Genomic DNA, 136,738 nt, shown 5'->3' on the forward strand with positions numbered 1-136,738 from the left:
GTATCCTAACATTTTGCCTTTTCATACTGTTCATGGGGTTCTCAAGGCAAGACTACTGAAGTGGCTTGCCATTCCCTTCTCCAGTGGACCACATTCTATCAGGCCTCTCCACCATGACCCGCCCATCTTGGGTTGCCCCGTAGGCATGGCTTGGTTTCATTGAGTTAGACAAGGCTGTGGTCCTAGTATGATTAGATTGACTAGTTTTCTGTGAGTATGGTTTCAGTGTGTCTACCCTCTGATGCCCTCTTGCAACACTTACCATCTTACTTGGGTTTCTCTTACCTTGACGTAGGGTATCTCTTCATGGCTGCTCCAGCAAAGCACAGCCGCTGTTCCTTACCTTGGACGAGGGGTATCTCCTTAACACCACTGTTCCTGACCTTCAACGTGGGTTAGCTCCTCTAGGCTCTCCTGTGCCTGTGCAGCCACCACTCCTTGGGTAATACAACATTACATCTGTAGCTCCTATCCTGTTTCTACTAGACATGCTGGCTTAAATGCTGAAGGAAGAACAGCACCGCAGTTGAGGCCCTGCCTTCTTGGAACTCATATTCATGAACCAACCAACCAACCAATAGGAAGCTCTCAGACAGCCAAGACTATGAAACAGGTGATTGTGGAAGGCAGGGCTCGATTAGAGTGGAAGGCCAGGGATTTGCTGAGCATTGAGGAGGAGCTTGCCCCTCAGAGGTCTCGGGGAAGAGTGTTCCAGTTGGAGGGAATTGCGAGCGCAAAGGCTGTGAGGTAGGCCTTGCTCAATGACAAGGCACTGCCGTGGCTGGGGTGAAGGGAGTGACAAAGGAGACGACAGTGGGGAGGATGGCAGGGCCCGGATCAGGCAGGACCGGGGAGCCACGCAGCGGTTTTGAACTATAGCTTAAGGCAATGTGAAACTATGGAAGGCTTTTGAGCAAGGAAGGGAGAAGGTCAGGTATGAATGTCAGGAATATCCCCAAGCGACTTCCCTTGGAGGTCTAGTGGTTAAGACTCTGCGCTTCCTCTGCAGGGGGCACAGGTTCGAGCCCTAGTGGGGAACTAAGATCCCACAAGCTGCGCAGTGTGGCAAAAAAACCAACAGCTATCATTTGGGGTCCTGTGGGAGATGGGCTGGAGGCAGTAAGACCATGGAGGATGAGCCAAGCTGGGGAAGATGAGGCAGGGACTGTGAAATGGAAAGGACGGACAGGAAAAGCAGATTCAGGAAGATGAAGGTGGGGGCTTGGTGACTGGCCTGTGTGGGAGGGAGCAGGCAAGGGGGACCCCCAGGCTTTTGGCAAAATGGGGAGACCAGCGGGCTTGTGTGTCCGGGTTCACAGTGTTCCCCGTCACCGGGGGCGCAGTTCCAGTGGTTGCCACTAGAGGGCGGAAAAGAGCTTCCTCCAGCCCTTCTCCCCGGAGGGCGCCAGGGATGGGCTTGTTCTGGCAGAGGAGACCTGGAGTGTCGGCGGCTGCGGGTCAGGCTCTGGGTCTAATCAGAGGCCAAGTTCCCAGCGTGAGGATGGCTGCAGGTGTTCCGTTTGTTAGTCCAGATGCCAGTATTCCCAGGGGAGACTGCCATCAGCGTGGGTGGTCACTCTGCCCAGTTTCCGTTGCTGGGCCTGGAGTGAATGTGGTCAGACTGCCTCTCTTGAAGGTGACCGAGGCCCGAGGCCCGAGGACCGGGGACTGAGATCACTGGGGCAAAGGATCAAAGCCCGGGTCTGGGTGCAGGAGGATGGGACTCAGGCCAGAGGCCTAATCTGGCGGTGACTGACTCCAGGTCTGACTCTGATATTGAGACCAGCAGCTTCCACGGGGTTGTTCATGAGTAGGGGTCACTTCCCCATCTACCCCTTCCTGAATTGGAGTTGAAAGGTTTGTTTTGGGGTAACAGAAACTGGGGGACTTGGTGTCTCACCAAGAACCAAAAATCTGGTTGTCTATTTTGGTGATGGAGGTTGGGGGTCCAGCTGGCTGGTCGGGGTGACAGACTGAGGCTCTGGCTGTCAATTTCATGATTGAAGAGCTCATGGGCTCAGGTTTGGGGTGACAGGGTCAGTGGACCTACTTGTCCAGTGTAGAGTGACAGGACCAGGGAGTGCTTGCCCTTCACCTGGGGTATCAGACTGGGCATCTGATTGTCTTATTTGGGGTGACAGCTTGGAGTCCAGTCCCTGATTTGGGGTAATAGAAATTGGGGTGCTCAGTTCCTCAGTTGTGTCTGACTCTTTGTGACCCCATGGACCGTAACCCACCAGGCTCCTCTGTCCATTCTCCAGGCAAGAACACGGGAGTGGGTAGTGGGTTGCCACCTCCTTCTCCAGGGAATCTTCCTGATCCAGGGATCGAACCCAGGTCTCTTGCATTATCAGGCGGATTCTTTACCACTAGCACTACCTGAAAAGCCCCGGAAACTGAGGATCTGTTGTCAACTTTTAGGTCACTTATCTGGCTTGGGGTGACAGATGACACTGGGAGTCCAGGGCCCTAGTTTGGGATGACAAGGTAGGGGGGCCCCTGCACTGGGGGCAACCTGATGGGGGGCTGGTTGTTTCCTTGAGGTGGCAGAGACAGGCAATACTGTCTGGTTGGTGGTGACAGAGCCTGGGGGTGCCCTTGTGTCATTTAGGACACCAGGGATTGGGGGCTTTCTGCCCAGTGTGAAGTGGACAGCAAATGAGAGATTTTTTTTTTAAACAACATTTGCCGTTGTTTTTTTTTTTTTTTTTTTTTTTTGGCTCTGCCACATGGCTTGCAGAATATCAGCTCCCCAGTCAGGGATTGAACCCCCAGGCCACGGCAGTGAAAGCGCTGAATCCTAACCGCTAGATTACCAGGGAGCTCCCCAGGAGACCTTTTTTTTTTTTTTTAGTTTGAAGAATGTCTGCTTGTCTAGTTTGAGATTAAAACACTGGATCTTGTTCTCAAATTTTTCTCTTTTTTGACATGCTGCAAGCTGCATGCAGGATCTTAGTTCCCCAACCAGGGATCGAACCTGCGCGCCTTGCAGTGGAGGCATGGAGTCTTAACCACTGGACTTCCAGGGAAGTCTCTAGTTCTCAAAGCTTAAGTGACAGATTAGGGACTCTTTTATCTGGTTGGGAGTGATCGAGACCAGAGTTGTGGGAGGTGTTAGGCACTGGGGTTCTTGTCAAAGTTGGGGTGATGGGGACTAGTCTAATCTGAGGTGACAGACTGAGGGTCTTATTGTCTAGGTTTTGGTGACCAAGACTGGGCTCTGGAGTTTCTTTGGGGGTGTCAGAGGTGGGGTCTATCTTTTTGAGGGTGACAGAATGGTAGTCTAGTTGTTAGGTTGAGACGCCAAAATTCTAAGGTTTGGGATGCCAGACTGAAGATTCAGTTTCTAGTTTGGAGCTCTAGAAACTGGGGGTCTGGTGGACCCCATTGGGGTGTCTGAGACTCGTAGTCTGATTATTCCTTTTGGGGTTCAGAGACACAAGGCTGGTTGCCTGACTCACGATTATAGAGGCCAAAGGTCTTGTTATTTAGTTTAGGGTGATGGCACTGGGCATAAGGGTGTTAGTTTGGGTGAAAGACGTTGGGGTGACCCCCTGGATAGAATGAAGAGGCAGACACTACAGGTCTCATTGCCTCGTTGGGATGACAGACCAACTAGACTCCTCCTGTCTTGAGAGGCAGAGACCAGGATGACTGTCATCATGAGATTTCAGAGGGCTGTGGGGTTTCTTTGTCTAGTGTGAAGTGCCAGAGCCTGGGGATCCAGATGTCTGGCTTGGGACATCAGAAGTGGGGGTTCGGGGACTTCCCTGGTGGTCCAGTGGCTGAGATGCCATGCTTCCATTGCAGGGGGCCTGGGTCCAGTTCCTGGTCAGGGAACTACATCCTTCGCAACTGAAAAAAAAAAAAAAAAAAAAAAAGATCCTGCATGCTGGAACTAAGACCTGACACAGCCAGATAAATTAAAAATATATTTTTAAAAAAGAGAAGAAGTGGCAATTCAGGACTTCCCTGGTGGCCCAGTGGCTGAGAATCTGCCTGCCAGTGCAGGGGACATGGGTATGATCCCTGGTCTTGGAAGATCCCACAGGCTGCAGGGCAACTAAGCCAGTGCACCACAGTTATTGAGCCCGTGCGCTCAGGAGCCTGTGCACTCAGGAGCCTGTGCTCCACAAGAGAAACCACTGCAGTGGGAAGCCTGTGCATTGCAACTAGAGAAAAATCCCTGCTCACCAAAACTAGAGAAAGCCCACGCAGCGCGAGCAGAGAAGACCCAGGGCAGCCAGAAAAAGAAAAGAAAAGAAATAGGGATTCAGGTGTCTAGACTGAGGTGTCAGAGACGAGAGGTTCTGGGATTCAGAACCTGATTTAGGGCAACAGAGACTAGGAGGTTATTTGCCTAGTTGGGAGATTAGGGATCAATTGTTCATTTGGGGATGAAATGATTGTGACTTAAGGGTTGCATTTAGGATGACGTAGAATGGAAGTTTGCTTGTCTAGTTTGGCAGAAGTGAGACCAGGGTTCTGGTTGTCCAGTTTAGGATGACAGACTGGAGTCTGACTGATATGATGAAGGCGGCAGGGGCTGGGGGCCAGGTCTCTAGTTGGAGGTGACATTTATGTATCCAGGTGCTCTGTGTGGAGTGACAGAGCCTAGAGGTACCATTGTCTTGTTTAGAGGGGACAGAGGCTGAGTCCTGGGGCATATTTGGGGTGTCAGAGACTGAGGGTTAGACTGGATTCCAGGGACATTCAGTTGACAGAATCTGGAGGTCTGTTTGCCTACTTTGGTGGGACAGAGCTCAGGGTCCTGGTTGTATATGGAGTGACAGATGAAATCTGGCTGTTGAGGGTCAAACTGGGGGTACCAAGGAATATTTGGGGGTTTGGCTGTGGGTCTGTTGTCTAGCTTTGGGGATCATAATATTGGGTTCCAAGGTGTATTTGGGGTGAGAGACCAGGGGTATGGCTGTGTGGCTTTGGGGAGACAGAGTCCATGGTCCCAGGGTATATTGGGGGTGATAGAAAGGTTGTCTCATTTGGGGGATCAGAGACTGGGGTCCCAGGGTATATTTGAGGAGACAGAGAATGGGGTCTGGTTGTCTCATTTGTTAGGACAGTGACTGGGATCTCAGAGTGTATTTGGGGTGGCAGAGGCTGAAGTATGTCTAGTTTTGTGGAATAAACACTCAGGCCCCAGAGCATATTTGGGGTGACAGAAGTTGGGGTGAGAGTCTAATTTCACATGACAGAGACTGAGGTCCCAGGGAGCATCTGGGGTGAGAAAGCCTGGGATATGGTTGTCTGTGTTGTGGGGCTGAGAGACTGGCATCCAGGGTGTTTTGGGGGTAACTGTCTTGTTTTCTAATCTGGGATGATGACTGGCATCTTTTATCTAGTTTGGGTTGACAGTGATCAGGGTTCAGTTGTCCATTTGGGGGAGACTGGTACTGGGATCAACTGTCTAGTTTGAGGTGATGAGACCAGGTGTCTAAGGCAGCATAGGTGAGGGACAGCGTCTCTCCCTTCCAGGTGACTACTTGTCCCTGGATCGGGAGCCAATTCATGTGAACAACAGTGCTAGCTGTAAATAACCCACCCACCAACTCAGCAGACGTAAGAGACGCAAGGTCGATCCCTGGGTCGGGAAGATCCCCTGGAGGAGGGGACGGCAACCCACTCCAGTATCCTTGCCTGGAGAATCCTATGGACAGAGGAGCCTGGTGGGCTACAGTCCATGGGGTCGCAAAGAGTCAGACATGACTGAAGCGACTCAGCATGCACGTACGTTGTGAACAGTGGTTCAGTTGAGGGTGAAATTGTGAGACCAATCATTTACTTTGGAATGATAGAACTGGGGTTCTCAAAATATATTTGGGGTGATGGATGGGGTGACTGAGAGTGGGGTGCCGGTGGAGAGTTGGGGGAACTGAGATGGGGGGCTAGCTTGCTTCCTGTGGGTGACAGAGACCAAGTACCCTGTTGGGATGTCAGAGACTGGGGTTCTGCTAGTCGACTTAGGAGTGACAGATGAGCACTCAATTGCCTGGCTTGGGGAGATGCACCCTGGGGGTCCAGTGACCCGATTCAAGATGACACATGGCATTGTGGAGACGGGTTATGTTTCCATACCAAGGGTCTGGTGCTCCATTTAGGGTGGCGTGACAGTTGGTGGGGGGACCTAGTTTCTTATGACAGAGATTAAGGTTCAGGGCATAGTTTGGGGCAGAGAAGGCAATGGCACCCCACTCCAGTACTCTTGCCTGGAAAATCCCATGGATGGAGGAGCCTGGTGGGCTACAGTCCATGGGGTCGCTGAGTCAGACACGACTGAGCGACTTCACTTTCACTTTTCACTCTCATGCATTGGAGAAGGAAATGGCAACCCACTCCTTGTGGGTTCTTGCCTTGAGAGTCCCAGGGACAGGGGAGCCTGGTGGGCTGCCGTCTATGGGGTCACACAGAGTCGGACACGACTGAAGCGACTTAGCAGCAGCAGCAGCAGCAGCTGTCTAGCTTGGGACGCAGAGACTGGGGGTGTGGTTGTGCAGTTGGTCAGACTGAGGACCATCAGTTTTAGTCCAAGGAGGCAGAAACTGTCACTTGAGTTCTCCAGTTTGGGGTGCAGAGCCTGGGGACCCGGTGCCTTCCAAATGCTGAATCTGAGAATGCTGGTGCCTGAATATCCCTGGGGTGGACTGAGTCAGGGGTCTCCCACACCCAGGGGTGGGGTCCCTGAGTAAGCGTGGCCTAGGTGTGGAGCCCTGTTTGAGGGTTACTGAAGCTGAAGAGTCTGGGCTGTTGAAATCAGAAGAAATTCCCTGGCAGACCAGTGGTTTTGCTTCCACTGCCGAGGGCTCAGGTACAATCCCCAGTTGAGGAACTAAGATCCTGCATGTCGTGTGATGAGGCCAAAAAAAAAAAAAAAAAAAGTGGAACAGGAGAGGTTGGGACCTCAGGGGCCAGGATCCACTTGAAGGGTTCTTGACTGGGTCTGGGGATGTCTGCAATACGGAAGGCCGGGGGTTTTCAAGGTAGGGACACGTCCGCACGTGAATGGGGAGGTGGTGGGCACAGCAGAGATACCCAGCGTGGGGAAGATCGAGGAGGAGACCCAAACACAGGCCTTGGGGGAGGAGCGGGCCTCTGAGGCGGGGGCACAGTGGACTATGGAGCTTTCTGGCTCGGGGATCAGGCTGGTTCAACTACCTTCATCAAACACAACTGCGTCCTGAAGGTCAAAGTTGAGTCTGGGGGCACATGGCTGTGGTGGTTGAGGTGCATTGTTGAAGTGATGAAAACCGGGGACTCAGATCCCTACTTTGGGAAGATCCTGAATTTGGGTGACTGGAGTCCCTCCTGCCAAGTTTTGCTGCTCATGAGCCCACGTTCCTGGTTTGGGTGCCTAGGTTCGAAATCCGTGACAGTGGACTTACATGAGGACCGGAGGGGGCCACTGAGCCTGGCGTTAGCGCTGGAGACAGTCTGGGTGGTAAGACTGCAGGAGCCTCCTGGGCCACTTCCCCCGTCAAGACTGGGTGAGCCTGGGGACTCAGCTGTCCAGTCGAGACTGACTGGCTTGGGGTTTACTGATGACCACATTTGGCCGCCCCTTTGCTCATTAGGGGGCTTCCCAGATGGCTCAGTGGTAAAGAACCTGCTTGCCAATGTAGGAGACACGAGTTCAATCCCTGGGTCAGGAAGATCCCTGGGAAAAGAAAATGGCAACCCACTCCAGTATTCTTGCCTGGGAAATCCCATGGACAGAGGAGCCTGGAGGGCTCCAGTCCACAGGTCACAGAAGAGTCAGAGACGACCTAGTGACCAAACAACATGTTCATTTAGGGGTCCTATTGATTACTTTGGGACTGACTGAAGTTTGGGGCTCGCTAAGCCCAGGTGTCCCACACCCTGGTTTAGGGGGTATCTGACCCTGGGCGCCCAGATGCCAAGCTTGTGGGTGACCTGCTATATGGGTTTCAGTTGCGTATCCTGAGAGGGGCTTGCTGTGGCTTTACTTGACTGTGGGGCTCTGAAGTCTAGTAAATTTAGGGGTGAGTGAGACTGTGGTCTGCATTCTAATTTTATTTTTAATTGGAAGATAAGTACAATATTGTGATGGTGTCTGCCATACACCAACATGAATCAGCCATAAGTATACATATGCCCCCTCCCTCTTGAACCTCCTTCCCACTTCCCTCCCCATCCCACCCCTCTAGGTTGTCACAGAGCACCAGTTTGGGGTTCCCACTGGCGATCTATCTTACAACCTCCCTGGTGGCTCAGGTGGTAAAGCATCTCTGCCTGCAACGTGAGACCCGGGTTCGACGATCCCTGGGTTGGGAAGATCCCCTGGAGAAGGAAATGGCAAGCCACTCCAGTACTCTTGCCTGGAAAATCCCATGGACAGAGGGACCTGGTAGGCTACAGTCCAACCATATGTTACCTATCTTACATGGGTGATGCGTGTGTTGCCTGTCTTACATGGGTGATGCATGTCTGTCTTACATGGTGATGCGTGTGTCACCCATCTTACATGGGTGATGCATATGTTGCCTGTCTTACATGGGTGACATGTATTTGCCTATTTTAGATGGGTGATGCGTATATTACCCATCTTACATGGGTGATGCGTGTGTTGTCCATCTTACATGGTGATGTATATATTGCCGGTCTTACATGGTGATGCGTAGTTGCCTGTCTTACATGGTGATGTGTAGTTGCCTATCTTATAGTTGCCTGTCTTATATGGTGATGTGTATATTACCCGTCTCACATGGTGATGTGTAGTTGCCTGTCTCACATGGTGATGTGTAGTTGCCCGTCTCACATGGTGATGCGTATATTACCCGTCTCACATGGTGATGTGTAGTTGCCTGTCTCACATGGTGATGTGTAGTTGCCTGTCTCACATGGTGATGTGTAGTTGCCTGTCTTACATGGTGATGTGTATATTACCCGTCTCACATGGTGATGTGTAGTTGCCTGTCTTACATGGTGATGTGTAGTTGCCTGTCTTACATGGTGATGTGTATATTACCCGTCTTACATGGTGATGCGTATATTACCCGTCTCACATGGTGATGTGTAGTTGCCTGTCTTACATGGTGATGCGTAGTTGCCTATCTTACATGGGTGATGTATATGTTTCGATGCTGCTCCCAGATCACCCTACCTTGTCTCTGCCCCACTGTGTCTGCAAGTCTGTTCTCTGTGGCTGCGTCTCCATAGCTGCCCTGCAAACAGATTCATCAGTCCCGTCTTTGCATTCTAATTTGAGGACTAATGCTGGGGCCCTAAATGCTGAAGTAGAGGTGACTTACCCCGGCGTCCAGATGGGAGGTTCTGGGACCCCAGAGCCCTAGTCTGGGGATAGCTGAGGCAAGCTGCTCAGTCTAGTTTTGCTGTGCTTAGTTGCTCAGTCTTGTCCAACACTTTGCAACCCCATGGACTGTGGCCCACCAGGCTCCTCTGTCCATGGAATTGTCCAGGCAAAAATACTTGAGTGGCTTGCTGTGCCCTCCTCCAGGGGGATCTTCCCGACCCAGGGGTCGAACCAGGGTCTCTTGCATTGCAGGCGGATTCTTTACCAGCCGAGCTACCAGGGAAGCCCCAATGTCTAGTTTTGGGGGCCGAACATGGGCTTTCCAGATGCTGAGGTTGAGATGACCAACAGAGAGTCCATGTGCCAGGCCAGGATGACAGCTGGGGCCCAGATGTCAAGTTTGGCGGTGACCCTCCTTGTTCCCTGCAGTTGACTCTGTCTTCAAATGCCTCCTTGTGGGGGGTCATTCTTGTGTATCACAAGACTAGTTTTGGGGGGCATTTGAGAGGAGGAATGCTTGACTAGCTGGGGATTACCAATCAATACAGTTTGGGGTTCACTGAGCCTTGAGGCCTAGAAGCCAAAGTTGAAGTGACTGTCACTGGGCTTCCTTATATCCAGTTTAGGGGTGATGGAGTTTAGATTTGCCTGTTGTGGGGGTTGGAGGAGATGGCAACCCACTCTAGTACTCTTGCCTGGAGAATCCCCATGGACAGAGGAGCCTGGTGGGCCACAGTGCATGGGGTTGCACAGAGTTGGACAGGCATGAGCGACTGAGCACAGCCCAGGGTGGCGTCTGAAGTTAATCACCCAGGTACCTAGTTAAGGGGTGATTCACATGGAGGCTCAGACCTTGGAGGGCCTAGACGCCTGGTTTAGGAGTGGCTTAATGTGGGGGTCTTAATACCTAGTTTGGGGTGAGCCAACCTTGGGGCCCAGCTGCTGAGTCTAAGTTTGCCAACTAGTGGGTTCCTAATGCTTGTTTTGCTTTGGGGGTGCTGAGACCAAGGGTCCAGCGGTCTCTTTTTGAGGTGTCTCAGCGTCAAGTGTTGTTCAGACTGTGGTGATGAAGAGGTTGGAGATTACTGCCTGTGGGGGTCCCACTGCTTATTTTATTTTTTAAATTCTTTTAAAATTCTTTTATTTTTATTTTTTGGCCACAACACTTGGCACATGGGATCCCAGTTCCCTGACCAGGGATTGAACCCACAACCCCCGCAATGGAAACATGGAGCCCCAACCGATGGACCACCAGGGAAGTCCCCATCGTTTATTTCAGTGGTGACAGTGGCTCTGAATCCAGGTACACACTTGGGGGCTGGGTGAGCCTCGGGACTTAGTTAAGAAATCTGGGGGTGACTGTGGATTTCCAGTGTCATGATGGTGGGTAATTGGGCTGAGATCAAGAAGTTTGAGCCGGGGAGTTGAGGCTAGTTTGAGGCACCTGACTGTGGCGGTTCACGTTTCTAGTCTGGGGGAAATCACTGAGCTTAGGGATACAGAGGCTTCGCTTTGGGGAGGGCTTGAATTAGTCTCCTGTGGCCAGTAACAAACCAAGTGGCTTAAGACAGGAGAAATTTATTCTCTCCCAGTTCTGGAGGCCAGAAGCCCCAAATGAAGATGTCAGCAGGGCTGCCATCCCTGCAGAGTCTCCAGGGGAGGATACTTCCCGGTCTCTTCCTGCCTCGGTCCTCACATGGCCTTCTTTGCATCTGCGGTTTGCTTATCTTCCGTCCCTTATAAGGACATCATCATCGTCATTGGATTTAGGACGTCTCCCTAGCTAACGCAGGATGGTCTCATCTGGAGATCCATCACTTAATGATATCCTTTTTTTTTTTAACTTAAATATGTTTTAAAACTTATTTATTAATTTTTTTCACTGTGCTGGGTCTTCGTCGCTCCATGGGCTTTTCTCTAGTTTGCAGCGAGCAGGGGTTACTCTGTAATTGCGGCACGCAGGCTTCTCATTGCAGTGGCTTCTCTTGTCGCAGCTCACGGGTTCTAGGGCATAGGGGTTTCAGTAGCTGCTGATCCCCAACTCTGGAGTGCAGGCTCAATAGTTGTGGTGCATGGCCTCAGTGGCCCCACGCATATGGAATCTTCCTGGGCCAGGGATCAAACCCATGTCTCCTGGGTTGGCAGGTGGGTTCTTTACCATGGAGCCACCGGGGAAGCCTCAACTCAATGACATCTTCAAAGACTCTTTATCCAATAATGTCACATTAGCAGGTTAGGATATGGGCATCTTTGGGGGACCACTGCAACCCACCACAGGGGGGTTTGAGGAAGGCACCTTACATTCTGAGTTTGAGTTTCTCTGATTATGACGTTCCCAGAATTTATTTTAGGATGACTGACCTTGAGGGTCAGCTGCACATGCCTGACTTGGAGGTTCCTGGCTTGATGTGCCTACTTTTAGGATAACAGCCTGTGAGATATTAACAGTTAGTGTAGGAGTAACTGAAGGTTGGGGGCCAGAGGTATAGTTTGGGGACTGTAGTTTGTAGTCACTCAGTTGTGTCCAACTCTTTGCAACCCACGGACTATAACAGTCCATGGAGTTCTCCAAGCCAGAATACTGGAGTGGGTAGCCGTTCCCTTCTCCAAGGGATCGTCCCAACCCAGGGATCAAACCTAGGTCTTCTGCATTGCGGGTAGATTCTTTACCAGCTGAGCCACCAGGGAAGCCCAAGAATATTGGAGTGGGTAGCCTATCCCCTTCTCCAGGGGGATCTTCCCAGCCCAGGAATCGAACCAGGGTCTTCTGAACTGCAGGCAGATTCTTTACCAGCTGAGCTACCAGGGGAGCCAATTTGGGGATCACTAAGCTTCAGTGTCAGAGTCCTGTCTTTGGGGATGCCTGAGGTTGGGAGGCTAGCTGGCTAGTTTGTGGGTTAACTTATTAAGTTCCCAAGTCTTAGGGGAGGTAATGGGGGAGGGAGCTCAGATGTGCATTTTAAGGACAACTGATGATGGAGTTCCAGATGACAAGTTGGGGAGTTAGTCAAGCTGGTTGTTCAAATGCCTTGGTTGGAGTTACCAGTGATTGGGTCCAGATGCAAGGCTGGGCTGTGGGGAGAGTGGGTGTCTGAGTCTGCTGGGGCAACTACATGACTAATGTCAAGTTGCTACGGGGTTCCTGACCTTGTCTCAGTGGAAACTGAGTCTGAGGAGCCAGCCAACTGTCTAGTTTGGGGGAATCTTAAGCAGGGTGGAGCCCTGAACCCAAATTTGGAGTGAGTCTGGGGCCCCAGTTGTCAAGACTGGAGTTGCTCAGTTCTGGGGTGACTGAGTCTCAGCCCCACTTCCTAGTTTGTGTTGACAACAGCAGTCACACCCTGCGTGGGGTGAGAGCAGCTGGGGACCCGTTTGTCTAGCTCCTGGTGACTTAGCTCAAGGTCCTGATGTTTGCCTAGGGCTCAGTGAGGAAAGTCTAGTTTAGGTGTGCCAACTTTAGGGCCTCTGATGCCTAATTCTGGGGTGACTGAGTCTGAGGGAATAAGTGTCCACTTTAGGGGTGACATGTGGAGTTACTTGGGGGTGAATGATCTGAGGTTCAGCTTCCTTATCTTCTCAGTGTCTTGGGATGGAGGTTTGGTGTGAATGGAGCTGAGGTCCAGAACCCTCGTCTAGGGGTGTCTGGGGCTGGGCTGTGGGTGGAGTGGGTGTCTGAGTTTGAGTAACTTTACATGGCCTGGGGTGACTCAGCTCAAGGTATGGGTCTGACTATAGGGGTCTCTAGTCTGCGTGGGGGTTTCTGAGAGATGGTGGGGACTCGCGCCTGGTTTGTGGGTTTGCAGCCGCCTCCTTTGCGGGAATTGGAGACTGGGGCCCAGAAGTGCTAAAGATCCCAGCCATCCCCAGGTCTGAGGAACCCCAGCTTCAGTGCTGCCCCCAAGACTGGGCCCCTCCTGTGGATCTTGCGGGCTGACCCATTTCTGGGGTGACTGATTTGGGGGTCCCACGCCTGGCATACGTGGGTCTGGAGGGGACAGAGGCGGCCCGGGCGGGCGGGCGTGGGGGCGCTGAGGCGCAGAGCCGGGCTGCGGCCCCGGGGGCTGGCTGCGGCGGGGGTTCCCGCGGGAAGCAGAGCGCGGCGGGGCAGCCGGCGGCGGGAGGGCGAGCGCCGGAGTGACAGGAGAGGAAGAAAAATGGGCCGAGAAATCAGAGTGGACGCGCGGGGGGCGCGAGTCCGGGAGCCGGCGGCGGCGGCGGCGGGCGGGGGCCGCGCCTCTGCCTCGAGGGACGCCGCCCGCGCGCCTTCCCGGGGACCCCCGCCCTGGAGGCTGGAGCCGGTGATCCGACCCCTCCCCTAATTCCAACCCCGCGCCCCTCCGGGTTCCCGGGATCCAGGTCCCCTCTCGAGTCCCCTGTGCCCCTCCCGAGCTCTCCCTCCCTCCAGGGAGTTGTGTTTACTTTCTCCACCTCCTGACCCCTGGGCGCGGCACCTTCTCCCTGCGTCCTCCGCCTGCTTTCTATCCGTGTCGCCCACTTTCTAAACTCTGCCTCTGCGGCCTAACCTCCCTCCCCTTCGCCTCCGACGCCCCCTCCTCCTTTCCTAACTCTTCCCCTGCAGTACAACTCCCTCCTCCTTCAACCCCACCCTCCCCCCATATTTTCTGCACCCCCTCTCCCCACCCAACCCTTCCAAAGGTTGGAAGCGGAAATGCGGCGGCGGCGGCGGCGGCGGCGGCGGCGGCGGGGGAGGGGCCGGGCGGGGGCGGCGGCCAATGGAGCGGGAAGCAGGACAAATGAGGCCCGGCCCGCGCGGCCGACAGGCCCCTCCATCTTCCCATTAGCGCCTAATGGCCCCCCCGCCGCCGCCTGATGAAGATTTATCGGCCCCGGAACCCCCGCCCCCTCCGCCCCGGGCCTCCCCCTCGCCCGCCCCGGCCTCCCGCTCCCCCGGCCCCCGCCGCCCGGACACCTGATGAAGCCGTCAGCGGGGCGGCCTCGCAGAGACCCGACGAGACAGCCAGACAGAGATGCCGAGACGACGAAGAGAAAGTTCCGGGGACGCGGAGTCAGGGACCGTGGGAGGGAGTTGAGGGAAGGGTCTGATCGGCAGCACGTGCAGCCCCCCCACCCCTCGCCGCCCCCGCGACCGGGAATCGGTCCTTGATTCGCGGCCCAAGAGGGAAGGAGTCGGGGCGGGGGTCCTGCCAAGGCTGAGGGTCTGGAAACCTGGACCCAGGAGAGAGGTGGACTCAGGGACCCGGGAGTCCCAGGGGCCTGGGATAGGCCGGGAGCTTGGCCTGGGGTGGGGGGTGGGGGCTGGGTTGGGAGGCCCCTGATTGATTTCTGTTTACCGGCTGTCCCCGGCGGGCGGAAGAGCGAATCGCGCCCCATCCATCAACAGGCTCGCAGCCTCCCTAATAAAAACATTTTACTCCTAAATGATCTCGAACTAATTAACTCAAAGTGTTAATTAAAGTTTGCGCAGACAGCATTGTCATCAGGGAGGGCGGTGGATCCATCTTCCTGAGAGAGAGACAGCGTTTGGGGGGGCATCTGGAGAACAAGGGAGAGTCCCCCCCCCCCGCCACTGATTCCTGTCCGCTGCTCCCCCACCTCTCCCCACAGCCTCCCCTGGTTTTCTCTGCATCTCTTGAGTGTTTTTCTGATGCTCCTTGTACCTGCCTGTGTCTCTTCCATGTTGCCATGTCAGTCTCTTGTCTCTGAGTTTCTGGGTCTCTCTCTCTGTCTCTTTATGATCTCTTGCCAGAAGGCTGTCCCCCCATGTTGCTCTCACCTCCCATTAATGGGGAGCCTTTACCCATGTGTCCGTGTGTGAATTGGGGTTATGTGTGCAGACACACGTGTGTGCTGGGACATGTATGTGGGCATGTGTGTATGTCAGAGGTTACATGTGTCAGAGCTGGTGTGTGCGAGTGTGTACTTGAGTCCAGGAGCCAGTGTGGGGACACCTGATTGTTGGGGGTTATGTATGGCCACGTGTCAGGGCTCATGTGCACAGAGGTACGCATGAGCCCAGCAGCACGTGTGTGTCTAGACGTGTGTGACCCGTGCTGACAGGAGGGCTGTGGGACTCTGGCACGTGTCCCTGAGACAGTGTTTGAGGACTTCTGGGGGTCCCTAGGGACAGAGCCAGGGTCCCCTTCCTGTTTCCATCCGGCACAGGCAGGCAGGAGCAGGCCTGCAGGTCCGCTGGATAAGTGAGTGACCAGGCGTGAACTCAGCTGTAAACTTAGGTGAACTCGTGCACAGGTGCGTGTGTAGCCCCTTCCCTCTGCCCCTGGACAGGGCCTCCTCCTTCCCAGCCCCACTCTCCCCTTCCCCCTCGTCCACAGCCAGAAGCCAGCCCAGGCAAGGGAGCTGGGGCCAGGACAGGCCACCAGGCCATGGGCATCTGTGGGGTGGCTGGCTGGGCGGCCCCGGTGTGAGCTCATACATCAGGGCTGACAGGCTCCGAAAGCCCCGGAATTAAAACCTAAATCGAATATTGATCACCCGCTCCGGCCGTGGCGCCCACTGCGGCCCCCCCAGCTCCCTCGCGCTTGCTCCCTGCTCCCCTGCTCTCAGGCGTCGCCGTCACCGCTGTCCTGTCTTTCTCTTTCTTGCCTCCTCTCTCCTCCACTTCTCCCCACCCTGGCCCCACTTGTTCTGGTGAGTGGCTGAGCCCCAGGTGCCCTCTCAGCCAGAGACAGAGAAAGGCACACCCAGAGACTGAGAGATTGACACACAGTCACAGAGATAGAGGGGTGCACAAAACAGACCCCGACCTGAAATAGTTAAATGCAGACCCTCACACAGACCCAGAGCAAGCAACATGGAGACACCAACCCAGGCAGACAGACAGACAAACAGGCGCACACGCACCCACCGATGAACATGCAGGAAGTCCCAGATAGTCACACCCTGAAAGTCACATAGACACAGACCCACAAAAATACTGCACACAGGGTGTAGCAGTTATACTCAGACACCCACAGGCAGACAGACAGACATGAGCAGGCCCACGGAGTTACAGCTACACACACGGATCCCATGGGCATGGGGCTAGGGACACCCAGAGACAGGCACAGTCACCCAGCAAGTCACCACAACAGAGGCAGAGTGAGACAGAGGGACAGAAAGTAGGAGGTTATCCCTGCGAGGCAGACAGGCTGACACTCAACTCCAATGTGACAAAATACCCGCATTCCCTGTCCCCCGTCTCCACTCCTTCTGACAGAACACCACTCTCCTCGTACTCAGCCCCGCCAGGTGCCTACCCCACGAATGCATACAGAAGCCAGAAAGGCCCTTCACAGGGACAAGGCTCTCAGACCTCACCCCCTGCTCCAAACCAGCTGAGCGGCGCCCTCTGCGCCCCAGGGTCCTAGGCGGGGTCAAGAAGGGAGCTAGAGAGGTAGACTCCCATCGGGGCCAGACAGATGGGCGTCTCCTCCAGCGGGGCGGGGCCGAGATCACGTTGTCCAAGCTGATCCGGGGATGGGGGGCTCAGTCTCTGTGACCACCTGTGGGATGGAGGCCAGACAGTGGGAAGAACTTCCCTGGGCCAGGAAGGTAGGGAGGGCCCCACACGGCGCGCAGGGGCGCTGCCCCGGCCCCCGCCCCCCACCCCATGGTTTCCCTACTGGGGCGGGCGGCGGTGGAGGCGGGCGGGCTGGCGGGCGGTGGCGGCTGCCGGGGAGAAGATGAATCTTTCATGAGTGATTTGCGGCCGCCTCTTCTCGTCCCGTGTTGTTTAATGTTTCAATTTGGGCGAAAGCAAAACATTCAATCAGGCGGATTAAGTGCGTAATGCGTCTCATCGCTCAATCTGTCGCCTCCGCCGGGCAGCCCGCCGGGTGGGGGGGGATTAGGAGGGGGTGGCGGGCAGAGACCCCGAGCAGGGGAGCCCCGGCTCCACTCCAAAGCTGTGCCTCGGGCAGCCCCTTAGCCTGGACCCCCTGCCAGGGCGCAGTGTCACCCAGTCCTGGGTCCACTCTCGCCTCCATGGGCCACTGTCTGCTCCATCCAGGGGTGTCCACTTGGTTTCGGGGGCCCTGGCTTCTCCATACTCCCTCTTGTCCACCTGTCTTTCTCTGTCCACCTCCTTCTTGTCTTCCTGGGTTGTCTACTGGTTTCTGTCTGTCCATCTCTCTCTGAGTGTCTGCCCTTCTCTTTCCTTTTCTCTCTGCCTGCCTGGATTCCCTTTATCTCTCTCCGTCCATCTGCTGTCTCTCTGCCTGCTCCCTGGCTTTTTCTTCTTTACATCTCTCGCCTCCTCCCTTCTTTAGATCTGCTTCCCACCCGGCTGTCACACTGTCTTTCTGTCCACATGGCTCTTGGCTGTCTCTCGGTGCTGTCTGTACCTGACTCTTTCCACCAGCCCAGCCTCCCTGAGCAACAGCAGTCTTCCTTTCTCTCTCTCTCTCTGTTCCCACTGTCTATGGGCACATCCCCCTCTGTCCCCCATCTTCCCCTGTCCTCTCTAATTCGGCCCCTGTAATTTCCTCTCTCTCTCTCTCAACCAGGATCTCAGTCTTCAATCCTGTCTGCCTGACCCTTGCTCCTTTATCTCCCTACCTCTCTTCATCTCTCTTCCTGTCTGTGTCCACCTGTTTCTCTGTCTAGATCTCTCCATCTCTGCCTGTCTCTGAGCCCATCTGGGGCAGTCCCTCTGCGTTCCCTTACTGGGCTTCTTTGCTTGACCTCTCCGCTCTATATCCCTCCGCTGGACCAATCTCCGTGTCCACTAGGGGGCAGCAGGTACAGGCTTTTCTGGTGGGGAGACTGACAGGATGGCTGAGCTTCCCAGCCCCACTGGGCTGCGTGTCCGCAGACCATCCCCTTCAGGAGTGTCCAGGCGAACCAGCCCCCTCCACCCGTAGACCCAGGAGCCCACTCCCGCAGCCTCCTCCTCCCTCAGACCCAGGCGTTGGGGTCCCTGTCACCTTCTCTCTCAGAACCCAGGGCTCCGGATCTTCAACCCCCTCTCTCCTCCCCTCCAGGCAGCCTGTGACCTGCTCCAGGATAAATGGAGATTTCAGCTGGGGGACTGACAGGCACTAACCAGAAATGCTGTCACCACTGCCCGGTGCTGAGGCCCATGGGGCTGCAAGGCCAGGGCCCCACGGCGTGTGTGGGCACAGAAGGAGGCACACACGCAGATGGATTCCAGGAAAGTCACGAGTAACAGGATTCCGTCACGACACACAAGGGCACACACACACCCCTACCCCAGTCACACCCTGGGAACTCTGGATCAGAGCCCCGGCCCCCCAGAGCAGTTCACAGACACACAGCACACACACTCATACTTTGCCTCAACCAGCCCTGCAGTTCAGACTGCGACACACACACACATTCACACTCACACTCTCCTCCCCTCCATTCAGAGTGACTTTGGGGGACAACACAGGGCAGGAGGCTCTCCCCAGACCCCCCATCTCGGTGTGCACCCTCAGCTCCAGGGACCCCTCAGCCTCTGCCCCCCTTGGGTGCCCTGGCCCGCCCCCTCCTTTCCTTGGGGGCAGCCTCGCCCCCCTCCGCTCCCCTCTGCCCCCACGCCGTCTCTCTCCTTTCCTGTTCCCCTCAGTCTCTCTCTCCCCAGACCCTCAAGTTTCTCCTTCTCATCTCTCATTTTCAGGGCCTCTTCCGCCTGTCAGTTTCTCCTGCCTCCTTCTCCATCTTTCTTTCTCTGAATTTGTCTTTGTCCTATTCTCCGCACCTCTGTGGCGAGCCTCTCACGCCCAGGGCTTCTCTCTTAGACGCGCTCACTTTGTCTGCGCTTTGATTTCGTGGTTCCCCCCGCCCCTTCCTGTCTCTCTATCTCTGAGTCTCTCTCGGAATGTCTCTCTCGGTCTCTGTCTCTCTCTGTCACTCCAGGCTTTGCTGTCTGTATTTCTCTCTCTGTGTCTCCACGTCTCTGCGTGTCTCTGTCCCCCCGCGCCCATCCCTCTGGGCTTCTCTCTCCCTCACTGTCTGTCCCTCGCTCTGTCTCTCCGCCTCTGTCTCTCTGTCCATCCATCTCTCTCTCTTCCCGGCCCCTCCTTCCCTCCCCCTCTCTCCCTCTCTGTCTCACTCTTCGCCTCTCTCTTTTCTCTCTCAAGTGTTTTCAATTTTATTCTGAGTGGAATTAACTACCCCTGATGTCAAATTGCCGCCGAAATCGATAATAATATCTTTACAAAAGAGGATATTCTTCTCTCGGAGAACGGCCTCTGAAAAATGGAAAATTTAGTCGAAATTGATTCATTACTTGACACTTTATAGAACGGCTGCGTATTGATCGCACCTGTCATGTCCCATCTCCCCTAATCGAAGCTGAAGGCCGGCTCCGATGCCTGCTATTTTTCATAATTCCACCGCAGCCGACAGCTCCACAAACACCGCCGCTCGCCCGGCCTCCGCCTCCCCGCTCCGGCCGCCGCCGCGCGCGCCCTCGGCCTGGCCCCGGCCTCGCGGGCCGCGCCTGCCCCGCCGTCCCTCCGGCGTCCACCTGTCCCCGATTCCCTGCGTGTCCTCTGTCTGTCCTCCCCTCGCACGGGGCCACTCTCCCCTGCTGCCTGTCTGTCCTTCCCGCCCCAAGCCCTAAAGTCTGTCCGTCCTTTTCCTGGGACCCCTCCCCCATCTGTCCACCGGTCTTCTCGCCCCCCCCCCCCCGCTTTGTCCGTCTGTCTGACTCCCACCCCTCCCCCACCCCCGCACTTTCCCTGGCTGGCGGTCTCTCCGTGTGTCTGTCTGTCTGCCCTCCCAGTCATCCCCTGCCCGCACCCTTCCGCCACCTTCCAGGAGGTGGGGGTGGGGAGGGGTGGGGGCGGGGTGTGGATGCCGTCTGCTCCCCCTCCCCCCGCAGGCGTGACTCCCCGGCTCCGGATTCCCCGGCGCCCCCCAGCACCCTGGGCCTGGCCTGGCCTGGCCTAGTTGAAGCCCGGCTGCCCGTGCTCTTCTCAGCCACCTCCCCAGGAACCCAGGGCCGCCTGCCCTCCTCCCGGGACCCCTCTGCGCCGCTCCTTCTCCCGGCCCTGCGCTCTTTAACGTCCTCCCCTCCCCCCTCTCCCAGGCTCTGCCTTCAGTGGGGACCCGGAGATGAATCAGACACAAGCCCTGCCCTGGGGAGCCTGGAGCCAGGCGTGGACCCCGGGGTGAGGGTGGGGGTATCACTGTGCCAGAGGACGTGCAGAGAGCCTCGGGGGAGGAGGGTGGACCCTGTTTGGGGGGGTGTCAGTCAGAGCTGAAGACCAGAATCTAATATGTGGGGGTGTACGCAGCAGGGTAGTATAGCCTAATGGTTAGGAACACAGACTGCCACCCCTCCATCCCACCCCCGCCAGGCTCAGGTTCCACTTCCAACACTAGCTATGTGAAGTGAAGTTACTCAGTAGTGTTCGACTCTTTGCAACCTCATGGACTATAGCCTACCAGCCTCCTCCGTCCATGGAATTTCCAGGCAAGAGTATTGCAGTGGGTTGCCATTTCCTTCGTCAGGGGATCTTCCCAACCCAGGGTTCGAACCTGAGTCTTCCGGATTGCAGGCATACGCTTTACCATCTGAGCCACCAGGGAAGCCCAACTAGCGGTGTAACAGAGTGCAAGGCACTTCCAAGCCCCAGTTTCCTCATCTGTAAAATGGGGATGATGCTAATAGCGGTGCCTATCTCATAGGGTTGTTGAATTAGTTGAATTAATCTATAAGTAGAGTTTGGGTCAGTGCCTGCTCAGAGCAAACACATTAAAGTGACACTTGTCCTGTAATTGGGCACAGACTGTTCAGCCCAACCCCACCCTCTGCCCCCACCCCCCATCCTTGCTTCCTGTGCTCCTGTGGTTCAGGGAGGTGGTCAGTTTATGCCCTTCCTGGTTTCACCCTCAGTTACCTTTAGTGGTATTCAGGCACCTGAAGACCTCTTTCAGGGGTGTGACCCTCGATCTAAATGGATACGTTAGTCCTCGCACTCCTTGGGGCATTGAGAAGAGTCTAATGGATGTTACAGACCCAGAGGTGTTCTCTCTCCTTCAAGGGTAATAAATTCAGTCCACTGGGTGCTTTAGGCTGGCGAGGGTGTCCTATCTCTCTTTTCTCTCTCCCTCTCTCATTTCCAGGGGGCATTAAACACCCTGAGGGTGTTCTCTCTCAGCAGGGGTGTTAACTACAGCCATCTGCTATTGCAGCCTCCCTGGGGATGTTAACTGCAGCTTAATGGTCCCCCTCCTGTGAGATGCTTCCTTCAAGTCAGGTAGGTGCTGGTGATGCTGTGAGTGAATACACACCCTGCTGAGTGTCACACCCCTCCTTGGAGATGTGGAAATGTCATACAAGAGCCCTGGTTTTTATTGAGCAGCTACTGTGTGCTCACAGGACAGGACACACACTGATATCCATCTTCTCCAGAATCCTCCCAGCCACCTGGGCCTCACGTAGATTGCCTAGAGATGCACAGGCCAGTAATCTGGAAGACATCGTCTCTGGAGGGGGGTCCTAAGCAATCAGGTGATGTCTGTCTATCTGGTCCTGGTCACTAAGGGTATCACAGCTCTCCCAGGGGTCCCTCCTATGCTCTGATTGGGCACTGTAAGCCCCTCACGAGTATTACTTACACTCTAAGTTTCTGACGCCCTGAGATGCCTTCATCTCTCCTGGAGGCAGGACTTAGAGATAGAAGGTGTGAAAACTATCTTGGCTGATCATCTTTGCTGTCTTATGGATACCACTCACATTTCAAGGATGGGGGCTATGTAAGCTGTAATACATGCCATCTTCTCAGAAGGTGTGCTGTCCTACTGAAGGGTGTAACATACCATCATCTGAGTTCTTTCCTCCCAGAAGGTGTTCTTTCTTTTTTCCCAGGTGTTCCTGTGCTCGCTTCATAGTCATCAAATGCATTCCAGTTGGTGTTCTTGATGCTTTGACGGTGTTCTAGCTTTCTCAAAGGGTGTCATATGCACCTGAAGGGTGTTGTCTCTCTCTCAAAGGGCTTCCCATACAGATGAGAAATCCTACCCCCAGAGGGTGTTTCAGAACCTCCTCTGTAGCACTCAGAGCCACCTGCTGTGAAGTTGCCCCAGAAGACGCTCTCTACAGTCTGGTGGGGGTCACAGACACCCCAAAGATACAAGTCCAGCTGGTGAGTGATCTTCAAGGATGCTGTGTACAGTCTGGGTTGTTCTAGACACCCAAGGAGGTTGGTTTTCTGGAAGGAGGGGGCTCTCAAGTTTAGTTAATGATGAGGTAGAGACACTGGAGGCAGGGGCTTCCTGCTGTCTTCTTGAGAGTGTTGTGCTATGTACAGACAAGGGAAGGATTTCTCATTTTCTGGCCAAATGTTTAGTATTTTCAGGATGATTACAGAGCCAGGGTGTTTATTCGGAGATTGGCATGGTGCCCATGTCCCAGTTTAGCACATAGTTGACATCACTGCCCCATTTTGCAGATGAGAAAACTGAGACCATGGGATGTTTACTGATTTGTTCAAGTGAGGAGTAGTGAAGAGGGGGTGGGATGGAGCTGGAGCCTGTCTGGAGCCTTCTTCGTCCCTTCAGCACATTGGCATTGGCACCTGGGGGTCAGTGGGGCAGGGGAGAGCCTCACAGAGTTGTCCTGGCCTCTTCTGTCTTGTCTCACCCACCTTCCCCTCTGCAGGCAGGTGACTCCAGGGGCGATCCCCTGAAGGGGTAGAGCATGGCCTTGGGGTGGGAGAGAAAAGTGGGGGAGAGAAGCGGCAAGGGGAGAGGGGAAGGAGAGGGGGTGAGAAGTGGGCAAGGGAGGGAAAAGGAGAGGGAAGGTGGAGAGTAGCGTCAGGCTGGGCCAGGGCACCTGAGTGGGGGCTGAATTCTGGGGCGGGGTGGGGTGGGGGGGCTCCTCTCAGGGCCCAGAGGTCAGTGACTATTTCCTTGTTATTTCAATGAGAGCAGACCCCTTGCCTGTCACTGCGGGTGTGTGTGTGTGTGTGTGTGTGTGTGTACATGGCCTTCAGTGACCCTGTGACCACGTGTCCATGTGAAGGGGAGTGTCAGTATGCCTGACCTGGGTTCTGTCTGTCCACACGCCCTGGGCTCGTGTGTCAGAGGGTGTGTGTCAGGACTGGAGTGTAGCTGCATGTCACCATGGATCTGTGTGTGTCCATGTGTCCAGTCTGCAGGTCAGTGGCTGAGGGAGTGGCTGTGGGACACGGTAGGTCTGTGTGGGCAGCTCTGTGTGTGTGTGTGTGTGTGTGTCTGCTATGGCTGTGTCCATGTGCCCACAGGCCGGGTCCCCTGTGTGTGTTCACACTGTTGGTGTATCGGTGTGTCCCTATGTCTGTACGTCTGCTACCCAGACTGTGTGTGTTCCAGCCGCGCTCGAGTCCAGTTCTGCGTGTCCAGCAGGGGTCCTGGCCACCGTAGTTGCCACCTCCATCTCACGCCCGTCCGTTTGTCCACCTGTCCTCCTCGGGAGGGGAGGGGCAGGGAGGGAAGGGAAAAGGAGAGGAGAAGGGGTCTCCACCTCTCCACCCACTCCCGCCCCCAGCCCCCACTCCCTCGGTCCCAGGATCGAACCTTATTTAGAGTCGCGATTCGACATCTGTTTTCAAATTTGATCAGCTCTGAACTTTATTTTCCGAGTTTGAGGAAAATTATATTCCATCGATCGCGCTCCCGCCCCCTCCCCCGCACCGCCCGCCGCCGCCGCCGCCTCCATATATCTGCGCGCGGAGCCGGGCCGGGCGGCCGCGAGGGCGGGAGGCGCGCGGCGCGCGCGGAGGAGCAGCGGGAGGAGGAGCGGGAGGAGGCGCCGGAGGCCGGCCGCCCCGGCGCCCCCCGCCCCGGCCCTGCTGCCCCGCGCCTCGCTCGCGGAGCCGCTGTCCGCCCGGAGCTCCGTCCCCAGCTTCCCGGGTCTCCATCTCTCTTAGCGCGTCTCCTTGTCGGGGTCGCTCTCTGCATCTCCCTGTCTCTGCTTCGCTCCCGTCTCTCAGTCTCCGGACATCTCTCGGTGTCCCGGTCTCTCAGTGACTCTCGCTCCCTGCTCCCTACCTCTCCGGCTCCGTCCCCTCCCCGGGGGCTCCGGGCATCTCCCCGCAACCCCGTCCCCCCGCCCCGCTGCCCCCTCCCCAGAAAGCCGCGGTGGTCATGGCTGCGGGATCCGAACTTTAAACACTTCTCCCCGGACCTGTGCGGACGCGCAAACCCCGGAAAGTGAGTGAGCGCTGCGGCAGGCACAGGGGCGGGGAGGGGGGCGGGGACTCCTGCCCGGGGCGGGGGCCTGGCCGCGGGAGGCGCTCCCGAGAGACCTTCGGAGCTGGGCTCCCCACGCCGGGGGCGAGGAGGCGGGTGGGGTCCCCCCCCCCGGGCGGTGGGGGCGGGTGGGGCTGCGTCGGACTCCTGGGAGGGAGGGGCCGAGGGCTGGAGGTGCGCCCTCGGGGCAAGGGTCCAAGGACAGGGGCTCGAGGAGTGCAGGCAGCGCAGTAGACCGCGCAGTGAGAGCGCACGCCGGCGGAGAGACCTGAGGGCGGGTCTGGATTTTGGGGGCGAGAGTCTTGGGTGTAGAAAGCAAGGCTGAGGGCTTGAAATTTGGGACCTAGCGGCTCAGAGCCAAGAGACTGGATATTGGGGATGAAGAGCTGTTTGGGGTTGGGGATCAGGACTCGGGGTGTGGATATTTGGAGCTGGGGTCGGCATGGGGGGTTGGGTTTGGGGGGCTGGGAGGTCTGGATTTGGAGCTAGAGTTCAGAGCTGAGGATCTGCAAATTTGGCCCTGGATATTTGGGGTCTGGATTTTTGGTGTGAGAGGTCCCAGGGGCTGTGGGGAGGATATTTGAGCCAATTTTGGGGTCTGCACACTTCCCGGCTGGGAGTGCAGGCCTGGCCTTGACCTTTGGGGCGGGGGCATGTCCTGGGGACCGGTGGCCTAGTGCCACGTGGCTTTTCTGTCCCAGTCATTCCACATCTGTCCCAGGACAATGCTGGGCCGCCTCTGACATCTCTTTTCTGGCAGGGTCTCTCCTCACTGACTCTCTGTCCCTGTCTCTTCCAGGGTCTCTGTGTCCATCTCTAATTCTCCCAGAATTTGTCTCTTTTTGTCTCTCTGTCTCTGTCTCTCGAGGCATCTGTCTCTACCTCTTTAGGTCCAACTCTTAGACCATCTCTCAGAATCTCCGTGCCTATCTCTGCCCTTCCCCTATCTTTCTCAGCATGTCTCTGCCTTGGTCTCTCACTATCTCTCTGTCTCTGTCTCTCCCAGTGTCTCTGTCTCTGTCTCCCCCTCGCTGGTTTCCGCTCAGATTAAGCCGGGGACCTAATTCCAGGCCCAGGATCGAATTTTCTGGCAACAAAGGGAAATAGCGAATCGATCGGTCGCTCCGGAGATTAAGAGACAAGCGGCGCGCGGATCTATCACGGCTAAACGGCCCCCCCTCCCGCTCCCCCCGCCCGGCCGGCCCGCCGAGGCCCAGACGCGCTCCGCATCGCCAAGCAGCCTCTGGAGCCCCGGCTGCCGGCAGGCCGAGCCCAGAGCTAACTGCGTGCCCTGCCGCGGGCCAGAGCCTGGGGAAGGGTCCGAGAGCTCAGCCGGCCCCTGGGGAGGGGGAGAGGGGGTAGTGAGTGAAACGGAAGCCATAAACCACCCCAAAGTGTCATGCTGCACACACCTGTGGCCCCAGGTAACATCTTTCACCCACACCTGCCTATCAACACACCTGTCACATCGGTGTCCCACATCTGGACCTCCAGGTAACATGCCCCTCTTTACACCTGTGCCCTGTAGGTAATCCCTGTCCTCCGCACCTGTTCCCTTCATCCACACCCCCCTCCAGCTGTCACCTGTTTCCTCTCACCTGTCCCACCCCCCAAGTAACACTTGTCCCTTGAAGAAACCTGTCCCAAAGATGCCATGATCAAGCTTACCTGCACCTCCAGGTAACATGTTCTCCGAACTTTGCCCCTTCCACCTGAATCCCGGCATGTCTCATTTCATACCACGTTCATTATTCCCTCTCTACCTGCAGCTGCACCACCCCCAGCTCCCTCGGAAAGCCCTAGACGCGCTTGTTTCTCACACAGCTGTATTTCTTCATCTCTGTCTCCTTCAGGCAGTACTTTCCACCACGTCTTACCTCGCTCTCTCTCACACAGTCCCTTCCTTTACACATAAACACTCACGCTCAACACAGGAGCATCCTTCTTCTCTGACCTCAGGTCGCGCCTGCCCCCTCTCACCCCCACCCCTGGTTCTCACCCATACCTCTCTCTCATAATGGTGACCTTGTCCACCCTCACGCTGGTCCTTCCAGAAGAACCTCCCACGCCCTTGTCACTTGAGAAATGCATCTTCTTCATGGCACTCTCTCTGCCTGCACCTAACTCCACACGCTCCCTCACGTCTCCTGTCTCCCATCTAAGTAAGTACACCTACTTCCAAGGCTTCCTCCATACCTGTCATTTCAGGTAACTCACCAGTCAAGAGCGCATGTGCCAACTTCACGTCTCTCCTAACCACCCCCCCCCCCACCGTGGCTCACACATGCAGTGGCCCCCAGGTGTCGGGTGTAGCCATCTTTCTCAGGTCCCTCCCCTGCCATGCCTCCTTCAAGCCCACGTCCACATGCACCACGCTTGCTGCTGGCCTCCGTCCTCGCTGTCTCTCTGGGTCTCCCAAGGTGCAGCTCCACGCTGGCACGCCTTTGGGCCAGGAATCTGTCCTGGTCCACAGGTACCTGCCTCACCTGCATACCTGTCCCTGCAGGTACTACTTATCTGCCTCTCTTCTTTCCCCACATACCTAACATTCCATGTCCCTCACTTCTTTTTCCTTGCCTCACAAGATCATACCAATATCTCCGCACACCTGCCGGTTGCTCACCTGTCCATCTCAGGCATCACCTGCTCCGGTACCACGCCCACTCATTTCTTCAAGCAAACAGGTACTGAGCCCTCCACACACCCTCTCCTTAGTCTCTCTCTGCTTTACATCTCTTCATCCAGGTCTCTGCCAGACCGCTGGACTCCCCAGCCTGTCCTCAAGGGGATTCCTGCTCCAGCCCCATAGGCGCGCACCTGACTCCGAACACTCTAGCCTTCTCCCCAACTCACCACATCCACTGTGGCCCTGGTTCCTTCATAGCTTCTTCAAACACTGTGTACCCACCCCGTCCCTCTCAGCCACCTGCTCATACAATCTGTCGCCCCTGCCCCTCTAGAGCCTAACCTTCAGATCCCTCTCACCTGTCTCCAGCCCACTTCCCTCTGGAACGACCTGTCCCTTTTCGCAGAACTTGTCACCAGCCATCTATCTCCTCAGGGAATACCCTTCTCCGTGAGCATAAGTAACACCTGTAGCATTTGTTAAACATGTATAACACCTGTTCTCGGCCGTCCACACACCTGCCTGCTGCGGTGTGCAGGAGCTCTTAAGTCAGGGGTTCTGAGACTACAGCGGGCAGAAGAAACATCTGGAGGGCTTGTGGGACCCCAGAGACCTGGGTCTCACCACAGAGACTCTGGGGCAGCATGTCTGGGGAGGAGACTGACACTCTGCATCTCTAACAAGCGCCAGGTCAGCTGCTGCTGGTCCACGGAGCGCTGAGTAGCACCTGCTCATAACATGTCCCTGGCCACTGCTTATTAAACACCCATCTCTGTGACAGTCGGTGTCTTCTCTTCTTCATGTCCATTGTCTCATTTCATCTTCATGAGACCCTTATGAAGGAGGCACTTATTTTAATCCCTTATTCCCATTTTGCAGAGAAGGATACCGAGTCCAGAGAAATGGAGTCATTCTTGGGCTCGGAAGCTGGTAGATACTGGAGATTTGCATCAATCTGAGGCCATCTGACTGCAGGCATGCAAGTGTCCCTGTCCCCCACACCTGCCCATCAGGTGACCACCTTCCTCCACAGACACGGCTGTCCACCTCATCACGTTGGCATCATTTGCTTGCCTATCACCTGCCAGCTCGCCTACACCCACATTCTACCTCCACTCCTGTCCTGGGATACCCTACCTACCTGCTGGCACACCTCTCTCTCTCTCTCTTTCTGACAGTGACTCTTCCCCGCCAAGCTTGTCATCCGCCTCCTGGTTCCCACCGGCCCCCCCCCCCCCCGCCCAGTGAGCACAGTCTGCTGACACACGCCTATCTCCCCACATACACCTTGGTCTCTGGAACTTCCGTCTCTATACCACGTGCCTCTTCCCTGGCTCCTGTTTCCTATCCCCCCACCTGTCTTGCCCCCTCTCTCCGTCTCCATCTCTGTTCCATCTGCCCAGCCCCCTTTGCTTATCCCTGGATCTGTCTCTTTTCCTCCCTCCCTTTGCTCTCTGTTTTTCCCCGTTTCTGTCTCTCTCAATGTCTCTGTGTCTCTCCCCATCTCTTTATAGCGCTCTGACTCTCTGTCTGCGTCGTGCACTCTCTGCTTGTCTGCGTCCTGCACTCTCTCATTCTCTGCCACCTCTCTCCTCTCCTGTCTCTGTTCCTTACCCTTTCCACTGATAGTGGAAATCTTAGGGAGACGTCAAGTCATACTGATCTGCATTTGAGTCCAGACATCACCACTCACCCCTGTGGGACTTTGGCCAAGTTACTTTCCCGATCGGAGCCTCAGTTTCTGCATCTGTGAAATGGGTATCATGGCAGCTGCTACCTCCCAGGTCATAGTGTGGATGAGAGACTGAAGGAAGCCAGAGGATGTGAGCTGTTGGTGGGGGGGAGGGCAGATAGGGGCTGACCTTCCCTCCATGGGTCCCTCTCTGCTCTTGTCTCTTTCCCAGGGCTGCAACCCTGCCTGGCTGTCAGTGGAAGCATGTGTGTGGTGGGGGGAATGGAGAGAGAGATGGGCAGAAGTGTCCCGGCTGGCCGAGGCCTGGGCATGGGACCCGGTGTGGGGCTGGGGACAGGGATCGATCTGCCTCGGCGGCAGTGCGCGGGCCAGGATTGCATCTTGTCACAATAATTTATTGCTCTCATCCCGTCTGATCGATGGCGCTGAATTAGCACCGTGCGATGCCCCTGGAGCCCCGAGCCTCCCCCAGTCCAGCCGGACCCTGGCCCTTCTCTGGCCCTTGTGGGCTCCCCGAAGCCCAGGCACCTGGTTCCAGCCGGCCCAGCCCCATGCCTGGCTCTGGACACAGGGGTCCTTCCCTTGGTGCCCCACCTCTCTGCCCCCTCGCCCTGGGCCTCGCCTCCCCACCTCCACTGCTCTCCGTGGGTCTCTGCCTTTCTGTTCCTTGGCTCACACCATCCCTCTGTTTCCCTGCCTTGCTCCCTGTAGCCTGAGTTCCCATCCAACAGTATTTGCTGAGCACATACTTGGTGCCAAGCCCCTTGAGCAAGACACACAACCTCCCTGCCTTTCGGCCAGTGCAGGCCGGAGGGGCTCCCGTGGTCTCGCGGCTCGTGGGACTAGCTGGTCCCCCTTACCTTCAGCGCCCTGTCCCTCCTCCCGCTCCCCAGCACCTCACCACGCCACAGTCATTGCCACTGTCTCTGACACAGAGCCTGGGCCAGAGGATCCGGCAGTGGGGGAGGCGGGGGGCCAGGTGGTGCAGGGCCTGGGGCTGTAAGGATGAGACTGGGATTCAGCTGGAGGAGTTGAGGACCAGCTTGGGAAGAGAACCCCAACTCCACTGCGGTTCAGGTGGATGCGGGGGCTGGAGTTGGGGTTGGGGTTGGGGCAGAGTGGTGGTGAGGAGGAGGAGGGGGCAGGCTTTGGAGCTGGGGTGGCAGCCAGGAACTAGATCAGGCCCCCCGCCCGACACTGACACTGGGCCCCTCCCCTAAGACTGCAGAAGAGCCCAGGTGGGCGTCGAGGTGGCCGTGAGCCCACACTTGGGGTCTGCCTGTTCCAGCAGGACTCTGACCTTCCCCCCCATTGCTCTGGCCTCGGGCCCTGCAGCCCCCCTCATCCGCTCCTGTACCTCTGCCCTAATCCCTCAATTTTCCGCATCTCTGCCCCCTCCTCTCCTTCCTCCCTGACCCGGGGACTCTCCTCCCAGCAGCTCTCTCCCCGTGACCTCCAGCTCTAATTCACTTTGTGAAGCCTCTCTCAGACCCACTCCTCTTTCCCGGGTTTCCCTAACTCGGTCTCCCGCCCCCGGCTCTGGCCTCGGTCAGTCTCTCTCTGTGTCTCGCTCCTGTCTGTCTTGGTGAGACTGTCTCTGGCCTCCCATCTTCTCTCTGCATCTCCCCTGTCTCTGTTCCAGGCTGTTTCCCTTCTCTGGGCTGCTCCCCGCCCCCACCCCCACTTCTCTCCTGTATCTCCCTTTCTCCATCACTCTGTCTCTCTATCTCTCTCCCTCTGCGGGTGTCTCTCAGTCTCCCCCATCCCTGCGCCCGCTCCATCTCTCTGGGTCTTGGAGGGGAGGGCAGGGGATGGGGGAGCAGAGCCCAGGCTCTGGGTCCATCTGCGGTTGCGCCTCCCTCCCTCTCCCTTCCCCCAGCGCTGTTTGGTAGGCGGGGTGCGTGGCACTGCGGCTCCCACCTCCCGGGGGACGCTCCCTCGCCACCCCCCTTCCTGACACCATTCCGAATGCTGGCCGCAGCCCCAGAGACATCCGTGCAGAGACTGGAACTCAGGGAGAGAGACTGAGACCTAGAGAGACACACACCACCCCAGAGATGCCAGCTAGACGGACAGGCAGTGTGAGCGTGGGTCTGAGGTCTCTGTTCCTGCCCTGGCTCCGTGCCTCCCAAGCACCCCACACCCACCTTCTCCAGGCTGGAAGCTGGTGCCCCGTCTGCCTGCCAAACTGTCCCTCCGTCTTGCACAGTCAGCCTGGGCAGAGGTTCCTGGGGGTGTATGCACGCCTGTGTGTGCGTGTGTGCATGTGTGCAAGCTGTCTGGACCGTGTGTGTCTGTGGTGTGTGTGATGCTTTGGGGGGGCTTGGCTGCCTTTTCGTGGGACCGTGGGACCTGTGTAAACGTGGCGTGTGGAGAGGTGTGTGTTCCTGGGCACAGTGACTAAGTGTGGGTGCGTGAGGCCTTGGGGTTGTACTGAACCACCCGTGTCGTGTTTATGCCCACGTGTGTGACTACGGTGTGATGCTCAGCTGTCTGCCCCCGAAGCCCTGGAGCTGTGCCGTGTTCGGAGTTTCCGGGTCAGGTGGCCACACGGCGTGTCTGAGTGGCCAAGAGAGGACCTGTCTGAGAGCCAGGAGCCCAGCAGGCTTAGCCCCAGGGAGGCGGGGTGGAAGGAGCGAGAGCGCCGCCCTGGTGGGACCCCAGGAGCCAGGCTGGTGAGCGTGGGTATGAGGGACACGGCACAGGGACAGCTCTGGACGGTCGCAAAAGTCTCCCCCGGACTGCTGCATCAGCGGCTGGCTGTACGTGGCGGCGCCTTTGTGTGCAGGAGGTGCTGTTGTCTGTGGGCTCGTGTCTGAGTCTGGGGTCAGGCATGGGCCGGGTGTGTGTGCATGTGTACGGCCATTTAGGGAGCTGGATAAGGAGTATCAGTTCATGACGGTTACATGGATGAGACTGTGTGTGGCCAGCCCTGAAGGGTGTGGAAGGCTGTGTGTGTCTGGTTGTGTATTCATGTGAGACTGTTTGGTGGTGGACGTGTGCACCCCTTGTGTAAACTGATGCTCAGCGATGTGTGGGGCTGCGTCTCTGATGCCGTGTGAGTGTCAGCCTGGGTATGGTATCACTGTGTGTGTTGTGGGTCTGTGTGTCACAAGTGCCTGTGTGTTTCCGTCCCTGTGTTTCCTGTGGGGATGAGCCAAGTCTCAGACGAGCTGAGCGGTCGTGGGGATGACAGTGTGTGGCCTTGACAGAACTAGAGACAAGGGTGTGTGTGTGTGTGTGTGTGTGTGTGTACACACAAGGACACCCCTGCCTGTGGTCAGGCCAGACCATTTGGTGGATGTGGGCGGGGGTAGAGTGGGTGACCTTGGGAGTGGGGGCAAGGCCAGGCAGGAGAGCCCCTATCACCTTCCTGACCCCTTCCTGCCCGGGACAGCCATGGGGGTCTCCTTGGTACCTGTGATGGGAGGTCCTGGGGCCTAGGTTTGTGTACCTTTGGATGTGGAATAGTCTGTACAGACAGGTATGCAGGGAGTGTGTGCTAACATAGTGTATGAGAGTAGGCGGCCGGCTGTGTGCACCCAGGTGGGACAGTGTGTGTGTGTATGTGTGGTGTGTGTCCAGAGAGAGAGTGTGTACATGCAGAGGGAGTCTACTGCGTGTCTGCTGTGTGCACAGGTCTGTCCTACATGGGTATGTGGTATATGGAGGCGTGTGTACCGGTTGGGTGCAGATGGAGCACCAAGGGGTGTGTGTGTGTGTGTGTGTGTGTGTGTGTATCTATGTGTCCGGGTGTGATGTGTGTGCCTGTCAGTGTGTGTGTGTGCGTGCATGCGTGCGGGGGCTGTGGGAGAAGGGTCTTGGGCCGCGTCTCTCTCCTCTTTAGACAGAGCCCTGGAGAAGATATGAAATTTAAAAAAAAAATCAATTTTCATTCCACTTGTGCAGATTGTGTTAAGGGGAGGTGGGGGGGCTGGGTGAGGGATGAAGGGGCTGGGGTGGGGGTGCAAGGCCTGAGGCGGCTCCCGAGGCAGCCGGAGCAGCTTAGAGAAATCAAAACAACTGGTTAAACCCCAGCCCAGGGGGCCGGGGTGATGGGGGTGGGCAACGAGGAGACAGAAGCAAAGAGAGACGGGGAGAGACAGAGGTGCGTAGAGACAGAGACAAGAAACAGAGACACAAAGAGATAGAGATATTTGGAGATAGAGGCCGACAGACAGATGAGAGAGAGACCCACTGGAGAGAGGCGACCGCATAAGCAGGCCTGGTTCAGTGCCTGCCTCACACACCTCCGGGCTTGGGGGTGTCCACAAATGAGTGGATGGACAGACAGCTGGACAGATGGTGGCAGGAGCATTGGGACCCCAGAGTGGGCTCATCTCTGAGTGCCCACTCCACCCCCACCCAGCCTCATCCAGCTGGGCTGTGGGTCTGAGTGTGGCTCTGTGTGTATGTGTGCAGCCGTCTGTGTTGCTGGCCTGGCGACGGCTGGCTGTGTTGGCGTCATGCGTGCACCTGTCTCCTTGCAGGATGGAGAGTGTGCACACACACGGTCTCTGGGGCTTGTCTGTGTGAATGTGTGCTTTCACGTTACTTGTGTGTGACTGGCTTGGCTGTGCTGCTGGGTGTGCCTGGGTGTGCGTGTGCGTCTGTGCTGGCACTGTGTCGGTGTGTGCTTTGCAGCTTTGTGTGCCTGTATTCGTGAACCTTGGTGTATGACAGGGTGTCTCTGTCTGTAATTTAGGATTGTGTGTCTTTGTTTCTGTAGGGCCTGAGTCAGTGTGTGCGTGTTGCATATATCTGTGTGCAGTTGTGTGTCGATGTCTGTGACCATGATGCTATATGTGTGTGCTGACACGGATGTCTGTGTGTGGTGTGTAACCTGGCGGTGTGTGTGCCTGGGTTGCTGTGTGACAGGGGCTATGTGATGGTGTTGGTTGTGGCAGTCTCGGTGCACATGAGCTGGTTAACATGTGCGTCGCACACCGTTGTGATGAGTGTTGTGTGTGCCAGTGTGGTGTGTGTCGCTTTGTTGAGCTGTGTCGGTGTCGTGTGTGTGGCATTGTGGCGTGCGTGTCTGGGTTGCTGTGTGGGTCTGTGTAGCTCCTTGGCAGGGAAGAGAGGGAGGCAGCCTTTGCCGGCCCAGCCCCTCTCCGCACTGCTGCGCACACGCACACACACATTCGGTGCCATGGCTGCCGGCGGTGGAGATGGGGGGGGGCGGGGGGGTGTGTGGAGGAAGCAAAATAAAATTAAAAATTAAAGCTTGCCCGGAGTCCCCATCCGCCCCGTGCGGACTGGTGGGGAGGGGCGGGGTTGCAGCCACTCCTCCTCTGCAGCCAAGGGGGGGTGTCGCTGGGTGTTTGTCCGTCTGTCCAGCCGTCCAGCCAGGCCCCTGCCAGGCCCGCTGCCCTGGCCGGCCCCTCAGGCCCTGCGCCCTCCGTCCGGTCGATCAGCGATCGATGGGGCCAGGGGGGCGCCAGGGGCAGGGCAAGATCAAAGGGGTCCCTAGAGACAGATGCGGGATGTTAGGACAGAAACAGAGATGCGGAGATGGGGAGACAGAGACGCTGAGACTGGGGTGGAGACCCCCAGACATAAAAACAGGGTGGTGTGGAGCCCCAGAGACGTGGGGACCCAGAGACAGAGAGACATGGGGAAGCGGAGATGGGGCACCCTGGTGCCTGGACAGTCAGGGGCAGACATGCGGGGAAGGGGGCAGAACAGGAGGGGGTGGGGGCCAACAGGACCCAGGCAGGGGGACAGAGAGGGGCGCAGTGGCAGGCAGAGACCTCGAGATGGCAGAGATGCGTGCCTGCGTGCGAGAGACGCGGGGGGAGCGTGGGAGCAGGGCCCGGAGCGCCGATCCCACGGCTCCTCGTTATAACGTGTCCGGAGGAGGCGGCGGGGAGTTGAAAGCGTCGGGAAGAGAAATCAAAACCAACACGGAAATGAGAGGGGCCAACAGGGGGTGGGAGGGGGGGTGAAGTAGGAGGGAGGGGGGCCCGGAGAGGCAGAGAGAGCCAGCGAGGTGGGGGAGAGAGAGGTGGATGGAGCGAGGTGGGGAGATGGGAGAGAAGAGAGACTGAGATGGGCCAGGCGGCCACAGGGGCAGAGAGACCGAGAGATGGGAGTTAGATGAGAGATGGGAGGAGAAGAGACAGATGGCGAGAGACAAAAGACCTGGGGAGACACAGCGGAGAGACAGAGAAGGGCCAGGGAACAGAGAGGGACAGACCCAGAAGACATGGGGGGGCGTGGTCCTGGAGGACAGAGATACAGACAGAGACTGATGGAGGGAGAGAGGCAGAGTGGGGGAGACTGCTGGGGAAAGACGGGGCGAGACACCTGGGTGGACGGGGGATGAGAAGACAGGCCAGAGAGAGACAGCAAGGTGGGCCAGGGATGGTGGGGGGAGACAGAGAAGGGAAGAGAGACGATGAAGAGAAAGGATGCAGAGGAAGAGAGAGGGAGGGACGGAGAGAAAGTTGGGGAGCTGGGGGGAGAGGAGGGTATGGGAGCAGAGGAGGAGGGGCTGCCCCCACAGGGGCCTGAGTGCTGGGGAGGAGGAGGCTGGCGGCTGGCCTGAGGGTGGCCGTGGGGGGGCGACTGGGCAAGCCTGGGGGTGGGGGGTGAGTGGGCTGCCAAGGCTCCTCTGGTGTCCAGGTGGTGGGGTTTATGGGGGGAGCGCTGCGGGTTTCTGGAGTGTGTGGGGTCTTTGAGAGGCAGGGTGTGTGAGAGGGGTGGTGTGTCTGTAGAGGGGAAGGGTGGGTGGGTGTCCCAGGGAGGGAGCATGAAGATAGCAAAGCCTCTGAGAGGTGGGGTCTGGAGCGGGGAAGGATCTGGGGCTTGGGGTGTCTGGGATGGGGGGCGTCTGAGAGGAGCGGATGTCTGAGGGAGTGGGTGTCTGAAGGCGGTGGTGGTGTCGGGGTTGGTGGGGTACCTGAGGGAGAAGGGCTGACAGAAAACTAACGGCGGGCTGGGCGGGGAAGGGTCTGAGAGGCTGGGATGAGCAGGGGGTGAGAGAGCATCTGAGAATGAGGTACCCAGGGAGAGGGGTGTCCCAGGGAGTAGGGGTCTGAGAGGGGGGACCTGTTGCAAGGCGGCTGGGGGGTGGGGAGAGGCAGACCCAAGGGGTGGGGCTGTCTGAGTGGGGGGCAGATCCAAGGGGAAGGGCTATATCGGGGGAGGCAGACCTAAGGGGAAGCGGCTGTCTGAGGGGGGCGTCTGCAGAGGCCCAAGTGGCGGGGGCCTGAGGGGGGCAGCGGGTTTAAGGAGGGCGTCTGAGGGAGCACTCCTGCGGGTGCTGGGGGCCGCTCTGTAGGGTGGGTGGGGCGGAGGGCAGGGCCGGCAGGGGCTGGGCCGGCCCCCTCCCAGCCCGTCGGAAGGCCACCCGCCCGCCCGCCTGCCCGGTGCTGGCTGGCTCTGGGCGGACAGATGAGAGCGCGGGGCGGTGCGCGAGCTGGACCAGCCAGCCCGGGGGCCAACTGGGCGGGGTGGAGGTGGGGGCGCAGAGGTGGGGAGCGGGACAGACCGGGGACAGCCACAGAGGGAGACCGAGGGAGAGCCCGAGACGCAGAGACGGACCCCGAGAGGTCAGGCGCGAGGCGAGGGATGAAGAGACAGCGGCAGAGACGGTGCGGGGCGGTGCGGGGCGCGAGTGAGAGCTGGGAGTGTGAGTGAGTGAGTGGCGAGGAGTGCGGAGGGAGGCTGGGAGCCCGCGGTTAGTGGTGAGGCACAGAGGAAGGGGAGGCTGCGGGGAGGACGGGCCGGGAGGGAAGGACCAGGCGCAGGGCCGGTGGAGGGACTGGGAATGACGGGACCAGCGGGCAGAGGGGTGCCTGCAGGGGGAGGAGAGGGGCAGGATGCAAGGGGCGAGGGCGGCCGGGGCCTGGGTGGGTGGAGGGGGACGTCCCCCTGCAGTGCCAGCCCCCGACTGACTTGGGTCTGTCTCTCTTGCTTGCTCCATCCTGTCCTCATCCGTCTGTCTGTCTGGCCTCTCTGCAGGGCTGGCTCCACCATGGACTGTAGCTGCGTTTCCGACCTTCTCTTCGCCCCACCTGCCCTGCCGGCTCTCTGGACCCCTGGTAACTGGCCCAGACCTGCCCCACCCTTTCCCCAGCCCTGGGGCCTTCCCAGTCCTCTGGCCCCTCCTTTCTGCATCTCTCACTGTCTTTCCTCCATCTGCCCGGGGTCTCGGTCAGAGTCGCCTGAATCCAACCCCTTAATGAAAAACTTGGCTAAAAACTTCATGGCCAGATGTCCCTGCCACCTGCCTGCTGGGACACGAGGGTCTTTTGGAGGACAGGTGAGGTGTGGAGGTCTGAGTGGGACAAGGATGCTGGGGCCTGAAGACCTGGGGTCTCGGCTGGCCGCAGTCTGCTTCCACCCAGGACCTGCAGGCAAAGAGAAGCAGGGAGACTTGAGACAGACGGGCGCTGATGGCGCAGGGCTGGGGACGAGGGGGGTCACTAGACCAGGCGCGGGTGGACAAGTGGACAGACCCAGACCGGACGGCCCAGGCAGGGGAACACAGAGACGCGGCCCAACCAGCTGCAACGGGAAAGAGGATGGTTTGCTTGGAAGTGGACACCCAGACCAGGGCTGTGGACGACAGTAAGACCTGGACGTGCATTTGAGTCCAAGTCACACGCTCCACAGATGGGCAGTGAGAGAGAGAGGGAGAGGGGTGTGTGTGTGTGTGTGTGTGTGTGTACACCACAATACCAAGTGAGAGATGAGACAGACTCCGTGCTGGTTATTTAGGATCCTGGGGTGTGTGTCTATGTCACCCTCCAAGAAGAAGGGGTCGCACCGGGGAGGTGTATGTCCATCTCTTTGTTGAACTGGTTCTGCCTGCTTGTCCGTGCACGTCCGAGGTCACCTAAGTGTGTCTCCAGACTGAGTGTGTTGTGTGTCTTTGGGACTCTTGACTGTCCACAATTCTGGGTTCTGTGTGCGGGGGTGTTGTTTGCCAGCTTGCCTCAGTAGGTGAAAAGCCTTTGACTGCTCCTTCCGTGGTGTGTGGCATTCTGAACCAAACGGAGGTCTAATCTTGCTGCATTTTGGGTTGTGTAGGGGGGGGTCCCCCAGGCCTGTGTGTCAGGGGCTGTGTCTGTGTTTGGGGCGTGGGGCTAGTTCTGTGTGTCACCGAGTGTGGCTGCGCACTGGGGGCTGTGTGTCTTGATGTGCATGTGTGTCTGTGTGCTGAGATTGCGGGTCCTCCTCCCTCTCATTGTGTCTGTGTGTTGGCACGTACAGCACACCCGAGAACACGCGTGGAGGACAGGCCGGGTTGTGTGTCTGTGTGTGTCGTCATCTTCGGGGTCGCTGGGTGTGTCTGTGTGATACAGCCGCTGGGACGTGTCCCAGGTGTGGAATGGGCCAGAGCTCGTGTGTTGTTGATTCATTTGGCTGTCTTCTTAGATGAGAAAGCCCCCAGACGCAGTTGAGAAATTCTCTTTAGGGAGGAAACTGTCTGGCCTTCCCCAGCCTCGGGCAGACCCCAGGCAGCCTGGCTGGGATCCTGCTTCTCCTTGCCTCCCATCCCTGAAATTCTAACAAGCCAGAGAGGGCAAGGAACTTCCTGGGACCACACCAGCAAGTGGATACCAACAGTCTCCCAGCTCAGAGACCCTGCCCTTGCCACCCCAACCACCTTCCTTTCCTGCAGGGCTCTCTGCGGATTGTGGCCTAATTCTGCCTTCTGTTTCCATGCCTGGGTCTGGGATCTCTGAGGAGCGGGATGGGGACAGAGGCTGTGGCACTGGAGAAGTGGGACCCAGGGCCTGGGGCCTTGTGGGTGGGCGGTGAGACATAGGGGTGGGTGAACCCCTCGGTCTCCACCTAGCATCTGTGTGTCTGGACACTGGGGCGCAGAGTGCTCATCGGAGCTGTGGATGCTAAGAGTTGGTTGTGGGACTTCCCTGGAGGTCCAGTGGTTAGGAATCTGAGCTTCCACTGCAGGGGGTGTGGGTTCAATCCCTGGTTGGGAACTAAGATCTCAGAAGGCAACCAAAAAAACACAAGAGTTGGATGTTTGTGGCAGGGGCGGGGATGAGGGGCTGCTCTACTGTTAGGGTGTCACAGGGGTGTGACTGTAAGGTCGACATGTGCGTCTTGGTGCAGCACTCACGGTCTCCTCCACAGGGTGTTTCATCTGGGCCTTTGGGGTTCTGTGTCTTTCTCATAGCAGTGGGTCCCAGTGCTGAGGGGCCTGAGGTGTGCAATTGTGTGTGTCTGGTGTGAATGCCTTGGTGGCACATTTGTAGTGTCATGCTCCGGCGGGAGTGTGGCTCTCTGGTAGCCAGGAGGTCCCTCAAGGGTGAGTGGATGTCTGTGTGACAGGCTGTGTGCTGTGTGTGTGACAGGCTGTGTGCTGTCTGTGTGTGGGCATCTGCACACACACGTGCTCTCAGACGGACATGGCACAGAGGCAGGGCAGGGACACAGGGAACTGATAGGTATAAATACACAGACGAGTACGGAGGCACACATGTACGCAGGCCCAGCCTGTATGTTCCAGGGTGAGGTCAGCCGGGGCGATGGAGGGGTGCAGGGTGGTGAACTTCGGGGAGAGATGGAAAAGGGACAGGGAGGAGACAGCAGGAATCAGGGGCCATTCAGAGTCCACAAGAGATCAGACCTCTGGGGCAGGACCAGGCTGGGGCAGCGCAGGAGAATGCAGTGGAGGGCGTGCCCTTTCCTGCACGCCCCTCCCAGGCCCTCCACAATGTCAAGGACAGGGGAATCTGGTCCCTGCCACCCTCCAGCCCAGCTGTGCCAAGGCAGGAGATTGGGCTGCAAGTGCCAACCCAGGGCCCCCGGACGATGAGGTCTCTCCCTCTGTTTGGACAATCTGGGGACCGGACACCAAGTGGGGTGTGGAGACTGGGAGATGTGGAGATGCTCCCCAAATATGCCTGAGGCTGCTCATTAGAGACTAGGGGTCAGGGGAGAGGGGAACGCCTCCGGGTGCCCGAGTGCCCGACTCGGCGCCCTGACCCAGGGCAGCTCCCTGCCTCCCGTCCCCAGGCTTTGCCTTTCCGGACTGGGCCTACAAGCCGGAGTCGTCCCCCGGCTCCAGGCAGATCCAGCTGTGGCACTTTATCCTGGAGCTGCTGCAGAAGGAGGAGTACCAGGGCGTCATCGCCTGGCAGGGGGACTACGGGGAGTTCGTCATCAAGGACCCCGACGAGGTGGCTCGGCTCTGGGGCATCCGGAAGTGCAAGCCTCACATGAATTATGACAAGCTGAGCCGGGCTCTGCGGTGAGGAGGGGCTGGGGACCTTGCTCCTCTCCCCTCACTGTCCCTCTGGGGGCTTTCCCTCAACTTCCTGGGGGCAGAACCCTATGGGATCCCAGTGCACAGGGCTCTGTGCCTGTAGCTACCAGAAGTATCCACTTGTGAGTGAAGGACCAGCCCTGGACTTTGGAGCCACACAGGGCAGGATCCCAGCCCCTGCCTGGCCCTGTGACTTCGGCCTCAGTTTCCCCAAGCTGTTGTGCTCTGTGCTGGGCGCCAAGTGTTGGGGGCTCTGCCTTCACCTCTGCATCAGTGTCCTCCCTCTGCTCACAGCTACTACTACAACAAGCGGATTCTCCACAAGACCAAAGGGAAGAGGTTCACCTACAAGTTCAATTTCAGCAAAGTTGTGCTCGTCAATTACCCGTTGTTGGATGTGGCGGCCGCCACCACGGGATCCCCGCTTCTGCTGACCCCTGGTCCCTTTGGGGGAGCCCCTGGCCCAGATGCTCCTCCCCTCACCCCCGAGGTGAGTTTGAATCTTGGGGTCCCCAAGCCCTGAACCTCCTGGGGAGGGAGCAGCCTGTCTGAGCGGTGCCTGTCCCTCCCCTCCTTCTCTAGACCCTGCAGACCCTGTTTGCTCCACGCCTGGGAGAGCCGGGGGCCCGGGCACCCCTTTTCACCCCCGAGACAGACAAACTGCGTCTAGACAGCCCTTTCCCATTTCTGGGCTCTGGTAAGGGCCTGGGAGTCCAGGGGTGCCCCCGGGGTGGGGGCGAGGGGTGGGCAGGCATGCTGTACCTGTGTGAGGGAAGAAGATGGGTAAAGATAGAAGGGGGAAGGGCCAGGACGCAGGGAGGAGGCCCTGGGCGAGGCTGTGCGCGTGCGCGTGTGCACGTCTAGAAGTCGGAGAACGTGAGCGAGGTGAAGCAGAGAGGAGGGAGGCTGGAGAAGGGGTCAGGCTGACAGCAGAGCTTTTGGGGGCACTAAGTGAATGGGAGGCAGGCAGAGAGGTGGAGATGAGGGGAGCCACGTGAGGGTGGGGAGATGCCGTGTGGGAGGACAACGGGAGAAACCAGGTGGAGCACGGCAGGGAGGAATGACCCGGCCTGCCTGACCCCCTCTGTGCCTGTCACCTTCTCCCCAGGTGCCACTGGCTATTCCAAGCCCCCTGGCCTGCTGGGGCACTTCGGCCGCGCCTTCCCTGAGCACCCCTGGAACTTCGGCCCGTACCTCACTGGCCCCTTCCCTAAGCTGCCCCCGCCTCTCTACCCACCACACTTCTACCCCAACCCCCTGGCCAGTTCCCTGGGCCACCTGCCCTCAGCAGGGGCAGGGGGCGGCCCCACTACCACGCCCCTGCTGGCCGCCACTGGGGAGGGCCTGGGCCTGGAGCGCCCCGCGGGCCTGGCTGTGGCCCAGCGCCTGGCGCTGCCGGGGGCCGGGGGTCCAGAGGCCGCGCTGGGCGGGAAGGAGGACAGCGACTCGGAGCTGGAGATCACCGACGTCAGTGGCTGCAGCTCTGACAGTGACGGCGACGAGGGCCTCCCTGTGCCCCCCAAGGCCAAGGCGGGCAAAGGCGGGGTTGGCAGCTGAGCCGCTGCAGGGAGATGGATTCTGCCGGGGCGGAGACCAGGGCGGCCGCCCGCGGGGCCTCTTCTGTGGTCCGGTCTGCCCTTGATGTCCTGCGGGAGGCTGGGCCCGGGCGCATGACTGCCCCAGGCTTCTTCCCCAGCTCCAGACTGGGGGGTGTCACCTCCCCTCTCCGGCGAGGGAAGGGGACACGATGACCTCCAGCCTCCTCCCCAGGCTCTAGTTTGAGTGGGGGGGTCCCCACCTGACCCCTCTCTCCTGAAGTGCAATATGGCGCCCAGCCTCCCCCCTGCCCACCTGCCCCTGTGCTGTGACCTGAGTGTTTGTGCGGCCTTGTCTCCCCCGTGCCGGCCCCAGTGCTGACGCCCGCCCCCCCACCCCTCCCGACAGGCCCCCTGGGGACAGGGAGCTCAGAGCAATAACCCCGCCCCCAGCCCCCACCCAGGAGGGCCCCCTCCCCCAACCCCCATCAGCCACCCCGAGATTTACTACAAAAATAAACGAACAGAAAGAAGTGTGAGATGCTGGATGCCCAGCATCGTCATGGGTGACCAAGGCGGCTTGGGGGTGGGGGCCGCAAGGGGTGTGTGTGTTGGCGGGGGGGCGGCCCTGGGGAATCAACATTAAGACACGGAATCTGATGAACGCAGAGGTGATGCGGTGGGATAGACAGAGAAAGCAATGCCAGACAGTCTTGGGGGGGCGGTTTCCAGACGCCATTCTGGGGCCCTTCCCCGCCCTCACACACTCAGACCTCTCCTTAGATAATATATATTAAAAAATAAACCTCCAATTCAGGGTATAAAAACAGAGCAAAGGCACTTGGGGGTGGGGGTTGGAGGGCCTGGACAACCCCCCCCCCCCACCCAGGCAATACTGAGATGGCCCAGGAATGGGGGCCAGGTGGTGCCCCCCCGGAATGAAGCCCTGAGTCCCCCAAGTAGGAGGGAGAGAAGGCCAAAGCCAGTGGGAGGTGGCCGTGGGGCAGTGATCCCATCTGGGCGCCCCCCCACCCCCACAAGGCGTGGCCTGGGGCAGCCCGGCTCCCTCTCCTCAGGCCCCTGGGGTTGGAGACACTGGGTAGTCACGGTTGTGCAGTGGTGGGCGCCCGCTCCTTCTTGCGAAAGACCTGAGGGCAGGGGAGAGGCAGGAGCAGAAGGGAGACGGGAGGAGAGATGGATAGGGTGGAAGGGAGGGTGGGGAAACAGCACAGAAGAGCCAGAGAAACAGAGATGGAGACAGGAGGCGGAGTGGGGAGACGCAGAAAGTCAAAGATGGAGGGAGAGAAACCGGACGGGGCTGTGCAGCCGTTAGCATCCGATGCGGCCGCTCGGGCGCCTCCTCTCTGGACTGTGCCCGGCTCCCCCGGTCTTCCACTCACCTGCCTGGGGCAGGGGACCTCAGGTACAGCCAGACTGGGGGACGGTGTTCTCCCCAAGCTGAGACAGGAGGAGTCTCAGGCGGCAAAACTCCTCCTCCACCTCCTGGTTTTGGGGGATCATCAGTGAGAAGGGCTCCTCCACTTAGTCAGCCCCTTCCTCCCTGCTCCCACTCCCAGGCCACACCACCTCCAGCTGTTTAATGGTCTCCTCCAGGCTGAGCAGCTCCTCCCGAATTTCCTGGGGCTGTGCTGGGGTCGAGGGGCTGCCCCCTGGGACCCCATCCCCTTCGAGGGGAGGCCCTGCCCCGCTGTCTTCCTCTGAAGGCAACAGGAGCTGTTTCAGGGTCAGCACTGGACAGGGGTAAGGGGACAGAGTCAGAGGTGGGGGGGCGAGGGCTGGAAGATGTAGCTGGGGATGGGTGAGGGCCTACGGTGGGAAGGAGCTTCTGGTTAGCAAGACCTGCGGAAGGGGCTGGGGATGCGAGGAGGGGTGCAGGGGTGTGAAGCTGGGGCCGAGGGGGAGGGCACCCGGGGAGAGGCTGCACTGAAGGTCAGGGGCAGGGGTTGCAGGAGGCAACTTGGGGCCACCAAGGACGGCGGTGCAGCCTGGGGCTGTGCATGTGGTGGACTGGGTGGGCTTGCTTCCGGTGCCTGAGCACAGGCAGGTGGGAAAGCAGTGTGGGGGCGGGCGGTGGCCGCCCTGCGCGGGTGGGGCTGAGCTACCTTTCTGAAGGGCCTTGGCGGCGAGCTGGCCCTCGAGGCCTTGTCTGGAGAAGGGCAGGAGGGAGTTGAAGAGTCTCTCCATCCGACCTGGGTCGGGGAGCGGAGAGGGGGCTCAGACCCTGCCAGGCTTCCTGTGGAACCCTCCCCCCAACTCATCACCCCTCTATCAAGGCTCACCATCCGCCGGGGGCATCTCTCGGCTGCCATTGCCGTTTTCGGAGCTGCTAAGCAGGGGTTCGCGGGTGCTGAGGGGAGCAAGTGCCGGGTGACCCCACCACCCTGGCCCTGGTAGGCAGCCAGGGCAGGGAGACAGGGAGCTGGAGGTGGGGAAGGCAGGGAGGTCCGGAGATAGAGACAGAGGTCGAATTTGGGAGACAGGGAGACAGAGAGGCTTGGCCAGTGGAAGACAGAGAGGCCTGGATTGGAGACAGATGGGCTGTGGTGGGGTGGGTGCACACGCGCACACGCCTTCACGTGCATGCACACAGACACACGTGCACATGCACACACATGGCGACTGGGCTGGAGCGCGGGTTCTGGGGACACACGGGGAGGCTGCCCCTTGACCTCTAGCTCCCTCTCCTGGCCCCCTCACCTGCTGGGGCCAGGCCGATGTTTGGGTCTGGAGGTGCGGGCGGGGACCTTCAGGGATCCAGCGGTCTCGGTGATGAGGCTACACCAGCTGAGGAGACAAGCCAGCCCCCTGGGCCGTCAGAGCCCCCAGACCCTGGGCCAGGACATTCCTCCCCTCCCTGTCCCCAGAAACCCTGGGGCCCAGGCCTCCTCCTCTTCCCCCTCTACCCACTCCAGGAACCCAGACCCACTCACATCCTCCGCTCGGACACTGTCTGCGCCACCAGCTCGTATATCTGGGCCTCCTGGTCCCAGGTAAAAATGACATAGAAGGCTTTGTGATCTGCAAGGGGAGGGAAAAGCGAGGCTCAAAGCCAGGGTCACCCCAACGTGCCCCTGGGGAAGTCCCCCACAACCTTAGGGCTCCCAGGACTCAACTCACCCACTCTGTCCCCCTCCAGAACCCTCCCTCATCTAATCAGGAAATAAGTGCCCCATCTGCTCCACCTACAAGACTTCCAGGACCACTCCCAACATCATGGCCCCACCAGGTTTCAATTCCTGCTCCCTATGGCCCCCAAGAGGCGGCCAGGGCATTTTTTCAAAATACTGCTTAGAACTAGCAGCTCTTCTGTGCAAAAACCTGGGGGCAGTTTCCCATTTAACTTAAAATCCACAAGCCAGCCTGGCACCCCGGCCGTGTCCTGTCCAGGGTCCCCCTACCCAGCCTCAGCCTCAGGGCTGCCAGCCATCCCCCCTACCCCCCCGCCCCTGGGCGCAGAGCATGTGCGCCCAGCTCTTCGGAGGGTTCCTCCGCCATCCTGGGGACGGCCGTGCCCGGGGCCTCACCGGTGGCCACCTCGCGAGTCATGGCGGAGGTGAGCCGCAGCACTGGCCGCAGCATGGTCTTGCCATCGGGTGTGGGTGTCAGCGTCCGGCTGTGCGACTTAAGCAAGAGCCGCTCGTCCTGGCGCTGAAGCAGCAGCAGCAGGTCATTCAGCAGCAGCACGTGGACCTCTGCAGGTTGGGGGTCAGGGCTCAGCACCCCCACCTGACACCCTGGCCCCTGAGGTGCCCCCCCCCCGCCCTGCTCGCTGCCCTGGCGCTCACCCACAGCCTTGTCCTTTGTCACCCGCCACGTCAGTGGGCCCTCGTAGATCAGCCTCTTCTTGGTGATGTCTAGGCTCTGGAGGCAGGAAGGAAGGGGTGATGGCCGGTGAAGGTGGGGTGGGGGAAGGTGAGGATGACCCCGGGGGGGGTCGGTCAGGTCAGCTCATTCCCCGCTGGGAAATAAGGGGGGTGGGGTCAGAGCTGAGGGGCCCCTCTTTCTTCCCAGGTGTGTTATCAGAGAATGCTGAGGGTGGGCAGAGAGGAGGGGAGGGCAGCGGGGAGGGCACCTTGAACTCGATCAGCATGGGGTCGTTGCTCTGCCGCAGGTGGGTCAAATCCAGACGCCTCTGATAATCTTTGAGCCGCTAGGGGCAGGGAAGGGAGGGTCACTAGCTTCCACAGACCTCTGCACACGCACACCCTCCCGCCCTGGCCCAGGGCCCTGTGCAGCTCACCAGCAGGTCCTCCATGTCCCGCACGGCAAGGTTGACGTGTTGCAGAATTTCCCGGCAGCACTCGGCCGCCCGCTCCACTTTCTCCCGTTCCACTGACTCTTCTGTGGGCAAAGGGGGAGACCGGCCCCGGGGTGAACCCCAACCCTGGAAGCTCCGGGTCCCGACGCCAAGGCTGGAGGCCGGAGAGCCAGGGTCCGGCAGGACGGGGTGGGGCCGCTCTCTCTACCTGTGTTCTGCCCGATGCTCTGCAGAAGCAGGGGGTACTTGGTCAGACGCTGCATCTCCGTGGGGATCATGTCCTTCAGCTGCAGCCGGCGGCACCGGGGCCGGCTCTCGGCGTCCTGCAGGAACAGCAGCTCTGAGACACCAGGACACCGGCCCCCCTCCCTGGGGACCCTGGAGCCCGGACCACCTCCCACCCCACCTCACCTGCACGAAGGTACAGAACCGGGGCTCCTTGCGCTGTTTGGCTTTGAGCTGCTCTAAGGCGAATGACTGGTGGCTACAGAAGCGGGAGGAGATCTTCTGGAACCACGAGCCCTCAGGACCATCGAACTACAGCGAGAGGCAGGCCAAGGAGGGTGTTTCAGGTGGGCTGGAGGACAGGGCTAGAGCCCCAGACCCCTGGGGCTTGGATGCGGGTAAGGTTGAGACCCTGGGCCTGGGTTCCAGGTCCCCAGCCAGGAGGAGGGGGGGGGGGCACTGGAGGGGCGGGGCGGGGCAGTGGAGTGGAGGGGCGGCGCAGTGGAGGGGAGGGGAGGGGCAAGTGGGCGGTGCCTAGGCTGGGCGCTCTCACCCGGGCCAGCAGCACATCTCCGATCTCCTCGATGAGGTAGCCACTATCCTGCCTCCGCTTCATCAGGCAATCAAGGAATAGGGCTGTAGGGAGCAGAGAGGAAAGGCGGTGCTCTGTCAGGGTCCCCGAGATCGGATGCAGAGCTGGTCTGGTGCTGGGGAATGGGGGGTTGGACTGCAGGTGGGTGTGTCGGGTCCTTGGGGCCGGTGACTGCCCCCTCGCTCCGACTCCCTGCCCCATGCCTGTTGATGATGTGTTCCCTGGGAGGTGAGCTCTGGGGATCTGGAGTGTGGCCCTCCCCAGTGCTAGACCAGAGGCTGCCCGGGGTCAACGGCAAGGCAACGGAACAGAGAGCTGACAGGTGGGACGATGGGAGGGCCACAGCCCCGCACTCACAATGCACCTCGATGAGCTCGTCCAGGCTGGGGAAGATGTTCTGGAGCTCCTCCTGGGAGTAGAAGCCCCCTTCCGCCATGGGCTGGTAGAAGACGTCGTGGAGCACGCGGAGCATGCGCACATGGGCAGCCTCCGTCACCAGGAGCTCTGCGGGGACAGTGGACAGAGGAACAGTTGGGGCTGGCGAGCATGCAGACTCTGGGGGTGTAGGGGGGCCCTCTCAGAGGCAGGCTGGGGAGGGGATGGCACAAGGATGACTCTGGGTGGAGCCACTCGCCCCTGAAATAGCCTCTGATAAGTCCTCCACCCCACTGCCTTTCTCATATGGCGGCTGCAGCCAGCCAAGGGGACCAGTAGTCCCAGTTTGCCACATACCATGGGCTTCCCAGGACATGAGATTTTCAGTGCTAACTAGGTCGTGTGGGCATGCACACTCAGTCATGTCTGACTCTCTGTGACCCCATGGACTGTAGCCCACAAGGCTCCTCCACCCATGGGATTTCCCAGGCAAGAATATTGGAGCAGGTTGCCATTTCCTCCTCCAGGGGATTTTTCCCAACCCAAGAATCGAACCCATGTCTCCGGTATCTCCTGCACTGGCAGGCAGATTATTTACCAACTGTGCCACCTGGGAAGTCCCCAAACCAGGACAGTCCCAGGCAAATCGGGGACAAGTTGGTTGCCTCACTGCGTGTAGCTGCGTTTCAAGTCTAACCATCCAGCAAGTTTCTCAGGCTGTTTCTGGCACAATGACTCTGACAGGTTGATGGCCTGGGATCCAGGGGCCTCCAGGGGGTGCGTGCCCGAGTTCCAGTGATCCCCCAAATCCCCAGAGACTAAATGCGTGATTTTGTACGTTAAGCATGTATTTCTGGTGAGAGAAACCGCCATGCGGTCCACCATGGTAGCCACTAGCCATGCCAGTAACTCTAAATTTTGCTTAATTAAAATGAAACATAATGCACAATTCAGCTCTCAGTTGTGCTCACCACACTTTAGATGCTCAACAGCTGTTATGTGGCTGGTGGTTACCATGTTGGAAACTACAGATATTTATTGCATGTGACCATCATTCCAGAAGGTTCTATCAGATGGCACTGGGAATGTTTTGATCATTACTCTCAGAAGGATCTGTGACCCAAAGGGCATCTATCCACTGCCCTAAAACTTCTGAATGAGAATCCTTCTCGGCCATTAAATAATCTGTAAATTAACTTCCAAATGAGCTTCCCAAAACACTCTACATCTGGCAAACCTCCCTCAACACAGACACAATTTGAAATCACAGGGAAGGATTAAGATAAAAATGGTATCTCTCAGCTCAGAAGCAAGCATTGCTAAGAATATATTATCTTCCCAAACTTTTCTGGGTGGGAATCTTTTTCTCCCCTGACTGCTCAAGATCATAGTCGTAACAGCAGTCACAGCTGAATGCTCTGACCCTGGACCCATCATTGGGCTGAATGCACGAATCCTCTCATCTTCATCTCTGTGGGGCTTTTAAGGGAGGAGTTATCACTAGCCACATTTCACAAACAAGGAGACAAAGGCTTTTCCTAGAAATGCAGCTTTTATAGACCGTTTCTGGCTGTGCACGTCAACACCGTCCCGCACTACAAAAAATCATTTAGAGAGGACTTCCCTGGTGGCCCAGTGGTTAGGATTCTGTGCTTCCATTGCAGGGAGGGAGTGTGGGTTCAATTCCTGGTCAGGGAACTAAGATCCCACATGCCGTGCAGCATGGCCAAAACAGAAAACCATTCCTTGGAAACGTCACTTCCAGCAGCTGCCTGCCCATTCGTTCCCTGGGATGTTCTACAATTTAGCTAACAAATGGCCCTCTGAGGGAACTGGGCAGCCTTCAAGCTCTGGTGTAAGCAACACCAAGATGGCCATCCCCCTGCATCTGTCTTTGCCAGAGGTGGGCTGTGTCCTCGGCCGCAGTAGGCTGAAGGGGGTGGCACTCACCGCTGATGACCTCCTGCCGCTTCACCTGGCTCTTGGGCAGGCTGTGCAGAATGTCCTGGGGGACAAGCTCTCGCCAGCCAGGCGGCTCCTCCGGTTCCAGCTCCAGTCCTGAGCGGCCCGGCTCTCCCTCGTCTCCAGGCTCCGGGCTGTGGGACAGAGGCCTCGTCAGGTCCCCGGTTCAGGGCATCCCAGGAAAGAGCCTTTGACTCCTTCCACGCCCATCCCCTAGGGCGGCCCAAGCTGTAGACCGGCCCCCAGATCTCTGGAAAGCAGCCGCTCACCCCTCTGCTGTGACCACTGGAGGCCCACAGTGATCTCAGCATCCGATATCCCCCACCCGGGCCTCCCTGACTCTACAGGCTGCCTTGGTGGATGGAGGGGGTGGGGCAGTGACGTACGTGGCTCGACGGGTAGGGCCAAGCACGGCCGTGGCGGAGCTGGGGTCCATGTCCACGTCGCTCCGGGAGCGGCCCCCACCCCGGCCCTTAGCCCCGAGGCTACCCCGGGAAGGCCGGCGGCGGTCACTCACCCGCAGGCTCTCTGAGCGCCCCAGACGCCCTGACAGCCTGGACCCCGAGGCCAGGAAAGAATCAGGCCCAGACAGAAACAGGGAGAGACCAGGACAGGGAGAGATGGGAGAGACCAGGACAGGGAGAGACGGGGGGAGACCAGGACAGGGAGAGACGGGGGGAGACCAGGACAGGGAGAGACGGGGGGAGACCAGGGCAGGGAGAGACGGGGGGAGACCAGGGCAGGGAGAGACGGGGGGAGACCAGGACAGGGAGAGACGGGAGAGACCAGGACAGGGAGAGACGGGGAGAGACCAGGACAGGGAGAGACGCAGGGAGACCAGGACAGGGAGAGACGGGGAGAGACCAGGACAGGGATCAAACATGCAACAGAAGAGAGGAGAGAGTCAGGAGGACCAGTGTAACTTTGGGGTAGGGGCAGTGGGGGGTGGTCAGAAGGGATACTGAAACTGGTGGAGGAAGGTCAGGGATGGGGAACCCAGCAGGGAGCGAAGGACTGCCCCCTCCCTTCCCTGAGGCAGGGGGATAGGGGCAGAGCCAGGAGGCCAGGGCGGGGAGGGGCAGTTTCAATACTTAGCTCTTCGGCTGGGAGGGTGGTGTCCCCACCCACCCCTCACAGGGGTGTAGGGGAAGGGGTGGCCCCTGGGGAGAGGGGAGGGGCTGGGAGAAATGGGGGAGGGGCTAGCCCTCCCCCTACCCAGGGCCCAGGCACCCACCTCTTCCACTTTCTGGGGAGAGAGGGGGACAGGGTCAGAGGTGGACCCAGAGGGAACCCGACTCACCTCCCCCACCCACCACAGGGTCCCCAAAGCAGCGGCACGAGGACTGGCAGGGGGCAGAGCCTGCCCCCCAACTGTGAGGGGGACAGGGCCCCCAGGCATGGAGCACAGAGGGCTAGGGGGAGGGAGGGAGGGGGCGCTGGGAGGCAGGAGCAAGGAGGCTGGGCTGGAGGCTTAAGAATGGGGGGGGATGGATGGAAGATGGGGTGGTGGTAGGGGCAGAGGGAGAGGGGCCAGGAAGACCTGAGAGGGGGTAAAGCGGAAGAAGAGGAAGGAGGAGGAAAGGAGGGAAAGAGGGAGCAAGGGGAGAGGAAAAAAAAAATCAGTGAAAAGGGAAGGAGAGGAAGAAGGGAAGGAGAAAGGAGGAAGAAGGAATGGAGGGAGAGATGAGGAAAGACAGAGCGGAGGAAGAGGGGTGAGGAGGCGAAGAGGGAGGAGCAGGGCAGAGTGGAGATGGCTCGGCTGGGGACGGCAGGCGCAGTGGCAGCACGACTCCCAACACGCGTCGCCCCCACCCCACCCCAACCCAGCCCGCGCCCAGCCCCTGGCACCTCTCTGTGTCGGCAGCCTCCTCCGTGCTCTCTAGCGGCGCTGGGGCGTCCAGGCTGGCTGGGCCCTGCGGAGGCGGGTCCCCCACCTCCAGGAGGGCATCAACACCTGCAGGGACAATGTTGAGGGGGGAAGCAAGGCTGTCTGGAAGGCCCCTGCGGTGGTGAGACCCCCACCCCCCTACACCCTGGGGGCCTCCATTCCTTGAGCCATCCACTGCCTGGCCGACACCACGTGGCTGCTCTGTATTTTAGTGGGACAGACAGATGGAAGCTGGTAAAGAACCTGCCTGCAATGCGGGAGACCTGGAATCGATTCCTGGACTGGGAAGATCCCCTGGAGAAGGGAAAGGCTATCCACTCCAGTATTCTGGCCTGGAGAATTCCCTGGACCATATAGTCCATGGGGTTGCAAAGAGTCGGACACGACTGAGTGGCTAAGCACATACGCAGACAGATGGAAAGAGCTCTGAAAACATGGCCATGGGCAGCCAGGGCCCAGTGGGCGAAGATGTCGCAAAACTGGGGTGCCAGTCTCCCACCTGGAGAGGAGACTGGATGCCTCCACATTCATTCATTCTCCCAGCACTCCCCTGGGACTTGTGGGAAGAGAATGTATCCCATTTGGAGGGGAGGAGGCTGAGGTTCAGAGAGAGGAGGGGCTTCTAAGACCTGACACAAGCAAGTTGCAGAACCAGGATTTGAACCCAGGCCCTGGCCAAGTGGCCTTCTCGGGGGGGAGGTCACACAAGGAGTGGGAGACATTTCCATAGAGGAGCCAAGTTCACCATCTAAGGGGGCTGGTCGGTCATGGACTCAGAGAGGGTTCTGGGAAATGACACCATGGGGGCTGATGGGAAATGTAGTCCAAGGAGGTGGGGCAATCCATCACCAGGACAGAGGTCAGAGCTTAGGAGGAAAGCCGTGGAAAGGGTAAACCAGGGGAAGGATGTGGTTATCGGTTAACACTGGTGACAAGGAGCAGGGAGGGCGGAGGACCAAGGGGCTGTTTTCCTGGGGGGTCCAGGAAACTCACCTGGCTCCCGGTCAGGGCTGTCCCCAGACAGAGGATGCGGAGAAACTCCGGGGCTGTCCTGCCCAGGGCCTCCAAGATTCCGGTCCCGGGAAGGCGCCCCCTGACCTCCCTTACGTTCTGTAAGGCCCGGCTTCTCAGCTGGGGATGTATCAAGGGAGAAAACGGAGTATGAGAGTCAAGCGACTGAAATCCACAAGGGCCGAGGGATCTAACAGGCCGCTCTGCTCGGTCCTCCCCATCGCCCAGAAGACCCCTCCTCCACCCTCGGACCCAGGAGTCCCAGCCCCTTGTCCCTCCTCCCTCAGACCTTGTGGGTCCCCCCACCTCCCCTCTTAGGTCCCCAGGATGGATGACGCTCTAGATTCAGGGCCATTACCATCAACCTCGACCTTCGGGTTTCGAATATCTGGGGGTGAAACGAGAGATGGGACTGTGAGGTGGGGGCAACATGGGGAAGTCAGGGCGGGGCCAAGGCTGGGCACCTCACCCTGGGTCTCTCCCCGGTTCCAGCGGGCGGCATCCAGGAAGCTGCTCAGGCCTTTCTTGGTCTTGGTTGGTTCATCTGACCGCCGGTTCCCTATCATCTGGGGAAGGGGTGGGGGGAGGCGGAGCTGGGCATTTCTGGACCGATGTCAACAGAGGGCTCAAACCTCAGGGGCGCAGAGGCTTCCCAGCGGGCGGGAGGGAAGGCCCTCTCTGGGGAGGAGAAGGCCAGGTTTGGGCGCTCAGGGAAGCACCTTTTTCCGAAAGAAGTTCCTCCCGGACTTCTTGTCCCCGCTCTTGGTCCGCACCCCAAGGTGCCGCATGTACAGGCTGATGGCGTTGACCACGGCGGCACTGTGGGGAGGGGACAGTGAGGGCGCACGGACAGACATGCAGGCTCCCAAGGACGCAGGGACCCCGCCACCCCTACAGCTTCCCCTCCACCCACTTCACACCCCCACCCCACAACCACTTCTTGCTGAGCATCTGAGCAAAAGCAGAGAGAGGAGGTTCTAGGGAATGGAGCCAGGCATGCAGCTCAACGCCCAGGCCCCCAGCTAGACCCTTCCCCCCCCCCGTTTCCTCGGGCCGTGACACCAAACTCCCCAGCGGCCTCTTTGCTTCCATCACCTCTTCTCCTCATCGTTAGAGATGGTGTGCCTGTAAGAAGAAAGAAGTCTGTGACCAATGCGCTAAGCCTGGGGTCCCTGACTACCCAGCACAGCAGGTCACTCACTGTCCCCTTCAAAGCTGGGATGGGGGCGCCACTCTGCCGAAGCATCTGGGACAGACAACTGCTGGAGGAGAGACCCTCACTCGGGGTGGTGGGAGTTGCAAGGGCAGGACCCAAAGCACAGGCCTGAATGCAAGACCACGGACAGGACCTGGGAACTGGGAGGAACCCCCAAGCTGGGAAGGGAAGATGCAAAACCAGATGGGTGAAAATGCGAAGACTTCCCAGGTGGCACCAGTGGTAAAGAACCTGCCTGGCAATGGAGACAGACGTTAAGAGACACAGGTTTGATCCCTGGGTTAGGAAGAGCCCCTGGAGGAGGGATGGCAACCCACTCCAGTATTTTTTCCTGGAGAATCCCATGGGCAAGAGAAGCCTGATGGGCTACAGTCCGTGGGGTTGCAAAGAATTGGACATCACTGAAGCGTGCACACAAAGGCCCCAGAAGTCAGGAGAGGACACCAAATGCGTGGAAATGGCCCTTGAAGCTGCAGAGGGAATCCGGAAGCGGACGGGACGAGGATGGGATAGCAGAGGGTGCCCCCTGGGCTAAGGAGAGACCTGCCCCACTCACTGCATCTCCTCCAGGTGGGTCAGTTGCCGCTCAGCCAGGTGCCGCTCCCGGGCCTCGTAGCTGGCACGGTCCCGCGCCACCCAGGCCCCCAGCTGGACCAGCTCCTGCTCCCAGGGTGTCATGCCCATGAGCTTCTTGGAGCGGAAGTCCTCCAGCTGCCGGACCACGGCTACCTGCTGGCTCTGCACCACCTCCTGCACAAACTGCCGCTGGAGCTCCTCAGGGAAGAGGTCAGGCCGTGTGCGGTCTGCGGGGACAACGGGGACCGGGCTGGGGGCCAGTTCCCTGGGCCGTGAGTCCGCCCCTAACCCTGCCCACCCCTGGACTCTGACAACCATGCTTCCTTGGGCTGGGGTGGCCATGAGACAGGAAGGCATCTCTGCTGTCCAGGGACCATGGTGAGAGCATGGCCTCCCACCCCAGGGGGCTCCTGGTCCCTGCTAGAGACCTCTCCCTCACCCCAAAGTCCCCTTTCGTCTTCTTACCAAGTTCAAAGGCCACAGCAGGAGGGACCATCACTCGTAGGATCTGCTCAGGAGAGAGAATGGAGTGAAGGGGAGGACGCAGCGGTGAAGGGGCAGCCATGATGGGATGAAGGGATGGTAGCCCAGGCAGCAGGTGGGAATGATGCTCTGATGGGAGGAGCAGTGGATGGAGAGCCAGGCTGGCACGAGGTCTCCCACCGGGCGGGCCAGGCCTCCCTTCACGCTGCCCTCAGCAGGGTGGAGGTTGGGAGGAGCAGGGTGGCTGCCCAGGGGGTTGGGGATGGGGGCCCCCTTGAAGGTGTCTCTCACCGAGTGCTTATCCAGGAAGCTGTGGTAGAAGTCAATGAAAGCTTTCTTGAACTCCTTGGGGCCCAGGGAGCCCAGCATGTCCGCATGCAGGCAGCAGAGCTGGGGGACACAGAGCGTGATCCATCCTCTTCCCGCCCCACCCAAACTGCACTGCCCCTTGGAAAGCCTCGGGGTGCAAACCCTCTGGGAAGTGCTCCCCGATGTCCCCCATCCCCACACCTGACTCCCTCACAGCTGCCCGGGGCCACTGCACCATTCCCTTAATTTTCTCTCCTGTGAAATGGTTCTTTGGTCTGTCTTCTCTCTGCTGCTGCTGTTACAACAGCTGCTGTTACACCGCCCCCAGCTATACTAAGAGGGCTCAGTGCGTCCCGACACTGTCCAAACCCTTTACCTGCATTAATCTGTTCAACCACGGGGAGGACCATCATTATCCCGTGTTGCAAATGAGGAAACAGTAAGCGACAAAGTTGGGATTGGATTTCTGGCAGTCTGTCTCTGCGACTCTCCATTGCAAAGCAATACTGTGTTACTCAAGGGGATGCGTGTGTGTGTGTGTGTGTGGCAGCCAGGAGGTTCTGATTCATCGGTGTCTCAGGGCCTAGCGCACAGCGGGGCTAAGCACATAAACAGGACAAGTGACGGTCGCTCACTCATTCATTCGTCAAGCATTCCCTGAGGTTGCCCACGGGGGGAGCCCTCTGCTGGCTGACACTGGCAATGCTGCGGGGCCTCCAACCTGTCCTGGCTCCTGGCAGACTCTCATCCAGTGAGGGACATGCTCTCAGTCGGCTAAGGACTTGCCCCAGGAATCTATGCCTGCCCCCTCCCCCCCCCCCCCAAAAAATAAAAACTCCATCTGAGGCTAACAGCAAACAGCCCAGGTGACCACAACCATCTCCCGGCCGCTCCAGCCAACGAGGTGAGAGAAGAGCACGAGGACAAAGCTCAAAACGCCGAAGGCCATCTGGGTCACGTTAGTCACACCCCAGCCCTGGCGAGGCCTCAGTTTCCACATCTGGAAAGGGACACAGCAACCAGCACAATCCCTGGGCTAAGTTCCAGGAAGGCAAGTTCCAGAAACACTCAGGCTCAGCAGGGGGACTCCTCTGCCCAGAGGGCCAGTGCCCCCAGGCATTAGGGAAGGCTTGGGGGGAGAGCATTTTTCTGGCAATTTCCTGATTTCCTGTTTCTGAAACTTTGGTGTCAGTCAATACAGCCTTCTCTCTGCCTCCCCCACCCCCGCCGCCAGGCATCCCTTTCTGCCACTTCCATCAGTTTCCTTGTTTTCTGGAGGGGGCTTCCTGGAGGTTCCAGGTGGTGAAGAATCTGCCTGTTTCATGAGAGACCTGTGTTTGATCCCTGGGTTGGGAAGATCCCCTGGAGAAGGGAATGGTTATCCACGCCAGTATTCTTGCCTGGAGAATCCCACAGATAGAGGAGCCTGGTGGGCTACAGTCTATGGGGTCGCAGAGTCAGACACGACTGAGCAACCAGCACTACGACCCACGTCCAGTACAGAGCAGTGCCCTGGTCTAAGCCCAACTCCCGGCCTATGCTGGGCTGTGTGGGGTCCTCATGGGGCAGGACCCCAACCCACAGAGCCCTCTCCAGCCGGCACCCAGCCTTCTTCCTCCCTAAGCCACCTGCCGGGTTCTCTAGACTCTGTAGGCGTCTCCCAGATAGTATGGCTCTGCATCCACACCACCCCGGTATTCTCTGCCTGATACAGGTTTTCTGTAGCATCCATTATGTCCTCTGTGCCTCGCGGGCTGCTTGTAGCAGGCTCCTTGTTTCTGGACCAGGGCCTGCTGTGCTGCCTAGGCCCGAGAAGGCTACTGGCATTCTCCCAACCACCAGCCCTGAAGCACTGACTGGAAGCACCTGCAGAGAACTTAAGATTCTGGGGCTAAGGGCGCTGTCACTGACGGGTGATGCTGCCACGGGCATGGGAGAGCAGCTGGGGCATGGTTTTTCTCCAGGTTGCTGGATTCTCCGTTGCTCTGCGAAACTGCACCCTGCTTTGCTCAGAAATTTACACTGGCAGGTGCAACCTTGTCTGGACCCCATGGCTGGCTTCCTGGCTCTCAAGCTGTGTGCTCTGGGTCTCTTTCCCAGACCCTCCTGACATTCATCCTCACGGGCCTAATGCACTGAACACTGCGGCTGGTCCCAGCCCCGCCCCGTGCCTCCCGGCCCCGCCCCCGTGCCTCCCCGGCCCCGCCCTCACCAGGGGTCCCGGCTCAAACTGCATGGCCACGTGCTGCAGGAGGGCCATGAGGTGGGCCGGGCGCCGCTTCACCTGATCCAGGTTCTGGAACTGGTTGTTTTGTTCCTCGGGATTCTGTGGGGTGGGGATGGGAGTGAGACAGAGGGGGACAGAGGAGGGGCTTGTGGCTTGATTCTCGCCCCTCTTCCCCGGCACTTCCCCGAAAGGATCCAAGCTGGGGGGGGGTAGGGGTGCTGATAGTGCCACTGCTGGGATGGTGGCCAGTCAGGGGGTGGGGAGGATGGGTGAGACTTCATGTTCTAACGGTGGGTGGTGAAGAGAGAAATCAGGAGAGATGGAACGAGGATCTGTGCTGTCATTACGGGGAGTGGGCAGCGATAAAAACTGCGATCAGAGGAAACCGGCTGACAGCTTGTGCTGTGATATCAAAAGGAGGCACTGAGGATGGGGTGAGGGGATGAGGAAGGAGGTATTAGGAAGATGAAAGAGAGATGGGGGCTTCCCTGTTGGTCCAGTGCTTAAGAATCTGCCTTGCAATGCAAGGGATGCCAGTTCGATCCCTGGTCTGGGAGGACCCCATATGCTGCAGAGCAATTAAGCCTGGGCGCCTCAACTGCTGAGCCCACGTGCAGCAGCTACTGAAGGCCTCACGTGCCTAGAGCCTGTGATCTGCAACAGGAGAGAAGCCACCGCAGTTGAGAAGCCCACCCCCGCCCCCCGCCTCGCCCGCCACAACTAGAGAAATCCCGAGCTCAGCAATGAAGACCCAGCACAGCCAAAAAATAAACTAAATACATCTTTAAAAAAGAGAGAGAGATGGGCAGAGACAGAAGGCCAAATGACAGCATCAGAGGATGGAGAACAGGGTGTAAGCTGACACAGACGCTGAGCATGGGGCTTGAGGGCTGGGGCCCCAGGGAGCTTGAGACAGAGGCTTTTCCAGCCCGCGTCCCTCTCACCGTCTTCAACTCAATCTCAAAATCCTCGTCCTCTGCCCCGATGATGCTGACGGGCACCAGGCCGGGTCGGGGGGGCCCTGGGGCCTGTGGAAGGGGAGGGATGGCTTCAGCCCACATTGCTCCCCGACGCACAGCGCCCCCCACCCAACTCCCTCACCCCTCGGCCCTCTCCACTCACCGCCCCTCGGGCGACGTCTTCTGCCTCCATGGGCACTGCCGGGCTGGGGGAAGAGGAGGGGCCGCGGTTAGAGGGGTGGGAGGTGGGGAGAGCAGGGCGGTTACTCACAGATTCCTGGCCCAGGTGCGAAGGTGAGTAAACAGCCTCCTCTCCCTCTCCCATCCTGGCCTCCACAGCTCAATGGGGCCTCTGTGTGCCGACAAAGAGCCCTTCAGAGGCCAGCCAGGGCGGGGAGCCCGAGGACAGGGAGCCGCGTGTTGGGGGGAGCTGGAGGCCAGGAGCCTGGGTCCATGAGAGAGCTGTGGCCCAAGAGCCTGCGATTTGGGGTCTCCTGATGAAGGAAGGGCCTGGGGGCTCTTGGATCTAAGTAAGGGAGGAGGGGTTGGGGAGTTGCGCCCTAGGGGGGCTGGGCTTGCAGGCCAACAGAGTTGGAAAAGTTAGAGGGGAGCTGGGAGGGAGACAACTGGGGTGTGGGGGCTTGCCTCTGACCTGCAACAGGCTTGGGGCAGGATGTTGCCTCTGAACCCACCAGCCCCACTTCCTGTGACAGGAAATCACAATAGCAAATCCCCCAACCCCCAGCTCTCTCTCAAGAAAACAAAACTGCGAACCCTCCTCCTTCAGGGACCAAGAGGCCTCAAAGCCACTTCTCTCCCTCGGGGCCCTGGCATCTTTCCGGCTCCCATCCCAGGAAGTAAGGGACGGCCATCAGAGAGCTCATCCCCACAGGTGCCTCTCCCTCACCCCACACCCACCTGTCCCGTCTGTCTGTCTGCCAGCTTGCCTCTCCCCAGCTGCTGCTCCCTGGCTGTCTCTCCCTTGAGTCTGCCTCCTGTCTTTTGCCTCTTTCCTCCCTGATTCTTCATTTTCACTCTCCCTTCCTTCAGCCCCGGCTCATTTTCCCCACTGTCTCTGCCTCCCCTCCCCCCACATCCGCCGAGGCCCCACGCTATCTTCTCTTGCTCTCTGTCTCCCCTCCTCGCTCTTCTCGGCCTCTGTCTCCCCACATCTGGTCCCTGCAGCCACTGTCCCCGACCTGTCCGTGTCGCTCGCTGTCTCGCCTCTCTCTCCCATCTCTCGCTGTCTCTCTCATCTTGTCTCCCTTAGAATCTCCACTTCTCCCTGTGTCTTCCCACCAACATCGTCGGTGTTCTTAATTAGTCTGACTAATGCCACTTGAGCCCGTGTGTCAGGCAGGAAGGAGCTGTGGAAACGGGTGGGGTGTACCACGAGGGGGGCGGTTCTCCCCACAGCCCAAAGCTATTTATAACCCTCGTCGCTTGAGTCCCATCCTTCTCCTCTTCCACTGGCCTCCTCCCTAACACTCAATAAACGGCAGCCGGCCTTTTGACTCTGATCATTAAACAATGATGCCTTCTGGAGTGTCCAAGGGCCATCCTTTGGGTTCACCCAAGCAGGCCTCATTTTGATTCTTTTCCATAAAGTGTGTTTGTCCAACATCCAAGCTTGGGTGACTTCAGATCTGAGCATTGTTAAATGTTCACATAAATAAAGTTGCAAACCAAGGCAGAAGAATAGTAGTAATTATTTATTATGACAGCTGAACCTACACTGCACTCACAGTGTGCTAGGCGCTGCTCTAAGTGCTTCTCACAAGTAACTCACTGAAGCCTCATAACCACAAGCAGCCCCAAGCTATTATTACTCCCATCCGAGACAGAAAACCTTCACCAGGCCACCAGCTGCAGCTTCTGGGCTGGAAGGCATGACCATGGACACGGAGGGTCCACGCTCATCCCACTCAGGGGTGGGTGGAAAAAGTTCGACAGAGGCAGGGGTGATTCCAAAAGGGCCAGGGCAAGGACAAAGGTTTATCTGAGCAAATGCTTAGGTGCCAGGCAGGCCTCGGAATGTGCACTTGATATGTATTACATCCTTCATCCCTCATCACCACGATAGGAAATAATAGCCAACGTGTAATGTGTACTAAGTGCCATGAAGTACAGTATTAGTGCTTGACAGGTATAAACTCAATCCTCTCAGTGACCCTGAGCAGTTGTCTTATTACCGCTATTATTCCCATTTTACAGAGGAGGAAACTGAGGCACACCTTATAAGAAGCAGTGCCAGGATTCTGACCCAGGCAGGCTGGCTCCAGAGTTTATGCATTTAACTCCCAGAATGTGCTGCTTTGAGAGCATGGGGAATCCACACGCCCACCTTAGGAAACTGAAATCTCAATCAAAGCTGAGAGATAGCAGGTCTCCCTATGGTGTCCGGGTACGTGGACACCGTGGCCTGGGCAGGAGTTCAGACTGGACTCAGCTGCTCCACAGAGGCCTGGGCTCAGAGAGGATTGGGGAGGAGGGTGGCTCTTTAAAAGATGGGTCATGAAGGAGTCCTGCAAAGTTAGAGAGTGATAGGTGGAAGCGGTCAGATGGATCTAAAGGCAACTGACAAGGCCTGCGGTCCAGCAGAGAGGATGCTGTGTGCATGGGGCTGTGGAGATGAGGGCAGGTTGACAAGGTCCTTAACGGTGGGGGTCCGAGAACAAAGTGGGCATGCGCAAGGACTACATGGGCGCCTGCGCATTATGCAGGGCTCAGGGTCTACATCAGGCTTTCCTGGCGGCTTAGACCACAAAGAATCTGCCGGCAATGAGGGAGACCAGGTTCAATCCCTGGGTCAGGAAGATCCCCTGGAGAAGGGAATAGCTACCAGTATTCTTGCCTGGAGAATTCCATGGACAGAGAAGGCTGGAGGGCTGTACAGCCCACAGGGTCGAAAAGAGTCGAACACGACTGAGTGACTCACAGTTCAGGGACTATAAGATATTAAGTGGATGACCCTGGTCTCCAAGAACCTCTGGGAGCCTTAAAGAAACTAAAACACAGAGTAGTCAAGGTTAGTCCTTGGAATGCCTAAGGCCCCGGATTCTGCTTGACACATGGTGGTCTACAAGGACCCTTGGTCCACAGGACCATAAGTCACACAGGATCGTTACGTCCATAAGGGAAAGAAGCCAGTGTGGGGGACCTCTGGAGATTTAAAAGGGGTACAGAATTCTATAGGGGAGTTTGGTGGTCCCCGAGACGCACGGTCCACAGGGCCCCGGATTCTAGCAGATGCTACTGATGTATCGAAACCCCCCTTCTGTAAGGAGCCGCACCCCCACGCGGGGTCATCAGGACCCTTTAGAGGGTCTGTAGGATCTAGTGATCTACATGGAACGTGGCAGGTCTACACAAGCCCCAAATCATATGTAGGACGTGGCGGGTGTACACGGGCCCTAAATCCTACACGGGACTTGGCAGCGTGCATGGTCAGGGATGCTGGGGAGGACGTGTGGTGTCAGGGTCTGACGCCCGCCGGGGGCCGCGTCCCTCACCTGCTCCAGGTCGGAGGCGAAGCACCGCAGCAGCCAGAACCGAAGCCTCCGCGCGCCGGCTCGGGCTCCCCCACCCCCGACTCGGAGTCGCTCTAGCCAGCCAAGAGTAGGCCTTTGCGTCCAGCTCCACTCCTCCCGCCAGCCGTTCTAGCCCGCTCCTGCCGGGCTCCAGCCCAGAAAACTCTACTCCTCTTTGCCGGCCGCTCTAGCTCTCCGCTGAGCCACGCAGGCCAGATAGGACCGCTCTGGCCTGTCTAGGAGGGCTGGCGTTTCCGTATATCGACTGCCCCCGTCACTCTCCTGGACCCCGCCCCCTGCCCCCCGCCCCCTGGCCGGAGGCGGAGATAGTTCCAGCCCCCAGATCAGTGTTCGTTCAATCCAAGATCACGGAGTCGCCCCGACCCCTAGCCGCCCCCCGCCCCCTCCCCCCACGAGACTGGGGTCCCCGTCCTATCTCGCCGCTTTAAGGTGGAACCGTTTGAATTCCCAACGCCTATACATTAATTCTCCCGGCAGTGCCCACCCCCCCCAGACACCCCCGCACACTTTCTGCTGGGGCTGCAAAACAAAATCCTGGATTTTGCAAACAAAATCCTGCAAAATAAAATCCTTTCTATCTAACATGCAGAAAAAGTAAATACCTCTCTTCGGGCCTCAGTCTTCCCATCTGTACAATGGGGAACGATCTCCAGTTTTTGTCCCCTACAACCTATTTCCTAGGGTATAATTCCTGACCCAACCCAGAAAAAAACCTTTCCAAAAAATGCTTTCAAACGCGTTCTGCAACTTTCAGCTTCAAGACAGCCTATGGCCTATTGCCGCTTTCCCCTTTGAGTGGCTCTAAAGTATGCAGGCTTGGAGGACGCAGCTTGGCTGAAAGCACCTGCGAGATCAAATCCCAACTCCACTCAGTCTCACGATGTGCGTGCCCTGGGACGAGTAGGTTTTCCTCCTTGGGTCTCAGTTTCCCCACTCGTGCAATGGGAGTGATCATCCGTCCTCCGCCGGACGGTTGGGAAGCTTTGACCCCGGGCTTGCAGCCCTCATCTCACCTTCCGGGCCCTCAGCAAGTATTACTTCTCCTCTCTTTGTCCCCTTTGACAGATGGAAAAACTGAGGCCCAGGGAGGGGCGGCTGCTGGCTCAGCCGGGCCGGTAGGAGGCCCCTCCACTGCCAGCAGCGCCCAGCCCCCTCTCTCCTCCTTCCCACTTCCCCTAGCAGCCGAGGGGAGGGAGGCCGGGCGGGGCCAGGGACGATGTACCTGGTGTCCGCGCGGGGTGGTGACCGGCGGGGCGCCCGAGGTCGGGCTCGGCGATCCCGGGCCCGGTGTCCCGGCTCCCGCTTCCTGGCTCTGGCGGGGCAGGAAGTTGGGGCGTTTTTCCGGAGGCCCCAGCCCCGCCACCCCTCCTTGCTTCCTGCCCGCGCCCCGCGCCCGCCCGGCACCTCCGCTTCCTTCCCCTTCTCGCCGCCGGCCCCGCCCTCCTTTCCCCGCTCCGCCCTGGACCTGCGGGCATCGGCCCCACCCGGACACCGCCTAGCTTCTCCCGGCTTTGTCAGTCTGCCCCTCCGCGGGGCGCGGGCAGCACATTTCTCAGATCTGCCTGACGTCGGCCATCACCTCCCTGACGAGGCTGGGGGCCCTGCGTCGTCCCCACCTGCGTGGGGCCGCCCCTGCTCTGAGTCTCTGTGTGTCTCTTGGTCTCTGTTTTTGCTTCTGTGTGTTTCTGTCCGTGTTCTTCTCTTTGCCTCTGTCTCTGACTCTCTTGCTCCGTTGAGGTCTTTCCCTCTTGCTCCCGGGCCTCTGCTTCTCCCTGCTGTCTTTTCAACTCTTTGTCACTTTCTGTCTCAGAGGCTTCTCTCCCCATCGCTGGGTCTGGATCTTTCTGCATCACCATCAGTCATTTCCCCATCTGTTGCTTTTCCTAGAGTCTCAGGGGTCAGCCTCTCCATGTCCATTTTCAGTGGACCCTTCTTGCCTTTTTGTCTCTTCCTGGCATCTGTCTCTGATGCCCTGTCTCCCCGGTGTCTCAGTTCACTCACTCTGTCTCTCCATCCTTATCTCTGTCTCAATTTCCCTCCCCTCTAGCTCAGACACACTGTACCTCTGTCCTTCTCTGTCATCCCCTCCAGGTCTTCCCACCATCCCCAATTTACTGCCACAAGCTCTCCAAATCCCAGTTTTACAAGTCCACTTGCAGAGAACAGGTGTGGCTATGGTCAGGATTTGGTACCAGTCCCAGCAGACACTCCACTGTGTTTTGGCGACTCAGATGCACATAAATGAATATAACCAGTTACCTGGGACCCCCCCTGTGTCCTCCTCTGCTCAGGCACAGAGCCTGGGGTAGGACCCTTCCCAAGACACTACTTGTTTTTTCAGGGGATGGCCAAGACTGGCTACCTGGTCCCAGGTGTGGGGAGTGGGCAGGGGCTGGGGGAGGAGGGGGCTGAGGTCCTGGATTTCTTGGTTTCAGAAAAGGAAGGGGAATGGTCCCCACGAGATCCATGACTCCTGCGAAGGTCTGCCGTTGGGAAGGATTTATTATCACTAAGTGGCCGTGACAGAGCAGGCAGCGGGGAGGTGACACTAAGGAGGCTGCTATGTTCAGCTCCCCTAGAGGCAGTGATTAAGGGCTCATTACCCGCTGGGTGGGTGGGTCGGTGGGGGAAGCCGGGGGAAGGCAGTAGGGGAGGATCGAGTTAGGGTGTGTGGAGGGGATGAGGACGAGGATGACCTAGAGGGAAGAAGAGTGGACAGTCCCGGGGGGAAGTTGAGTCGGGACACTCCCAGGAAAGATTGTGAAAAGAGAGCAGCTTCGGGGGGAAGTAGGGTGAAACACGGGTTGGGTGCATGGCGGGTCAGCCTGGCAGGGTCACGGCTTCTCCAGCTGAGCATCTCCGATGTGGAGGCTGCCCACGTCCTGGTAGGTGCCCTGGAGGCCCCGGGAGATGTCCTCATACATGGAGCAGTCATCTAGGTTCAGGCCCTGGGGCGGAGACAAGGTGGTGGGCATCAGTGCCAGAGGCCCCCAACCAGCCTCAAGGAGGAGCCCTAGGAGAACCCCACCCCACCCCGCAGACCTGCCCCCACCTTCCACTCACCTCGTAGAGATTTTCGTCTTCGTAGTCATCCTGGATATCAGCCCCGAATTTCATGTTCTGCCATCGTTTCTGTTGTGGGATGGGGAGCCTCAGTGAGTGGGGGCGGAGGGCGGGCAGATAGAGATCGTGTTTTCAGACCCTCGTGGAGGCCAGGAGGAGTTGAGGGACATGCCCAGAGTCACATATCCTGTAAGTGGCGGGCCACTCTGGGTCCAAGCCAGTGTCCTTTTGATTGTCCCCACTGCCTATTCTTCCCCACAAATAGTGAGAGCAATAATACTAAGTGGCTATAGTTGTCTTGTGGCCTAAAGAGCATTTGTTGTTGTTTTAGTCGCTCGGTTGTGTCTGACATTTTTTGCGATCCTGTGGCCGGTAGCCCGCCAGGCTCTGTCCATGGGACTCTCCAGGCAAGAATACTGGAGTGGGTTGCCATTCCCTTCTCCAGGGGATCTTCCCGACCTAAGGATGGAACCCACGTCTCCTGCATTGCAGGTGGATTCTTTCACTGCTGAGCCACTGTGGAAGCTCAGGTATTCTTGCCTAGGAAATCCCATGGACAGAGGAGCCTGGCGGGCTACAGGCCACGGGGCGCAAAAGAACCAGACACACCGCTTAGCGGCTGAACCCACAGGCATGCCAGAGTCTCCGGTGGGGGTCAGACATCCGGGATGACACCAGCTCCCATCTTCCCCGTCCTGGGCTACATCTGAAGGGTACAGCCCTCCTGGATAGAGGGACCAGTGAGGCATCCCTGGGGCCAGAGGTGAAGACAACCCTGAGGGGAGACTGAGCAAGGACGCCCCTCTGGTCCCAGCACAGTTTGAATGCGTTCATTCTATTAAATTTTTAGGCCCTCGGCGCCTGGGAGGTGGGCGCTGCCATTCTGCCAAGTTCTAGGCGGGAGGGACTCTTGGGGGTCCGCTAGTTCCCGCGGGGTGGGCCTGGGGGGCGGGCTCACCCGGAAGAGCAGCAGCGTTCCAGGCACCACGGCGCAGATGAGGAGGATGATGCCCTCAGCGGTGATGATGTTGTTCTTGGTGCCCTCCCCCATGTCCAGGAAGGGCCTGGGGAGCGGCTCTGTGAGGAGGGAATACGGCTCAGAGCCCCACCTTGCCGCTGGCCACGCCCCTAGGCCACGCCCCCTCCAGCGAGGCCCAAGACCCTGGAAGCCGCTCCCGCTTTGCAGGTGAGAAGACTGGCCGCTGCGTGAGAGCCGGAGACCCAGGATGCCCGAGATGCAGGCGATGCCGGCACGGGCTCCATCCCGCCTTCCCGACGGATGGACGGGATGGACACTCACCTCGCACGCGGAGGTACGTCCCGCAGGAGCGCTGTATCTTCTTGCCGTCACTGACTTCGCACCTATACATGCCCCTGTGGCTCTTGTTCACTTGCTTGAAGATCAGCTCGCCCCCGGCACCCAGGCTCCCGCGATGCATCACAGGGGGCCATGAGGAGTTGCCTTGGGGGACGCGCCACCACGTGACGTTGGTGTTGCTGCCGTTGTGCATGCACTGGAGGCGCACCTCCTCCCCCACGCTCACCGTCACCGAGGGTGGGCCCCACTCCACCCACAGGGCCTGGCACCCGGGGCCTGCAGAGAGGAGGCAGGCGGGTTGGAGACAGCCAACGGGGACACTGACCCAGCGCGGCCCCTGGTAGCTGCAGGGCTCCTGGCTGCGTGTGTGTATGTGTATGTGGGGTGGGGTGTGGGGAAGTGTGAGTGACACACCCAGAGTGGAGGGGGGGCTGGGAGGTGTCCCCACTTGCCCCTCCAGAGCCACCTCCTCCCTCTGCCCCCTGCTCTGTGCTTCTACCCCCTCTGAGCTCGCTGGCACTTGAATAGGCAGTTCCCTAGGACTAGCAGTGCCCCAGGCCAGGAAGCTCCTTACAAAATCAGTTTGGGCATCACCTCCTCCTGAAGGCCCTCCTGGATTATTTTCTCACCCAGCCCCTGCCTGGCTCCACACTGGCACTTTACTTTGTGTAATTATCACAGAACCCATAGGAATCGGTTCTGTCATAACCCATTCTACCAGTGGGCCAGCTGCGACCCACAGCAGCAGGCGTCCCTTGGCCCTGGGCCTCTTCTCGCCAGTTTGTGAGCCTGCCCTGCCCTGTGACCCTGGGTCCGGCCCTCATTCTCCTTGGCTTGCTTGTGTCATGCTGGGGGCCAGGGGTGAGGTCAGGGACTGGGCTGAGCTGGCTGGTTAGGGCTGGGAGGGCCTCAGCTGGGTCGAAGGAGATGGGGCGGCCCAGGCACGGGGGAAGGCCCAGTTCTGTGCCCCTCCTCCTGGGCCAGTCCGCATGGCTGGCTCTGCCTCTTTTGGAGGGAGGAGGGGAGAGGTGGGGAAGAGAGAAGAAGGAAGAAGTGGGGTAAGAGACAGCAACCTGAGGAGTCACTCCAATCTCAGCTCCCAGTGGAAATTTGGGGTGACTGGATGCCTCTCTCAACTCCTTGGTCAAACAGGGTGGTCACAGCCCTGCCAGCTGGCATTGTGTGGGAGGGCAAGGGGGAAGGTCACTTGCTCCCCCAGCACTGAGAAGGGGGTTCCCTAAGTAGGGGGTGAAGACTAGGATTCAAGGCAGAAAAGGAGAAAGATTTTTCTCCCCCTTGAAGCTGACTGCTACCCACCACCGTCCCCTCCCTGCCCCCAGCTCTGGAGCTCAGTCAGTCAAGGGCAACCTTAGTTCCTTATTTTGATCAGGGGGGATGAGCGGCTGGGGAAGGTGTCTCCTGCCCCTGCCTCCCTCCACCGGGCCAGGACGCACCTTCAACTTCGCTGAGCCCCCTCCAGCCTCCCACCGGCCTGTTTGAGACAATCAAGCAGACAGATGCAGTTTCTACAGGGTCTTTTCTAGCCTGCCTCCTGCCAGCTCCTCTCCCTCCCCCTCTGCCTGGGGCCCCTCTCAACAGTCTCCCAGTTCCCACTACCGCCTCCCCCAGCACCTGCCTGCTAACCACATACCCAGGCCAGCAGCGGAGATCAGGAGGAGAAAGATGGTGGCAGGTGAGCTTTGCAGGGCTTGGGGACCCTCAGGCATCTTCTCCCAGTGGGTTGGTTAGTCTGGGTTGCAGCAGTCCTGGGGTACCAGATCCCACCTCGCTGAGCCCCAAACCCCGCCCCACTTCCTGCCCGGCCCTGCGGAGACGGGCTTCACTGGCCCCACTGCTGGGCCCTTTGGCTGGCGGGCGAGGGGGAAGCCCCTGGTGGGGGAGGCTTCAGGCCGTGAGTGGAGAGGAACCGCTTCTTGCACCTGTGGCCACCACAACTCCCCTGAGAGGAGGCTGCTTGGGTGGGGGGAAGAGATTGGTTCAAGGCCTGGCTCGTCACTGGAAAGGAAACCCGCCCTGCTCGAGGGAGCCAGGGTTTGGGGGGCCTGCTGCACACAGGCAGTCAAGGGTGGTGGTGGTTCCAAGCTTGGTCTTTGCCTCTCATTGGCCTCGGGCAAAACTTGTCCCCTCTCCGAGCCTGTGTCCTCACTTCTTTTTTTTTAGATACTTATTAATTTATTTGGTTGCATTGGGTCTTAGTCGCAGCATATGAGATCTTTGCTGTGTCATGCGGGATCTTTCGTTGGGGCACACAGATTCTCTAGTTGTGGCCATGGGCTTATTGCCTTATGGCACGCGGGATCTTAGTTTCCTGACCAGGGCTCAAACCCACGTCCCCTGCCTTGCAGGGCGGCTTCTTAACCATTGGAGCATGGGGAGTCCCTAAGCCTCTGTGTCCTCCCTTCTTGGGGTTGGAAAAGAGAATTTCTCCAACAAAAGAGGTTGTACATGCACAGCGCTGAACACAGGACCCCGGCACGTGGATAGGTGCTCAGTAAAGGTCGGTTATTATTAATGCTTATGAGGAATAAGGGCTTCCCTGGTGGCTCAGTGGTAAAGAATCCACCTGCCAATGCAGGAGACAAGGGTTCAATCCCATGCACACACACATATAAGGAGATGCGGGAAGAACCCCTGGAGAAGGGAACGGCTACTCATTCCAGTATTCTTGCCTGGAGAAGTCCATGGACAGAGGGGCCTGGTGGGCTATAGTCCACGGGGTCCCAAAGAGTCAGACACGACTGAGCGACTAACATACACACAGGAGGAATAGATGAGGCAGGCTCACCAACTCTGTGCCTGCGTGATGGCTTTCCTTTCTGAGGTTCGGCATTTAAAAATATATATATGTATCATTTTATGTGGCAGCGCAGGGTCTTAATTGCGACACGTGAACTCTCGTAAGTTGTGGCATGTGGGTTTTAGTTCCCTGATCAGGGATTGAACCTGGGCCTCCTGCATTGGGAGCATGGAGTCTTAGCCACTGGACCACCAGGGAAGTCCCTGAGGTTCAGCATTTTTAATCTAAGAGATGAGGATGAAAATATCTCCCTGGTGCTGTGACTTAAGATGATATTCCTGACATCCAAGGACCACAGTGGGCTCTTTCCTGGTGTTCTTTCATTTCAGCCACTTACCGCCCCCAACCCCCACCATTTTAAAGGGGGGAAACTAAGGCCATCACAGAGGGGGCGCCATCTGCCACTTGCCCAGTGTTACACTCTGGTGGCGGAGCAGGGATTCCAAGTCACTTACGTGTGCCCAGGTTCCTTTGAACATCATTTTAGGTCAAGTGGGAGGAAAATGAAGCCTGAGGGGTGGGCGAGTGGAATGATATGAAGTTGTTGAGATGTTTGTGAGCTGTTAGGGGACCATGTCACACATGTGCACACACATATAAGACATACACACGTAAGGGGACACCTAGGAAGAAATTCATGGCAGGGAGATTTTTGGCAGCCGAAACTGGGAAACATGAGAAATTCCTTTATAGGAGAATGAATGTATACACTGAGCTATGGTAAGGAGTCCGTCAAGGCTGTATATTGTCACCCTGCTTATTTAACTTATATGCAGAGCCCAAGCATCCCCCAAAATTAAAAAATCGGCTGGATGAAGCACACGCTGGAATCAAGATTGCCAGGAGAAATATCAATAACCTCAGATATGCAGATGACACCACCCTTATAGCAGAAAGTGAAGAAGAACTAAAGAGCCTCTTGATGAAAGTGAAAGAGGAGAGTGAAAAAGTTGGCTTAAAACTCAACATTCAGAAAAGTAAGATCATGACATGCGGTCCCATCACTTCATGGCAAACAGATGGGGAAACAATGGAAACAGTGGCTGACTTTATTTTGGGGGGCTCCAAAATCACTGCAGATGGTGACTGCAGCCAGGAAATTAAGATGCCTACTCCTTGGAAAAAAAGTTATGACCAACCTAGGCAGCATATTAAAAAGCAGAGACATTACCTTGCCAACAAAGGTGTGTCTAGTCGAGGTTGTGGTTTTTCCAGTGGTCATGTATGGATGTGAGAGTTGGACCAAAAAGAATGCTGAGTGCTGAAGAATTGACTCTTTCGAAATGTGGTGCTGGAGAAGACTCTTGAGAATCCCTTGGACTGCAAGGAGATCCAACCAGTCCATCCTAAAGGAGATCAGTCCTGGGTGTTCTTTGGAAGGACTGATGTTGAAGCTGAAACTCCAGTACTTTGGCCACCTGATGTGAAGAGCTGTCTCATTGGAAAAGACCTGGATGCTGGGAAAGATTAGGGGCAGGAGGAGAAGGGGACGACAGAGGATGAGATGGTTGGATGGCATCACCGACTCAGTGGACATGAGTTTAGGTAAACTCTGGGAGTTGGTGATGGACAGGGAGGCCTGGCGTGCTGCAGTGCGTGGGGTTGCAGCGTTGGACACGACTGAGTGACTGAACTGAACTGAACTGATGGTGGTGGTGGTTTAGTTGCTAAGTCGTGTCTGACTCTTGCGACCCCATAGACGGTAGCCCATCAGGCTCCTCTGTCCGGGGATTGTCCAGGCAAGGATACTGGAGTGGGCTGCTGGTTGTTGTTGTTTAGTTGCTCAGTCGTACCCGACTCCTTGCGACCCCATGGACTGCAGCGTGCCAGGCTTCCCTGTCCTTCAGCATGTCTTGGAGTCTGCTCAAACTCATGTCCATTGAGTCGGTGATGCCATCCAACCTTCTCATCCTCTGTCATCCCTTTCCTCTCCTAGCATCAGGGGCTTTTCCAATGGGTCAGCTCTTCGCATCGGGTGGCCAAAGTATTGGTTGTCAATAAAGTAGCACATAGCAGAAGAGTCCGAGCTTCACTTGTCAGCAGGGCTGCATCTCAGGACCAACAGAAAAATGAGAAGAAATGGACTGTGGCAGGATCCAGCTGACTTGTTTTCAAAAGGCAGCGCAATGTGTGCTGTTAGGGAAACGTGTGTGCAGGAAAGGGGTGAGCCCATGCAGGGGAGTGACACCCCACTCGCAAGGGGTGGGGGGTTCCCTCTGGGGGAAGGGTACACAGAAGGCTTTGTCTCTCTTAGATTTAGGTCGTTTTACTTTTTAAGCTGGGTAGTGGGTTCATGGGTCCTTGTTACACTATTATACTGTCCTGCGTGTTGAAGTCTTTTGTAATTTAAAAAAAGTTCAAATGTCACCCACACAGAAGAACGTGGGCCTCAAGAGATCACACCTCCTGGGTTTGAATCTCAGCTCTGGTCATCTGAGCCTCAGTTTCTCGTCCTGTAACTTGGGCACAACCCCTCTGCCTTGTGAGGCTGTAAGAATATCACAGAGCAGGGTTCCTAGGACACACTTCCTCTTCTCTGGCCCTCGGACCCTCCTTGCTTCCCTCCAGGGACCCAGCTGTTCCGTTGGGCTCCTCTCTGTATAGCGGGTTATAAGCCCCTCTGTACTAAAGTTCCTCCTTCTGACTCCCACGTAGGAAGATACCTGGGTGGTCCAGTTGCAGCCCTTGGGAATTCACCTCCTTCAGCATCCTTCTTGGCCAAGGTGGTTTTCAGGCCCTTGACTGCCCCCCAGTGGCCAGAGCAGTGCAGCCTCCGCATCGCAGGCCCTCTCAGGCAGGCTGGTTTGTCTGGGCACTTCCACGACCCACTTAACCCAGCACCCCTGGTATCTGGCACTGGGCAAGCTAACCAGATGCTTGGCATTGCATCCCCAGGACGATTCTGGGAAATTTCATTCTCAATCGACAAAAGAGGAAACTTAGGTCCCAAACAAGGACTGACTGGCTCAAGGCCATGCCCAGGAGTGTAACACTTTGGGTCTCATTTTCCTCATTTCTAAGCCCTTCAGGGGCTACAGCCCAGGTAGCTGGCTGTAGCTACCAAATGCCGGCTTTGCCACCTCCTAGCTGTAGGTCATGAGGAAAATCACGCATCCTGTGACTTCTTTTTCCCATCTCCAAACGATGTTGAAGCTGAAACTCCAACACTTTGGCTACCTGATGTGAAGAGCTGACTCATTTGAAAAGACCCTGATGCTGGGAAAGATTGAGGGCAGGAGAAGGGGACGACAGAGGATGAGATTGTTGGATGGCATCACCAACTCAATGGACATGGGTTTGGGTGGACTCCAGGGGTTGGTGATGGATGGCCTGGTGTGATGCAGTTCATGGGGTCGGAGAGTCGGACACAACTGAGCGGCTGAACTGAACTGAAACAGTGGGTGCATTTGGGCACCTACTTCACAAAAGTATTAAGTGATGTGGTTATACAGCACTTCTAGTACTTCAGTCTCTCAGTCGTGTCTGACTCTTTGCAACCCCATGGATTATACAGTCCATGGGGTTCTCCAGGCCAGAATACTGGAGTGGGTAGCCTTTCCCTTCTCCAGGGGATCTTCCCAACCCAGGAATCGAACCCAGGTCTCCCACATTGCAGGCAGATTGTTTACCAGCTGAGTCATAAGGAAAGTCCCTGAGAAATCTGTATGCAGGTCAAGAAGCAAGTTAGAACTTGACATGGAACATCAGACTGGTTCCAAATCGGGAAAGGAGTATGTCAAGGCTGTATATTGTCACCCTGCTTATTTAACTTATATTCAGAGTACATCATGCGAAATGCCTGGCTTGCTGAAGCACAAGCTGGAATCAAGATTCCAGCTGGGAGAAATATCAGTAACCTTAGATACACAGATGACGCACCCTTATGGCCGAAAGGGAAGAAGTACTAAAGAGCCTCTTGATGAAAGAGTGAAAACTGGCTTAAAACTCAACATTCAGAAAAGATCATGGCATATGGCCCCATCACTTCATGGCAAATAGATGGGGAAACGATGGAAACACTGGCAGACTTTCTTGGGCTCCACAATCACTGCAGATGGTGACTACAGCCAGGAAATCAAAAAACGCTTGCTCCTTGGGAAAAAAGCTATGACCAACCTAGACAGCATGTTAAAAAGCAGACATTACTTTACCAACAAAGGTCTGTCTAGGCAAAGCTATGGTTTCTTTCCAGGAGTCATGTATGAATGTGAGTTGGACCAAAAAGAATGCTGCGTGCTGAATTGACACCTTTGAACTCTGGTGTTGGAGGAGTCTCTTCGGAATCCCTTGGACTGCAAGGAGATCCAACCAGTGCATCCTAAAAGTGAATCAGTCCTGACTATTCATTGGAAGGACTGATGCTGAAGCTAAAACTCAATTACTTTGGCCACCTGATGCAAAGAACCGACTCATTGGAAAAGACCAATGCTGGGAAAGACTGAAGGCAGAAAGACAAAGAGTATGAGATGGCTGAATGGCACCACCTACATGATGGACAAGTTTAAGCTCCAGGAGTTGGTGATGGACAGAGAAGCCTGGAGTACTACAGTCCGTGGGGTCACAAGGATTCAGACACTAGAGTGACTGAACTGGAGTACTTGGGTAGAAACACACTGGTAGGCTCTAGGCCAGTGTTCACATCAGTAACTTCCAGCCCTGACAACTTTTGAGCTGGGTGGCAGTAGTGCCAAAGGTGTATGACTCTGCGGTCTGAGATTTTCACTTTGAACATCTTCGTACACCAGGTATGCTGCTTTGAGCTGACAGGGAACCTCCCAGAATCCCTAAGGCAGGAGTAAGTAGCTTTACAAACAAGAGCTGCTCAGGGTTGTAGCAATTATGGGCAGTAGTGGAACGCAAACCCATGTCATTAGAGTCCAGAAGTCAGGTGTGGCACTGGGTCTGATCTCAGTGGTAACTTGGGGTGGAGGAACCTCAGGGGTTGTGGCCTAGCCAGTTTAGCCTCAGCATTTTAGCTTTCCCCAGCTCGGAGATGGGCCTGGTCTTTAGGGTGGCAAGGCTTCTCCCTCTAGGATTAAAAGGGTGTCTTGCTTCAACCAGGGGCCCAGCCACAGGTAGTTCCTGTTCCATTAGTCAAAGCTGCTCAGTGTCCTCTCTTTGTGACCCCATGGACTATAGCCTACCAGGTTCCTCTGTCCATGGAGTTCTCCAGGCAGTAATACTGGAGTGGATAGCTGTTCCCTTCTGCAAGGGAAGCATTCTTTACTGACTGAGATACCAGGGAAGGTCCCATCAGTGCCAAGAGCCAATCACCATGGAGACCCAGAGGGGGCAGAGCAGAGCGGGCCCCAGGCCGCAGCCTCTGTGCAGGTCTGAACACCTGGTCCCAGCCGGGCCCATGCCGCAGCTTCCCCCGGTTGAAGGGGGTATAGCACGGCCCAGGCTAGAGACCCCAAGTGAAGGGTCCCATGTGGATCAGGGAAAGGAAGTGCACGCGAGGCAGAGGTCAAAACCTCGGGCGGAAGGCACCAAAGGGTGGCCAGGGCTGTCCGCCCCGCCCACTTCCTTCCAGGGAAGCAGCGCTTGAGCCCCAGGGGCCCTCCTCTTTGCTCCAGCAGGGCCACGGCTTGAACTTTCAGTTTCTTTTTTCTGAGACTCGCTCTGCGGAGATGCAAAGGCCCTGGGTCGTGCACCAGCACCTTGCCCACTTGGGGTAGAACCTGTCTGAATCTGGAAGCCAGGCCTCAGGTTTCGGGGGCTGCTGAGTACCACAGCCATCCAGGAAGCCCCTGGCGCCTTTCACAAGGGAAGGGAAGCACTCCGTCCTCCTGCCCTACTCCCCAAAACAGGAGACCCAGACTGGGGTTACGAACGAGGCAATTTATTAACCCAGCATCATTTGTTCTAATGCTTCTTGTTGGCAGCTGCCACCTGTGGGAAAGATAGACAAATAGTTACGATCAGCTGTGGCGCCGTTTTCGGGCGCTTCACTAACCAGGGGGCACCAGGCCTCCTGATTTGTGGTTTCCTATGTATTTATCTCACCAGAGGCTCACAGCCTCGCGCACTTCCCCCTTTTACAGAAGCAGAAACTGGGACTCACAAGAGCACTGCAGTATGATTCTGACCTCTGTCCATCAATCCAGTCCACACAGCTGCTGGTGCCGGGCCCTGCATTGCCCCTGCCAGGCCACCTCCCGCTCCCAGAGGGCTGAATATGCCACTCTTGTCTGACACTGAGAAACTAAGGGACTCCAGTCCAAGGCTCCCAGGGGGCCCTTACTAAGTCAATGACACAAAGAAGAAAACCAACAACAGGTTCATGCCAGGCCCCGGGGCTCCTGCTGCTGTAGCTCAAGAATCCTCGCCACCACCTTGTGAAGTGGCTGAGAGCATTACCCCAGACAGGGAGACTGGCCCAGGGTGTCTAGCCAGTTGGCCTCCACATGGAGGCCGGATTCTGTGGCACCCTGCCTGATGCTCCTTATCAGGAGTAAGGAAGAAACCCTGCAGTCACAACTAGAAGGCTGACCTGGGGAGGCGGAGTGGCCTGTGAGGGAACATGCCCTGCAGAAGAGGACCAGCTGGCTGCACTCAGGCCCGGGCCTCCCTTCACCCAGGGCCCCGCATTCCAACCTGTCTCCCAGCCCCCGTGACGGGAAGTCTGTTAGAAACGTTCTTTCTCCTGCACCCCCGCTCCCCTGGCTGTACCCTCCAGAGGAGGAAACTGTCAAAACCCAGGCTTGAGGCCCCTGGGGGGGTGACTGAAGCCCCCACTCACCTGTCCAGCAATTCTGTCCAGATCTCTCTGACCCTGAGGCGTCAGTTTGCGGCCCCTGTGGGGGAGAAGGGTCACGCAGGCCCAGGTGAGCATGGACTCGCACCAGCATCCCAGGTCCCGGCCAGGCCTCTCCTGGACACGAGCCAGGCTTCCCAAGGAGGCACCTGGCCGCAGGACCTCACGATACCGGCCAAGTCCCACTCAGGTCCCCAGTCGGCTGCATTCTAACAAGCTGGAGGCTGCAGTGGGAACCCCCCCTCGTCCTGAGCTGATAGGGTGTCGTTTCTGCAAGCAATAGATCAAAAGCCCCGAAAAATCAATTGGGAAAAGTTAACGAGCAGGCTAATGAAAGCGGACAGTCGCTAAATTACCTTCCTGGAGCCTGGAGTAGTCAGCCAGAGAGGTCGGGGCGAGGCCCCTCGGCTGCTCGCTCTTCTGAACCCCCTGCCTGCCCGAGGGCCAGGACACACCTGACACCTCACTGATGGGCAGAGGGGGGTGGTCCTCCATAGAGGCACCACTGGGGATCTGCCCAAGCACCCTCACGCGCTCAGCTTCCCCTCGCTGGCTTACCCATCTTGGTCCTTTTCCACCATCTTCAGCCCCTCCAGGGCTTGGAGGACCCGCCGGGCCACGCTCTTGGAGCCTCTGCTGAAGTGGCTGGGCATGACGCCGTTCCTTTGACGACCCCCGTAGATTTTGGTCATGGAGCCAACCCCAGCGCCACCCCGGAGGTACAGGTGCCGTGCTGTGGAAGCTGGGTGGGAGGAAAGGGAGGCTTGAGAACCCTTACACAGAAGGCACAGAAGCCCACAGGAAAGGGCCTTGCTCAGGGTCACACACTGAATTCCACAGGGAGCAGAGTCTCCCTGTCTTATAGTTGGGGAAATGAGAACAGGAGAACGCACACGAGGCTCCACTGCCCCTGGCTCAGGAGCCTGGGGGGCCGGCAGTGGAGGGGCTGCCGCAGCCACGCAACCGGGCATTTCCTGCTGCCCTTGGAACTGTCTTGGCCGCTACTGCCCCAGCCGAGTGGTGAGGTGGACCTGAGGTTTCACGAATGGAGCCCAGAAAATGTCTGAGCCATGGCTGTCCACAAACAGCTCTTTGGGAGCTCCGTAGGGCTGGAGAGTTGCAGAAAGGACCTTATGATTGCCCCATTGCCGTCCCAGGGCTGCCCTGAAGAGCTCGGGTTCCCAGTGGCAGCGGTGCTGACATCCTAACGCCGTGGACAATCCCAACCTAGAAAGTATGTCAACCTGCTCTGTGGGCTGAGGTTTCTGGTCCCTAGACTGGCTCGGGCAAGTCCCCTGGCCAGTCTCCTTGGAAATTTCTCCTGTTCAACTGGAACACTGGCCTGCCAGGCCCTGTGCCACCTGCTTTTACGCTCTCTCCTGTGAGTAGTAAGATGGCCTCAGGAGCCAGCCTGATAGTGTGGCCGCTCTGGAGAGACAGACAGCCCGATAGATGGTTTTGGTTTTCTACTTCAGGGAGCGACTGAGGTTTGAAAGAGCTGGGGCCCAGATGCTGGCCCCACCTGGCTGAAAGCTCAAGGGTAGGGACTCTTCAGTTCCCCACACATTAAGATTCTCCCTGGTCCTGAAGATGAGTCAGAAGTTATTCTCTCAATAATGACTTGCTGCCAAGAGTCACAGGGCACTGGGCCATGTCCACGACCCTCCTGTCAAGAGCCAGGGTTGGGGGTGGGTTCCTCCTCACCTCCAGCTGCCCCTCCCAGGGCAGTTCCTGCACACAGCCCACTGTCGGCCTGCCTCCAGATACGGACACAGGCTACAGGGGCCTATCACGGAGCACTAACTCCCGCCGCTCCCCCAGGACCACTGAGCAGCCTCTCCCTGGCGTCACTGCCTCTGGCCCTGCTTCCTTTACATCACTCTCCTTGGTTCTGTCCCCATGATTTGCACTGTGACCACCTGCCTGTAGGTGCCAGTGAAGTCGCTCAGTCGTGTCCGACTCTTTGCGACCCCGTGGACTGCAGCCTACCAGGCTCCTCCGTCCTTGGGATTCTCCAGGCAAGAGTACCGGAGTGGGTTGCCATTTCCTTCTCCAGGGGATCTTCCCAACCCAGGGACTGAACCCAGGTCTCCCGCATTGCAGGCAGATTCTCTACTGTCTGAGCCACCAGGGAAGCCACGCCATCCTCTATACCAGGGCTCTGGCCCTCTTCCAGGCCATCAAGCAGCCTACCCACTGCCAGGATCAAAAGACTCCCCTCTTATAAAACACCCCCTTCCCTCAACAACCTTTCTGCCAGGGGAGTAACCTCATGGAGAAATGGCCTTCAAGACCAGTGCAAATGCCCAGTGGCCACCTCCCCTCCCCAACCTGTCTGGCCATGTCCTGGTTCCATGTGGAGATCCGCTCTCCACTTGGGCTGTGGAAGGAATGAGAGCCCCACAGAAGGGTTAAGATGGACACCCCTGATTTCACCAACACCCGAAGAGGCTGCACACTAGACGTGAATTTTGCTGAACCAGGAGAGCCCCAATCTCACCACGGAAAGGGGTGAGCCGCCTGGTAGCTGGGGTTTGAACCCCAACATGGCTCCACGTCAGCCGTGACAGAGCCCACCCATGTCTAGTGGTCAGTGGCACAGTACTCATGGGGACAACTTACTCCAGTTCCAGCAGCAAAAGGCAGAGAACAAACTCCAACAAAGCCCAACTTAACACCACTACAACTACCAGGTGCGGGGGGCATCCCTGGTGGTCCAGCGGTTAGGATGCTGCTTCCTCACTGCCAAGGGCCTGTGTTCGACCCCTGGTTGAGAAACTAAGTCCCATAAGCCAAGTGGCAAGGCAATGGCCCCCTCCCCCCGACCATCTGGTGTGGCAGGTACCAGGGGCCCCCCATCACAGCAGTTCATGCAGATTCTTTTCCTGACCCTGTTACAAGGGACAGCAAGTCTTAACTTCACAAATTGGAATTAACAGTCAAAATATTCAGTTCTACAGAAACACTGACCCCTTTTACCTCCTCTCTGCAGCCCTTTAGACCTAGGCCGAGGCCCCAGCCCCTCCTCCTGAAGTAGAGCTGTAAGGGCGCAAACCCAGGCCACCCCAGCGGTGTTTATGATGGCCTCAGTGAACGAGGGGCTGCCGCAAATGGCTTCCCTTCAGCCCCTCCAAGGCGTCCTTCTGCTCCCTCAAGGGAGACGTGGATGACGAGTCACTCCTACCTCAAACTGTAGAGGAAGGGCCACGCAGCACCCCACACCCCGCTAGGTGTCCTGTTGGTCCCCAAAGTGGATGAGGGGGCAGGTCACACTCCACTTGGCAAATGGCAGACCAAACAAGTCTTCACAGCCTAGCAAACCAACAGCCCGTGTTAAGTTCCCGCTCATGGCTCCATCCTGACCCACTGAATCGTAAGACGGGAAAAGGAAACCACTCAGACTGGGACTGGCCTCCACCTTCCAATGAAATGCATTCAGTGGGAATTCTCTGGCAGTCCAGGGGTTAGACTCTGTGCTTTCACCGCCCAGAGCCTGGGTTCAATCCACAGTCAGTGAACAAAGATTTTGCAAGCTGTATGGCATGGGGGGGGTGGTGGTGGTGGTGGTGGCCGGGAGAAGGGATTCAGGTGCCCCATCCAGCAGTGGCTCACTCACTGCCAGACACACACCGTATTCTTACCTCCATCTCAAGCAGGCCCATCTGAGCACTCAAGCCTACCCAGGCCACAATGCAGCGCCCCATTCAAAGCCCTTAGTGTCTCCCCTGACCCCGCTCCTCCCCTCAGAGGTCCCTGCTCTCCTGAAACGGTTCATCTCCACACCTCATCCCTCACACACTCCCCCCACCACCACTGCCTGGAGGCGATTCATCCCTACAGATAACCGCACCTCTTCCAGAGCACCCTGTCACCCACCCTGCCCCTGTGATCTACACCTGAGATCAACCTGCCACACCCTCCCAGGGCCTTCATCTGTCAGTACCTCAGTCTCCTCCTGGGCAGACAAGTTATCTTGCATGATTCTCCTCCTCCAGAGTATGAACTAAACAAACTCAGTGGGAGCACTCCAGATTTCAATAGAGGTTGGCAAACTTTTCCTGTTAAGGGTCCTGTTAAGGAGTCTGTCATAGCTCCAACCCCGGCCTCTGCTGTGACTGTAAACGAATAACCGTGTCTGCGCCCCAACAAACCTTGGTCTAGAACCGCTATCTGTGCCACTAGGGCAGCTGGGAAAGTCCAGTCAAAAGGGGGTTCTGGAAATCCAGAGGGAGACCAGCAGGGCAGGACGCACACCCAGCGTGAGGTGTTAGGGAAGGTGCACCGGACAGAAAGGGGCCACAGCAACTGCGGAGCTGACCAGCAGGCTCAACCAGGTGTGCATTACCCACGCCCTTCCCCCAACTCCCACCTCCCGCACCTAGAAACGCAAAGTACAGAATGCAGCCAAGGGAAGACAGCTGCCCACCACCAACTCCCCAAGCGATGACAAGGCCCAGTGGGTTGTGGTCTCAGGAGCAGGCACACCTCATGTCTTAACCAATCTGACTCAACAGCGAATCGGCCATCACCAGCCCTATATGGGAGATTTCTGTAAAGTACAGATTACATAACACACGCACACTCACCCACGAAATGAGAAAAACTTCTAGTCTTTCTCCAAATTTTGGACATCACAAAAGAGCAGTCAGGACCACACAAACCTTGCTTCCCAAGCCGGGTGGATGGGGTGGCAGTGGTGGTCTTGTCCACCCTGTCCCACTCCCCATCATTCTTTCTAAAAACACTGAAGTGAGTAGGTGGATAAGCTACCCACCCCACTCACCTCACAGTCATCAGGGCTCAGACTACAAAACACTTCATGTTCTGAGGTACTGGGCAACCTGACCAAGACCAACTCTTCTCAAAGTCATGCTGGAGTTTTGTCAACTTCTAAACGCTGCTTCCCACCTACTTTCCACATGGAGACAAGCTGTGGTCAGGACAGAACCCACTGCAGAGAGGAGGAAGGCTTGAGAGTGGAGAGGCTGGGAGCCCGCAGTGAAGGCCTGTGCAGAGGCTGCTGCCTTGGCACAATCCAGGGCTGAACCCCACGCCCCACTCCCAAGGTAAGCTTCATGGGGGTGACTGCTTGGAGAAACTTCAATCATTGAAAAGATAGATAAGACAGTACTAACGCTGTGCAGTCAGGAACTATACTTAAGTCAGTCCTTACTGAAGGATTAATAAAAAGGTAAGAGAAGCAGCTGGTACAGGGTGACCATAACGTTTTCTTCTCAGTACTTGTCAAGATTTAGAATAACTGGGTCACATTTCCAACGCCTTTGTTATGAACATCTTGTTAAAGAGGAGATAGGTGCTAGTGTGATGACCTGAATGAAAACAGGAAAAAAACCATTGAAAGCCCAACGACCCTCTAGAAAACGAACTTCCTCTAGGCAAAAGATGAACACTTTACTCATTGTCCCTGGGATTCCCTCCAGGCTCCAAGGAAAGCAAGGGTCCTAACGTAAAATCGCTTACAAATGAACAAATATCACAACACAAAATTACCTTACATCACACAAAGCACACAATTGACAGAGTCAAGTATTTCTCTTGGAATTTCTGGGGAACAAGTAAGAACTCACAAAGGGGACACCCAGCCCTCCACTCCCCATCCAAACGCCCCAGTTCCTCACCAGCTCGTGTGTAGAACCAGTTCTCATCGTAGGGAGCAAGTTCCTTATGCTTGGCCAGCTTGACGGTGTCCACCCATTCAGGGACTTTCAGCTTCCCGGACCTGGGACCAGGACAGCCAGAAAGGCACAATTCAGGAGCCTCCACGAACTCTATCCCAATTCCCTTCTGTCAGCACAAGTGTACATCACTAGGAGCCCAATGTGCCCGAGAAGAGGAAAAACACTCAAACTCAAACACAACCCAGGCCTCATGCAGAAAGAGTGGACTCCACACTAACCTCCAACAAGCCTCTCCAGCCAGGAAAAGAAAGCCCGCGGGCCCAGAGCCCCCACCCAGTCCCCACACTCACTTTTTGAGGAAGGCTGCCAGAGCTCTGACGAACTCCTGCTGGTTCACGTCTTTTACAGTAACTCCAGGCATCTGCGGGCAAAGTCGAGCATGAGAACACAGAATGGATAGAGAAGACTGCCAACGGTCGGGGCCCAGCCCTACGGCGACGTAGCCGCCGCACTCGCTTTCCTTTCCGAAGGCCTTACTGCAATTCCCCGCTTTAGAGGCCCCGGCGCCTGCGGGTCTTACAGAGCTTACCGACGACCACAGTCTCTCTGGGGCGCAGTAACACTGCCTGACCCCGTTTGTCAAGACGCTGTACGTCGCCAACCCCCGATTCTGCCCCCTACCCCGCCCTCGCTTTCCCGGGTGTCCACCTGGCCCAGCCGCGGTTCCCGGACCGCGCGGGTCAGACATGTCCGGGCCTGTCGCTCGCACGTGGCCGCGGCTCTAGGGGGCGGGGCGGCCCCACGCCGGTGCCCCGGAGCCCCCAGGCACGTGCCTCGGGCTCGGAAACCGAGCCCCGACTCCCCGCGCCCGGGTCCGTCCGGAGCACTCTTCTTACCGTGCGGCCTCCGCGCTGCCAGCAAGGGGAAAGGGAGCAACGGGGTTTCCCGGGCGCACAAGTCGGGCGTCGGTTATCGCGAGAGTTCCAAGAGCTCGCGAGAAGGGGTTTACAAAAAAGGTGGCTCCACCTCTCTTAGGGCAAAGGCGGCTTCACCTCCGCGGACGTGGGCGGGTTGGGTGGGAGGGCGGAGGCTTTTCTCCTCTTTCTTCTTTCTCCGAGATAGAGTGAGGAGCTCTAATCTCGAGCAGGAGGGATCTAGCTTCGTTTGCCTCAATCGTGGATGGAACGAATAGCGGCAGAGGCTGTATCTCCTGGCGGAAGTTACGGGGAAGCTGGCTAGGCAGGAAATAGACCGGCGCCTCCAGAGGGACGACCCCTTTTTCTCAGTGGAAGTGGCTTTTCTGGCCGAAGGTGGGGCTAGTAAGGGCGGAACTGTGACCGGGAGCCCAGAGGAAGGACACGGAAGAATTGCGGCCAGCCTGCCCTTTCTCGACCAGCAGTACTAGCGAGAGCAGGAGACGGAAGCCCCACCCTTTTTAGGGCGGAAATTGCTTCACCATGGCCCTGGAGGCGGGGAGCAGAAAAGGGCAGGAACAGAGAAGCAGAGGCGGGACCTTCGAAGTTCAGCTCTGCTTCCTAAGGCCCGAGTCTCTTCGGACATGTGTATGTGCTTAGTCACTCAGTCCTGTCAGACTGTTTGTGACCCCATGGACTGTATCCCACCAGGCTCCTCTGCCCATGGGGATTCTCCAGCCGAGAATAGGGGAGTGGGTTGCCATGCCCTCCTCCAGGGGATCTTCCCAACCCAGGGATCAAACCCCAGGCCTCCCGCATTGCAGGCAGATTCTTTACCTGGGAAGCCCCCCTTCAGACAAAGTGCACACATACTAATTCTGTCGGCAAATGTTTTTTGCGTGCCTACTCTGCAAAGAGTAGGTTTCCCTGGTGGTTCAGATGGTAAAGCGTCTGTCTACAATGCGGGAGACCCGGGTTCGAGCCCTGGGTTGGGAAGATCCTCTGGAAAAGGGAATGGCAATCCACTCCAGGACTGTTGCCTGGAAAATCCCACGGACAGAGGAGCCTGGTAGGCTACAGGTCATGGGGTCCCAAAGAGTCGGACACGACTGAGCGTCTTCACTTTCACTCTGCAAAGAACAGGTAAACATGTATAGTGTGTTACATGCATTATCTAGATTAATTCGGCTAAAGTCCAAGAACACAGAGGACACACCTGTGGTTTGATGAAGTTGCTGACTTGCTGCGAGGAGAAAATATTGAAATATGAATCGTAATGTAAACTACGATGTGTCAGCGTAGACTCAGCAATTCTAACAAATGTACTATTCTGATGTGTGATGCTGATAGGAGGGAAGGCTTTGGGGAGAGAGGGGAATATGGAAGCTCTTACTTTTCTGCTCAATTTTGCTATGAACCTAAAAACTGCTTGAAAGAAAAAAACTCAAAAAATGGTTTGAGGGTGGGAAGTTGTTCATGTCGTGGTGAGGGGAGAAGCCATGTTACAGTACATTAACTTTGTAGGGAAAAAAAAAATTCCTAAGGAATCAAGACAACGTGTTTAGTCATTTATGCTGAGTGGCCAGAGAGGAGTTGAATGCAAGCTCTGTTAGAGTGGAAGACGTGGTTGGACAGGCCCAGCTTAAGGGGATTAGGCTTGTAAAGTAGGGGCCAAGGGCCCCTGAGGAATGTAAGAAAGTCTATCTAAGGGGCTTATTAGAGATATTAAGTCAGATGAAAAGGATGAGGGTCTATGTAGGGCACGGGTTATAGAACTGTCTATGTGAATATACGTTGGCGGCTGCAGAGCCAGCCACTCAATGTGACAGGGATGCAGGATGAGGTCTCGTGGATCAGGCAATGAGGATTTGAGTAGAGAAACTGGATAGGGGTGGGTGGTATGATGGTGCTACACTGGTCAAGGAGCATAGTCTGGAGTGGACCAGGTTCACACAGGGCTGAGTGAAAGAGAGTGTGGAATCCCAAAGGGCAGAATGTAAAAGGAGCTCCTGAAGTGAAACATGGGTGTCTGTTTGGAGAGGAGCAGGATGATGCTTCAAATCTGGAAACTCATTGGTGATTTCTGCAGAACATGAATGAGGATGGTACATGAAGGAAGCTTAGAAGAGAATGATTTACTCAGTACCCTGTTGGACCTGGGCAACACCTTTCCTCACCTGGTAATGGGTGCTGGGAAAGGGAGTAACATACGAAACAGTGCTCACAGTCTATTAGCTTTAATCTCCAAAGGCTGTCAGAGGCCAAGAGCCCATTGGCTCCCCACAACTGCAGGTGAAGGATGCTTCAGCCATGTAGGAGCATGAACAATCTGTAAACCTGCCTTTTCCCCCACACCTGTGCTCTGCAGAGCCTCCACCTCTCTCCCTGGGGAAGTGGTTGGGGAAGCAATGGGGGTGCCCTGACAATTTGACAAACTAGATCTAGCCAGGAGTGTAAAAGGTCCTGCCAAGTCTGACAAGAAGGGGAGATGGGCTACAGAGAAATGGGTCCATGAGGAGTGGCCTGCCCCCAGCTCCTTTCTCCAGTCTTCATCACTTCCTTTTTTTCCCCTCCCTTTTCTCATGTCATCCTTTCACCTCAAATTATACTTTCTCTTTTACTGTTCCCAGCTGTGTGAGCCTGGTGAACTGGGGACCTTTGGTCAGTCCTGAACAGGAGGGTCTTAGCCACGTTCCATGTTGCAATGCTTCCCTCTCCCTTGATTATGGAGCTTGGCTATTTGTCACTGAGAGAGCATGGCACAAGGCTTAGGCAGGTCTGTTAAGGGGCAATCATACATCTGAGTTAAAACAAGGTCAGGGAAGGAAGGTGTGAACAGACTTAGATTATCCTTTGGTTATCCTGCACTGAGTCCTAGTCCTGAAATGTGTTGGAGATTTGTTGCTCTGTAATCTGTTAGAATTAGAAGCAGCTCATCTTCTCAAGACCCCAAACTGGAAAATAGCAAGTTGTAATTGGATGCCATCACCATCAATTATCTTGAATAAAAAGAAGTGTGTAGGTAACATTAGGAAACAGAATCAGTGCCCAGGCAGAATCCTCCTCCCAGGCATGAACTTTCTGTTTGGCCCTTCTAAGAGTGGGAATGGGTATGGGGGTCTCCAAATCTTCATATTTTTGGAATAGCTCAATAGGTCTCCATATACTTGTAACAGTTCAAGAAGAAAAACTTGCAGAGGACTAAGAAACAAATGTGAGTAAGATATTATTACTTACTGCTATCTTGAATGCAAAAGCAAAGACTTTTTGAAAAACCCTTGGGATGTCTGTCTGTCTCCTTTCACTCTATGTATTATAAAAATTATCTATTAATCGATTTATCCACCTGCAATGCAGGAGACCCAGGTTTGATTCCTGGGTTGGGAAGTTCCCATGGAGGAGGGCATAGCAACCCACTCTAGTATTCCTGCCTGGAGAATCCCCATGGACAGAGGAGCCTAGCGGCTTACATGGGTCACAAAGAGTTGGACACGACTGAGCAACTAAGCACAAGTGATTTGGGCCTGGCAAGGAAAAGGAAACTTTCTTCAGTATTTGCCTACAAATTTCTCCTAAAATACTTGGACAAGTCACTTTATCTCTTTAAGCTTGTTCCTTTATTTGTAAAATCAGAGTAATCATGCACAGCTTATAGAGTTGCTGTGAGGATATGTGGGAATTGCATACAGTGAGTACTCAATAAATAATTGTCACCTTTTATAGGTCCTTCAAATCTTAGATACATGAACCTCCCGAGTTCAGGAAAAACCTTTTATAAAGACTAGCTTGATTACTCCTGTTCTGATTGGTCTCAGTCTCCCCATTATAAAAATATTATGTTAGATCAGCACTGGGGCTTCCCTGGTGGCTCAGCGGTAAAGAATCCACCTGCAATGCAGGAGACGTGGGTTTGATCCCATGGTTGGGAAGATCCCCTGGAGAAAGAAATGGCAACCCACTTCAGTATTCTTGTTGGGGAAAATCCCACGGACAGAGGAGCGTGGCAGGCTAGAGTCCATGAGGTCACAGAGAGTCAGACACGACACATTGACTAAGCAACAACAGATGAGCATTAAATTGGCATTCCATTGACCAAAGCTAGCCTGAAGGTATGTTTTGTTTGACCTACATAGGATTTAAGCACAGCACAGGATTTAAAGAAAAACTGAGCCAGCATTTGAAAATTAAGAAATGTAAAACAGAAATCTAGTTTTCCAGCTTCTCTTGAAAAATCAGAAGATATGGCAGTACTGAGCCCACATTCCTGCCTGGCAACAATTCACTAGGGCCAAAAGGAAGCTGCCCCCTTAGGTGGGGCATGCATTCTCAGTTTGCCAGGGCTCCTCTGGCCTTCTTTACTCATTTATATGATCTGTTTGGCCCTGTAGGTATTTCAACCTGTGCCCCTCTGAACAGCTGGAAACTGTCTATGCTTGGCATAGAGCTGTCACTTAATTATTCAATCAGTGAATCACCTACTGTGTTTCCCTACCACTCTTTCTTACCTGGCCATACAAAGAAATCCAAGCTTGTAGTTACTTGTGGTAGTTACTGAGTAACTGACTTTCATTTTGAGGAGTGAAGTGAACAAGTCCTTTCTGTCACTCAGGATAGACTAGGTTCAGTTCAGTCGCTCAGCCGTGTCCGACTCTTTGCGACCCCATGAATCGCAGCACACCAGGCCTCCCTGTCCCTCACCAACTCCTGGAGTTCACGCAAACTCATGTCCATTGAGTCGGTGAAGCCATCCAACCATCTCATCCTCTGTTGTCCCCTTCTCCTCCTGCCCCCAATCCCTCCCAGCATCAGGGTCTTTTCCAATGAGTCAACTCTTCGCATGAGGTAGCCAAAGTATCGGCGTTTCAGCCTCAGCATCAGTCCTTCCAATGAACACCCAGGACTGATCTCCTTTAGGATGGACTGGTTGGATCTCCTTCCAGTCCGAGGGACTCTCAAGAGTCTTCTCCAACACCACAGTTCAAAAGCATCAATTCTTCTGCACTCAGCCTTCTTCACAGTCCAACTCCCACATCCATACATGACCACTGGAGAAACCATAGCCTTGACTAGACGGACCTTTGTTGGCAAAGTAATGTCTCTGCTTTTTAATATGCTATCTAGGTTAAGCTGTGGTAAAAAAACAACTCCCACATCTCAGTGGCTTAATACAATACTGGTTTATTTCTTGCTTACTCACACAAACCAAGACACAAAACGAAAATACTCTTCTGTTTTCACATGCATGGAGGCAGACATGAGTGCACAGGTATATACAGGATCACATGTCAAATGAATACCCTGGAACATGAACTCATGCGGAAGTCTATTTAGATACTGGTTAGCTTGAACTGCACAACTTTGTTGGGGATTTTAAAAGGTCCCAGGACCCAAAGAAGGTAAGAGAATATCCACCTTTGGCCAAGGAAATGGCCATGCTACAAAAGGAACCAAAAGCTAACAAAGCACCTGAGAGCTTTAAAAAAGCCTGAAGCATATTACATTAAATTCCATGCAGAAATCTGTGAGTAAAGTACCAAATACGCAATGCCTACAGGTTGCTGCCCTCTACCCCCGGGGCCTCCACCTCTGGGCTTCTAGCTTAGGAGGGAAATGGACCCCAGTCGCCCAATATGCAGAGCCACGGAAGGGGCTGGGCTGGGCCGGAGAGAGGGCCCAACAGGTTGGAATCCTCTTCCTCCAGCAGGAGCTACAGGAAGGAAGGAAGAGTGCAAGACCAGGTCACACCCATCTCCCCTCCCAGCAAACCCTCCCTTTTTACCTCATCTAATCCAGGCCCATCTTTGTTCACCTGGATTATAGCAAACACTTCCTCCTCACTGACTTTACCACTTCTAGTCTTGCCTCGTCCAACTTCTCCATCACAGCCACCATACTTATCTTTCTAAAGCTCAGAGTCTCTGAATACATCCCTGCCTAGCTCAGAAATATTCCCTTGTTCCCCATCATGTATGGTTGGTTGTTTACCTCCATGATCAGAAGCCCTTCCAGACTCACCTGCTTCTGTCTCAGCAGTTCCTTCAGGCTAGCTTCCTCACCTGCATTGCATGCCCAACCCATCATTTTGGACAGGAGAAATCTCAGCCTTCTCTTTCCCCATAGGTATTTCTCATGCCTCAAGATTCTTCTAGATCTCTCCAAGTTTATCACTAAACTTTGTGAAAGCATCCAGGTTTTCCAAATAGGATGCTTTAAAGGCAAGTTGCCAAATAGGAAACTCTTTAAAAGCAATTATCAAGGGTCCAGGCCAGACTCTTGATACCTCCTCAGTCCCTCTCCAGACTTTAGCAGGCACTGTGGGTCCAGAGAAGCCCTGGGCTGGAGTGAGGAGACCAGGCTTTGCCACTGACTTGCTATATGCTCTCAGGCCTCTTTCAGGGCCTCACTTTTCTTGACATCAGGGCACTGGACATTTGCTTTTGAGCACACAAAAAAATAAATTCACTGAATAACTCTCAACTTTAATCTAAGGGGCTAGGTTGAAAAGCGTGGGGCCTGGGATCTTCAACTTGCTGACCTCCTGATTTCCTTGGTTAGTCCCTGCTTGTTCCAGCACCTCCGTTTCTCAGTCATGCCTTTCCCATCCTTTTGTTTTAGAGAACAGGTTACCTGGTGGGCCACAAGGATGGAGCAGGGAGATCCAGGCAGGGTTGGCAGGGCCAGGAGTCAGGCGGGGAGCCTGAGATGAATCTTTCAGTCCCACAAGAGCCTCAGCTGCCTCCCGCTGCAGCTGCCGCTCTGATGAGGCAGAGGTCCAGGTCAGGCGAGAGGGTCCGGGGGCCTGCAAAGGAGAGACGCAGACTGGGAATCCCTACTTCTACCCACCCTCCAGAGGCTCCCTGTCCCTGGTTACTTCATTATTCCCTACTCTTCCCTTCCCCAAGCTGAACTTCCTCCCAGGGTCCTGGATCCCACTTCTTTTTCAGGACCTGTGGCTGTAGCAGAAGAGGGTCTGGGGTGCCACAGGGCTGGAGTATCAGAGTTGAGCATCTGGAAATAAGGAGAAAAGATGCCAGGAGGATTAAACTCATTGACAGACATGTATACATGAAAAGAGGAACAGGATTTTGCTGTGTTCTGATCTGCGATTCTGAGTGCCTGTGGTCATTAGGTTTTGTGGCTTTGGGCAAGTCCCTCTCTCTGTCTGCCCTGCTTTTTTTCCTGTAAAATGGAAACATCTTATAGCTTCTTACTCCCAGAGCTACTGTAAGGATTATGGGAAGTAATTGGTGTCAGTTTAAAAAACAATGGACAAAACACCTACAGGGATTTGAATGGTTGTTCCTGCCCTACCAGTGTCTGATTTTCTTCCCTCCTAGTTCCTTAATCCCCACGGAACTTGAGGAGCTTGGCCAACCTTTAGGAAACTCTGTCTAAATGGCCTCTGGCCTCTCTCCTAGGCCTCTGAAGTTTTTACCATCATGCCCCTGACCCCTCACGTCAGCAGGCAGTTCAACCCTATCTGTTTAAGCAGATTTAATAGCCACTATTTGTTTAAGGCCAGGGCTTGTGCTAAGTGTATTCCATATATTACTGCTAATTCTTATTATTACCAAGAGGTAGTACTGTCTCTGATTTACTAACAGGAAATAGGCTCAGAGAAGTAAAGATACTTGTACAAAGATTCAAAGCTAGACAGTTAGGAGAGCTCTGCCTCACACAATAGTCTGAGATTTTTTCTTCATCATCTACTTTGGTGTCCAGCACAGGGTTAGGCACATTATAAACACATGTATTTTTCTCCCTACTCACGTGCGGGGCAGGGTAGAAGGCCCTTGGGATTCTCCAGAAAGAGGAGCTGTCAGTATTGGGTGAGATCCTGTGCAGGCTGGGAGAGGCCCATGAGTGGGCAACCGGAGGGCAGTGCCAGGGTCAAAACCTAATAAGGAAAAGAGAATGCAGAGTATACAGTGTTCAGAGGTCATGGCTTCTGTCTTGCCTTTTCCTACCCTGTATCCTTTCACTCTTCTCTTTCTGACACAGTGGTACACAGTCATTCTAACATCTGTTGAACTAACGTTGAATTCATCTTACCAGGGAAAGGATGCAGTGGGACAGCAGGTTCTTGGCACAGCAAGCGGCACACCACTGGGGTTGGCATGGAAAGGCCTGGAGGCAGCCAGTGCCCAGGGGCCCAAGGGCCTGGAGGCATTGGAGTCCAGGGCAAGGGCAAGGCTTCTGGGGGACGACTGAGCAGCAGAGGGCCCCGAGAGTTCTCCTGTAAGGGCAGGGAGCACAGGTTGGAGTCAAGCTGAAGGCTGGAGAAGGAATGTTCTAGGATAGAATTGGCACCCCAAAACTTCACAGCTTCAAGGGCTGCAAAATCCCACCCCATCATTTTGCCCATGGAATAGAAGTGATTTGCCCAAGATTACGTAGCAAGTCAGGGCTGAACCTAGAACCCAGGTGTTGAGGGCACAAAGGAAGGGGTCTGCACAGGGGCTAGGACAGGAGTCACTCCCTCAGGGCCCAGGGGGACCATGTGCCAGTGGGGCTGGCACAGGCCTTCCTTACCTTTCCAGGAGGTGTCAGTGCCAGTGGAACTACATGATGGGGAGTCTGAGGCTGGGGTGCTATGTTCTCCTTTCCAGCTGTGAGGGACCAGGGAGAGCTTTGGGGAGCTCTTTCTCCTGAGTGCCTCCCACTCCAGCCCCAAATTGAATTCTTATCTCCCTCTGTCCCATTTCTAGCCCCTGATCTCATTACATTCCTTCTAACACTTAATCACATTTTACAGTTGGGGAGGGAGAGGCCCAGAGAACAGAAACTCCTTGCCCAAGATTATGCATCAATTAAGCGGCAAGACTGGGCTTCTTTTCCCGACTTAGGCTTTTCCTGCCTATTCATCTGGCCACAGCCAGTGACACTTACAGTGGACCCCTGGTCGAGTGACTCCCTTCTTGACACGGCTGGGAGCTTTGGGAGGAGCTGCCCCTCTCATGAGTCCCTGGGCTAGGTGCCTCTTTAACTGTGCCTCCTGCTGCCTACGCAAGGCCACCTGGGCAGCCATGACCCTTCGGCGCTCCCTAAAAAGGGGGAGTGGTGAGTCAAAAGTCAAGTCAGCCACCTTTTAGATGAGGCCCATCCTCTCCCTTCTCTGGATCTCATACTTACAGGATGAGGACACATTTGTGACACTCGCATGCCTGAAAGAGGCACAAGCGCTTGTGGCCCTTGAGGTGGGCAGTGACACCGTGGTTGCGGCAACGGGCACAGGTTGGAGAGCGACTGACAGCTCTCCTGGGGATAAGTTCCATGCCCTGGGGGGCTCTGGTTTCAACCCCTGTGGCAGAGTCTGAAGGGCAGTGGTGGACAGCAGGCATTTCATTGGGGTCCATGGATCTAGGGGCAGGAGTGGAGGGTCAGGGTGGCCACGTGGGTCCTGTCCTGACTATCCTTCTTGCCTCTGGGAGACCACACCTGAAGGGTTTTCCCACTTTGCCCATCCCGGGACTCAGCTGTCACCCTTGATTCTCCCCTGGCTCTCTCCCTTCTTCACCCTTCCTGGGGCATCCTCCTCTCCAAGAACCTCTCTCCTCTTTCCTTTCTTATGTATCTTTCGATCCAAACATTATTCTCTGCTTATCTGTACCTTCCCAAGCACAAATACCAGTTTGGGGCACACTCAGGCACTCTCACGCCCCCTGCAACAGTTCTTTCACTCCCCATCACCACCCCATTCCCATGATTTTCCTGGCATCCTCTTCCACAATTATCATCCTTCCCCCCTTCAGTTATCCAATTCCCACACATGCTTTCGTGTTCCCCTTTCAATCCTTAACCCTCATGTATGCCGTACAGTTCAACTTCTCCCTGCAGCCCTTTTAATCAGACCCCCTTGCACCCCAGTAAATATATCATTCGCAAGAATCCCTTGTCCCACTTTCAAGAATTACTTTCATTTCCTCAGCAAAGGTTTACTGAGCCCCTTCCACGTGCCAGGCCCTGATCTAGACCCAAAGACCCCCCTCCCCACGGCCCAAATTCCTCTCTTGCACCCACACTCCTTCCAAACTAACGCAAACCCGGGCAAGTCGCTGCGCCCGGCCATCACGCGCCTTCACCGACTCCCAACAAGTAGTCTCGAGCCACTCCCGCCCCACCACCCCACCGCCCCACTCAGCTGTTCCTCGCGCGCAGCCCATTCTGGAGCTGTCCCCCACAAACGCCGGGTCCAGGGTCTTAGGGAGGGGGCGGGGCTCGGGGAGCGCGCCCAGGGTCCGCGGGGCGGGGGAAAGGCAAAGGGGGCGCGAGGAGAGCGAGCAGGGAGGCGAGAGGATGCCTGGGGCTGGGAGTCCAGAGCAACAGAGGGAGGGGAAGAGACACGGAGGGGCGGGGTCGTGTTAGTCTCGTCAGTCCGGAGTTACCACAGCCTGGAACAGAGTTAGAGTCAATCTGGAGGAGGCGAAAGGAGGCGCTGAGGCAGTGGCGTGAGGAACGGCTGCGCTCGCGCCACTTTTCCCGCCCCTTCTCTAAAGGACCAATGAACTTCAAGCGGCGAGTCCTGCGCCGAGGCAACCGACCAATGCGCTTCAAGATCTTGCACTGACAGCCCACCCCTTTACCTCCGGTCCGCTTCTCCTCGCGCTGGACTATCAATCCAGCCAATAGCGCGTCGAGTTGAGTCTCGCACTTATCCCTTCTCCTTGTGATTTGCCTTTCCCAAATTGTTCTTCCCCTTTTGGGAGAGGTGGCCAATGGGGCGTCGAGTACCGCTTCCAGTACAAGGCTGGCCCCGCCCTCAGGAACGGCCGCCTGGCCCGCCCTCCCGCGAACGTTGACCTGGACTCATCGGCGCATGCGCAGTCTCGTCCTCCGGCCTGAGCGGCACCGCCCCGCCTCTGGAGCATTTGGTGGTCAGGACTTGACTTGAGCGGCTTTTCACTGCGTGGACGCCCGTGTGTTTTTTCACTTCTCTCCCACTACCCCAACTCACGATGTACATTTCTCCTTTTATGTTCCCCTACCTGTGATATCCTTGTTTCCCTCCCAGGTCCCACCTTCTAACGTTGTGGCCCTTTCCTTCTGTCTCTTATTGGCTGTGTCTGTGCTGATTTCCCTAAATTTGATGTTTTCCTTCTCTGGAGTCTCTCTTTTTGCCTGTTCATCCTGCTAATTTTTGAAACCCTCTTTCCATATGCCTCATCCCCTCATAGACTGTCCCCCTTCCTCTCCTATCCCTGTCTTTGGTTCCCGAGATACTTTTGTGATTTTTAACACTTTGCACCCTCTGTGTTCATCTTCCTCCCGGGTTTCACCCCATTCTCTGGCCTCCACTCTGTAATTGTAGCCTTCTCTGTGCATCTCTATTAGACCCATCTCACTGTTTCCCCACCCCCATCCTCTGTGTTGTCCCCTTTTCTCTATGCATCCTGCCCTGTCTCCTTTTCTGTCTTTGAGCCTCTCAGATAGTCTCCTCCCCACCCCAGAACCCGATCTCTGTGCCCAACTTCTCATTTTTATGCCACTCCCGAGTGTGCTCTCTCTGCTGCTCGTCCTCTCTTTCCCTGCAAGTTTCCGTTCCATTAATTTGCTCCTCCTTTTCAGTGTGGTTTCTCTTGTAGGAATGGTGTCTCCTCTGATCACTACTTCAACCCTTTTCTCTTGAGGATTTTATTCCGGTCTTTTCTGGTTGTGTCCGTGCTTGTACCCAGATTGCTGGGGCCTGTGGTTTTGCATTCCAGGCAGGTGTGTGCCCTGTCCCCTGCTCAGTCCAACTCCTTTGATCCTTTGTCTGCCTTCATTCCCCCTTTCCGTGCCCCATCTTTTCTGCTGGTGTTGGCTTCTTGGTTTGCTGCAGATTTCTGGGTTAAAGATCCTCTGTGTCAGGTATTCTGGTCAGAAAAGTATGGCAGAAGTGGCCTCTATCTGGACTGCTGTGCAGGGGAGCAGTACTAGACAAAATTGGAAAGGTTCTTTGGGGCCCATCTGAGGGATGAAGGGTGGCCTGTATGTGGGAGGCTTGAATGCCAGCTAAAGAGATTGACCTTGATCTTTTAGATAGTGGAGAGAGAGAGATGGGGAACAGGCAGGCAACATTTTGGAGAGCTTAGCACTTGCCTGGCACTTTATGCTAATAATCTTAATAATGAGTCTATGAGATATATTTTTAATATGTTTTATAAATGAGTTCAATAGGAGGCATAAGATCACACAGCTAGTCAGTGGAGAGGTAAAGATTCCAACCTTGGTCTGTCTTTGAGTTCAGAGTCTTAAGAACTTTGTACTACCTACAGCATTTTATTAATTTCCAGTAATCCCCAGTTCCCCACTTTTATTCCCTGTCCCACAGGTGCTCATTTAAGATGGCACACGCATATCTCTTTTAGTCTGTGTGTGTTCTTGGATGTGCAGTGTTTTCTATGCATGATGTTTTAACTTATGCAAGTGACATTGAGCTGTTTATTATTAAAAATAATCAACATAGTGTTTTTATGATCCATCCATGTGCATGTGATGTGTACAGCTAACCAGTTGCTTCTAACTAGTACATGATATTCCATGGTATGCATCCCCTGTGTGTTATGTGTTCACTTGGTCTCAGGGAGGGATGCCCATGTTGCCTTCAGCTCACTATTCCCACCATACTACCACATCCTTTTATGTGTTCTTTTGTAGTTGAAGGTGGAAATCTCTGTTTTGTGTACATAGGATATACCAGAAATAGCTATTTGTAAACCTAATTTCATACTGTTCATGGGGTTCTCAAGGCAAGAATACTGAAGTGGTTTTCCATTCCCTTCTCCAGTGAACCACATTCTGTCAGACCACTTCACCATGACTCATCTGTCTTGGGTGGCCCCACAAGGCATGGCTTAATTTCATTGAGTTAGACAACGCTGTGGTCCATGTGATCAGATTGGCTAGTTTCCTTGATTGTGGTTTCAGTGTGTCTGCCTTCTGATGCCCTCTCACAACACCTACTGTCTTACTTGGGTTTCTCTTACCTTGGATGTGGAGTATCTCTTCATGGCTGCTCCAGCAAAGTGCAGCCACTGCTCCTTACCTTGGATGAGGGGTATCTCCTCACGGTTGCCCCTCCTGACCTTGAACATGGAGTAGCTCCTCTCAGCCCTCCTGTGCCCAAGCAACTGCTGCTCAAGGCAAAATGATAGGATACTGAAAGAGGAACTCCCCAGGTTAGTAGGTGCCCAATATGCTACTAGAGATCAGTGGAGAAATAACTCCAGAAAGAATGAAGGGGTGGAGCCAAAGCAAAAACAACACCCAGTTGTGGATGTGACTGGTGATGGAAGCAAGGTCCAATGCTGTAAAGAGCAATATTGCATAGGAACCTGGAATATTAGGTCCATGAATCAAGGCAAATTGGAAGTGGTCAAACAGGAGATGGCAAGAATGAATGTCGACATTCTAGGAATCAGCAAACTAAGATGGACTGGAATGGGTGAATTTAACTCAGACGACCATTGTATCTACTACTGTGGGCAGGAATCCCTTAGAAGAAATGGAGTAGCCATCATGGTCAAAAAAGAGTCTGAAATGCAGTACTTGGACGCAGTCTCAAAAACGACAGAATGATCTCTGTTCATTTCCAAGGCAAACCATTCAATATCACGGTGATCCAAGCCTATGCCCCAACCAGTAATGCTGAAGAAGCTGAAGTTGAACAGTTCTATGAAGACCGACCAGAGCTTTTAAAACTAACACCCTAAAAAGATGTCCTTTTCATTATAGGGGACTGGAATGCAAAAGTAGGAAGTCAAGAAACACCTGGAGTAACAGGCAAATTTGGCCTTGGAGTACAGAATGAAGCAGGGCAAAGGCTAATAGCATTTTGCTAAGAGAACGCATTGGTCATAGCAAACACCCTCTTCCAACAACACAAGAGAAGACTCTACACATGGACATCACCAGATGGTCAACACCGAAATCAGATTGATTATATTCTTCCCAGCCAACGATGGAGAAGCTCTATACAGTCAACAAAAACAAGACCGGGAGCTGACTGTGGCTCAGATCATGAACTCCTTATTGCCAAATTCAGACTTAAATTGAAGAAAGTAGGGAAAACCACTAGACCATTCAAGTATGACCTAAATCAAATCCCTTATGATTATGCAGTGGGAGTGAGAAATAGATTTAAGGGACTAGATCTGATAGAGTGCCTGATGAACTATGGATGGAGGTTCATGGCATTGTACAGGAGACAGAGATCAAGACCATCCCCATGGAAAAGAAATGCAAAAAAGCAAAATGGCTGTCTGAGGAGGCCTTACAAATAGCTGTGAAAAGAAGAGAAGTGAAAAGCAAAGGGGAAAAGGAAAGATATAAGCATTTGAATGCAGAGTTCCAAAGAATAGCAAAGAGAGATAAAAAAGCCTTTCTTAGCGATCAGTGCAAAGAAATAGAGGAAAACAACAGAATGGGAAAGACTAAAGATCTCTTCAAGAAAATTAGAGATACCATGGGAATATTTCATGCAAAGATGGGCTTGATAAAGGACAGAAATGGTATGGACCTAACAGAAGCAGAAGATATTAAAAAGAGGTGGCAAGAATACACAGAAGAACTGTACAAAAAAGATCTTCGGGACTTCCCTGGTGGTCCAGAGTCTAAGACTCTGAGCTCCTAATGTAGGGGGCCTGGGTTCGATCCCTGGTCAGGGAACCAGAGCCCACATGCTACAACTAAGACCCCATGTAGCCAAATCAATAAATATATATTAAAAAAATAAAAAGACCTTCACGACCCAGATAATCATGATGGTGTGATCACTCACCTAGAGCCAGACATCCTGGAATGTGAAGTCAAGTGGGCCTTAGAAAGCATCACTATGAACAAAGCTAGTGGAGGTGATGGAATTCCAGTTGAGCTATTTCAAATCCTGAAAGATAATGCTGTGAAAGTGCTGCACTCAATATGCCAGCAAATTTGGAAAACTCAGCAGTGGCCACAGGACTGGAAAAGGTCAGTTTTCATTCCAATCCCAAAGAAAGGTAATGCCAAAGAATGCTCAAACTACCGCACAATTGCACTCATCTCACACCCTAGTAAAGTAATGCTCAAAATTCTCCAAGCCAGGCTTCAGCAATATGTGAACCATGAACTTCCAGATGTTCAAGCTGGTTTTAGAAAAGGCAGAGGAACCAGAGATCAAATTGCCAACATCCACTGGATCATGGAAAAAGCAAGAGAGTTCCAGAAAAACATTTATTTCTGCTTTATTGACTATGCCAAAGCCTTTGACTGTGTGGATCACTATAAACTGTGGAAAATTCTGAAAGAGATGGGAAAACCACACCACCTGACCTGTCTCTTGAGAAACCTATATGCAAGTCAGGAAGCAATAGTTAGAACTGGACATGGAACAACAGACTGGTTCCAAATAGGAAAAGGAGTCCGTCAAGACTGTATACTGTCACCCTGGTTATTTAACTTATATGCAGAGTACATCATGAGAAACGCTGGGCTGGAAGAAGCATAAGCTGGAATCAAGATTGCCGGGAGAAATACCAATCACCTCAGATATGCAGATGACACCACCCTTATGGCAGAATGTGAAGAGGAGCTAAAAAGCCTCTTGATGAAAGTGAAAGAGGAGAGTGAAAAAGTTGGCTTAAAGCTCAACATTCAGAAAATGAAGATCACAGCATCTGGTCTCATCACTTCATGGGAAATAGACGGGGAAACAGTAGAAACAGTGTCAGACTTTATTTTTTGGGGCTCCTAAATCACTACAGATGGTGATTGCAGCCATGAAATTAAAAGACGCTTACTCCTTGGAAGGAAAGTTATGACCAACCTAGACAGCATATTAAAAAGCAGAGACATTAATTTGCCAACAAAGGTCCATCTAGTCAAGGCCATTGTTTTTTCCAGTGGTCATGTATGGATGTGAGAGTTGGACTGTGAAGAAAGCTGAGTGCCGAAGAATTGATGCTTTTGAACTGTGGTGTTGGAGAAGACTCTTGAGAGTTCCTTGGACTGCCAGGGGATCCAAGCTGTCCATCCTAAAGGAGATCAGTCCTGAGTGTTCATTGGAAGGACTGATGCTGAGGCTGAAACTACAATACTTTGGCCACCTCATGAGAAGAGTTGACTCATTGGAAAGGACCCTGCTGCTGGGAAGGATTAGGGGCAGGAGGAGAAGGGGACGACAGAGGATGAGATGGCTGGATGGCATCACTGACTCGATGGTCATGAGTTTGGGTAAATGAGTTTGGGTAAACTCTGGGAGTTGGTATTGGACAGGGAGACCTGGCGTGCTGCAGTTCATGGGGTCGCAAAGAGTCAGACACGACGAGCGACTGAACTGAACTGAACTGAACTGAAAACTAATTTGACTAAATATTGCCAGACTTTTTACGATGAATGATACTTTGGGCTTGAGACACTGATCAGAACCCTTGGTGCCTCCATTCTTCAGGGTCCAGGAGAGGATCCTATCCCTGGCCACAACTACCCATGAGCATCAATGCACAAGGGCCTCTCCAGCCCCATAGTTCTACCAACATTCATATTTTTCCAGCTTTCTGATCTCTTGTCAGTCTGGTAGATGCTCATTTGAATACACTGAATTTCTGATTATTGTTGAGCACGAGTGTTTCTTCATGTGCTTGTTAGCCTTTCTGGTTTGCTTTTCTGAGAATTGAGAATTGCCTCTTCATATACTTGGTCTATTTCCCTACTGAAATTTCTCTCTTTTTCTTATCAATTAGCCTGAGATCTTTGTCCAGTCTTATTGGTTTAAGACTTTGCATACACTCTTCTTATGACCATTTTGGCATTTCATATTATTTTAGAAATTTATCCACTTATGAAATGGATAAATTTCAAATTTGTAAGTGTAGACTTGTTTTTTAAATATATATTTTAAGAAAATTATTTTTGGCTGCACTGGGTCTTTGTTGCAACATGAGGATTCTTCGTTTTGTGGCTTCTCTCTAGTTGTAGTGCTTGGGCACTAGAGTGCATGGGCTCAGTAGCTCTGTGGCATGTGGGGTCTTAGTTCCCTAGCCAGAGATCAAACCTCTGGACCATTGGACCATTCGTTCAACCATTGGACCACCAGGGAAGTCCCAAATGTGGAGTTATTAATGACAGTTTTATTATTCTTAGAACGTATAATGTCTTTCAGTTCCTATTTTTCATTCTGCATTTTATTTGCATCTTCTCTTTTTTTTTTCTTGAGTAGGTTTGCTGGAGGATTATCTTAGTAATATTGTCAAAGAATGAATGTTAGTTTTTTGTAAATAGTTTTTTTGTAATCAATTTCATTGATTTCTGGTCATCATTTTTATTCCTTTCTGGGGAGGTTGCTTTGTTGTCCCTTGTATAACTTCTTGAGTTAATTCATAAGCATATTTTATAATCCTTATTGTTTCTTGATAAATGTACTTAAATTATAAATTTGCTTCTAAATATTGATTTAGAAATCATTGTCCAATTAAAAAAACTTTGATTTTGAAATGAGTATTAGCTCATAAGAAGTTGCAAAAATTGTGTATAGAATCCATAAAACCTTTCTCCTGGTTTCCCATAGGGACATTCTGTATGACTGTAGTAAATGAGCAGGAAATTAACATTGGTACAGTACTGTTGGGGCTTCTCTGGTTGCTCAGTGGTAAACAATCCCGCCACAATGCAGGAGATGTGGGTTCGATCCCTGGGTTGGGAAGATCCATTGGAGAAGGAAATGGCAACCTCCGGTATTCTTGCCCAAGAAATCCCATGGACTCCTCCCCCAGAGGAGCCTGGGAGGGCTACAGTCCATCAGTTTAGTTCAGTTCAGTCAGTCACTCGGTCAGGTCGGACTCTTTGCGACCCCATGGACTGCAGGACACCAGGCTTCCCTGTCCATCTATAGTTCACAGAGTTGCAAAAGAATCTGACACGACTGAGTGACTAAACAACAACAACACTTTTAACTAAATTACAGACCTTGTTCAGTTTTCATCAGATTTTACATGCACCTGTGTGTGTGTGTGACATGTAGCATGTTTGCTATTATTCAGTACTAAATACTTTCTCATTTCTTTTTTTAAGTCAGGGGTTACTTAGTAATACATCAGTTGACTTTCACACATTTGTTGTTCTGATCTCCTTGTCTCTGGATGGAGAACAGCCTGTATAAATAGTGATCCTTTGAATAAGCCAGCTTTCTCTGCTCAGCACCATTTCCAACAGCAGAAACTAAGCGGGAGAGTGAGAGTCAGGATTTGAGAAGCTCATGGAGTGGGTTCAGGTTAGGCTGGAGGAAAGACCATGGAGATGAAGATCTGTGTCCCTGAAGGTTTCAGGGAGCCTATGTCACAGGAACTGATAATCAACTTTCTGCTTCAGAAACAGTGATCTAGAGGCCAACAAGAACGGAGTTTGAGACCTAGATTGAAATTGGTTCCAGAATCCAGGACCCAAACACAGGACCATGGGGCCCCAGCATCTCAGCCCCATGCAACTGCTCTGTCTCCTGGGGGCCATTTCCTCTCTGCCTTGTATGTCCTGTGGGGCTGGATGCTTTGGGACCCTCTTGGCTGGGGAGGATGGGGGCCTGGATTCCTGCCACTGGGGGAGGGAAACCTGACTATCTGGGTCCCTTGGGGGACAAGATCTGTGGAGGCTGAGCTCTTGATTGGCAGCTCAAGGGTTGAGAAAGCAATGTGAGGAGCAGTTGACCAGATAAAGATTCTCTCTTTAGGGGCTGAAGCTCTTCTGTGCTATGAAGCGACATCTTCACTCTTCAGAGCTGTAGGTCTCCATAGGTGGCAATGGTTTCTGTTGAGGAGCATGGTGTGTAAACTGAATGAGGGCTGTGAGGAGACGCTGGTGTTCATCCAGGCAGGTGGGCGGGGGTGGCTTTGCTACATTGTTTTGGCTTGCTCTTCTGACCTGTACCTCCCTTCCCAGCACCCAGGGACTCTGGACCTCAGTTCCAGATATTTACCCCGTGGTATTTTTGGGAACAACTTCCAGACACCAGCAGGAGAGGGGCAGGACCCAGCTGGTTGTGCTGTGGGCTGGATAAGAGGGCAGAATGGAGGTGGGAGAGAAGATAAGTTTGGGACACACGGGAGAGAGGAGCAGAGGGGCTCCTCCTGTGGAGAGAGGGGTGAGGAGAGGCAGATAAAACCTGGGAGATCTGAGCAGCGAGTGGACAGGAGGGAAGACGCAAAGCTGGTGGTGAGGCAGAGTGAGCAGCAAGGGCAGGGTGGGGTGGGGTGGAGTGGGGGTGGGAGGTTGGACTGGGTGTGGCCAATGACACTGATCAGAGCTCTCCAATCTTCTGCTCTGCAGGGACCAGAAAGGGAATCCTGGGTTTTAAAGGCTGCAGCCCAGCCTCATCTTACCCCCCGCAAGTCTCCTACCTGGTTCCGCCACCTGGATTGTCCGTTGCCTCCTATAGCCGGGTCTGCCGGACCTATCTCTGCAATAACCTCACCAACATGGATGCTATATTGCGCCTCAAGGCCAGGACTCCCAAGACTTTAACATCTTCTTCCCACAGTTGCCCAACTTGTGTGGGCGAGCACTCTAAGAGCTGCCTCCCAAATTTCGTCTCCAGTGAGTCTTGCCCCAGAGACGCTACTAAGTGTTACAGTTCCACAGTGAAATTCCAGGCAGGTGAGAGGACACAGACTTTCTCAGATGTCTGCTCCATGCCTACTGCCTCTCCATCTCTGAGGGAGGCGGGTGGGGCTTGGAGAGGTGCTGGGGGTCATGGCACAGAATTCCAAGGGGAACAGGGGAAGGTGCCTGATTCCGGGTCTTTGAGGGGCGAGCAGGTGTCCTGGTTGGTGAGGTGTGTCTGGAAGGAGGGGCAGGGCACTTGCTTTTTGGAAGTGTCCCTGACTGCCCTCTCTCTTCCTTGCAGGGTTTCTCAATACCACCTTCCTCCTCATGGGCTGTGCGCGTGAACTTTCCAGTGTTTTAGCCCATTTTCACCATATCGGGAGCATCAGAGTGACTGAGGTTGTCAACGTCATAGAGAAGGCCCTGTTCAGTGGTGCAGGGACCCCTTGTCAGAGTCCTTCTTGGGGCATCCTCTTAGGCCTTCTCTTTGCCTTCAAGGGCTGAGGATCTAGCTGGACCAGGCCAACACCCCTCCCTTTTCACAGAGCCAAATAAAGTTACAGAGTTGCATTTCTGCCTTGTCTTGTGGGCCTTGCGGGTTGTGGGATTGTGAAAGAGCTGAAGAGGGGTGGCAGGCAGAGGGGAGGGATAGGCAATGTGCAGTGCTCGCTGTGAAGGGTGCTCCGGGAGGAGGATCATTGGCAAAGTGACAGAATCATGGCCAGCGTGCTGGAGGAACCCAAACGCTCCCCTTTTCCTCCTGGGAGCATTAGTTTTCTAGCTTGGGTTCAGCCATTGACTGAGATCCTGGCCAAATCTCTATTTTCTGGGCCTCCATTTCCTCCCCTTTAAAATTAAGGCTTGGGACCTCCCTGGCCGTCCAATGGCTGCAACACTGTGTTCACAATTCAGAGGCCTGGCTTTGATTCCTGGTCGGGGAACTGGATCCCACATGCCGTAACTAAGAGTTCACATGTTGCTACTGAAGATCCCACAAGCCACAGCGAAAATTGAGAATCTCGCGTGCTGCGGCTAAACCCGGTGCAGCCAGATCAGTATTTAAAATGAAGGCCTTGCAGGGAAGCCATAGGGATTATGGATTCACTTTGAGTAAAGTTTAAAACCACACATTTAATGGTAAAGGACTTCCTGGTGGTCCAGTGGCTAAGACCCTGTGCTCCCAAAGCAGGGCCTGAGTTCAACCCTTGGTCAGGGAACTAGATCCCACTGGCCACAACTAAGGCCTGATGCAGCCAAATAAATATTTTTTAAAAAGGAAATATAATTTTTAAAAAAGGGACTTCCCTGGTCCAGTGGTTAAGAATCCATCTAGCAATGCAGGGGACACGGGTTCAATCCCTGGTGGGGGAACTAAGATTCCCACAGGCCAGGAAGCAGCTAATCCCACATGCCACAACTATTGCCCGTGAGCTCCGGAGCTTGTGTGCCACAACTAAGACTGGAGGGTGCGTGCTGCTAAGTTGCTTCAGTCGTGTCCAATGCTGGACACGTGGACTGTAACCTGCCACGCTCGCTGTCCATGGGATTCCCCAGGCAAGGACACTGGAGTGGGTTGCCGTTTCCTTCTCCAGGGGACCTTCCTGATCCAGGGATAGAATGCATGTCTCCTTCACTGGCAGCTGGCAGATTCTTTACCACTGAGCCATAGGGGAAGCCACTCAGTGGCTCTTTACCGCTGAGCCATCACTGATGCAATGGACATGAACTTGGGCAAACTTTGGGAGATGGTGAGGGGCAGAGAGGTCTGGCATGCAGCAGTCCATGAGGTCGCAGAGTCAGACATGACTGGGCGACTGAACAACAACATCAGGGAAGACCTGAGGCAGCCAAATAAATATATATTTAAATATTAAAAAGAGATAGACATAGCATGGATATCAATTTATTATAAAGAGAATTTTAAGAGTTTCATTTTTCTGATATTAAAAGTGACTTAATAAAGACTTGTTTCCATTAAAGACAATAAAATTCAAACTGCAACTTTCAGGGTGATTTTTATTTATTTATTTATTAAAAATTTTTTTTGTTATTTTTACTTTAACAGGGTGATTTTTAAATACAATCTATTTGGTATGTGTCAGATATTGTGTTAGTGTCTGCTAGGGTTTCTTTTTTCTTTTGATGCAGAAAATTTATTAAAATGGACTTGTATACAAAGGGTGTGTGGGACATGGGTGAGATATGTTTTGAGCCAGCTAAACTCATGCTGCAAGGTCACTTTTTTTTCCAGTTTTAGTGAGATGTAACTGACAAAACTGCAATATATTTAAAGTGTACAACATGAAGATTTGATATACATATATATCGTAAAAGGACTCCTACCATTGTATTAACTAACACATTTATTTACCACCTTACATATGTACCTTTTTTTCTTTTTCTGGTGAGAACACAAGCTCTACTCTCCTGTGTGCATGCATGCTAAGTTGCTTCAGTCGTGTCCGAGTCTTTGCGATTCTATGGACCATAGCCTGCTAGGTTCCTCTGTCTATGGGATTCTCCAGGCAAGAATACTGGAGTGGGTTGCCATGCCCTCCTCCAGCGGTCCTTCCCGACCCAGGGATGAAAGCTGTGTCTTGTCTCTTGTTTTGGCAGATGGGTTCTTTACCACTAGCACCGCCTGCAAAGCCCCTCTATTTTCTTAGCAAACTGCAATTATACAATACAGTATTATCAGCAATAGTCAATATATTATACATTAGATCCTCAGACCCTATTCATTGTATAACTGAAAGTTTGTATTCTTTTACCAAGTTTTCTCTATTTCCTCCAACCCTAGACCCTGGCAACCACTTTTTGAATCTGTTTCTACAAGTTCAGCTATTTTTATAATTTCACAAGTGATATCAGGCAGTATTTTTTTTGTTGTTGTTGCCTTTTTTCTTTTATAATTGAAGTAAAGTTCGTTTACAATCATGTGTTAGTTACTGCTGTCCCGCAAAGTGATTTACTTATGCATAGCTTCTCGGGTGGCTCTAGTGGTAAAGAACCCACCTGCCAGTGCAAGAGAGGTAAGAGACACGGGTTCAACCCCTGGGTCGGAAAGATGCCCTGAGGAGGAAATGGCAACCCACTCCAGTATTCTTGCCTAGAGAATCCCACGGACAGAGGAGCCTGGCGGGCTACAGACTACAGTCCATGGGGTCGCAAAGAGTTGGACATGACACACACACATATATGCATATATATATATATATGTTCTTTTAAAAATATTCTTTTCCATTTGGTCTATCATAGGACATTGAATACAGGTCTGTGTTCTATATAGTAGGAGCTTGTTGTTTATCTGTTCTGTCTATTAAAGTTTACATCAGCTAACCCCACCTCCATTCCTCCCCTAACCCCGTCCCTCTTGGCAACCACCAGTCTGTTATCTATATTCTGTTTCATAGATAGGGTCATCTGTGTCATGTTTTCGCTTCCACGCAAAAGTGATCCCATATGGTATTTGTTTTCCTCTTTCTGATTTGCTTCACTTAGTCTGCTAATTTCTAGTTGCATCCGTGTTGCTGCCGATGGCATAATTTCATTCTTTTTCTGTGGCTGAGGAGTATTCCATTGTATACACGCATCACTGTGCTGTGCTGTGCTAAGTCGCTTCAGTCATGTCCTATTCTTTTTGATCCCATGAACTGTGGCCCGCCAGGCTCCTCTTTCCATGAGATTCTCCAGGCAAGAATACTGGAGTGGGTTGCCATGCCCTCCTCCAGGGAACTTCCTGAGCCAGGGATCGAACCTGCGTCTCCTACGGTGTCTCCTGTATTCACAGGTGTGTTCTTTACCTCTAGTGCCACCATTTTTATCCATTTATCTCTGATGGACATTTAGCTTGTTTCCATGTCCTGGCTATTATAAATAGTGCTGGTATGAACATAGGGGTACATGTATCTTTTTGAATTAGAGTTTTATCTGAGGCTAGGGTTTTAAATACAGGATTTCATTCAACTCTCACAAGAGCCCAATGAGATCGGTTTTATCCCCTTTTTGCAAAGAAGAAACTGGCTCTGGAAAGTTAAACGACCTGTCCAGCGTAGAATCCCTCTTGCCTCCTGGGAAGATCTCTGTCCCTGCTGAGGGGATTTTGTTGAGACATTTGGAGATCTGGGAAGACTTCCTCTGCCAGCTAGTTGCTTTTTTGTGCGTGCAAGCTGGCAGATAGGAGGAAAGAGTGCTGGGGGTGGCTAGTTCTCACCTAAGGTTCAAGTGTAGGCTCCTAGGAGAGGACCATGTAAGTCCCCTTTCTGGCCATAAGGGGGCGGCAGATACACCAGACCCTGCAACTTCGGGCCTCCAAAATAGGGTAGGGTTTTGTAGATGAGGAAGCGGGTGTCCGAGGAAGCGGGTGTCCGAGGAAGCTGAGGGATAAAGAGTCCGTCTGCAATGCTGGAGACACAGGAGATGCAGACTCGATCCCTGAGTCAGATAGATCCCCTGGAGGAGGAAATGGCAACCTGCTCCAGTATTCTTGCCTGGAAAATTCCACAGACAGAGGAGCCTGGAGGGGCTGCCATCCATGGGGTTGCAGACGTGACTGAGCACAGGTAAGGAATAGTGATGGGAGACTCTGTGCTAGGCTATTTACCTGTGGAATCTCAGTTTAACTCTGCCCTCTGTTATAAGGTGGGGAGGTAGACACTTAGGGTGCGTTTACTGTTCAGTTCAGTGGCTCAGTCGTATCTGACTCTTTGCCACCCCATAGACGGCAGCACTCCAGGCTTCCCTGTCCATCACCAATTCCCTGATCCTGCTCAAACTCACGTCCATCGAGTCAGTGATGCCACCCAACCATCTCATCCTCTGTCATCCCCTTCTCCTCCTGCCTTCAATCTTTCCCGGCATCAGGGTCTTTTCAAATGAGTCAGTTCTTTACATCAGGTGGCCAATGTATTGGAGTTGCAGCTTCAGCATCTGTCCTTTCAATGAATATTCAGGACTGATCTCCTTTAGGAGTGACTGGTTGGATCTCCTTGCAGTCCGAGGGACTCTCAAGAGTCTTCTCCAACACCGTAGTTCAAAAGCATCAGTTCTTTGGTGCTCAGCTTTCTTTATAGTCCAACTCTCACATCCATACATGACACTGGAAAAACCACAGCTTTGACTAGACGGACCTTTGTTGGCAAAGTAATGTCTCTGCTTTTTAATATGCTGTCTAGGTTGGACACTTGCTCTTTGAAGGAGCAAGTGTCTTTTAATTTCCTGGCTGCAGTCACCATCTGCAGTGATTTTGGAGCCCCCCCCAAATAAAGTCTGTCACTGTTTCCATTGTTTCCCCATCTATTGGCCATGAAGTGATGGGACCAGATGCCATGATCTTAGTTTTTTGAACGTTGAGTTTTAAGCCAACTTTTCACTGTCTTCTTTCACTTTCACTGAGAGACTTTTTAGTTCTTCGCTTTCTGCCATAAGGGTGGTGTCATCTGTGTATCTGAGGTTACTGATATTTCTCCTGGCAATCTTGATGCCAGCTTGTGCTTCATCCAGCCCAGCATTTTACATGATATACTCTGCATATAAGTTAAATAAGCAGGGTGATAATATACAATCTTGACATACTCCTTCCCTGATTTGGAACCAGTCTGTTGTTCCATGTCCGGTTCTAAATATTGCTTCTTGACCTGTGTACAGATTTCTCAGGAGGGAGGTCAGGTGGTCTGGTATTCCCATCTCTTTAAGAATTTTCCAGTTTGTTGTGATACACACAGTCAAAGACTTTGGCATTAAGCATTTTCTGTGCCTTACCTCATTCATTCTTAGTACAATACTATGAAGAAGATATTGTCACTTCTGTATTTCCATTTTGCGGTGGAAGAAATAGGTTTAACTACCTGAGGCCTCAAATCCTACCTCTGTTAATGACTTGGAGAAGTGAGATCTGAAATGCCTGCCATTGACCTCAGAAGTTGGACTGTCATGAGGACCTTGATTACTATGAATGAGTTTTGGAAGGGTGGTTGGGGAGCCAAAGGAGGTCATGGGAAGTGAGTCAGGTCTGAATGGAGACCAGAGAGAGCCTGTGGCAAGAGGCTGCGAGGTGAAATTTATCCCTGGGCTTCTCCTCGTCTGTACTTCTGACCAGCTGAGCTAGTAGATCATTTTAGAGGGCTGAGCCAGGGTGTGGGTGGGCCAAAGCATATGTGTGTATATTCCCTCTCTCTTTTTAAAAATGATTTTATTTATTTTTGGCTGTGCTGGGTTTTTGTTGCTGCCAGGGTTTTTCTCTAGTTGTGGTGAGCAGGGGCTACTCTCTTGTTGCAGAGCATGGGCTCTAGGGTTTGCAGGCTTCCATTGTGGCAGCAAGCAGCCTCAGTAGTTGCAGCTCCTGGGCTCTAGAGCACAGGCTCAGTAGTTGTGGCTCACGGGCTTGGCTGCTCTGTGGCATGTGAGATCTTCCTGGACCAGGGACTGAACCTGTGTCTCCTGCACTGGCAGGCAGATACTTTACCACTGAGCCACCAGGGAAACCCCCATAGATTCTCTGATTTCATTAGGCCAAATGGCTTGAGAACATCAATAACCTTCAAAGGGAACTGGTGAGTCAAAAGCATGGTATCTTTAGGTGGATGGGAGGCCAATCACAATGTGAGAGATGGGACATATTTACCGTGTACAGAAGATTATATGTAACAAGACGACTGGCTATGGAGTGCGATTTAATGAACCCCGCAAACATATCACTCAATCTAAGAAATAGGCTATCAAGAGGAACTTGCATCTTACCTATATAGCGCTTCCTATCACGTCTCTTTGCCTTCTCTCATGAAGTAACCACCGCCCTACATTTTACTTGGCTTGGGTTTTTCATACTTTGATCATATATGCATAATATATATTTATTTTAAAATATTTATTTAATTTTTAGCTGCACTGGGTCTTCGTTGCTGTGTGAGGGCTTTCTCTAGTTGCCACAAGCAAGGGCTACTCTCTAATTGCAGTGTGCAAGCTTCTCATTGCAGCGGCTTCTCTTGTTGCGGAGCATGGGCTGTAGGGTGCTGAGGCTCAGTAGTAGTGGCTCACAGGCACTAGAGCATGGGCACAGCCTTAGCTGCCCGGTAGTATGTGGAGTATTCTCGGACCAGGGATTGAACCTATGTCTCCTGCATTGGCAGATGGATTTTTAACCACTGGAGCACCAAGGAAGTTCAAGAATAATATATTTAAACAACAAATGTTGTTGGAATTGTTTCCTTTTGTCAAATGGTTTATTATCTGTAGTTTTCTGGAACTTTAAATAATGCATATATCTAATATTTATCCATGTTCCAGTGTGTGGTTTTGTTCCTGCATTTTCACTGATGTATTATCTCCTGTTGTGCTGTTTGTATCACAATTTAATTCTTGTCAATTATGCTTGGATTTCCCCTCTCCCCACCCTCCCAGTTTTGGGACACTTATTGGTGCAATGAATGTCCTTGTACACGTCCCCTAGTGCTTATGTGTAAGATTCTCCTGGGTGTACAACCAGGTATGGAAATACTGGGTTGTAGGTTTGTTTGGCTTTGGAAAATAATGCCAAATTGTTTTCCCAAGTGTTTGCAGCAATTATACATTGCTGGTAGAGAGTAAAGAATTCTTGTTCATCCACATGACCTCCAACTTTTCCAACTTTAAAACTTTTGCCAATCTGGTGGATGTAAAATGGCATCTCATTGTGGTCTGAATTTATATCTCCCTGATTACTAAGCTGTTATTGTTCAGATGGACTGCAGCACGCCAGGCTTCCCGGTCCTTCACTGACTCCCCGAGTTTGCTCAGATTCATGTCCATTGAGTTGGTGATACCATCCAACCATCTCATCCTCTGTCATCCCCTTCTCCTCCTGCCCTCAATCTTTCCTAGCATCCAACCATCTCATCCTCTGTCGTCCCCTTCTCCTCCTGCCCTCAATCTTTCCCAGTATCAGGGTCTTTTCCAGTGACTTGGCTCTTCACATCAGGTGGCCAAAGTATCAGAGCTTCAGCTTCAGCATCAGTCCTTCCAATGAATATTCAGGGCTAATTTCCTTTAGGAATGACTGGTTTGATCTTCTTGCTATCTAAGGTACTCTCAAGTAGGTTGAGCATTTTTTCAGATGTGTATTGCCTGTGCTTCATCTGTAAAATGCCTATTTATTTTATTTTATTTTTTGGATTCTTTTTCTATACGATCGTTTAACCTTTTCGTCTGGATACATAGGATTTCCTTAGGTATGCATATATCTTATGTACTAATTCTTTGTCAGTCAGATGATTTGTCTTTATATCTTATGGTCTGTTTTGAAGAAAAGGATTTTAATGTTGAGCTTATCAACCTTCCAGTTTTATGGTGATTCTTTTTGTGCTTTGCTTAAGAGATTCTTCTTGGTATTCCCCAGTGGTCCATTGGTTAGGACTCAGTACTTTCACTGCCAGGACCTGGGTTCAATCCCTGGTCAGGGAACTTAAGATCCTGTAAGACACAGAGTGGGACACCACCCCCCCCAAAAAAAAAAAAATTAAAACAAAATAAAGGCTGCATGCTTAATATGACAGTACAGCCCTTGACAGTCTGATTCCATTCTTGTTTCAGACTGTCTTCCACAATAAGATACACTGTGTCTTATTAACTATCTCATTATGAAATAACATTTAAAAAAGAGATTCTTATTTATCCCAGAATCCAAAAAATGCTCTCCCTTGTTTCCTCCAAAAAAGTAAGTTTGAATTTTTGCATTTATGTTCTTAATTTATTTAGAATTGATTTTTGTATGTCTTTAAGATATTTGCATTTTTTCATATAGACAATTAATTGTCCAGCTCCTTTTATTGAATAATTCTTTCTTTCCCCATTTATCTGCAATGGCATCTTGGTTGTATTTCAAAGTTTCATATTTGCGTGAGTCTATTTCTGGAATTCCTATCTTCCCATTGATCAATTTATCTACTTTTGTGCCAACAGTTCACTGTATTTATTTTTATAGCTTTTTAATAAGTTGTTTTACCTGATAAGGCAAGTCATTCCCCCTCCCCACTTGTTCTTCATCTTCAGGAGAACCTTGGTTATTCTTGGACTTTTTGCACTTCTGTGTAAATTTGGACCAACTTGTCAAGTTCCAAGGAATTCTTGTTGGGATTTTGGTTGGAATTTCATTGACTAACTGCTAATTTAGGGGAGAGTCTATATCTTTACGAAGCTGAACCCTTCTATCCATGAACATGGGACATCTCTTTATTTAGGTCTTCCTTAATATTTTTCAGGGAAGCTTAAAATTGTTTGCATTAGGATCTTGCACATCTTTTGTTAATTTATTCCAAAATAATCTATAGCGTTCATTGTTATAAATGATGTCATTTAAAAGTTACATTTTCTATTTGTTTCTAACACGGAAATGCAATAAATTTTTGTACAGTTTATTGATCTTAAAGATAGACACTTTGCTAGACTATATTATTACTTCTAATAATTTGTTTACAGGGTTTTGGGCAGAGCTTTCTGTGTAGATAAAAAGCATCTGTGGATAATGACAGTCGATCTGTGCTGGTTGGGGCATCCCAGTACAGCAGTGATGGCACTGGGCACTCTTGGGTTGTTCTTGACTTTCAGTGCAATACTGCCATTTTTCTAGAAAACGATGTTGCTGTGTCTTGTTTGCTTGCTTTTTTGAAGGGGATAGATTAAAAAAAATTTTTTTTCCAGCCTTTTTGAGATATGTCTCAGTTGCTCAGTCATGGCCGACTCTTTGCAACCCTATGGATGGTAGCCCGCCAGGCTCCTCTGTCCATGGGATTCATCAGGCAAGAATTCTGGAGTGGGTTGCCATTTCCTCCTCCAGGGGATCTTCCCAGACCAGGGATGGAAGTTGAGTCTCTTGCGTCTCCTGCATTGGAAGGCAGATTCTTTACCACTGAGCCACCAGGGAAACCCCATATAGTGGAGATACGACGCTTATTCAGGTTGCACACTGTGGTGATTTCAAACACAAGTGTATTGCAAAATGGTTGCTACCATAGCACTAGCTAACACGTCTATCTCACCACATAATTACCATTTCTTGTTTGTGGTGAGACCATTTAAAGTCTACTCTCTTAGCACTTTCAAGTATATGAAACGGTTTTATTAACTGTAATCAGCGTGCTGTACGCAAGATTCCTAGAACCTGTTTATTTTACCACTGGAAGTTCGTGCTCTTTGAGCAACATTTCCTCATCTCCCTACCCCTCAACTCCTGGTAATTGCCCTCCTACTTTCTGTTTCTATGCATTGGCTTTTTTTGGTACTCTGCATGTAAGTGATATCATATAGCATGGGTCTCCCAAACTCTGAGATCTAATGCCTGATGGTGAGGTGGGGTTGATGTAATAATAGAAATAACATGCACAAAAGATGTAATGTGTTTGAATCATTCTGAAATGATCCCCCAGCCCCCACCTGTGGAAAAATTGTCTTCCATGAAACCAGTCCCTGGTGCTAAAGAAGGTTGGGGCCACTGTCATATAGTATGTGCCTGTCTGACTTATTTCCGTTAGCATGCTGCTACTGCTAAGTCACTTCAGTCGTGCCCGACTCTGTGTGACCCCATAGATGGCAGCCCACCAGGCTCCCCCGTCCCTGGGATTCTCCAGGCAAGAACACTGGAGTGGGTTGCCATTTCCTTCCCCAATGCATGAAAATGAAAAGTGAAAGTCAAGTCGCTCAGTCGTATCCGACTCTTAGCGACCCCATGGACTGCAGCCTACCAGGCTCCTCCGTCCATAGGATTTTCCAGGCAAGAGTTCTGGAGTGGGGTACCATTGCCTTCTCCATAGTCACTTCAGTCGTGCCCGACTCTGTGCGACCCCATAGACAGCAGCCCACCAGGCTCCCCCGTCCCTGGGATTCTCCAGGCAAGAACACTGGAGTGGGTTGCCATTTCCTTCTCCAGTGCATGAAAGTGAAAAGTGAAAGTGAAGTCGCTCAGTCGTATCCGACTCTTAGCGACCCCATGGACTGCAGCCTACCAGGCTCCTCCGTCCATAGGATTTTCCAGGCAAGAGTACTGGAGTGGGGTACCATTGCCTTCTCCATAGTCACTTCAGTCGTGCCCGACTCTGTGCGACCCCATAGATAGCAGCCCACCAGGCTCCCCCGTCCCTGGGATTCTCCAGGCAAGAACACTGGAGTGGGTTGCCATTTCCTTCTCCAGTGCATGAAAGTGAAAAGTGAAAGTGAAGTCGCTCAGTCGTATCCGACTCTTAGCGACCCCATGGACTGCAGCCTACCAGGCTCCTCCGTCCATAGGATTTTCCAGGCAAGAGTACTGGAGTGGGGTACCATTGCCTTCTCCATAGTCACTTCCGTTGTGTCCGACTCCGTGCAACCCCATAGACGGCAGCCCACCAGGCTCCACCGTCCCTGGGATTCTCCAGGCAAGAAGACTGGAATGGGTTGCCATAATGCCATCAAAGTCTATCAACCTTTTATTTGTGTTCTTGCAAATGGCAAGCTTGCTTTCTTTTGCATAGCTGAATGATATTTCACCTTTCTGTCTCACATCCTCTTTCTAACTTTATCCAGTCATCCACTGATGGACACTTAGCTTGTTTCCAAGTCTTGGCTATTGTGAACAATGCTGCAAAAAACACGAGAAGGTAGATGTTGTTAGGTATTCTTAATTGGATTAAGGAGTTTCCCTTGTGTTCCTAGTGCAACAGTTTACAAATATAAGCTGATGGCAGATATTATCAAATTATTTTTCTGTATCTGTTGAGATAATCAAGAGTTTTCCCTTTGATATTAATATGGCACACAATGTAGATTTTTTAAAACTTTAAAAAACTGATGTATTACATGCAAAGACACGTACAAATCATGTGTGTATTGCTTAATAACTTCTAAAAAATTTGACACACCCATGTATCTAGCAGTTAGATCAGGAAACGAAACATTGCTTGCATCCTAGAAGCTCCTGAGCACTTCCATTTACAGATTTATAGTGCTAAATAACCTCTACTTTTCTGGGGCCAACAAAACTTAGTCATGGTGTGTCATCTGTTTTCACATACTGCTGGGTTTGGTTTGCTAAAACCTTGTTTAGGATTTTTGCCTCTCTGTTCATAAGTGTGACTGGCCTGACAGTCTCCTTTTGGTTCTGGTTTTAATCTCAGAATGAGTTGGGAACTGTATCTCTTTTTCTATTCTGTGGGAGAATTTGACGTGTGAACAGAGTCCCAGAGCCTTTGGGGGCACTAATAAAAAGATGTAAGCTTTGTACCATTGAAATTCCAGAAGCAGAGGAGAAGAAAACAGGAACTGAACAAATGAAACAACAATGGCTCACGAAGCTGAGTGAACTCAAAGCAGGACCAGCCTAAACAAATTCACACTCAGATACAGGAGAACTGACGCCAAAGGAAAACCGTCCTTACAACCTAGAGGGGTGGGTTGGGGAGGGAGGCGAGAGGGAGGATCAGAGGGAGGGGACATAGGGACACCTATGGCTGATTCATGGCAGAAACCAATACAATACAGTGAAGCAATTATCCTTCAATTTAAAAAAATCCAGAGAAACAACCCATTTCCTATTTAGGATTTTTTTTTTTTTTTTTTTGGCCACGAGGCGTGGAGGATCTTAGTTCCCTGACCAGGGATTGAAACCCTGCCCCTTGCAGTGGAAACTCAGACTCTTAACCACTGGACCACCAGGGAAATCCCAAAAACTCTAATTTAAATGACAGTAGATTTTGTAGCTGAAAATATGGAAGGAAGTAGCGTATTTTTCAAGTGCTGAAAGGAAAGAACTGTCAACTAAGAATTCTACATCTGGCAAATTTATCCTTTGGGAATGAAAGGAGAATCAGGAAATTCTCTGATGAAGGAAAACTAAGGGGATTTGCTGCTAACTGACCTTTCAAAGACTGGCCAAAGAGAAGAATGTCCAGTTCATCCTCTTTCATTGCTTAGGCTTGGCATCATCTCTAAACTCTAACCAATGTAAAATAAAATAAAAATAATAGATAAAAATAAAATAAATCCAACAGAGTATGTCACGGTAGAAATCAGAGACAGAAAGACAACACGGAAATGTCTGAAACATATAGAAAATAAATAACATATTTCTGAATAATCTATGGCCAGAGATGAAACCTCAAAGGAAATTAAAAAAAAGAATTGAGTTAAATACTGAATTAAAAAACCTCCAACCATTTGTAGAATGCAGCTTATGTAATGCTGAGAAGGGTACTTATGCAACAAAATGCTTATATTAGCAAACAGGAAACACCACCTAAATTAATAATCTAAGATTCTATGACAAGAAACTAGAAAAATGACAGCAAAAAGAATCCAACTCAAAGCAGAAGAAAGAATTAATAAAAATAAGAGCACCCGTGATCCTTACACTAGGTTCTGTGAATGGATGGCTTGGACCAGAGCCACTGGGAAGGGCAGGGCTGAGTCTGGAGGGTCAGATTTAGTTTTGTGAGTGTGAGATGGATGGAAACAAGGAGATGGGATGACTGTGAGGGTCCCAGTCTTTTCTCTTCATCTGAGGGTTGCGGCAGATGGAACAGTTCTTTGGTGTTCTGCCCTGGAAAATATGTCTTCATGCTCCACTGTTCCCTCAGGAAAAATGTTTACTCTGCTGGGAAGGACACCCGGCACAGGGCTCTCAGCCTGGAGGAGCTGGGAAACTAGCCTAGAGCTCTGCTCAGCCTGCTGTCTGGGGAGCTCAGCTGGGGCTCAGGGAACAGAAGGCTGTGCTCAGGTGGTGCTCCAGGCTGGGTGATGGATGGGTGTGTTTCCAAGGTCAGGCACCAAGGTTCAGAAGTTAATCATGAAATATTCCCTTAATGTTGTAGGCAAGACAATTGCCTGACTCTCAGGGGTGGGAAGATTCCCTGAGATGCCAGAGTCAAGTTCTCAGCCTCCCCAGGGCCATACTGTGGGTGCAGGGGTCAGCAGCATTGTGGCAAGTTGTAAAAGATGTGCCAATAAGTACTGTCCAGACATGCGCGAAATGTTCACAGCTTATAAACTGGAGCAAAGCAGGCTCTCCCTTAACTGTTCTGCCTCGTTGCATCTTTCTCATAGAAAGAATAGAAATAGGCTGGGTTTCCAGTCATTCCTTTTCATTGGGTCCTTTCTGTGCAGCCCCTGGGATGAGCACAGTGAAGACCCTGTCCATGGTGCTGACCATCACTGGCTACCCAAAGGAGCTGCATCTGCTTTCTTTACATTCTTAACACAGCGTTCTAACAAGAAGGAGGTGGAGAGGGCTTTAGGGAGTGTTAACTGGCTCCTGTTTCATGGCTAAAGGACAGTGAGGATGCTGTGCACATCAAATCAGGAACTAACCCCACAGTCAGGAAGACCAATTCCAGATTGCCCACGAGTAGTGGTTTTGTAGCTCAGTCGGTAAAGAATCTCCCCACAAAGCAGGAGACCCAGGTTCGATTCCTGGGTTGGGAAGACCCCCTGGAGAAGGAAATGGCAACCTGTTCTAGTATTGTTGCCTGGAGAATCCCATGGACAGAGGAGCCTGGTAGGTTCCCAGTCCACGGGGTCGCAAGAGTCAGACACAACTTATTGACTAAACCACGATGAGGAGTTTGCAATGAGAGAAGATGATGACCACAACCTTGAGAGATGTGATAGAGAGAACAATGGCCCCTCAAAGTTGACACATATTTTTTAAAATTTTATTTATTTGGCTGCATTGAGTCTTCGTTGCGACATGCAGGATCTTTTGTTGCAGTGCACAGACTCTCTAGTTGTGGTGTGTGGGCTCAGTAGTTGAGGCATGCAGGCTTAGGTGGCTTAAGTGGGATCTTAAGTTTCCCAACCAGGGATTGAACCCATGTCCTTTGCATTGCAAGGCAGATTCTAAATCAACTGGACCACCAGGGAAGTCCCTGTCCACATCTTAATACCCAGGATCTCTGCAGATGTCCCAAGATAAAGGGAATTTATAAATTAAGGATCATGCGATTAGGAGATTATGGTGAGTTATCTGATTGGGCCCAACATAATCACAAGGGTGGTCCTTATAAAGAAAAAGGAAGGCAGGAGAGGCCGAGCCAGAGAAAGACATGTGATGATGGAAGCAGAGCATGAATTTAAGATACTCCACTGCTGACTTTTGAAGATGGAGGAAGGGGCCACAAGCCAAGGAAAACAGGTAGCCTTTCACAGCTTGGAAAGGCAAGGAAACAAACTCTCTCCTAGACTATCCAGAAAGAACAGAGCTCTGTTGACATCTTGATTTGTGTTGTTTTATACCACAGGTTTGTGATAAGTTGCTACAGCAGCAATAGGAAACAACAAGAGGTGTCACCTTCTCTAACCCAACATTGTGTGCATATGAGATAAGGAGTATCTTAGAGCCAAATCAGGATGTGAAACTTAGCAGGTTTTGTAACTGTCTCTTATCTCATAACAAACAACACTCAGGCAATGGCCAGACATCCTCCCGAACTCTGGGCTCTGTGCCTTAGTGCACAGACCACTTTTGTTTGGGTGAATGTGGGTAAACTGACCCATGTGAACTTACATGGGAAGATCACCCTTCCCAGGTGACCTCAGTTCTTCAGGTGTGTGGAGGGCGCTGCAGATGAGGCTCAGGTGGGAGGAGGCCCGCGGGCCACATCAAGGAGGAGACAGTTTGTCCCATTGCTGTGGAACCTGGGTGAGTTTAGGTGGGAGGAGCCCATGTGCACAAAAAGAGCAAACGAGAGGAAAGTCCTCTTTATTCAGACCTCTCAGGTGGTCCACAGTGGGTCACAGGCCCAGCCACTTTCCTTGGAAGCCCTCAGTTCCTTGGGGAATGGAAGTCCTTGTCTTCATCCATCCAGGGCTCAGGGCAGCCTTGTCAGGGCCTCCAGAAGGCCAGGAGGGACACTAAGGCTGAGCCCAGGCCCCCCAGTATCTTCAGGGGTCACAGCTGTTTCTTTGCTTCGGGTGTCTGACCTCACTCAGACTCTGGGGTCTCACGTGGGCTCTTCTCCACACCCCTTAAGGGGAAGTTCCTGGAGCAAACTAAGAAACCACATCTACTTTGGGGTTGATCTGGCAGTAGATATCTGTGTTGGGATAGAGTAACTCCTGTAGAGAAAGAAGAGGCCTTTGAGCCCCTATAAACTTCTCAGAACAGGTCCCAGGATCTTCCTGGCCCAGGGTCCACAGGGCTGCTTCGTGGAGGACCCGGCTGTGCTGGAGGCTTTCTGGGTCCAGATACATCACTCCTCTTCATCCATTTTCCCACTTTTGCTGCTGTTTCCTGGAAAGTACCCTTAAAAGTGCAGGATCAGACCATTCATCCCCAACACTCACCTCATAGATGGGAACAGCTGGCTTGGGGCTGGGTAGGGAGGCCTGGGTAGGGGAGAAAGTGGGTGTCAGGGGGACAGGGAAGAGAGTCATTTCTCCTCAGAAGTGACCAGCCCTGCCTCCCAAGCAGCCACCTCCAAGCCTGAAGCCCTCACTTCAGTCCCCATCTGGCTGCATGCTCCACCCTCAATAGCCCGAGACTCTGTCTGAAGCTCCTAGTGCCCACTCTATTCCTGGCTGGACTCCAGGGTTAACTGTGAAGGGACCAGGCAGGCTTAGGGCAGGGCGTGGGGGTGTCCTGCCCCTGAAGTGAGTCCCAGTCCTGACCAGGATGGGGTTCATGTTGCTGGCTACCCTGGAGTGAAGGGTGTCTGTACTGTGAAATGCTGGACAGTCCCACTGCCCTGAGTCTGCACAGCTGGGACCACAGGGAGAAGAGACAAGGAAAGAATGTGCTTACCGGGGAGACAGAGCTGCCAGAGGGACCATGTCCTAGGAGCAGAGACAGCAGTTAGCACCAGGGGTGTGAGGAAGCTTAGCCCACCCTCCAGGAGAGGCTGGGGGTCCTCAGCTTCCAGAGAACCATGGGAGAAGGGGCATCACCAGGGAGAGACCTTCTGGGCATTTAGGGTCCAGTGAGGTGACCCGTGACTCAGAACTTGCACGTCTAGCAGACCAGTCAGTGCGGATCCCCTGTGATGAAGCCCCAGCGGGTGGCTGGCTGGAGCAGACGCTGGAGGATAGGACCAGGGTGTCCCAGCTGCGCCCAGGCTGAGAAGACACTCACCCAGGGTGGTTGCTGGAGGCCGGTGCTCTCTGAGGTCATTCTGGCCACTGGCCCTAGAAAAGGTCACGATTATTTTTGAGGGTTGCAGGAGGCAGGAGGAGGTCACAGCTTTGGTGTCAAAACAGGGAACAAGGAGGGTTCCCTTTTCTAAACAGGGAGTGTGTACATATGCGGTCAGATGCACAGTCGCGTCCAGCTCTTTGGGATCTCGTGGACTGTGGCCCTCCAGGCTTCTCTGTCCATGGGGTTCTCCAGGCAAGAATACTGGAGTGGGTTGCCATTTCCTTCTCCAGGGGAATCTTCCTGACTCAGGGATCAAACCTGCGTCTTCTTCGTCTCTGCATTGCAGGTGGACTCGTTACTACGGAGCCACCAGGGAAGCCCAATCAGGGAATGGAGAGACCTCCATTCTCCACCAGTGCTGTTTAGGGGGAGAGGGCCCAGCAGAGAGGAGCTAGGGAAAGTCCTTAAGAAGCCACATCCATCCTGGGCTCAGAGAGGAATTACGTGCAGGTCAGTGGCAGTCCGGGAGAAAGTGACCTGAGAAGGGACAAAGGACCCAGTAAAGGAATCAGCCCAAAGGCTTTGAGTGGAAGGGTCAGGTCCTCAGAGGAGAGCAGGGCCAGAACACACGGAGGATGCCTGGAGAGCCGGTGCAGCTTGGGTCCCTTGACTGGGGTGGGGTGGGGGGGCTCTGCGGTGGCCAGCCCAGCCCCTCAGGCTGAGAGATGCTGAAATTAGACAATGGCCTCTTTCTCTACCTTCATCTGCCTGGAAAGAGCATAAAGCTCATCTCCCGACCTGCTGTCCTGGCCTGGTCCACGTTCTCCCATCTCACACATCACGGGCTGTGGTTAACGCATCTGCCTCTTGGGAGACTCTGACCCGACCTGGCCTGTCCAGGTGGCTTCAGTCTCTTTGGCCACGATGACGCTCAGGTTCTGAGGCTGTCAACCTCTCCTTTCAGGGTGACTGGATTTAAATAAACTGCAGGATGTACTGCTTACTGAGCATTTACCGCCTGCCAGCACGGCTGCAGGTCTGCTCCGGGAGCTAGGACAGCAGTGGGCTGTTCTTGTTGTTCAGTCGCTCAGTCGTGTCCGACGCTTTGTGACCCCATGGGCTGTAGCCCGCCAGGCTCCTCTGCCCATGGGATTTCCCAGGCAAGAATACTGGAGGGGGTGCCCATTTCCTTCTCCAGGGGATCTTCCCGACCCAGGGATTAAACCCACATCTTCTGCATAGCAGGCAGATTCTTTACCACTGAGCCAGCGGGGAAACCCTGGACAACAGCAGTGGGGAGTGTCTAATTTACTGATGCAGAAGGTGTTGGGAAGCCACCCCAGGTCAGCATCTGGTGAAGGAGGGGCCGATGGATGAGAGGGAATGTCCTTGGGGGAAGTGGAGAGGCTGTGGAGAGCCAGGCCCAGAATCCAAGGGTAGGGTGTCTCTCTTCCTGGCTTGGCATCAGCCTGGGGGACAGGATTAGCATTGGGCATTGCCATTTGTACCTCCTAGTCATCTTGAGGAAAACAAAGCACCCCAGAATGATCACCAGTGCCAACCTAACCAGGATCCCAATCATGATGACGATAACGATCTCCCTATTGAGGGCTGGGCTGTTTTCTCGGCCTGAAAGGAGAAGACAGAGGGGGAGATGAAGGCCTGAGTTCACCTGACCAGGAAAACCACAAGAGGTCTCACAGGGGAGAGGGCCTGTTAGGGAGGAAGGGGATGCTTTGAGGTCTGTGTGGCTGTGTGTTTGGTCATCACAGTATCTTCCCAACCCTCCTGCTGCAGGGGGTTGCATCTCTCTCTCTATTTTAATCACGTTTGAAACCTCGGACTTTCTCTAACTCGACATTCTCTCACTGTAGCCAGCTCCGTGTCCTATTCGTGTTCCTGTTAAGGACTCCTTCCTCCTACATTATGCACCTCCGCCCTTGTTTTTCCTTCCCATCCCCATTGTCAGTCTTAGAGGGAAGTTCTGCTCAACTCCTGCCCAGTAATAATAACATTAGCCAACTGTTTCCAGTTCATTCTGTGTGGCTGGCACTGTGGGAAAATCCTTTACGTCCATCTGTTCTGATCCTTCCCTCCCCATGACGGAGGGGGTGTCATCCTTGCTGTGTGTACATACATCTGAGACCCACGGTGCTTAAATAAATCAACGGAGTTCATAGAACTTCCCTGCTGGCTCAGATAGTAAAGAATCTGCCTGCAATTCAGGAGACCCGGCTTTGATCCCTGGGTTGGGGAAGATCCCCTGGAGAAGGGAATGGCAATTCATTTCAGTATTCTTGCCTGGAAAATTCCATAGACAGAGGAGGTTGGTGGGCTACAGTCCACGGGGTTGCAAAGAGTTGGACACAACTGAGCAACTGAGTACGTAGCATATTTCATCTGGTAAGAGATTAATACCCATTTCTTCAGTTCAACAACAACAAAAGGCACTTGGCCCTGGGGACCCTTCTTTGTTTCCTATCTCCCCCTACATGAGGCTGTCAGGAGCTCAGAGAATCCCCTCCCCGCATTCCAGGCTGGACCCAAGGTCTGCCAGGAGAAATCAGGCAGCAGGAGGAAGAAGGGTCTGCTGAGATGTAGTGGGAGGGTTCAGGGGCTGATTCGGAATTTGCTTGTAACTTCTGGGAAGTTGGGAGGTAACTTCTTTCAGATTTGTTTCTGAAAACCTACAGGCTCTACCACAAAGCTTGGTACTGATGGGCCAGGGGCCACTTACCAGAGACTGTCATAGCCTTGACTGTGGTTTTGCTGGGACCAGTGATGAAGTTATGGACAAGGCAGTTACAGGGTCTACTCTTATCTGCAGTGATATCGGGGATAAAGAGCTCCTGTATGGATTGTGGGGGCCTCCCGGTGATAAGCCAGGGACACGGTGTGGCTGGGGTTAGAGGCTGTGTGGTGGGAGAGGTTGAGACTGACAGGAAGTGGTGGGGGTGTCCGGGCCATCTGAAGCAAAGAGCATAAAGCTACACGTGACGCAATCAGAGGGAAGGGAAATTCCTCGTCTGTATTAGGGCCCCAGCATCCTTCTGTCTGGATCACAGCCTTGTCGTAGAAAGTCTCAACCATTACCTCTCATGTTCACTTATCCTGAGTCCGAGATATTAACCTGTTTCTTCCGTCACAGGCTGGTGACCCTGAGCCTCTCAAGACACAGCAGCCCATCCCCTCCTAGTCTTGGTTCAAGGTGAGCCTGCCTGGGCTTGCCTGGGATAGGAAGTCATGGCCAGCCTGGGTGTCCAAAGGTGAGGGTCCATGTACTTGGACCTGAGAGGGATGGGTACGGCCTGGCCTCCAGCACTGCAGATTCAGCCAGGAGGCCTGGACCACGTAGGAACAGAGGTTACTCACAGAGGCCATTCTGGGTGGATGGGTCATCATGGGTGACATTCTCTGGATCCCCGGCTTCACGCACATAGAGTCCTGTGTCATGCCTTGTCACATTGAATACAGTGAGAGTCCTGTTTCCCTTGCACAGGTCCAGCTCCACGCTGTTGGGGAGGCTCTGATTGTTGACTGAATACATGTAGAAGACGTCCCAAGTCTCAAATCTACACGTTAACACCACAGTGTCCTCGTGCTGCCCAGGGTTGGAGTTGTTGCTGGTGATGACGGGTGTAGGCAACAGCGCTGTGCAGATAACAGAGAGAACATTGCCCCTTTTCTCCCTTTGGCTTCTCTACAAGCATCTTCAATCAGAATTGGCTTCTCTCACCTCTCAGCCAGACTGAGCCCTTCAATAAGGCAGGTCTGTGCATTGAAGACGAATGCATGGGGACCTGAGCCCAGAGAGTGTGAGGCCACCTGCTCTACGTCTGGGAGAAGCACAGGCTTCCTCGGGGGTCGATTGTGCAGCAGCGTTTAGTGGTGGACAGACCTGGGTGGGACTCAGAGACCACCTGGCGTCTGTCCTGGTTTTTATCAACCAGCCTCGGGAGAGAGCTCCCTGGGCGGCACCCTGGGGTCGAGGAGCTGCCAGGAGTGTCTTCCTTCCTCTGTTCCTCTCTGGGGGTGCTGACATTTCTCTGGCATCTCCAAGTCCCCCAGGGCATTTGGTTGATTCCTGGGGACCTTGTACCTGTGTGCTCTCCATGCCAAGTCTCAGGAGTAGGACCAGGCTGTGCCCCTGCGCGGATGTGGCTCTCGGGGCTGAGCCCTGGCTGGTGACCACCTTGGGAGCCTAGGGATTTGGCACAGGCTTCCCGGTGTCACTGGAGGCAGGAGCCCTGGGACAGGGTCTGGGAGGGGCTTCCTGGGGCTGAGCTTCTCTGTGAGGATCCCTGGGGCCCTCAGGCCAGGGTCTTCCCTGAGTCCTGCAGAGTCTTCCTCAGGGTCCTGGTCACGGGGAGGGGCGAGGGGGCTGGACTGAGAGTGCTGTCCCTCTGCTGAGTCCCTCCATCAGCCCGTCCTTCTCTACACAGTGTCTGCAGGGCCTGGCTTCCTGGAAGCATTTCTGACCCTTTGGAGTTTGTCTCCACAGCGTGTGTCCTGCACTGAACGTTCAAACCCCAACACGGGACATAATGCAGAGGGGCATGGGGGCAACTTCTGGGGTTGTCAGCCCTTCGAGTGTGAACAGAATTCATCCTGACCCATAGCTCAGTTGGTAAAGAGTCTGCCTGCAATGCAGGAGACCCTGGTTCAATTCCTGGATCAGAAAGATCTGCTGGAGAAGGGATAGGCTACCCACTCCAGTATTCTTGGGCTTCCCTGTGGTTCAGCTGGTAAAGAATCTGCCTGCAGTGTGGGAGACCTGGGTTTGATTCCTGGGTTGGGAAGATCTGCTGGAGAAGTGAAAGGCTACCCACTCCAGTATTCTGGCCTGGAGAATTCCATGGACTACACAGTCCATGGGGTCACAAAGAGCTGGACACGCCTGAGCGACTTTCACTTTCACTTTCCCACCCAATACGCCGAGGTCAGAGAGGAAGCACTCACTGTATATGCAGAGGTGTCCAGTTTGTCTTTCTGTCTGTAAATCCTTCTTTGTAATGAGCAGGGTGTAGGATCCTGTCTTTTTGGGTGACGTTCTGGATCAGCAGGGTTCCGTTGGGGTAAAGTGTCTCCCGTCTGCTGGACACAGGCCCATTGGTAGTTGCATTAGTATCTACCCTATACGATGCAATTAGCTGGGTGTTGTCTACCCTTTCTCCTCTGTGCCAGGCATAGCCTGAAGGATTCTCTGACATGTTGTGGGCAAGTAGAACATTGGACCCTTCTGCAGCAAGGCGGGGCACCATTTCAACAGCGAGCTGGGCAGTGGTGGGCGGGGTCCAGAAAGTTGAGAGTGAGACTAAGAGGGAAGAGAGAGAAACCAGTTAATTTCTGACCTGTGTGGGGGATGGGAAAATGGTGCCCTGGGTCCTGAGCAGGTCTCTTCATCCCTCAGCCTTGGTGTGTGTGTGCATGTGTGTGCATGTGTGTGTGCGTATGTGTATGGTGTGTGCGTATGTGTATGGTATCTGGGTATATGTATGTGTGTATATCCTACTGGTTCAAGGTCAGCAGCATGACCCCCGTCACTTCAGCCCCTCTGGGCTCAGTATTTCCTCTGCTTCCCCAGCTGTCCCCTGGTTCACCCCCTTGCTGCCCTCACACGCCTGCTCACATTCAGGGCCTCCTGGGAGATGCCTCTCCCCTCGACCAGCTGCTGTAAAGACCCTCCGTGCTCACTGCTGACCCTTCCCCGCTCCGGTTCCTGCGTGACGCCTGTAGCACCCGCCAGCACACTCTCCATCTCTCTGCTTGTGTGTCTTCCTCCTCACAGAGCGCGGGCTCCGTGAGGGCAGGGGCTTGTCTGATCCTGCTTGAAACCCAGGGCCTGGACCAGGCTCCAGACATTAGTACCTGGGGATGAAGGAAGGAGAGTTCCCAGGAATTCCACAGCCTGGTGTTTATTTGTCAGTTTCTAAGGGTGCCGGGTAAGGACAGTGTTTACTGTCCTGGTTATGTCTTTATCTGTAGTGACACAATACATTGTTATTATTGTCATAGTTTTCAACAAACTGTTCAGTGAAGAATTACACATAAAACCTACAGCAGTTGAGTCTTCCTGCCCCTCACCAGCTCTAGCTCATGCAGAGTCTCCTGTGGCTGAGCACCCCTCCCTCCCTGGTCCACTCCCCTCTGCCCTCAGTCTGAACAGAGGCCCCCTGTCCCCTCTCAGAGCCCCGTCTCCCCCAGGGACCAGCCAGGCTCTCGTTCTCCAGTCTCCGCCCCCTCCCTGAACACTGTCCCCTCTCACCTGCCAGCAGGAGCCTGCTCCAGGGGACATGCCGCCTGCTTGCAGGGCCTGACGGGGGCTCCATGGTACCTGCGGTCTGCTGTGTCCCTCTCTCTGTGAGAACTTCTGGTCCAGAAACGCTCACAAGCCCTGCAGTCCTTGTGTGAGCTCTGCCGTCCTTTCCCCTGTGTGCTGGGCCTGCCCGGGAGCAGCAGAACTTCGCTGGGTCAAGTGGCCCGGGGGCGTGGTCTCTGCTCAGGCTCCGCCCCCTGCCTCCCCTCTCCTCCTTCCCTCCCTCGTGGCCCCTCCCCCTTCCCCCTCTGTCCGTATTTCTATTCCCTGAACTCTGCTGAGTCCTCTGCCTTCTAGAGCAGTGATTCTCCACCTACACGCACACACACACACACACACACACACACCTACACACACATTCCTACACACAACACCCCCCGACACACACCCCTACTCACACATACCTACATCTCAGCTACACACAGACACCTAGATACACACACATCTACACACACACACACAGCCTTGCCTGGAAAAGCACAACCTGGGCGTGTCGGGGTCCGGGGTCCCCACTGCTCTGGATCAGATGCACACTCAGCCTCCCTGACAGCCCTCCCTCATCCCCTCTGGCTTTTCCCTTCAGAGGAGGAGCCTGGGGGTGGGGGGTGCATCAGGAATGCTTGTCACAGGGACGTCCTCCCCACGGTGCGTGGGAATCACCTGCGGAGCTTCATGAAGACTGAGAACCCCCAGGTGACACCTTAGAAATGCTGTTTCAGCAGCCACCAGGTGACACGCTTGCCCAGCCTGGCTGAGAACCCAGAACAGCGGTTAGGCCGCCCCACCCACCCCAGTGCTGGCCTCTGCTGTGCTTTGGTCTGGGGTCTCTCGGCACAGTCACAGATCCAGGGGTTTCCAAATTTTGGTGGTAATTGTTCCTGTGACACAGAAACCCAGCTCGATGCCCAGGGTCTTCCTGTTGTTCTCAAATATCTGGGAAGATTGCAGATATTTGACCCGCCTGAAGGTCACACTGACTCTGGAGGAGAGAAAGGGGTCACGTGTGTGATGACTGGAGAGGGGACCTGGTCTCTACCTTAGCTTGTCACCAGCCTGGCGTCTGTTCTCAGGGACTGCTGCTGTTGCTGCTGCTAAGACACTTCAGTCATGTCTGACTCTGTGTGACCTCATAGACAGCAGCCCAGCAGGATCCTCCCTCCCTGGGACTCTCCAGGCAAGAGTACTGGAGTGGGTTGCCATTTCCTTCTCCAATGCATGCATGCGTGCTAATTCTCTTCAGTTGTGTCCAACTCTGTGCGACCCTATGGGCAGCAGTCGACCAGGCTTCTCCGTCCCCAGGATTCCCCAGGCAAGAATACTGAAGTGGGTTGCCATTGCCTTCTGCAGGAACAGAGACCCAGAACTGGGTGTCAGGAGGAGCTGCAGTTGGCAGGTGAGAAGGGAAAGCTTTCCTGTGTTTCCTGGGAAGAGAGGAAGCTGGTGCTGAGGGTGGGCTGACTCTGGGCTCCCTGGTCCTCGGGTCAAGATCCGGGAGACTCTCCCTCTGTGTGTCTGTTGCCTGAGCCTTGGTTCAGAAACTGTCCAGGTCCTCCTTCCAATTATAGGGCCTCCTCTGTTACCCTGGCTGATCTTTCTGTGGTTGCTCTGATCTTTCCCATGGGTGGTTTCAGGCAGGGATGGGAGCTGGCATGGGTGCCCATAGGCCCCTAGAAGGTTGGGCAGGGTAGTGTGGGCACCCAGGAGGGGCTCTGAGGGTCTGTTAGAGGAGGGGTACCCTGGGGTCTAACCTGAGGTGAAGCTGATGTAATAACAATAGGTATAAGTGCACAGTAATTGTAACACACTTGAATTATCCTAAAATCATCTCCACCACTCCGCAATTGTCTTCCATGAGACCGGTCCCTGGTGCCCTAAAGGTTGGAGAGCTCTGTTTAGAAGGAGGGATGGAAATCAGGCTCCTTCTCCACTTCCTTAGGCAAAACAAAGTTCACCTGTTAATTTCCTGTTAATTTTCTGTTTGGCCTAATGTTGCCCCCTGGAGGTCATGAGCAGACCTAGGGACAATGTAACGGGCTGCACAGGGGTGCAAAGGCCAAAGGGTGTGAGCTGGCTCTGCGCCCTGGGCAGAGGTGGAGGCTGACCTCCAGACTAGAGGCTATCAGCCAGAGTTCAGGTCACTGTGGGTCCCCAGGCTTCCCGACCTCATCCCAGTGCAGGGTGAGCCCAGGGAGACGATGGGCATTGTTCAGTGGCAGGAGAAACATCCATCCAGGTGGAAGTGTGCTCAGGAGGAGCTCTCAGTCCCTGTGGCTTCAAAGGATGGGCCGGCAGGGGGTCTCTGGGGCTTTGGGGAGAGGGTGGCGGCCTGTGGGCTGGACCCCAGAAGGCCCTGTCCTTCTCCACCTCACGGCAATGGGCCTGCACCCTAGTTCTCTGTGTCCCCATCAGTGGTTGGCTCTCAGCCTCCCCTCAGTGCCAGGACCTGGGGCAGCTCCACCTGGAGACTCTGTCAGGGGAGGGGAGACTCCCATGGGACCCCAGTCCCCCTGAGATGGAGCAACTGCAGAAGCTGGTTCCTCTGTTCTGGAAGTTCCCCTCCTTTCCCTGGATGCCTTAGGGGGAGGGGCTGAGATGTCTCCAGGGACCAGACCCAGGTATCCCCACAGATGAGGGGCCTTGGGATGAGGAGCTGCTCCCCAGTTCCTGAGTTCAGCTGGGGCTCCCCCCTCCCCGTGGCGACTGCCTTGGGATGGAGGATGGGGAGTCTGAGCCAGCTCATCTCTCTGAGAGCAGGGGAAGGACTCAAGCTGCCAGCCCAGGGCCTCCAGGGAGACTACAAGATTCTCCTGAGTAGAGGAGGGAGGGGGTGTGATTATCTGGGAATGAGCAGAGGTCTGACCCGACACAGAGGCCCCTGTCCTCACACCTGACTCCATGAGGAATAAAGTCCCGCCCTGGAGCAGTTGTGGGCTCTTGCAAGTCTCCTCCCAGTCTGAAGCCAGGGCCCCTGTGTCCACAGGGAATATTCTCTGACCCCTCGGTGTCACACTGGGTGGGGGGTGTGAGTTCTGGCTTCTGTTATGTAGATTCCCTTATCTATTTCAGTTCAGTTCAGTTCAGTTGCTCAGTCGTGTCCGACTCTTTGTGACACCATGAATCACAGTACGCCAGGCCTCCCTGTCCATCACCATCTCCCAGAGTTCACTCAGACTCACGTCCATCGAGTCCGTGATGCCATCCAGCCATCTCATCCTTGGTCATCCCTTTCTCCTCCTGCCCCTAATCCCTCCCAGCATCAGAGTCTTTTCCAGTGAGTCAACTCTTCTCATGAGGTGGCCAAAGTACTGGAGTTTCAGCTTTAGCATCATTCCTTCCAAAGAAATCCCAGAGCCGATCTCCTTCAGAATGGAGGTTGGACCTCCTGCACTCCAAGGGACTCTCAAGAGTCTTCTCCATCTCCACAGTTCAAAAGCATCAATTCTTTGGCGCTCAGCCTTCTTCACAGTCCAACTCTCACATCCATACATGACCACAGGAGAAACCATAGCCTTCACTAGACGGACCATAGTCTGCAAAATAGAGTATTGAGCATGTGCGACCTGTCAGCCCTGGGTTGTGTCCTGGTCTCCAGAGAATAGGATAGACTTGGACTCCGGCTCACACACCTGACCTTGTGACAGGGAGACAGACACTCAGAGAAAATCCTGGAAATAAGGAGCTGATTATGATGGAGGGATGGACTGAAAGGGAAGCGTCCGGTGCATCCGGAGCCTGTCACGGAATCTCAGCTGGACTGCGTGGCATGGAAGGCACCCCTGAGAAAGTGATCCTTTGAATGAGATGTGAAGGGTGAGCAGACCCTCAGCAGAGAGGGACAGGGGGCCCAGAGGGCAGAGCTACCTGAGGGGAGTCTGGCCTTCAGGTGGGCCTGGCTGGGAGGAGCAGCTGACAGAGTCCAGTGTGGGGAACTGGGAGAATGGGGAGGACTGTGGATGGAGTCGGTTGGTGAGGGTCAGAGGCTGCTGGGCGGTGGGAGAAGGAGGTGGGCAGCCCTGTGGAGGCTCCAGACTGTGGAGGAGCTCTGCCGCCCTCTGGTGGCCATGGAGGGGAGTGTTGAAGGGAAAGTACTCAAGGAGGTTTTCTCCTAAGACAAGTCAAGCATATGTCAAGAGTTTAAATATCATTTTACGAATCCCAGGGACACAGGATGCTGGCAGGTACAGACATGAGGTCGCGAAGGATCGTATAAGACCTAGCGACTCACCCTTTCCACACTGCATATCATTCATGCTGAATCGTGTCCCACTCTGAATTTCCAACATCTCTCATCCAAGATCTTCTCTTATATACCCCACTCCACGATTTCATCCGGTTGAGATCTGTGTTGACACCAGGCCTGTTTCTCTCTGTAGAAGAAGATCCAGACGCAACATTCTCAGTCCTTGGGCAGGACTGGAGCATCTGTAAGTAGGAGGAGGGTGAGGAAATGTCCAGTGTCCTGCCTGTGCCGGAGGGTCCATGTGGACATGAAACGGCTGCATTTCCGTTCCCCCGTGCCCCCTCAGTGTCTTCCGCATGGGGCAGGGCCAGGTGGAATCGGAAGACCAGGGTGGTGCAGTGATTCTGAACCTCGTCTTCCCTCCTTCTCTGTCTCTGCCCCCATCAGGGAACCTGGTCTTCTTGGTGGGAAGGAAGGTGAGTGGCTCCATAGGCCCCTGATCAGAGATTCTTTCAGCAAAACAGACACAGGGGTCAAGTCCGCTAGCTCTGCACTCAGTGTCCCTGACACACTGTGTGACTGTAGGAACTGAATTATTAGGGTCTAATGGCCTCTTTTGTATTCTGATTTATTAGATTGCTTTTACTTCTTTTTACGTTTTGATATTTGAAGTTTCAAAGGTGAATCTCCATCTTCCTTAAGCCTGAGCAGGGTTGGTGCCAGGGTAGTTCAGTTGTGTTAAAGGTTACTTTTTATAGTAGCTTCGGTTTCACAGCAAAAGTGAGGGTAAGGGATCAAACCCATGTCCCGGGCTTTGGTAGGCAGATTCCTATCCAATGAGCCATTGGAAAAGTCCTCTAAACAATGCTTAACTTGTAGGTAGCCACTGGTTCATCATGGCCACTGCACACATGAGGTTTCTATATTTGAGTATGGGTAAATAAACAAGTGATGTATGTCATCCTTTTTGAATTTACAGACTCACAACCACCTGCTCTGTGCTCACCAGCCCTGCAGACCCACAACCACCTGCTCTGTGCTCACTAGCCCTGCAGACTCACAACCACCTGCCCTGTGTTCACCAGCCCTGCAGACTCACAACCACCTGCTCTGTGCTCACTAGCCCTGCAGACTCACAACCACCTGCCCTGTGCTCACCAGCCCTGCAGACTCACAACCACCTGCTCTGCGCTCACTAGCCCTGCTGGTGTGACTTGGGCAGCACGACTGTTACTGACTTTGCAGTTGTTCTAGTTGCTAAGTCAGGTGCAACTCTCCCGGGACCCCATGGACTGTAGCCCGCCAGGCTCCTCTATCCATGGGATTTCCCAGGCAAGAACACTGGAGTGGGTTGCCATTTGTTCTCCAGGAGATCTTCCTGAGCCAGAAATCACACCTGGGTTCCTGAACTGGCAGGAGGATCTTTACCACGGCGCCACCGGGGAAGCCCATGCTGCTGCTGATCACTTGCTCAAACCCACCCAAGTTACGGTGCCAAGTGTGAGCCCCAATGGAAGCTATGGAAGCTGGGTCATGTTCATGTGTTCACGCGGGTTCATCAGCTGATAAAATGCACACCTCGAGGGTGGAATGTTGAATAGTGAGGAGGCCCTACACTTGCGGGCAGCAGGTATCTAGGAAAACTCCGTACCTTCCCTCACTGTTGCTGTGAAACTGAAGCTACTATGAAAAATAACCTTTAACACAACTGAACCGCCCTGGCACCAACCCTGCTCATGCTCAAGAAAGATGGAGATTCACCTTTGAAACTTCAAATATCAAAAGGTGAAAAGAAGTAAAAGCAATCTAATCAATTAGAATACAAAAGAGGCCATTAGACCCTAATAATTCAGTTCCTACAGTCACACAGGGTGTCAGGGACACTGAGTGCAGAGCTAGCGGGCTTGAGCCCTGTGTCCCTTTTGCTGAAAGAATCTCTGATCAGGGGCCTATGGAGCCACTCACCTTCCTTCCCACCAAGAAGACCAGGTCCCCTGATGGGGGCAGAGACAGAGAAGTAGGGAAGACGAGGTTCAGAATCACTGCACCACCCTGGTCTTCCGATTCCACCTGTCCCTGCCCCATGCGGAAGACAATAAGGGGGCACGCGGGGAACGGAAATGCAGCCTTTTCACGTCCACATGGACCCTCCGGCACAGGCAGGACACATGGACGTTCCTCACCCTCCTCCTACTCACAGATGCTCCCGTCCTGCCCAAGGACTGAGAATGTTGCATCTGGATCCTCTTCGACAGAGAGAAACAGGCCTGGTGTCAACACAAACCTCAACCGGATGAAATCTTGGAGTGGGGTATATAAGAGGAGATCTTGGATGAGAGGCATTGGAAATTCAGAGTGGGACACGATTCAGCATAAATGATATGCAGTGTGGAAAGGGTTAGTCGTAGGTCATATACGATCCTTCGCGACCTCATGTCTGTACCTGCCAGCATCCTGTGTCCCTGGGATTCGTTAAATGATATTTAAACTCTTGACATATGCTTGAGTGTCTTAGGAGAAAACCTCGAGTACTTTCCCTTCGACACTCCCCTCCATGGCCACCAGAGGGCGGCAGAGCTCCTCCACAGTCCGGAGCCTCCACAGGGCTGCAGCGACCACCCCCCAGCAGCCTCTGACCCTCACCAACCGACTCCATCCACAGTCCTCCCCACTCTCCCAGTTCCCCACACTGGACTCTGTCAGCTGCTCCTCCCAGCCAGGCCCACCTGAAGGCCAGACTCCCCTCAGGTAGCTCTGCCCTCTGAGCCCCCTGTCCCTCTCTGCTGAGGGTCTGCTCACCCTTCACATCTCAGTCAAAGGATCACTTTCTCAGGGGTGCTTTCCATGACACCCAGTCCAGCTGAGATTCCGAGACAGGCTCCGGATGCACCAGACGCTGCCCTTTAAGTCGATCCCTCCATCATAATTAGCTCCTTATTTCCAGAATTTTCTCTGAGTGTCTGTCTCCCCGTCACAAGGTCAGGTGTGTGAGCCTGGAGTCCAAGTCTATGGTATTCCCTGGAGACTAGGACACAACCCAGGGCTGACAGGTCACACATGCTCAATAAATACTCTTTATCTTGGGGGGCTCCAAAATCATTGTAGATGGTGATTGCAGCCATGAAATTAAAAGACACTCACTCCTTGGAAGGAAAGTTATGACTAACCTAGACATCATGTTAAAAAGCAGAGACATTACTTTGTCAACAAAGGTCTGTCTAATCAATGCTATGATTTTTCCAGTAGTCATGTATGGATGTGAGAGTTGGACTGTGAAAGCTGAGTGCCGAAGAATTGATGCTTTTGAACTGTGGTGTTGGAGAAGACTCTTGAGAGTCCCTTGGACTGCAAGGAGATCCAACCAGTCCATCCTAAAGGACATCAGTCCTGGGTGTTCATTGGAAGGAGTGATTTTGAAGCTGAAACTCCAGTACTTTGGCCACCTGATGCAGAGAGCTGACTCATTGGAAAAGACCCTAATGCTGGGAATGATTGAAGGCAGGAGGAGAAGGGGACAACAGAAGATGAAATGATTGGATAGCATCACCAACTCAATGGACATTTGAGTAAACTCAGGGAGTTGGTGATGGACAGGGAGACCTGGCGGGCTGCGGTTTATGGGGTTGCAAAGAGTCGGACACGACTGAGCAACTGAACTGAGCTGAACTGAAATAGATAAGGGAATCTACATAACAGAAACCACCCCACCCCCACCCAGTGTGCCATCGAGGGGTCAGAGAATATTCCCTGTGGACACAGGGGCCCTGGCTTCAGACTGGGGGGAGACCTGCAAGAGCCCACAGCTGCTCCAGGGTGGGAGGTTATTCCTCCTGGAGTCAGGTGTGAGGACAGGGGCCTCTTAACTGTGACGAGTCAGACCTCTGCTCATTCCCAGATAATCACACCCACTCCCGACTCTACTCAGGAGAATCTTGTAGTCTCCCTGGAGGGCCTGGGCTGGCAGCTTGAGTTCTTCCCCTTCTCTCAGAGAGCTGAGCTGGCTCAGACTCCCGATCCTCCATCCCAAGGGAGTCGCCACGGGGAGGGGGGAGCCCCAGCTGAACTCAGGAATTGGGGAGCAGCTCCTCATCCCAAGGCCCCTCATCTGTGGGGACACCTGGGTCTGGTCCCTGGAGACATTTCAGGCCCTCCCCCTAAGGCGTCCTGGGAAACGAGGAGAACTTCCAGAACAGAGGAACCAGCGTCCGCAGTTGCTCCATCTCAGGGGGACTGGGGTCCCATGGGGGGGTCTCTCCTCCCCTGACAGAGGCTCTGGGTGGAGCTGCCCCAGGTCCTGGCACTGGGAGGCTGAGAGCAGATCACTGATGGGGACACAGAGAACTAGGGTGCAGGCCCAGTGCCGGGAGGTGGAGAAGGACAGGGCCTTCTGGGGTCCAGCCCACAGGCCGCCACCCTCTCCGCAAAGCCCCAGAGACCCCCCGCCGGCCCTTGCTTTGGAGCCTCAGGGACTGAGAGCTCCTCCTGAGCACATGTCCACCTGGATGGATGTTTCTCCTGCCACTGAACAATGCCATCGTCTCCCTGGGCTCACCCTGCACTGGGATGAGGTCGGGAAGCCTGGGGACCCACAGTGACCTGAACTCCGGCTGATAGCCTCTAGTCTGGAGGTCAGCCTCCACCTCTGCCCAGGGCCCAGAGCCAGCTCACACCCTTTGGCCTTTGCACCCCTGTGCAGCCCGATACATTGTCCCTAGGTCTGTTCATGACCTAGGGGGCAACATTGAGCCAAACAGAAAATTAACAGGAAATTAACAGGTGAACCTTGTTTTGCCTAAGGAAGAAGAGAAGGAGCCTGATTTCCATCCCTCCTTCTAAACAGCGCTCTCCAACCTTAAGGGCACCAGGGACCGGCTTCATGGAAGACAATTGCGGAGTAGTGGAGATGATTTTGGGATAATTCAATTGCGTTACAATTACTGTGCACTTATACCTATTATTATTACATCAGCTTCACCTCAGGTCATTAGGCGTGAGACCCCAGGGTACCCCTCCTCTAACAGACCCTCAGAGCCCCTCCTGGGTGCCCACACTACCCTGCCCAACCTTCTAGGGGCCTATGGGCACCCATGCCAGCTCCCATCCCTGCCTGCAACCACCCACGGGAAAGATCACAGCGACCACAGAAAGATAAGCCAGGCTGACAGAGGAGGCCCTGGAATGGCAAGGAGGACCTGGACAGTTTCTGAACCAAGGCTCAGGCAACAGACACACAGAGGGAGAGTCTCCCAGAACTTGACCCGAGGACCAGGGAGCCCAGAGTCAGCCCACCCTCAGCACCAGCTTCCTCTCTTCCCAGGACACACAGGAAAGCTTTCCCTTCTCACCTGCCAACTGCAGCTCCTCCTGACACCCAGTTCTGGGTCTCTGTTCCTGGAGAAGGCAATGGCAACCCACTTCAGTATTCTTGCCTGGAGAATCCTGTGGGCAGAGGAGCCTGGTGCGCTGCTGCCCATAGGGTCGCACTGAGTCGGACAGAACTGAAGAGAATTAGCACGCATGCGTGCATTGGAGAAGGAAATGGCAACCCACTCCAGTACTCTTGCCTGGAGATTCCCAGGGAGGGAGGATCCTGCTGGGCTGCTGTCTATGGGGTCACATAGAGTCACACACGAGTGAAGTGTCTTAGCAGCAGCAACAGCAGCAGTCCCTGAGAACAGACGCCAGGCTGGTGACAAGCTAAGGTAGAGATCAGGTCCCCTCTCCAGTCATCACACACGTGACCCCTTTCTCTCCTCCAGAGTCAGTGTGACCTTCAGGCGGGTCAAATATCTGCAATCTTCTCAGATATTTGAGAACAACAGGAAGACCCTGGGCATCGAGCTGGGTTTCTGTGTCACAGGAACAATTACCACCAAAATTTGGAAACCCCTGGATCTGTGACTGTGCTGAGAGACCCCAGATCAAAACACAGCAGAGGCTAATACTGGGGTGGGTGGGGCGGGCTAACCGCTGTTCTGGGGTCTCAGCCAGGCTGGGCAGGTGTGTCACCTGGCGGCTGCTGAAACAGCATTTCTAAGGTGTCACCTGGGGCTTCGCAGTCTCATGAAGCTCCACAGGTGATTCCCACGCACCGTGGGGAGGACGTCCCTGTGACAAGCGTTCCTGATGCACCCCCACCCCCAGGCTCCTCCTCTGAAGGGAAAAGCCAGAAGGGGATGAGGGAGGGCTGTCAGGGAGGCTGAGTGTGCATCTGATCCAGAGCAGTGGGGACCCCAGACCCGGACACCCCAAGGTTGTGCTTTTCCAGACAAGGGTGTGTGTGTGCATGTGTGTGTATAGATGTGTGTGTATCTAGGTGTCTGTGTGTAGCTGAGATGTAGGTATGTGTGAGTAGGGGTGTGTCGGGTGGTGTTGTGTGTAGGTGTGTGTGTGTGTGTGTGTGTGTGTGTGTGTGTAGGTGGAGAATCACTGCTCTGGAAGGCAGAGGACTCAGCAGAGTTCAGGGAATAGAAATACAGACAGAGGGGGAAGGGGGAGGGGGACCACTAGGGAGGGAAGGAGGAGAGGGGAGGCAGGGGGCGGGGCCTGGGCCGAGACCCCGCCCCAGGGCCACGTGACCCAGCCAAGTGCTCCTGCCTCCGGAAGAGGCCCAGCACACAGCGGGAAGGACAGCAGAGCTCACACAAGGACTGCAGGGCTTGTGAGCGTTTCTGGAGAGGAAGTTCTCCTCACAGAGAGAGGGACACAGCAGACCGCAGGCACCATGGAGTCCCCGTCAGGCCCTGCAAGCAGGCGGCATGTGCCCTGGAGCAGGCTCCTGCTGGCAGGTGAGAGGGGACAGTGTTCAGGGAGGGGGTGGAGACTGGAGAACGAGAGACTGGCTGGTCCCTGGGGGGGGAGACGGGGCTCTGAGAGGGGACAGGGGGCTTCTTTTCGGACCTGAGGGCAGAGGACAGCGGACAGGGGAGGGAGGGGGCTCAGCCACAGGAGACTCTGCATGAGCTAGAGCTGGTGAGGGGCGGGAGGACTCAACTGCTGTAGGTTTTATGTGTAATTCTTCACTGAGCAGTAACTGTTGAAGACTGATGATGATAATAATTATTTCTATCTGGGTGTCACTACAGAAAAAGACATAACCAGGACAGTAAACACTGTCCTAACTCGGCACCCTTAGGAACTGACAAACACCAGGCTGTGGAATTGCTGGGAACTCTCCTTCCTTCATCCCCAGGTACTAGTGTCTAGAAACTGGTCCAGGCCCTGGGTTTCAAGCAGGATCAGACAAGCCCCTGCCCTCACGGAGCCCGCGCTCTGTGGGGAGGAAGACACACAAGCAGAGAGATGGAGAGTGTGCTGGCAGGTGCTCCAGGCGTCACGCCGGAACCGGAGCGGGGAAGGGTCAGCAGTGAGCACGGAGGGTCTTACAGCAGCTGGTCGGGGGGAGGGGCATCTCCCAAGAGGCCCTGAGTGTGAGCAGGAGTGTGAGTGCCGCGAGGGGATGAGCCAGGGACAACTGGGGAAGCAGAGGGAAAACCGAGCCCAGAGGGGCTGAAGTGACAGGGGTCATGCTGCTGACCTTAACCACACACACACATACATGCACACACACCCACACTAAGGCTGAGGGATGAAGAGACCAGCTCAGGACCCAGGGCACCATTTTCCCATCCCCCACGCAGGTCACAATAGTAACGGATTTCTCTCTCTTCCCTCCTAGGCTCACTCTTAACTTTCTGGACCCCGCCCACCACTGCCCAGCTCACTATTGAAACGGTGACCCCCCTTGCTGAAGAAGGGTCGGATGTTCTTCTACTTGCCCACAACGTGTCAGAGAATACTCTAGGCTATTCCTGGCAGAGAGGAGAAAGGGTAGGGCGCAACCAGCTAATTACATTATATTGTGTAGACACTAATGACACTACTAAAGGGCCTGCATACAGCGGACGGGAGACA

At 54.4% G+C, this 136,738-nt stretch overlaps 8 protein-coding genes across 22 annotated transcripts in view; 3 read left to right on the forward strand and 5 right to left on the reverse strand.

The window, feature by feature from the left end:
* The first annotated feature begins 24,312 nt into the window (after window positions 1-24,312).
* On the forward strand, window positions 24,313-41,927 carry ERFL (ETS repressor factor like). The gene is made up of 6 exons (XM_042230976.1): window positions 24,313-24,412; window positions 36,739-36,818; window positions 39,766-40,000; window positions 40,310-40,505; window positions 40,598-40,712; window positions 41,124-41,927. The coding sequence occupies exons 2-6, from the start codon at window positions 36,752-36,754 to the stop codon at window positions 41,570-41,572; spliced, it is 1,062 nt and encodes a 353-aa protein (XP_042086910.1). The 5' UTR covers window positions 24,313-24,412; window positions 36,739-36,751; the 3' UTR covers window positions 41,573-41,927.
* Window positions 41,928-42,324: 397 nt separating this feature from the next.
* ARHGEF1 (Rho guanine nucleotide exchange factor 1) lies at window positions 42,325-62,533 on the reverse strand. 8 transcript variants are annotated; one of them, XM_042230951.1, is made up of 30 exons: window positions 62,426-62,533; window positions 57,816-57,858; window positions 57,638-57,721; window positions 56,679-56,792; window positions 54,449-54,547; window positions 54,140-54,182; window positions 53,655-53,901; window positions 52,978-53,007; window positions 52,602-52,701; window positions 52,352-52,448; window positions 52,241-52,270; window positions 51,865-52,002; window positions 50,832-50,937; window positions 49,370-49,537; window positions 48,972-49,117; window positions 47,004-47,150; window positions 46,608-46,690; window positions 46,241-46,366; window positions 46,038-46,152; window positions 45,812-45,912; window positions 45,644-45,721; window positions 45,357-45,432; window positions 45,096-45,263; window positions 44,502-44,589; window positions 44,269-44,355; window positions 43,851-43,918; window positions 43,674-43,760; window positions 43,138-43,301; window positions 42,951-43,053; window positions 42,325-42,698 (listed from the first exon to the last, which is right to left on the reverse strand). In XM_042230951.1, exons 2-29 carry the CDS (start codon window positions 57,843-57,845, stop codon window positions 42,970-42,972), a joined length of 2,904 nt encoding a protein of 967 aa, XP_042086885.1. In that variant the 5' UTR covers window positions 57,846-57,858; window positions 62,426-62,533; the 3' UTR covers window positions 42,325-42,698; window positions 42,951-42,969. The 8 variants fall into 8 exon arrangements, with proteins under 8 accessions (XP_042086885.1, XP_060254603.1, XP_060254602.1 ...); XM_060398620.1 differs by having other exon boundaries at window positions 62,217-62,517; XM_060398619.1 differs by lacking the exon at window positions 62,426-62,533 and adding an exon at window positions 61,165-61,266.
* A 1,154-nt stretch (window positions 62,534-63,687) lies between these two features.
* Window positions 63,688-67,336, reverse strand: CD79A (CD79a molecule). 2 transcript variants are annotated; one of them, XM_012190460.4, is made up of 5 exons: window positions 67,236-67,336; window positions 65,567-65,728; window positions 65,225-65,343; window positions 64,267-64,335; window positions 63,688-64,151 (listed from the first exon to the last, which is right to left on the reverse strand). In XM_012190460.4, the coding sequence occupies exons 1-5, from the start codon at window positions 67,309-67,311 to the stop codon at window positions 64,038-64,040; spliced, it is 540 nt and encodes a 179-aa protein (XP_012045850.1). In that variant the 5' UTR covers window positions 67,312-67,336; the 3' UTR covers window positions 63,688-64,037. The 2 variants fall into 2 exon arrangements, with proteins under 2 accessions (XP_012045850.1, XP_004015341.2); XM_004015292.5 differs by having other exon boundaries at window positions 65,567-65,860.
* A 6,892-nt stretch (window positions 67,337-74,228) lies between these two features.
* RPS19 (ribosomal protein S19) lies at window positions 74,229-81,729 on the reverse strand. 3 transcript variants are annotated; one of them, XM_004015294.4, is made up of 6 exons: window positions 81,695-81,729; window positions 81,149-81,219; window positions 80,799-80,899; window positions 75,718-75,901; window positions 75,145-75,199; window positions 74,229-74,294 (listed from the first exon to the last, which is right to left on the reverse strand). In XM_004015294.4, exons 2-6 carry the CDS (start codon window positions 81,217-81,219, stop codon window positions 74,268-74,270), a joined length of 438 nt encoding a protein of 145 aa, XP_004015343.1. In that variant the 5' UTR covers window positions 81,695-81,729; the 3' UTR covers window positions 74,229-74,267. The 3 variants fall into 3 exon arrangements, with proteins under 3 accessions (XP_004015343.1, XP_027834202.1, XP_060254626.1); XM_027978401.2 differs by having other exon boundaries at window positions 81,507-81,729; XM_060398643.1 differs by lacking the exon at window positions 81,695-81,729 and adding an exon at window positions 81,388-81,556.
* A 5,141-nt stretch (window positions 81,730-86,870) lies between these two features.
* Window positions 86,871-91,102, reverse strand: DMRTC2 (DMRT like family C2). 2 transcript variants are annotated; one of them, XM_042230972.2, is made up of 8 exons: window positions 90,845-91,102; window positions 90,602-90,756; window positions 90,245-90,321; window positions 89,765-89,948; window positions 89,483-89,609; window positions 88,660-88,720; window positions 88,340-88,511; window positions 86,871-87,419 (listed from the first exon to the last, which is right to left on the reverse strand). In XM_042230972.2, the coding sequence occupies exons 1-8, from the start codon at window positions 91,066-91,068 to the stop codon at window positions 87,307-87,309; spliced, it is 1,113 nt and encodes a 370-aa protein (XP_042086906.1). In that variant the 5' UTR covers window positions 91,069-91,102; the 3' UTR covers window positions 86,871-87,306. The 2 variants fall into 2 exon arrangements, with proteins under 2 accessions (XP_042086906.1, XP_027834192.1); XM_027978391.3 differs by having other exon boundaries at window positions 86,878-87,419; window positions 89,765-89,945.
* Window positions 91,103-100,118: 9,016 nt separating this feature from the next.
* On the forward strand, window positions 100,119-101,764 carry LYPD4 (LY6/PLAUR domain containing 4). Its single transcript, XM_027978397.1, has 4 exons — window positions 100,119-100,185; window positions 100,389-100,532; window positions 100,985-101,311; window positions 101,562-101,764. Exons 1-4 carry the CDS (start codon window positions 100,119-100,121, stop codon window positions 101,762-101,764), a joined length of 741 nt encoding a protein of 246 aa, XP_027834198.1.
* A 15,172-nt stretch (window positions 101,765-116,936) lies between these two features.
* Window positions 116,937-124,737, reverse strand: LOC101104522 (carcinoembryonic antigen-related cell adhesion molecule 4-like). The gene is given in 9 exon segments (XM_042230986.1): window positions 116,937-117,313; window positions 117,542-117,583; window positions 117,999-118,030; window positions 118,326-118,378; window positions 119,837-119,957; window positions 121,701-121,979; window positions 123,288-123,361; window positions 123,363-123,642; window positions 124,594-124,737. Coding segments are annotated over 9 exon segments (1,011 nt in total). The 5' UTR covers window positions 124,658-124,737; the 3' UTR covers window positions 116,937-117,247.
* Window positions 124,738-135,465: 10,728 nt separating this feature from the next.
* Window positions 135,466-136,738, forward strand: part of LOC114117995 (carcinoembryonic antigen-related cell adhesion molecule 6-like) — an 11,461-nt gene continuing 10,188 nt past the window's right edge. For 3 of the 4 annotated variants that reach the window (XM_042230981.2, XM_042230982.2, XM_042230983.2), the window contains exons 1-3: window positions 135,466-135,612; window positions 135,960-136,016; window positions 136,503-136,738. The exon at window positions 136,503-136,738 is cut by the window's right edge and continues 124 nt beyond it. In XM_042230981.2, the coding sequence (XP_042086915.1) occupies window positions 135,549-135,612; window positions 135,960-136,016; window positions 136,503-136,738 (357 nt within the window). In that variant the 5' untranslated portion in view covers window positions 135,466-135,548. The remainder of the gene's footprint in view (window positions 135,613-135,959; window positions 136,017-136,502) is intronic. The other variant, XM_027978392.3, reaches the window with a different exon arrangement.

Source organism: Ovis aries, chromosome 14 (genome assembly GCF_016772045.2).
Source record: "Ovis aries strain OAR_USU_Benz2616 breed Rambouillet chromosome 14, ARS-UI_Ramb_v3.0, whole genome shotgun sequence".
Taxonomy (NCBI): domain Eukaryota; kingdom Metazoa; phylum Chordata; class Mammalia; order Artiodactyla; family Bovidae; genus Ovis; species Ovis aries.

What these genes read in the sequence shown, in the direction of transcription:
- LYPD4 (XM_027978397.1), top strand. Translation starts at nt 100,119, where the DNA reads ATGGGGCCCCAGCATCTCAGCCCCATGCAACTGCTCTGTCTCCTGGGG. An exon ending in GCTGGTGTTCATCCAGGCAG is followed by an intron (nt 100,533 to 100,984) that starts GTGGGCGGGGGT and finishes TCTGCTCTGCAG; the next exon opens with GGACCAGAAAGGGAATCCTG. An exon ending in CACAGTGAAATTCCAGGCAG is followed by an intron (nt 101,312 to 101,561) that starts GTGAGAGGACAC and finishes TCTTCCTTGCAG; the next exon opens with GGTTTCTCAATACCACCTTC.
- DMRTC2 (XM_042230972.2), bottom strand. Translation starts at nt 91,068, where the DNA reads ATGGACCCCAATGAAATGCCTGCTGTCCACCACTGCCCTTCAGACTCT. An exon ending in CCCACTGCATCCTTTCCCTG is followed by an intron (nt 89,610 to 89,764) that starts GTAAGATGAATT and finishes TTTCCTTATTAG; the next exon opens with GTTTTGACCCTGGCACTGCC. An exon ending in CCATCCTTGTGGCCCACCAG is followed by an intron (nt 87,420 to 88,339) that starts GTAACCTGTTCT and finishes TCCTTCCTGTAG; the next exon opens with CTCCTGCTGGAGGAAGAGGA.
- RPS19 (XM_060398643.1), bottom strand. Translation starts at nt 81,546, where the DNA reads ATGTCTGACCCGCGCGGTCCGGGAACCGCGGCTGGGCCAGGTGGACAC. An exon ending in CTGGTTCTACACACGAGCTG is followed by an intron (nt 75,902 to 80,798) that starts GTGAGGAACTGG and finishes CCTCCCACCCAG; the next exon opens with CTTCCACAGCACGGCACCTG. An exon ending in TGGACAGAATTGCTGGACAG is followed by an intron (nt 74,295 to 75,144) that starts GTGAGTGGGGGC and finishes TCTTTCCCACAG; the next exon opens with GTGGCAGCTGCCAACAAGAA.
- ERFL (XM_042230976.1), top strand. Translation starts at nt 36,752, where the DNA reads ATGGACTGTAGCTGCGTTTCCGACCTTCTCTTCGCCCCACCTGCCCTG. An exon ending in AAGCTGAGCCGGGCTCTGCG is followed by an intron (nt 40,001 to 40,309) that starts GTGAGGAGGGGC and finishes CTCTGCTCACAG; the next exon opens with CTACTACTACAACAAGCGGA. An exon ending in TTTCCCATTTCTGGGCTCTG is followed by an intron (nt 40,713 to 41,123) that starts GTAAGGGCCTGG and finishes CCTTCTCCCCAG; the next exon opens with GTGCCACTGGCTATTCCAAG.
- CD79A (XM_004015292.5), bottom strand. Translation starts at nt 67,311, where the DNA reads ATGCCTGAGGGTCCCCAAGCCCTGCAAAGCTCACCTGCCACCATCTTT. An exon ending in GACGTACCTCCGCGTGCGAG is followed by an intron (nt 65,344 to 65,566) that starts GTGAGTGTCCAT and finishes CCCTCCTCACAG; the next exon opens with AGCCGCTCCCCAGGCCCTTC. An exon ending in GAACGCTGCTGCTCTTCCGG is followed by an intron (nt 64,336 to 65,224) that starts GTGAGCCCGCCC and finishes ATCCCACAACAG; the next exon opens with AAACGATGGCAGAACATGAA.
- ARHGEF1 (XM_042230948.2), bottom strand. Translation starts at nt 58,889, where the DNA reads ATGGGAGAGAGAGGCGAGACAGCGAGCGACACGGACAG. An exon ending in CCCGAAGGTCGAGGTTGATG is followed by an intron (nt 52,003 to 52,240) that starts GTAATGGCCCTG and finishes ATACATCCCCAG; the next exon opens with CTGAGAAGCCGGGCCTTACA. An exon ending in CGCCAAGGCCCTTCAGAAAG is followed by an intron (nt 43,302 to 43,673) that starts GTAGCTCAGCCC and finishes ACCCCTGTCCAG; the next exon opens with TGCTGACCCTGAAACAGCTC.